The sequence below is a fragment of the Haliotis cracherodii genome, unplaced genomic scaffold (genome assembly GCF_022045235.1).
Source record: "Haliotis cracherodii isolate W230 unplaced genomic scaffold, xgHalCrac1.p SCAF_1, whole genome shotgun sequence".
NCBI classification, from domain to species: Eukaryota; Metazoa; Mollusca; class Gastropoda; order Lepetellida; family Haliotidae; genus Haliotis; species Haliotis cracherodii.
In genome coordinates this window covers 59,729,403-59,873,581 of record NW_027266264.1, presented here as the reverse complement: position 1 = coordinate 59,873,581, position 144,179 = coordinate 59,729,403, and the positions used below count along the sequence as shown (strand labels likewise).

The following is a 144,179-nucleotide window of genomic DNA, read 5'->3' as shown; positions in this document are numbered from 1 at the left end:
TGTTTCTTTTTTTATGAGTATATCTGGAAATTTCTGTAATAGCATGGTTGGGTGGCAGGCGTTACAGAAACATGTGGAATATTCTGTGATTTTCGAGTGACACTGGACAGGTCTGCCAGTGTGTAGAAAGTGCTGGAAGCTGGTTAGACTAAATAAGACTAGATAAGCGTCCTTATCTCATCTCACATTTCATCTGACATTACATCAAGACCAGCTTCGTGTGAAGATCACTTATCACCCCAGATTCCCAGCCTAGATCTATTACCGAATCTTGACCACTGCTGTGGACAGGTGAATAATATTCAATATATCGCCACTGCCATCATATTTTGTATTTGATACTGCCACTGGGTAGAACGTGCTGGAAGCAGGTTAGACAAAAAAAAGTGGAGCGGGCGCATCCCTATCTTATCACCCAGGATTCCCAGCCTAGGCCTATCTCGGAAGCCTGACCACTGTTGCGGATAAGTGAATATTATTATCACTGAGCTTTGATATCACCACTGCCATCATATTTTGTATTTGATACTGCCATGGAATTTTGTACGACCCCTCTTTTGCAGACTGTCCTTGTAATTGCTGTGCAGTAGCCTGTATTGATTTGTAAACCTTTTTAATTGTGTTATACAATTTGGAGTTTGACCCATTTGTTGGTTGTTTGTTGGTTTCACACTAAATTCTTTTACGTACATATTTCTTGGTTGACATATTGTTTCAATTTGGGGAATCGCAACAGTAACAGTCGTCAAATTTGACAGTTACCGAGGTGAGGTGAAACTTGTCCAGTGATAAAGGAATCAGCATATTGTTAACTTAGATCTCATAATATGCTTCACATATCCTATAAATACATTGATGATAGTTTCCTATTTTCTCATTATAGTTCGGTTTGAAGACAAGCACCATCGGATTGATATTTCTCATACTAGCTTTTACATATATCATCGTATCTCCAGTCTTTAGCTTCCTCGTACCAACCAAGGTGAGTCTCACATACAGTATGTGTTGTTAATTAGATCTTTTTATGACTGACACTGAAAAACACGCTATATAACGTGCGGTGTATCCTTTGGTAGGTCACTATAACTCAGCAGCGCTTATGTACATAGCAGGATGAGATTGGAAGGTTATTGCAGAACCTTGGATTGTACACTGCAAAGGGAGATAGCATTGTAAAAGTTTGTATATTGGTCCGTGGAAAAGAGAAAAAGGTTAAAAGCCCAATCAACTATATTGTGCGGAAATAGTATCATCATTTATTTATTATTTATTACAGTAGACTTTGGAAAGTTTTTACAGCCTATTATCATGTAAAACACTGTGTAATATTACATGTCTATTCTGACACTGTTTTGTGGTCCCATGAGCAAATCCACTGTGCGTAATCCGACATTTGGGGTGTTTGACCACCGTGAGCTCTGTTTGCAGATACCTGACATTCCGGTGATCTTGACAAGCCTATCGGCACTGAGTGTTGCAATGCTTCTTTTCGGCCCTGCACCCTTCCTGACATTCCTCCCGAGGTAACGAATGATGCTAATTAGGAGATAAACATACTAAATTTAGCATTTGGAGACAAACATACTAATTTTAACATTTGGAGACAAACATAATGTGTGCCTTCACAATGGTGACACGTTTTTCACAATATAAACGGTGGTCAAAGAAAACAACTGCAAATGTCACATTTCGCAATAGCCCCAAGAATTATTGATATGATATACATGCTGAGTAGTGGTCATGTTGATCAATAGTATACACTATAGCCTAACAATATTCTCCGGTCACAATGAAAAAAGACTGCTCGATATATATGAGCAGGTGAGGTGAGGTGAAATGGGGTTTAACGTCGCGTCCAAGATTATTGCACTTATATAGCGGCGTGCATGTGTGTGTGGCTGCTTGTACTAGTCCGGACTGTTTATTATAGTGCTATCACACTGAGATACCATCCCACTCAGACACAGTATACTGACTCCGAGCGACCAGTCCTTGTTTAAGCCACTTAATGCCGAGCGCCAGACAGGGTAACAAGTACCATATTTTAACATCTTTTGGTATGACACGGCTGGGGATCGAACCCCGGACCTTCCGCTCTCCGGGCGGACGCTCTACCATTAGACCACGGAGGCGGTCTATATGAACAGCATGTGACAAAGTATAACAGTGCATTTGGTAGAAATATTCCCCGATGTCTATTGACTTTTCCTGAAAAATTATGATTTCACTGAAATTCTGGTGTACGTTCTCAGAAAATAATTGCAGAAGTTCAGAACCAGCATTATACAACACTCGCTCAGCCACTCAACATACACCACCATATCAGATCGAGACAGGGGTTATGGAGTAGCCTCGTGAGTAAGGCGTGCACAACTAGCGCTAATAAACGTGAACTGAAATGTAACAGGGCGACTCATTTCTGTTTCAGAGCTCTCTGGTTACAGATTTTCTCATCTGTCTGTATGGGTTTCTTCACCGCCTGTGTTTACATTGGTGCAATATCGTGTATATTCACCGGCGTAAGGTAGAGTTGATCTCATAGATATCCACCAATCAGAGAATGTACATCAATGACGCACTTGACATTAAAGTAAAGTAACGTGTGTTATCTTTTGTCATATATTGAAATGACAATTATACAAGGAATAAGCGAAAAGACATTGGGTTATTGCAAATTGGATGTGCATTTTCTGTTACAGAGAGATGGGAATGAACGATGACTCTCAAACACAGGGCCTCGTTTCAGGGCTCATTATGTCCGCATTGTCCTTGGGGTAAGTCCAGTCAAGCAAGGTGATTCTTCTGAACAAGAAAAAAGTAGGATTGCAAATTGGAGTAAAAAATAAAACGGTACAAATCCATAAGTGTTTTTGTCTTTATCTCACTATTTCAACACATCGTTGTATACATGATATTACTGATCCCGCTCGCCCACACACTCACTCACACACATACACATTCCTTCACACAAGTGAAGACACCAGCAAACCCTGAAACCTTACTTCCTACTTTTTCATTTTCAATGTGTCATAAAAATGCACACATTTTATTTCCATGCTGTTGTCTTCGACATTGCAGACATTTCATTGGCCCAGTGGTTGGAGGAGCGTTAACAGACTATTTTGGATTTGCTTGGGCAACGACATCAGGCTCTGTTTTCTGTTTCATGACAGTATGTTAAGTACAATTCTTCCTAGAAATTCGCTCCCCTTACATCCATGCTAGGGCAGTGTTCATGCTCTTATATAGTTGAAAAGCTTCAGATTAACGAGTGGATGTTCCTACGTTCGTTGTTAATGGGAACACGAGTTGCTGGCTGTGTTATTCTTGTTACTACGCAACAAATTATATTGTGTACTTGAAACTTGCAAAAATGAATCAAAGAGGGTGCTCACTTTTCAATTCACAAATCAATGTTAAAGTTATTAAGTTTAGGAATTTGGTCAGATATATGTCACTGGCAGGCTACACGTATAAGTCATTAAGTTCATGTCCAATGGGCATTCATTTCTCTAAATATGTCAGATTAGTAAGACAGTGACGATTATATTTCCATTTGTATTACAGATATACCCAAAGAGTGTTTGCAGATAGCTTATTCTTAAATACTGGATTCAATTAAGCTAATAATTATGATCAAATAACCTTTTGATGAATGAGGAATGATTTTTAAAAAATCAAAGTCCAGTTTGAAAACGTGCAACGGTATTCCGCTATTGAGAATACATTTGTAGTGAAAAGTAAAGAATTACGAGTAAAAAGAACGGGAAAAGTATCATTTTCCCCCCATAAAATGTCAGCGTAGCATACATCGCTGTCCTTTGTTGTAATGCACATGCACAATTTGTTATTGGGCATTGCTGACTATTTGTTTAAACAGTATGTTCACATTATTAACTGCTGATTAATCTTTGTAATATATATCATTTATTGAAGAACAATGTTTTAGAAAAACTCAAAATAGCATTTAACACAGAAGTCAATTTTCGATCGTTGTTCATATGCATTCGTAATAAGTAAAATTAGTTCTATTGTCAGAAAGCACAACACTACCCTTAAGCACGTGTTGCTTGTGTCCACAGCAGCAAAGTCTTTTCATATATTTTGTTTCGCTGAGTTAAAGTTTTGTTCAACTTTTGTTAATTCCCATGACGAAAATGCACACCCTCTATGAATGGTGTTACATCTTCCCGTGATGTTTTGTTTCAGCTTCTTGTATTCACAGTGTACATCTGCGACCGACATAGGAATAAACCCAGTTCTATTCTTAGGTCAGAAGAGTACCAACAACTAGACAAGATGGAGAATTCCAAAAGAGCTACTAGTATCACTGAAGACACTGAAAGTAAACGCCTCATCAAACAAGGAACCAACTAGAGACATGGAAGTGTTACAAATCGATGTTCACTATTCCTGCCCTTAGGTGCTTTTAATACTGACAAATTAGGTCTCCGTTTTTGTCTGTCCTTATATTAGTGTGTTGAGTGTAATCAGAACCGATATCTTAATTGCTACAGTCCCACAAACTCAGTTTGTACAATCGACCCTGTTGGGAGATGACAATACTAGTGATTGGACTGTGGGGCTGAAAGTTGTAGTCAACACAGCAGTTTTAGGAACTGACGGGAAAACTGGTCTGACATAATAATCAGAGCTGAGTTATCACTCAGCTACAGATTGAAGATGACCTTCTGGCGGTGCTAGCCCCACCAACAAAGACTGAAGAGTTAAGTGAGTCAGCCATCAAACCAAGCGAGTCATCTCTCAAACCAATCGAGTTAGAAATTACATATTTTCCCTGACAAGTTCAGGAATTATACATATTCCCTTTATATGTATAACAAAGTCTTGTTTTGGCAGTCGTTGTTGTATTTAAAAAAACCATCATATTAATATATGCATATACGTTTGATATTGAAATTAGCTATTCTGAGTTGGTACATGCTTGATGTACATGTATGCTGAATAATTGTGTGTAGTAATTCTGAGTATGTCCCTAGGCTCATCTGTATGTTGAATAACTATAATCAATAATGCCTCAAAGTGAGATTGACCAATCAGAGAGCAGAACTACTGACCCCACATGAGCCTGGATACCGTCAGTAAAAATCCAAAATGGTTCATACTGACGTAATATGAGACCGTATACCGTCAGTAACAGCCATTTTGGATTTTCCAACACCAACCTCACATATTTCATATGGAAATTCTGATCCCGAAATTCGTTATTTGACACTGTTTTGTGTTTTACCATCATTAATTGTGATGTGCGAAGGACATTAATCTATTTTGTAGATCACGTTCGTGACTTTATTGATAAAGATTATAGTTAAAGTTTACAAGAAGGTTTGGCTGCTAAGGTTTGAAGAGTGGTCTCCCTTTGAGCCATGGCTGTCAAACGCTTTGCTATCAGCACCGATGAGGACATCTCTGATAATGGGGAAAATGTACACAAGCTAAATACCCCATGGAAGCAAACCAGCGGGCCGCTAATGTACTGAGGGATTACTTCAGAGAAAAGGAACAGGATTCGGACTTTGAAAATTTCGATGTTGTGCGTCTGAATGAAGTGTTGTCTCATTTCTATGTTGATGCGAGGAAACCGGACGCCGAACACTTCAAGGCAAGTAGTTGGGAAAACTTCAGACAATCCATTTATCACTATCTAGGTACCCAACCAAACAACAAAGATATTGATAGTATTAAAGATGCCAGTTTCAATTATGCCAATGCAAATTTCAAAGCTGCCCTGACTGAACTGAAGAGAAAGGGAAAAGGCAATACTGACCACCATCCTATGACCTCAGCAGACGACAGACAAAAGCTGTATCAATCTCTGTTTATGTCAACAACTACACCAACTGGGCTTCTCAAGAAAGTTTCAGTTTGATATTAGACTGTATTTCTTTAGACGTGGGAGAGAACACATGCTGGCAATGACAAAGGAGACATTCAAGATAAAAATGAACCATTCTGGTCTGAAATATGTAGAAAAACAAGAGGATGAACTGACCAAAAATCACCGTAAAGTGGACCGTGAAACATTTTCTGCAATTATCCCTGAATCTCCTGGCAATATCTACAGCCCTGTTGCTTCAGTTGTGAAGTATCTCAGTTTCTTTCGTCACAACTGTCCACGTCTGTTGCAAAGACCCAAGGACGCTATCGTCGAGGGGGCGTTTGGTATTGCAACAGCACATTTAAGTCCAAGCTCAGCAGAGATGCATAGTTGTCAGCGATCCACACAAACCACTCCATTCGGGCGACGGGGCAAGTATTTTGTCGGAGAAACGGTTCGGAGCGGCCCAAATAATGTCTGTGACAGGCAACAAATCTGTCTCTTCTCTGTCTGTGCACCAACAAGTGACCCTCAATGAGAAGTTTGATATGGGAGGCACCTTGACAGCCTCAATGAAAAAGGACACAGATTCTCCTCCCCACTGCCGTTGCCATCCACTCATATATGGCCCGCACTACCCGCAGCACCACAATCTAGGCCTAGACAACCAGCATCCAGACCAGCCGTCACGTCACCGATAGTCGTTACGTCTAAAGCGTGTGCCATGACCGATTTCCCCGATGATGATGATGATGATGATGATGATGATGACGATCTTGCTCAGCTTGATATTGACAGTATGTTTCAGTGCTACCAAGTGTCCCTACAAAAAATCACAGACAACACGTATGCCCATCTTTTACAACTGCACAATCAGCAGTTTAAACAGCACCATAAACAAGTAACGCACTGTACAAAATATCAAGGCTAGCGGTGGCATATCACAAATCTATTTATCAAAGCGTGTTAACTTGTTTAAACGTTCACATTTAGTGCTTTATATATTCCAATGTTAACGTTTGTGTTGAAATTAAAGAGTTGTATCGGAAACGTGTACTCGTACTGTCATAAATAATGGTTGTAAGGTTTGAAGAGTAGTCTCCCTTTGACCCTTAACGTCAACGTACGGTTGTAAGTGTCCAGTTTTCATTTTGACATGACACGTGCGATATGGATACCAAAGAGTATAAACTTTGTATAAACTCGGCATAATAAATTCGTTATGGTGTCTTTAGTTGCCGTATACGGTGTCATATTAGGTAAGCAGAAAAATATTGGGCGTGGCGTCAGCCGTGCCCAATATTTTTTCTGCTAACCTACTAACAGATGAATGAGCATAGAAAATATTACGCACGAAATGATTAATAGAGGAACGGTTCAAGTTTCTCAAGAGACAATAAGAACGCATTTGCATGCAACTGATTTGCAGAAATCACGGGGAATTCCATCGCCACTCCTAAAACCAGAACAGCAACAATAACGTTTGAACTGGTGTTTGGAGCATACACATTTCAACTCAATGTTATGTTCTCAGATGAAAGTTAAGTGTGACTTTTTCCCAAAGTGCATAAAAATGTGGACTATATATTTAGGTACAGAGCAACAAATGTACCAGCGTCGAAAGTACATACCTAAATTCCATGGGGTGGGCTGGGTGCCACACCATTAGGTATTTCGTAAGGTAACATAACTAGTGCAGGGTACACTGGTATTCTACAGGGACATCTTCTAACAGCACAAGTATTGTTTGGTGCCGGATGGGAATCCGTGCAAGACAATGAACCAAAACATGGAGCGCAGTATTCTCAGAAATGTTACACCTCTAGAATGGCCCGGGTACAGTCCGGAACTAGAACCAGTTGAAAATATTTTCGGAATCATGAAGGACAATATCAATATAAAAATATCTGAAAACTATATGTGATATGAAAACAGAGGTGGTGAGATATTGGGACAGTATGGCTCTGATAGGCAGTATGCCTCATCGCATTGAAGCATGTCCCGTGAAGATCCGTGGTGGAATAGGTCTTCAGCAACCAATACTTGCCGTAATAAGGCGACTATGCTTAGCGTACGAGGCGACTAAGGGGATCGGGTGATCATGATCGCTGACTCGGTTAAGGCATGTCATCCTATATCAATTGTGTGGATCGATTCCCACGATGTCAATCACTGGGTTGTCTGGTTCAGACTCGATTATTTACAGACCGCCGTCATATAGCTGGAATATTGCTCAGTGCGGCGTAAAACAACAAACCAACTGCATGAACTAAAATTTAAATTCATGATATGTAAAATGCAACAATGAATCAAGATGGCAAGGGGCATACATTTTTATATAACTATGATATACACAATTAGTTAATGCGAGTTCAGATTGTATTCTGTATATGTGACTACTTACTTAATTCTGTATTAATAACTGTTAGGAACCTACAAAGTTGCTTTAACTCTAAAATTAAGGAGGCATTCATCAGAGGCATTCAACATTTTGCGCAGTTTAGGTATTTGATATCGATATACATGTATGTTAATCTTTGTTTTCTAATAGCTTTACAACGAAATGAATACTGGTATTGAAATTCATCTGCAATACCTGGTAAGTTACATTCGCGTTCTTCTATAGAAGTATTGCTTCACCTTCCGGTCTTTAAGGTTAGGTGAAAGATTATTGGCAATTTGCACTTCTATAGCGACGTGAATGTACGTGTATGTGTTTGTGTGGCTGCTTGTACTACTTGCCGATTTATGGTGCTAGCTCACTGTGATACCATCCCGCAGTTTAACATGAATACCCTACTCAGATACAGTATACTGACTCCGAGCCGACCAGTCCTTGTTTTAGCCCCTTAATGCCGAGCGCCAGACAGCGTAACAAGAAGTACCATCTTGTATCGTCTTTTGGTATGACGCGGCCGGGGATCGAACCCCGGACCTTCCGCTCTCCGGGCGGACGCTCGACCACTAGACCACGCAGGCGGTCTCCGGTCTTTAAGACATGGTTATGGTTTGATATTGCAGATTGTAGCAAAGGGCACTTTTCAATACTAAGTATCATGATTAAAATATTGACCTGTGAAGATCCGGGGTAGAATAGTTCTTCAGCAACCCATGCTTGCCATAAAGGCGAATATGCTTGCCGTAAGCGGCGACTACAGGGATCGGGTGGTCAGGCTCGCTGATTAATTGAAGCATGTGATCGATCCCAATTGCGTGTCAATAGCAGTCAGCAGCTGAAGACAAGGTATAAAACAGGAAGCTGCTGTACTGTAAGTCCCCATGGTCCCAAGTAAGGTGATCTCCTCTTGGTTGCTGTCTATCTATAATGTCCAGTCTGAGTTTTATATTGAGTCGTTGTTTACCAATCTGAGCTTAGAATTGTTTTCAAGCTCGTCATTTACTTTGGACGACAGCCCTTTAGAAAACAACTGCATTACCTTGTCTAGCCACAACATGGCTGAAATATTGCTGACGTGACTTAACATTTTAACTCACTCACTCACTCACTACTTTAGCTTAGCGTATGCGGCGTAATTAGCGCCCCGCTCTAATAAGCGCACACGGTGACATTTGCTGATATATTGGCTGGTGAACAATCCCAATTAGCACCCCTTCCGATTGATCAATGTGCACAAGACTAATTTATTCGTGTATAATACGCACTCGTGTGCTATATGCACCATTAATTATTGGCAATAAAATTCTGGAAAAATATATCTGTCGTACATAAACATTTCAGGCTGTCAGCATAACCATGAAATTTATCTTTCAACTCTGTTTTTATTCTCACCAAAATAATATTCTAATAAGAGCCCCTTATTTCTAATATCGAGAGCGCCTTGGGGGCTTATTACGTCGAATACAGTATATGAACTACTATATCCTGCCCCACCGGTGGCACCCGACACAAACATCTGCAAAGGCAAGTCAATTGTTCACCTCAACGAAAACGGTATCATATGATACAAGTCAAATAGGGAATTGCATCAGACATCATTGTTTTACTGATGAGTCAAACATGGAAATGTCTTCAAAGCCTCTTCTTTAAAAATGTGAAAGCAGCTGTACTTAGATCGTGAATTTTGTAACCCTTATCAAAACACATTTAGCGCAAAAGTCGTATGACAATCGTTGAAATTTTCGTTGAAAAAGCGTGCTTGAATGCACCTCAAAGGGAGATGTCGACATCAAAGGCTGGAGCTGCTGGAATATTGCTTGACATAAAGAGAAAATTACTTTTGGAAAGTGGAGTGGAGTGAGTGAGCGAGTATGGTTTTTAGCCGCTTTTAGCAATATTCCAGCAATATCACGGCGGGGGACACCAGAAATGAGATTCCCACATTGTACCCATGTCGGGTATCGAACCCGGGTCTTCGGCGTGACGAGCGAACGCTTTAACCACTAGGCTACCCGACCGCCTTTTGGAAAGCTAAATAATTCCTCCTGACTTATAAAAACATTTGCTATTTACTTATACGATTTTGACATATTCTGACATTAATAGTGACTACGTATAGTGTATAAACACAGTGGCTGATATTATAAGGAATAAGGATTACTATCAACGCTGTTGGGGGTATGACACATTACGAACCAAATAACTGATTCTGACCGCCTGATCCCTAAGGTCGCCTCTTATGAACAGAAAAGATTGCTGGGGACCTATTCTTACCTGGATTTTTATCGAAGGTGCCACGGTAGGTAGGAACTAATGTTCTTGGAATTAAGTTACTCCAAGCAATGGTTCCTGCCAAAATGTGGGTATGTTATAACAGAAATAAACAATTCTGTAGTCTGGTAAATGATATGTTTGACCCGTAGTTATATTACATGATAATCAGATCTGGGTGTTGGCGACATCTCCCGGTTACCCATTCTAGTACTAGTCCCACTCAGGAGCCACCATAGTTATCTGATATCAGTTTCAGTCAACTCTTACAACAGCCATTGGTGCCTTGAGCCAGCTTTTCCCTGAATCCCCACGTGGTCTAATCTCTCGAGAACTTTGTCTTTGACTTTTAGCGGATGTTGAATTGTTAATAATATCCTCTTTACCCAAGTGACGAAATTTTCATTTTTTCTGACGATAAACTATATTCAAAAAACATATTTTATTAAATGCTTGTTACAAGTAATTATATTCCTCAACACGAATGTCAGCCAATGATAGGTGTCCCTCTATGGTTGCCGTAGTTTCGGCCGAGGTCGGAGCCTACACAGTACAGACATGTGAGGAAGTTGCTGGCATCCCATGTTTTCTTTGTTGCAAGGAGCCTGGGGTAATGGTGCCCCCAGAAGTCTTTTTTCCAGTTGTCAATCTGCGCGGGGGGCTCGTTCAGGTAGATGCCATGGCCCAAACCATGTAGTTGCTTCTCAAGCTTGTTCGCTGCAACACGGTTTTCAGCATCGATACTTGGGTCGTTCGCCCAACTTACAGCACAGGACATGGAGCCCAGGGCTGTCCTAAAGCTGGGGCTCACAGAGGTGTCATCATCGCCCACGGTGCCCACCTGACCTACAGTAAGAGAGACAAACATAGACCTAATTGACTTAAAATCTGGGGTTAACCAAAAGGTTTTTCGTGGACGACTCCTTCCCTTTTTACTGTTATACTTACTTGTATTCGACACTCATTTACACTGAGCAGGCTTTTCATATCCGATTAACTGAAATTCGAAGTGTGAAAGTGAGTTGGGATAAACCCACTATCATATCAATCAGATCTCTTATCGCTTCAGATACCCTTCCCAGTCGAGATATGGCAACCACCACCCCTCCCGAAAGGACGTCACACCAGGGGAACATTCTATTCATTCTCCAGCAAGAAATTAGTTCGGAGCAACGTATCTCGCTTCTGTCAGTAATGGCCGCTCTATGTTTCAAACTCTATTTCAGTCTTTCAATCAAGGACCACGGCCGCCAGTTTGTGGGGACGGTTTCCAAAGCTCATATTGGTCAGTGTCAATTCGATCAATGATCACCCGATGTGGGTGGAATCTTGAGGGAGTAAAAGATCTGAGTTTAATTTATTCAGATATTTTACTCTGTCAAGATTTGACATTTTATCCACATGGCCACTGCTCCAACTGACTGGCCAATATCAGTTCTAAAAACCATGTATACCTCTTTGAGGGCCAGTGGGGTCGCGCCGAAGACCCGGGTTCGAGTCCCCACATGAGTACAATGTGTGAAGCCCAGTTCTGGTCTCTCCCGCCGTGATGTTGCTGAAATACTGCTAAAAGCGGCGTAAAACCATACTCACTCACTCACACCTCTTTGAACAACATTCAATAATATTATGGCATGTCCACAAATATGGGAGAGATACAAGTTATTCGATCTAACAGTGTAGTGAAACCAATCAGTATGGTGCTGGGCATGACCAAAACCGAGGATCATAATGGCGGTGGGGTTAATCTAACCCTAATCAAATAGCTGTATCCGCGCTGTTAGAGTGCCTCAAGCCTTTGGTGTGGGCAATAAGTGAGCTTTCATTGTTTTCCTGGAAACAACACAGTTAAGACACCTTTGCCTTCAAAACTGTCAATAGAGGACACCCAATAAAGAGACAGTTGTACGGCGAACGCATCATAATCATAATGCAAACATATCATATTGAAGACAGTTCTTACCTCCGATGAGTGTGTTTGTGCAAGCACCGATGGACGTGTTGCTAGGCATTACCATGACAATATCGCGTATCACGGCAGCCATGTTGTCATCAAAGTCGGCAGATCTGACCAGGGATGTAACCAGGGCGGAACGTACATAGATGGCATCATTTATGCCCTTCTCATAGTCCCAGAATGAAGCAAAGTCCTGTTTAGCACACTTCATAATCTGCCACTCTGGGTGATAATCTACCAACGGCAGGATCTTGGCAAATGACGGAAGAGAGGATGGGCCGTAGTGAAGCATTGATACAATGTATACCACATGCTGGTATGTATAATCACTAAAGTCATTGTACCCAAGAAAGTAACCTCCCCATTCATTAGGCAGTGTCTTGGCAAGGTCGAAGTAGAATTTTATTAAATCTTTAGCTTTTTCTTGGTCATTCTGCCTGTGGAATCGAAATACACATGTCAAATGTCCAAATGCTGATGGTGGTTTATGGAGTTTGAAGACAAAGCTGGTCACGACGCCGAACGTTCCTCCTCCCCCTCCCCTTAGAGACCAGAATAAGTCAGGGTCGGAAGAGTGTGTAACATATCCATCGTGAGTCACTTTTACTGTCCCAGATGCGGACGCATTGACGATAGAACCATCTGCTGTTACCATAGTAACCTCCAAAAGGTTGTCCACAGCAAGACCAAGTGTCCTTGACATAGGACTATGACCTCCACCCAAAGTGTATCCGCCCATGGCTACTGTATGGGCACTCCCACCAACAACAACACGACCCTGTTTATTCACCTGTAAGACAGCATTGAAAGGAGTTTGGGCATGTGCCAATATATCAGCTAATGAATGAAAGTTAATGAGTAGGTGATTTTAAAGTCTCTTTTCTCAGAGTAATTTTGTCTTTGCTAACCGTTTTAGAAAACAACTGGTATGATCAGTAAGTTATAGTAATTAATAAACCTATGCTGATGACATAGTCGGAATCGAGCATCGGAGATTTCTTATGATTGTGTAAACAGTTTTGCTGCTTTTTAATTTTTTTTAAGATACATTGATATCATGGTGCCCTGAATGATGTATCACTTGAAAGATAGTGTTGTTTACTAACTTCTTCATAGACCCTTGCCCAGTTGTTTCCACTCTCTGATCTGATGACACCGTCGGCGTTCAATGGAGTATTTAGGTTTATGTCGATCCTGAAAATCACATGGAAACCGAAAAAGGTTTTGCAAAAGTCCGGTTGGGGTGTATTTAAGAAAGGGCTATATTTGCTAATAATCAACTTTTTGTAAAAGCAACTCAGTTAGTGCCTCGAAGGAAACAATATAAAATGTAAGAGATTGGTTCTTTCTTACCCTTGCATCCTGCTGAGGTTGATCATGATGCTACCGTCCCCTGTTGACCGTCCGATGTAGTCGTGACCGGACGACTGAATGGTTACTCTCAGGTCGTACTTCCGGGCAAAGAGCATCACCTTCTGGACATCCTGGACTGACCTCACCAGAATTATATAGGCAGGGAACCTTGTGTAGAGCGTATCTTTCATGATGGTGAGGTTGCCATAAAGTGGGGAACCTGGCCAAAGAAGGGCACCAAAACCATCGTCTAAAGAAGCTGCCATTTTAGCCACTGCTTCCTGAGAAGGGAAGCAACTCATGCCGGGATAGCAGAATTCAGAGCACTGGTCACTGGCAGCTTTTAGGGATCCTGCCAGAAGGCACACCAAGACCAATGGAGCAACAAGAGTCGCCATCTGCATTTAAAACATACATATGTTTTCATCTCTAGAATTAATATCGGATCTCATATAATTGAATGAGTGAGTGAGTGAGTTGGGTTTAACGCCGCTTTTAACATTATTCCAGTTATATCGCGGCGTGTCAGCTTAATGTGGGAGAAAAGCCCGAAGTGATGCAGGTCTCAGACGTTTACCACTTCGGGGAAACCCACGAGAACGGGTATGGTGCTGACAAACCTAGAAACATAATCGGGGCGAACCGGGATTCGAACCCACAATCATAGGTTTCTGGCGTACCCAAGGGACGCAACTCTGCACAGCGAATCGCGGCGCCTTAGACGACTGGGCCACCAGTGCCCCCTATAATTGAATGATTATGTGTCTTAAATATATAGGACACATAAACAACTTATGAAACTACCCGCGTTTCTACTAACAAACAGATACTTTGTTATGCAAATTATATCTGGCGGACGCTACAGGACATGCTGGAATGGTTGACTTCCTCATTGATAACACCTATGTAAAATGTGGGGGTAAGACATTTAGGCAAGAAGTACGAGTTTTAGGCAGCCAGACAGGTTTGCGTCTAATGTGCATGCTCTGTTTGTGTTTTTTGCACTTGCAGTTTATCAAATTAGTACTGTTTTATACACACGGTTGTTATTAACAGATACAGATTTCCTGCGACTTAGCGGGATAGCCTAATGGTTAACGCGTTCGCTCGCCTCGACGGGCGCCTGGTGTTGGCGGCTCATCTCACTTGGGTCTTGCCTCAGACCGCTCCCCTTGGTTCAGAGCAGTAGGCCCCAAATCACTACCGGGGCCAAAATCACTCCTCCTACACTATTTCAAATAAAAAATATTAATATTAGCTATTGCTCTTTCATTGAAATATTATGAATTTCTTTTGAATTAACACGTGACATCTATCACTCGTTACAAAACTGAAAAGATGTTTCATTTTACCCTAAAATAGTTAAATCTATCAATTTTGTACTTTAAAAGTCACTTTAACTGGTCACGTGGCCATAATACCGCACGTGTTTTCAGCCATACTTGTAAGCAGTCATTTACAAAAAAAAGAAAAACACAAGAAAACAAAAGCTTTTACTGCCATTTGTCATGCCACACCTCTCAAATGTGCAACGTGAACGTGCCATCGGCATGTTGCAGACGGGAACGTCCGTAGGTGAAGTCGCAAGGACGATGGGTTGTAGTCGACGGACTGTTTATGATTTACAGACGCGTCTACAGCAAAAGGGTACCACCGCTGATCGACCTCGGCCAGGCCGACCACGTGTGACGTCACATGCAGAGGATCGTCAGATTGTCTTACGTCACCTCCGTAACCGATTTTTGAAGGCTACATCAACCAGAAATGAACTGTTTAGGGTTAGACTGAGTGCACAAACTGTTCGAAACCGTCTCAGAACTGCCCACCTTCAAGCACGACGGCCATACTGCGGGCCGATTCTGACTCAATTTCACAGACGTCAACGTCAATTGTGGGCACAGCGACACTTACGATGGACTTGGAATTAGAATCAAGTCGTCTTCAGTGATGAATCCCGATTGAATCTTCGATTTGCTGATGGTAGGGCGAGAGTGTGGAGGCGCCGTCATGAACGTTACGTCCAGTGTTGTGTACAGGAAGTTGACAGATTTCGAGGCGGAAGTGTCATGGTGTGGGTTGCTTTCTGTGACAATGCACGTTCCAGGCTTCTTGTCATCCGTGGTAACCTCAACGCTGCTGCTTACCGCGACCAGGTACTGGCACCAGAACTTCTGCCTTTTATGGCATCACATGGACCCGGTTTGATCTTCCAACACGACAATTCCAGACCCCACACAGCAATTTTGACAAGGAATTTCCTTCAGTCAACGTCATGGACTGGCCGTCAAGGTCTCCCGACCTCAATCCCATCGAACACGTCTGGGATGTTCTTGGCAGAAGTCTGCGCACTCTCCAGAACCAACCACAGAATTTGCAAGATCTTGGCACCATTTTGAAGCAACAATGACGTCGTCTTGCGTAGGCGGTGTGTGGCAGTTGTCAACGCACATGGTGGCCATACACGCTACTGAACTTGTGTGCCATCAGATGCTCGTGCTTGGGACTTATGATTTAAACTGTTGATGTTATTACCGAATACCGTAGGTGCTTGGAACAAATTATGGTTACCACCGTTAATTAAAATCCTTCTTTGGACATTAATGATTAACAATTACCTTCTCTGATACATTTGTCCGTTGTATATCATGTATGGGATTACTTTAAAAAATGTGAAGTTTTTAATTTGACTCAGTAGGCTGTTTTTTTCTTGGGGGTTGCTGGTATGGAATACTGATTCGTACCGAACATGTGCTGCAGTAAACTTATCATTACTCGCAAATGAAACCTTGATTGTTTTATTGTCACATTGTCATTCTGGTCAAACCGAAACTTAAAGCCATCATAGTACAAATGTACGCCTCCTCTGACACTTTCAATGAACTTTGTTTGAACTTGTGGGACTCTCATTTAAAGGTATCTCTAAAGAACACCACGCTTAGTAATTTAAATGTGGGACTCTCATATAAAGGTATCGGTAATCGGATTAATTAATTACCCGCTAGAATAGGTGAAATGCACTCAGCTGAAAATGTGGCTCTACCGGCAATAGCCATTTCTGAAATGCGGCTCTCCCGGCTAGACACCATCTTAGGAGGTATAGATATTGATAGTTTATTGAACAATGATAGAGAACAATGCCAATTTTGAATGTACATATCGTTTAACGTCTGAGTAAAATCACCTACGATCTGGTATACCCGAGTTCTGTCGATATATTACCATGAAAACATAAACAGAGTTCATAATTAACAGATGTTGCCCAGTAAGTCTGTCCCTGTTGATCATTCAGTAATAGCATGTTATAACATTCCTTTTCCATATAAGGTGTTCAAGACTTTATTTAGTTACAAAACATAGGTTTTACATGTGCGCATGCCTTTAGTGAAACGGGGAAGATCGAAACTACAGACAGTACCAGGTAATGGGAAAACACCACAAGATTGTATTGATTTTACATGTAAAGAACATACAGTGTTCAGTAACAATATCCTCTGATTACTAGTATTATGAAATAATAAACAAGAAATATGTTCTCGAAAAGAAGTTCCAGAAGAAATATAATTTATTTGTATTTGATGAAGATGTAAAAAAAATGTACAGATTTATCATATTCCTTTGACATAAACCTGATATGATTATTATGATTAGAAAAAAACAAAGTGAGCTTTTAAGTACAAAAATGATAGATTTAACTATTTTAGGGTAAAATGAAACATCTTTTCAGATTTGTAACGAGTGATAGACGTCACGTGTTAATTCAAAAGTAATTCATAATATTTCAATGAAAGAGCAATAGCCAATATTAATATTTTTTATTTGAAATAGTGTAGGAGGAGTGATTTTGGCCTCGGTAGTGATTTTGGGCCTACGAGGAAGGACTGCTCTGAGCCAAGAGGCAAGACCCAAGTGAGATGAGCCGCCAACACCAGGCGCCCGTCGAGGCGAGCGAACGCGTTAACCATTAGGCTATCCCGCTAAGTCGCAGGAAATCTGTATCTGTTAATAACAACCGTGTGTATAAAACAGTACTAATTTGATAAATTGCAAGTGCAATAAACACAAACAGAGCATGCACATTAGACGCACACCTGTCTGGCTGACGGCCAAGCCGCTCTCACTTGAGCAGTTACGAACATAAGGAGTTGCGTCCCTTGTGACCGACATGCCACTTCACCCGGAACTCGCAGTGAGATTCTGACTCCCTTTACAGACGAACAATGTCTTACCGCCATTATCCGTACGTCGTTTCTAAATAAACATGCAACTGATATGTTAAACATAGATAGGCGAGCAGCAAATGTTTGAAATGTGGTCCCGAAATAGCTAATCCACAACGTAGAACTCCCCCCAAGAAAATATGTCTTACCTTCCTGGTGGCTTTCCAACCAACAACAGGTTGAACTTTATAATATGAATGTTGTCGAGGTCATATAGCTACAGCGTTGTCTACAGGACGCGACATGGCGAGTCCCTTCATTAGAGCCAGGCAGGATTATCTGACCTTACAAAATAAACTAGCTTCTGATTGGTGCGGACAATTATTCTGTTTCCGAGGCAAGGGAGTTAACTGATTATAGCTTCAAGGAAAGATTTTAAACATCTGCCCTTATAAAGGAAGTGGTCACTATCCTGACCGTGACGAGTCGTCGCTTGGAAATCCAGAAGTTAACTAATATGGTAACAGTTTTGCACCCAACTAAATCATTACTGTATTCAGATTTACTGTAAATAAATACAAAAGGTTGATTAAAAACTGTTTGGTAGAACACATCTTTTCATTACTTTATTTAATGCGCGATTCGGTTCCAAATTAAATTTAGCGCAGTGAAATCTACAGTTAACCTAGCTCAACAAAAACACAGTATTTATGTTTATCACCTAATTGATCATACAGCTAGCGTAGGACGATGACCATGATATCAACCACTGGTTTGTCTGTCCCAGAGTCGACCATTTACATGGTTGGCGTGGCAGGCACATACTAATATGTTTTTGACGCACGGAGGTAGTACTATTCATAATTAGGTAGTTTGTTAGGGGTGGAACAAAATAATCATGGCACACGCCAGGTGAGCATCTTACATCATACAACACATCCCCAAACACCACTCACTGTATCGAAACATAATCTCGAATAATAAACACAGTAATCTATTCTCGAAACTGGGCTTTCTATTTGAAAATGTTCTTATAACAGTTGCCAGTCTTACCTTTCTTAAATAATCTTACACACTGTGTGGGGTGTAGGCTGTGAAATAAACAGACACGTGTCCGCATGGTACACGGGCACTGTGTGGGGTGTAGACTGTGAAATACACAAGGCATGTGTCTGTATAGTAAACGGGCACTGGATGGGGTGTAGGCTGTGAAATACACAAGCAAGTGTCTGTATAGTAAACGGGCACTGGGTGGGGTGTAGGCTGTGAAATACACAGGCATGTGACTGTATAGTAAACGGGCATTGGGTGGGGTGTAGGCTGTGAAATACACAAGCAAGTGTCTGTATAGTAAACGGGCACTGGGTGGGGTGTAGGCTGTGAAATACACAAGCATGTGACTGTATAGTAAACGGGCACTGGGTGGGGTGTAGGCTGTGAAATACACAAGCATGTGAGATTGTAGTAAACGGGCACTTGGTGAGGTGTAGGCTGTGAAATACACAGGCATGTGAGATTGTAGTAAACGGGCACTGGGTGAGGTGTAGGCTGTGAAATACACAGGCATGTGACTGTGTAGTGAACGGGCACTGGGTGGGGTGTAGGCTGTGAAATACACAGGCATGTGTCTGTATAGTAAACGGGCACTGGGTGGGGTGTAGGCTGTGAAATACACAAGCATGTGTCTGTATAGTAAACGGGCACTGGGTGGGGTGTAGGCTGTGAAATACACAAGCAAGTGTCTGTATAGTAAACGGGCACTGGGTGGGGTGTAGGCTGTGAAATACACAGGCATGTGTCTGTATAGTAAACGGGCACTAATTGGTCACAAAAGACTACTACATTGTAAAAATGTGTTTAGATCCTAAACACAAACCTAAACACGTTCCCAGTCGCATAAGTTTGCTTGTTTAGGGACTAAAAAAGTTTAGCATTGTATTTAACCGCTAAGCGTGTTTAGGGTCTAAATGTAGGTAATTTAAAAGGGGGTGCTTTCTATATGTTTTTAGCATTGTATAGGCATATAGAAGTAGGCGGGGAGGGGGACGGGGAGGGGGTAACTTAAAAAGGTGTAGAGTCTGTCGTAGTAATCAGATATACTTTCCTTGTCAGCTTTCCTGTAAGTATACTATTAGCCACACAGCAACAACATATTTATGAACACAACACTTTTGAAACCTCGGCTGGAAACAATCCTGCAGCCTCTTGATTTGTAGTCCTTCACGCTACCTCTCTTGCCTCGGAGACTCTTGTCATCACAAGTGTCAATGTTCCTCGTCAACAGTAACCTAACTCAGCTTGGTGTATTTGTATATTGTTACGTGTATTTTGTAACAATATAATTTCACTATATCTTATAACATCTTATCCATATTTGACTTCATGCCCAATGAATATGCACTTTATTAAGCATGTTTCATTTCTAGGATTTCAACACATCCCTAAACATGTCTTGATTTAAACATGTCTGGTATCAGTTTACACCCTGAACACATTTTTCCCTAATAAATTGTACTCAATATTACTATGATGTTGAGATACAATAATGTGGCAATGTATACGTGTAGGTGATTTGTGTCGTGTGAATACCAGGAGTTAAAATTCTTTGGATGAGAAAGGACACTGATAGAACAGTAGTGAGAATTTTATTTATTTGGGAAACACGTCGTCCACAACCATAGTGTTTTTTTTATATTCATATGAAGTCGGCACAAAGCCTCACATACATTCACCCACCCATTCATATTTTACATGCACACATATCCAGTATCTGCATATAAAAAATCAATAATTTATGATGATGTTTGCACCAAAACTAACCCACCTAGTCCCCATCATGTCTGTTTAATATGAACGAAAAATGTGTCTCCAACAAACAAATCTTATTTAAGGTCACAATTCACTTCTAGTCTTTAGTCGGATCAGGAGCCCCATTATTAGAGATGCTGACACCGGGAGTGCTCTGGCAAAGGTATGCTTAACACACAAGCTAGCGGACACTGATCGTGGATAAGGACGATGACACCTGGTGTTATCGTGTGGAGGACGAGTCTGTAAGATACCAGGAGGGTGAGGGTAGAGGGCATGGGTGATGCCACCTGGTGTTATCGTGTGGAAGACGAGTCTGTACGATACCAGAAAGGTGAGGGCAGAGGGCATGGGTGATGCCACCTGGTGTTATCGTGTGGAAGACGAGTCTGTACGATACCAGAAAGGTGAGGGTAGAGGGCATGGGTGATGAAATCTGGTGTTATCGTGTGGAGGACGAGTCAGTAGGATACCAGAATGATGAGGGTAGAAGGCATGGGTGATGAAACCTGGTGTTATCGTGTGGAGGACGAGTCAGTAGGATACCAGAATGATGAGGGTAGAGGGCATGGGTGATGAAATCTGGTGTTATCGTGTGGAGGACGAGTCTGTAGGATACCAGAATGATGAGGGTAGAAGGCATGGGTGATGAAACCTGGTGTTATCGTGTGGAGGACGAGTCTGTAGGATACCAGAATGATGAGGGTAGAAGGCATGGGTGATGAAACCTGGTGTTATCGTGTGGAGGACGAGTCTGTAGGATACCAGAATGATGAGGGTAGAGGGCATGGATGATGAAATCTGGTGTTATCGTGTGGAGGACGAGTCTGTACGATACCAGAAGGGTGAGGGTAGAGACCATGGGTGATGTCACCTGGTGTTATCGTGTGGAGGACGAGTCTGTATGATACTAGAAGGTGTGGGAAGAGGGCATGGGTGATGCCAGTTGGTGTTATCGTGTGGAGGACGAGTCAGTAGGATACCAGAATGATGAGGGTAGAGGGCATGGGTGATGAAATCTGGTGTTATCGTGTGGAGGACGAGTCTGTAGGATACCAGAATGATGAGGGTAGAAGGCATGGGTGATGAAACCTGGTGTTATCGTGTGGAGGACGAGTCTGTAGGATACCAGAATGATGAGGGTAGAGGGCATGGGTGATGAAATCTGGTGTTATCGTGTGGAGGACGAGTCTGTAGGATACTAGAAGGGTGAGGGAAGAGGGCATGGGTGATGCCACTTGGTGTTATCGTGTGGAGGGCGAGTCTGTAGGATACCAGAAGGTGTGGGAAGAGGGCATGGGTGATGTCACTTGGTTTTATCGTGTGGAGGGCGAGTCTGTAGGATACCAGAAGGACGAAGATAGAGAACATGGGTGATGCCACCTGGTGTTATCGTGTGCAGGACGAGTCTGTAGGGTGCCAGAAGGACGAGGGTAGACAACATGGGTGATGCCACCTGGTGTTATCGTGTGCAGGACGAGTCTGTAGGATGCCAGAAGGACGAGGGTAGAGGGCATGGGTGATGCCACCTGGTGTTATCGTGTGCAGGACGAGTCTGTAGGATACCAGAAGGTGTAGGAAGAGGGCATGGGTGATGTCACTTGGTGTTATCGTGTGGAGGGCGAGTCTGTAGGATACCAGAAGGACGAAGATAGAGAACATGGGTGATGCCACCTGGTGTTATCGTGTGCAGGACGAGTCTGTAGGATGCCAGAAGGACGAGGGTAGAGGGCATGGGTGATGAAACCTGGTGTTATCGTGTGGAAGACGAGTCTGTAGGATACCAGAAGGTGTGGGAAGAGGGCATGGGTGATGAAACCTGGTGTTATCGTGTGGAGGACGAGTCTGTAGGATACTAGAAGGTGTGGGAAGAGGGCATGGGTGATGAAACCTGGTGTTATCGTGTGGAAGACGAGTCTGTAGGATACCAGAAGGTGTGGGAAGAGGGCATGGGTGATGAAACCTGGTGTTATCGTGTGGAAGACGAGTCTGTAGGATACCAGAAGGTGTGGGAAGAGGGCATGGGTGATGAAACCTGGTGTTATCGTGTGGAAGACGAGTCTGTAGGATACCAGAAGGTGTGGGAAGAGGGCATGGGTGATGAAACCTGGTGTTATCGTGTGGAAGACGAGTCTGTAGGATGCCAGAAGGGTGTGGGAAGAGACCATGGGTGATGCCACCTGGTGTTATCGTGTGGAGGACGAGTCTGTAGGATACCAGAAGGTGTGGGAAGAGGGCATGGGTGATGCCACCTGGTGTTATCGTGTGGAGGACGAGTCTGTAGGATGCCAGAAGGACGAGGGTAGAGACCATGGGTGATGCCCACCCGGTGTTATCGTGTGGAGGACGAGTCTGTAGGGTACCAGAAGGTGTGGGTAGAGGGCATGGATGATGCCACCTGGTGTTTTCGTGTGGAAGACGAATCTGAAGAACAGCGTGAACACGTGGATCGCGGACAGAAGCGATGGCACAACAATGTTTGTTTGGCGGATAAGCATTTATACCTACACATTGACAATGATCGAAGTCAGGAACGATTATGTTGGCTTTTAGTGTATGAGCACATTTTGACCTGTAGTAAAGATTCGACTCATAACGATATGTTTGTTGTCTTTTGAGATTCGGATGATTACAGTGTCTTCCTCATGCTATGTGACGTAAGTCAGCTTCTGAAGTTATACTTGACATCTCACACTACACACCTTCTGCGTCAAGGACTAGTTCCTGTGTACCTTGTCGTGCACTGCGAACGCAGGTTAATCTGTACTAAAATCTGTCTTGGAATAGTTGTAGAGATCGCTGTATGGAACCCAGGGATGCAAAGTCCGGATTCTTCTTCTGAAACAATGCCTTAGAATAATGTACACATACTCAACTGACCTTTCTATTATATACGGGCAAAAGTAACTGTGCTTCATATAAAGTTCAATATAATCAAAAGAAACTTTCAAACCACTCACTATAAAACCACAAAAGATAGATGTTTGGAAAAGGTCAAATCCGCAACGAAATCACCATTCAATGACAGTGTAGAGCATCAAATATTGCCATTGTAGTTGCCTGAATTGAGTCGGGGTAGCAAAAGCAAACTATCTACGTAATGGATAAAGTGCACACACATGTAAACTCAGGTTCAGTGACAAGTCACATTAATAGTTTGTATAACCACCCCCTGCTACAAGACACGCAATAACTCTCTGGCGCATAGAAAAAGTAGGATGCCGATGACGTCACGTGGTTGACGTCGCCATTCTTTTTGAAGGGCCTGGATCATTTCTTGTCGGTTGGCTGAAGCATGTGTTCGCTGTCAAACACGACGATCCATGACATCCCAGAGGTTGTCTATGGGGACATGTCTGGGGAGCGTCCAGGCCACGGCAACACGTTGACGTTGTTGGCTGAAAGAAAGTTCTGTACGATACGGGCTGTATGGGGTCTGGCGTTTTCGTGCCAATAAAGGACACAACGTGGTAGCTGTTGTAGAAATGGTAGGACAATCGGACAAAGAATGTCATCCATGTAACACAGAACAGTCAAATTTCCGCTAACGATGACCAGTGGTGTTCTCTCCTGTCCACAAATTCCTCCCGACACCATAACACCTCCTCCACCATACGGCACGACCTCCTGAACGCAAACATGCCACCTTTCGCTCTCCTTTTCGTCGGTAAACACGTTTCCATCAGCTCTGAACAGACAAAACCGGCTTTCATTGGTGAAGACGACACTCTGTCAGTCACGTTGCTGCCAAAGACCTACAGTTCGGGCCCATGTCAATTTCTGACGACGATGCTGTCAATAACTGTCCTCTGTAAGGTATGTAAGCCATAAATGCTTGAGCCGCTAATCACCTGGCCACTGTATGTCGACTAACCATATGCCCTCAGGCATTCGTCGCTGATGACGTCTCATCACCTATCGATTTCGGAGATGCAAAGTACGCGAGTGCCGGTCTTCATTGGGCTGTAGTTACCATGGCTTCGGCCTGTCTGATGTCTACCCGGTCTGTAACGTTGCATCACGTCAGTTACAGTAACACCGGAGCAACCAAAAGTCCTATCAATGTGGGCATGGGTTGCTCCTATCTGTATCATACCCAGGACCCGCTCGCGTTGCTCAGGTGTCAGTCGTGGCATTTCTACAAAACAAACGTGCCGTGGACGTGTATTACTTTTTGCATAGAGCATTGTTGTGTTTGAACGATGGGTTGTGCATTGATTTAGTTTGAACTTGTGTTTTTACATTTTTGCAATTCCATTTTTAACGTGGTAATATTTCTTTTGGCCGTCACTTTACATAAACTTATTCTGAAATTAAATACTGCATCTTTCAATATCCATGCATGAAGACATCTCCTTGACATTAAGGTCGTGTTTCACAAATTGTACGTGGATGTTTGAGTGTGTGTAGGGAACATGATACTCATACGCGTGTGTCTTTAATGTGCACAGCACACAACGATTTGTTAGCTACCAGATGCTCATAAAAACATATTTGTTTGACCGTAAAAATCACTAACGCAATGCCACGGCTTGCTAAGAATCAGTGTTTACGCGCCGTGGCTATGCTGCAAATAGGAATGGCGCTGAAAAAATGGCCTGCCATGTTCATCGAAACACTTTATCATCTCTTTGAGGGCAACACTCATGACTTGCCACGTGCCGATCATCCACATGTGACGTCGCGTCAACACTAAAACCACATTCGGTTGGTGCACCTACGGAATCGATACCAAACTGCCACATTAACAGTTGTATTCCAGGGTTGAGACCAATTTGTGGCAGAACCGTACGCAATATGTTAAGGGAACATCCGGCCTCGACGTCCAGCGATACGCCCAAGTTTGCTTCCACGACACCGTCAGGCACGCCTAGCTTAGTGTAAACACCATCTGGGTTTCAAAAGGCACATATAGCACAGTATACTATTCACACATGAGTCCATCTGATGGTCGTGCAAGGGTCCACAGGCGTCAAGGAGAACGTTTTAACGACCTTATCGTTACTCAACGTCGTCAGTTTAAGGCTAGAAGTGTAATGATATGGGGTGGCATCACAACTCGTGAAAGAACACAATTCATCATTGTTGATGGCAATTTGAATAGCGTGCGTCACCGGGACAGCATCGTTCGAGATCATGATTCCACCTTTTGTGCAAATTGCAGGGAGGTGAATTTACGTTGCACCTGTTGTAGAACACCTTTTCAGGCAGTAAAACATTGCTGTTGCCGACTGTTTCTCCAAACCTCTCGCCGCTAGAAATGTTTTGGATGAGATGGAAAACGCCTACGACAGGATCATCAGCCTGTACCGCTATCTCAGTTTGGACAACCTCCTGATGCCTTCAATGCATCGCCGCTGCCTCGCCCGTATCAATGTCGACGGTGGTCACATCCGATATAGGCATTGTTAATTGAGTTGCTACACCACCCCTCTTTTAGGCATGTCGCTCTGTATCCTGCTATCAGGGCCGCCTCCGTGGTTTTGTGGTAGAGCGTTCGCCCGGAGAGCGTAAGGTCCGGGGTTCGGTCCCCGGCCGCGTCATACCAAAAGACGTTAAAAGATGGTACTTGATGTTACCCTGTCTGGCGCTCGGCATTTAGGGGCTAAAACAAGGACTGGTCGGCTCGGAGTCAGTATACTGTGTCTGAGTGGGGTATACGTATATGTAAAACTGCGACATGGTATCTCAGTGAGCTAGCACTTTAAATCGGCATCAGTCCGGGCTAGTACAAGCAGCAATAAAAACACACACACGTGCATGCACGTCGCTATATAAGTGCAATAATCTTGGACGCGACGTTAAACCCAATTTCACCTCACCTCACCTCACCTCACCTCACCTCACCTCACCTCACCTCACCTCACCTGCTATCAGGTGTAGGTTTTGTCAATGAATTTGTTGCGATAAAACATTGATAAGGCGAATGACCAAAAAGTATGTTGTTCTTTTCAATAACGTAACATTTATACCACTTTATATGAAGCACATTTACTCGTTTCCGCTAGTAGTATTATTATGACACAGGCGTTCGCTTTATCGGGTGTTATTGTTTGTATTTTAACATCGCACTCAAAAATAGTCCAACTACTAGTTTGTGACAGAGGCATTTAAATAACTGAGTCAGGATTATACAAATCAATAACTGATATCATCATCAGCGACCCATTACGTCGCCCCTTACCACAAGAATAGGTTGCTGGGAACAGTTCCTGGGGACTCTGAATCCCGACATGGGTCATAGAGAGACACAGGATCGCATTGTCAACTCGAACTATATTGTCAAGATAGATCGTTTATGACCTCGCCTCGACACAATCCTTAGTGGTACTGTATTATATTGATTGAATAATATTTTAAGTCTGCTTTTCATCAACTACATTAAACTCGATATAAGCTCGATGCTCGGATTATCAAGGTTTCTTAATTTTATCTATATTTTGGCAAATAACGAAGCTCTTGATAGTAGTTGCGAAGACATATTCTATATTTCTCGGTAGATTTGATTGTTTGTGGAGTCGCTATGTTTAGCGAGGGCATTGGTAAGCCAGTCGTTTAATGTCCTGAGATTTTATCGACATATATGTATAAATTGTCCCAGGCAATTACTCTGGGTTAAGATTGGTCTTAGGACTGTATCATATTTTGCTGATGCTCACCTCCGCTCCCCCCATTTTAAGTAACATATCTTTCCTGTCCCCCTCCCCCAAATACATTTAACATTTTTTTAATGACCTCCCACCCTACCCCAACTACCACCGCCCCTTTATTAAATTGCATAATTTTTTGACAGCTCAGTGTAAATACTGCGCAAATTATACATTTTTATCTGAAAATATAGAACTGTGTCATTTTTTCACCCCCCTTCCCCTTATATATTTGTGAAACATTTTGGTGACCTTCCACCATGCTTTCGCTGTCTCATAAAATATCATCACTCACTCACTCACTCCAGATGAACGATGCCTACTGAATATGCATAGCAAATACATACCACTGGTAGGGTTTCTACTGCCTCCTCGGTTGGTTTCTTCTGTGGTTTAGGTTCTGGTTGCTTGGCTGGTTTTCTTACGTACGGTTCTTTGTCACGTGACCAAGGTGGTACGTATTCCTTATAACCCACATAAGGTGTAATCTTGTCGTACGTCCGTATCTTGTCATAGTTTCTTATAGTATCATACTGCTTGATCGTATCATAGTTCTTCACCTCGTACTTCTTTATTTTACTTTCGTAGTTTGTTATCTTCTTATTGTAATTGGCAGGTTCGTATTTTTTGTCTTTGTACATCTGCATGACCCTGAAAGTCACAGTGTACATCACACAATTCATAGATTATATATCATAGCATCTACAAACATTACATTTGAGCAATGAACGCCAATTCTTTAAGCCATCATGGATCATTTATTCCAGGATTACATTTGTTGTAAAGCGAAAAAGAAACAGATCGTTTTATTAAGCAAGTAACACTTCCAGAATTTTATGTTCAAATTTCTAAAATGGTATGTATTTATTGTTGTGGTTAAACTAACATTGAAAATACACAGTGAGTGAGTGTAATTTAAGGCCGCTTTTATTCCTATTCCAGCAATATCAGGACTGGGGACACCAGAAAAAGGCTTGACATATTGGACATATTGTATCCGTGAGGAGATTTCAACTTCACTGTAACTGTCCTTTTGTTTCGGTAGTCATTCAGTGGCATTGTGGAATTGGTCAAATACCAGACTAAAACGGTCTCACTGTGGACTGAACCAAACACTATCAAATATACCATATAAATCACTGTTCAGGTTTGTTTGTTTATTTGTTTGTTGTGCAGCAATATTCTAGCTATTGACGGCGGTCTGTAAATAATCAAGTCGGGCCCAGGAAATCCAGTGATTGACATCATGAGCATCAATCAACGTAATTGTGATACGATGACAGGCATCAACATAGTCAATGCTAACCACTCGATCGCGTTAGTCGCCTCTTACGACAAGCATGAATTGCTGAAGATCAGTTCAAACCCGGATCTGTACGGGTTCTGTGTAGGTATCCGCCATGATTGTGTAATGGTGGGCGTGCAGGCCAAACAGAGTTAGCAACGTCTGCAGAATGGCCATGAACAGACTGTGTGAATGGAAACATGAACAGACTGTGTGAATGGAAACATTAACACTGCCAGCAACGTTCCAATGCAACACGAGCGCGTCTTTACCTCGAAATTGTCTTGTCCTGTTACGAACACAAACACACTAAGATGCGTAACACTAAAACAATCCCGACAACTCATACTAATGTGTGTACTTACATGTCAGTAACGAACGTCAAGTCACATCTCGGCGAGCAGTGAGAGAAAAGGAGATATTTTAACCTATCCCGCAAAACATCAGGCGCGTCCGATTGTGTGTAGCAACAAAACATGGATACGTGTTTACTAGGTATTTACCTTTATCTAGCCATGGTCATGGCCTAGCGATGCAATCTACATATTTGGAACATGGATAATGAATGTGAGCGGAGACTATTGATGTGTTACATCGCGTGATAGGAACAATTGTCTCAATAATGCATTTCAATTACCCCACGATTCGCTCCAGTTGACGAGGTGCCCCGGCTCGAATTACCTGACGGCCATAGCTTGATATTTAGTGCACGGCCGGTTCTCACGGTGTTACTGTGTTGTATATAAATACTTACTTGCTTAACTGATATTAACGATAATATTAACGATAATATCCATTAGAGCAGGTAATGCCAATTATGCACTTATAATTAATAAGATTAAGATTTTACGTAATAAGGTTATTACATTTATATAACGACTTGTGGGGAAGTGTGATTTTGAATATCTGTTGGTTTGTGTTTGTGTTGATCGCGGTGTGTCATTAAGTAATTTCTAAATAATCCTTTACAACAGACTCTGAATATTCCGTTGTTCAAATATACTATACTGAATCAAAAATATTATGGATCATGAGTTTTGAGATATATATATATATTTGTATTGAAAACTTATCATACGCTTTCATAAAAAAATATGAAAAACTGTTCATGATCCCTAACCTTTTTGTTCAGTATATTATTTGAGTGTACCAGAAATTGGCAGTTCATCGAAAAATGCCAGACTAATGACCACCCCAGTGTCATAATCAGCACGGATAAGGGATTTGAGATTACGATTTTTGGATCCTGGCATACCTTGGGGACCGAACGCTGCACACCGAATTGCAGTGCCTTAGAAGCCTGGGCCACCCATGTCCCCACTTGCTCAGGTACTGGTGATTCGTCAGTGTAAGTGCCTTGGTTCTCTTGTACATGGTGTGTTCAACCCGATGATGACCTCTGGTCTGTCTCTGGTCGTTACAGCAACCTACGCGTGCTCAGGGGTTCCAACAAAGAGACTGGTGATGATTTGGGTAGAACAGGTCTTCAGCAACCCATGCTTGTCGTAGCAGGAGACTAGGCTTATCGTAAGAGGCAACTAACGGGATCGGGTGGTCAGGCTCGCTGACTTGGTTGGTGCATGTCATCGTATCCCAATTGCGTGGATCGATGTCCATTATGTCAATCACTGGACTGTCTGGTCCAGACTATTTACAGACCGCCGTCAATAGTTTGAATATCGTTAAACAACATACAAATACAACAAAGATGGGGAGGCTAATTACCTGTTTCATTACGGGCCTTTTGCATTAGACTAATGTCAATTACTATTCGTAAAAGAGAAGTCAACTTTGCTTCCAGAATGATTCTATTTGTGCATCATTTTGTTGTTGTTTATTAACCAGTATAGACATCACACTGAAACGGACAACCGGAAAGTTTGGCCAGCTCGTGAACACACTCAATACTCCTGCATTGACATTACTCGAACAGAAGCAAGCGAGTTGTGTGTCTGTGCTCAGTATTTATGTGACAACCCCTGACAAGGGGTTCCAGTTTACGGTTTAACCACATGTTGCTTGGAATGTCTTACATATCAGGCTGTAGCTGAGAGCATGCAGATTGTAATGCATAGTTGTCATGTTTCCAAAGATAGCTTGTCCACGGGATAGGCTGCAGTCAGATACAGGGGAGATAACCCTGTCCGAGCACAACAGCTTGGTATCTTTTCGTGATAAATTGAACCAGAATAACAAAATGTAATCTAACGGATAACATGCAAGATAAGAGAAAAGTATAAAGATACAGCGAAATATTGGCATGCTATTCAGAGTGGTCAGAATGGTAAGTAGAGAACTTATGAATCAGCAATGTTAAACACTTCGTAGTTCACTACCCCTAAAATCTTTGTTTGGGAGATAGGGATAAAGCTATGATTCAACATACACGTGAAAAGTTACTGATCACTTCCGACGGAATACCAATGACAAAGGATTTTAATAGAGGTGGTGCAAATATGTATTTTTTCTCATTTTGTTGGGCTCATCGAAACTATGAAAAGGCTAGCCTTGTGTCCTGTCGCTATGAGTATTTTAACTCGAATGTATTGCCACTGCCCTACGGGCAAGTAAGTGCATCGATGTTTCAATCAGTCGTTACGCCTAACTAGGGAACATGATTTATAGTCTTCCAAGCATCAACCAAAAATGGGCTTCACACATTGTAGGGAATGGAGAACCGGGTCTTCGGCGTAACGAGGCTAACGTTTTAACCACTTGACTACCCTGTCGCCCGGGATGCCTTAACTAGACCATACACATACATAATAATAATCTTTGACGTCAATGAAACATTCTCCCCTTTAGAGCCGATGAATCAATATTATTCTCGGATCACTTTAGACGAGGAATAACGTAGCTCCTCAGAAGGGATATCAGACCGCACACGTTCTGTATCCTTAACGGGACTGTAGGGTAGTCTAGTGGTTAAAGCGTTGGCCCAGCATGACGAAGACACTGGTTTCGCTTCAGCGCATTGGTTTGTACAGTGTATGAAGCTAGTTCTTTGTGTCTCCCCTCACCGCGATACTTCTGGATTGTCGATGCTGGCGATGTAATAACATACTACCTAACTCTTGAATATGTTTCAGATGAGCTTTCATCATGTACTCGCTTTGGTGTGCCTGGTGGGCACTGCAATGGCTGCTCACCATTCCCGTCGCACCACGACAACCCCGAAACCGAAGACACTTGAAGATCTGATGCATGAAAAGATGGATGTCCTTGAGAAATTGATGGAAACTGTTGCTAGACAGGTCATGCTTCAGCAGCTGTACTACAATGAGCGGATCCGGGGCGGCTACAACTCTGGTGTGAAACAAATCCGGTACACAAGGGACGGTCCAAGGCCGTATGACACAGAGTCTCACTCGGGACAACAGGCTGGGGCCATTCATGATCACCCTGAACAATACCGGACAATGGGACTTGGGGAAATGGATGTTGTCCTCAATGGCATCGATTTCAGGACAAGGTTTGGATCTAGTTGTTTCCAGTATAATTGGGGTTCTATTCCCCAAGAACATAACCCCAGTGATAAAGTTTTCCTCTGTTTGGTTTCTGGGTATAGGTCTGCTGCGTCTCTTTTAAAACTCAATTTTACGTGGTTATCGGATGGTTATATTGAATTATTTGCATATAATTGGTCATCGTAACTCGACGGAGTTAGTCTTGTGCTTCATGATTAGTTAGATAATCGTGTACCCCTGGTGGTGCAATAACAATACTAATTCTGTAAGTATTCGCCCTTCACTCACTCCCTCACTCCCTCACTAATACACTCACTCATTCACTTTTATTCTTGTTGCATTATAACCAGCTTATTTTCAGACACAACGACTACAAGCTCCAAATGCCGGACGACAAGAAGGTGATGAATGCAGTAAGAGACGTACCCTTCCCGCCCGTCCCCGACGCCGTCAGTCGTCTCAGCACCGCTAAGGAACAGGTGGCGGAGATGCGGGAGTGGTTCTCTGCCTGGCAGAATCAGAATGAAACCCACAGACCATACAAGAGCCACTTCACCCCAGCACTGTGCTACCTGGAGGGATTCATGATGAGGGATTTGAAAAAGATGTATGAGCCTGCCGAAGTAGGCAAACACCGTTTAGATGCCCTGACACAGGATGAAATGCTACAGAAGATCAGGTGCGTCACGCTTTGTCAACCAATACCTATGTTACAGTCACAGGATTGTGTGAGTGTGCAGGGGTTCACTTCCCTTTACGTTATACATCAGCCTTCTCATGGCGGGGACACCAGACATCGGCTTTACACCCATGTGAGGAATCCAATAGTGACCTCCGGCGTGTCGAGCTAACACCGTCACAACGTCAACGTCGTAATTATTGGCGTTCGGGGGCGGTGTGGTAGCTGAGCGGTTAAAGCGTTCGCTCGTCACGCCGAAGACCCGGGTTTGATTCCCCACATGGGTACAATGTGTGAAGCCCATTTCAGGTGTCCCCCGCCGTAATAGTGCTGGAATATTGCTAAAAGCGGCGTAGAATCATACTCACTCACTATTGGTGTTCAGTATTAATGAGAGCTATAATACATATCCATTATCATATTTCCAACTTGTACATGATACTCAAGCCTATTGGATTTAGTCATGTCATTCTGTCATGATACCAGATGTTTCGGAATGAAGGAAAATGTTGTGATGTCTGACTGTTTATCTTATCATCCACTGTGTATCATGTTATTGAAAGTAAGTAAAAAAGGACTATCACATCTTCACAAATACATGTATGTCTTAATAAGTAAGGTATTTATATATATTTAGATACTTCAGATATTTCCCTGATAAAACCAGATTAAATATAATTCACAATTTAGATATTTCAGATATATCCCTGATAAAACAAGATTAAATATGTTTTCAAACTGCTTTACAGATTTTCAGGGTACTCTGGAATTCAAAGCAGCACCCAAGACTTTGCCTACCTACCCCGGTATGTCATGAACGTTGTCGATGGTAAAATAGATACCGCCCAATGGAACTACAGGGTCGCATGCCACCCTATCAGTGAAGACATCGCACTGAAGAACCTCAAGCTGGTGGACGATGTGAGTGTTAGAATGGCCAACAACCTGACTTATGAAGAATACAGGCACAGTCCAGGAGCCAGGTTTGACCTCAATGAAAAGTCCGACGATCAATCCTACGTCTATGGATTGTTGGACAAGGTCATGCAGGAGATCCCAGGCAAAGACAACTATGACGCAGTCATTCACGATGCTTTCCTCGGAGAGACAGTCAATGAAATCAAGTTTGCTAACTTTACCCCACTCAACACGGCATTCTATCACAGATGGTACAAGGTTGACGATAACGGGGCTATGGGAGTAAAGGTTGTCCACAGGGGATTTGCTGATTCGTTTTTCTTCATTGCACAGACTACCCAGCCGGAAGTGGCCAGCATGACTCTTATAGATTGTCATAAGAACCGTACAACTAAGAAAACGGATTGCGACACCGTTACGAGACAGTACACTGCTGCTATACCCCTTGAGATAATATACCTGACCCCTCTCCATACCTGGAACCCATACAACATCCAATACAAGGGTGATCACAGCACCAACTATGGGAAATCTGTCACCGCTAACAACAGGCATGGTGGGCTGACCCAGGCCACTGCATATGACGGCTCCAACAACATGAACTGGTATCATATGCCTAAAGAGTTCTTTGACCCAGCTGGTTTGAATAATCAGAACTCAGCCCATCGTGTGGCGGGTGTTTTGGACTCAAAGGGAACACCAAGACAGGTGATGGCTTCTGGTGCCCGCACCATACTTCCGAAAATCCCAGGACTTGGACCCGTGAGGACTCGTTATCCCATTCTGCCAGTGCATGGCGAGGGGATGAGCGTCTGGAAGGAACTGGATGCTCTTAAGGACATCGCTATGAACGTACAGAAGAACGCTGCAACGTTTGAGAAGAACCCAATTCACGTTGCCAATGCGACCGCCATGAAAATTGCACAGCCGAGCGTCCACTTCCGTGTAGGCCCATCAGATTTAGCTCATGGAAACCACACCCACACCATTAACCTCACCTTTGCACAGATGGAGTCAATCGGTGCTGGGCATACCGTCAGCGTCAAGACATCTACCAACTCTGGTCACAGTCATAACGTTGATGTCTTCGTCCGTCCGGGCACCTCAGGCTTTGAGATCAAGAGTTGCGATGGCCACGCTGGAGCGTGTTCTGATGGTCATCCCGTGCACCTTACTGTTATCCAGAACTGAACGTTGATCAGTCTATCTGGTGGCAATAAATATGAGCATATTTCTTTCGGTTATTTTCTTTTTTTTTAAAGAGGAGTGAGTGAGTAAGGTTTCACTCCGCTTTAATCAATATCTCAGCAATATCAAGCTTGTTTGTGTGTTGTGTACCGCAGCACTCAGCAATATTCCAGCTATATGACGGCGGTCTGTAAATAATCAAATTTGAACCAGACAATCCAATGATTAACATCATGGGCATCGATTTACGCAATTGGGATCGATGACATGTATCATCCAAGTCAGCGAGCCTGACCACCCGATCCCGTCAGTCGCCTCTTACGACAAGCATGGATTCCGAAAAATCACTTAAAACCAGAAATAGGCTTCACATATTTTATCTATTTTGTCGAATCGTACTGGTCCTTCGGCGTGACGAATGAACACTTTAACCACGATGCTGCCCCATCTATCAAACTAATATCAAATGTGAAGGGTTAATCTTTTATTAAATCCACGTGAATGTAAGCCTAGTGGGCGGGATATAGGTAACAATGATATGGCCTCAAACAGAAATCAGTGCATTCGGCAGATCAGTCTGACATAGAACAATGGCGACTCCGGGGTAGCATTTGCTCCCAGCAAACTATCCTGGGCTTAGGAGCGACCTCCTGGATGGACAGGCTTGTGGTCTTGTTTGATAGCGGGCCATAACCCCGACGGCGTGGATAGTTGCTCATAATATCAATCCTTTGATTGTTATCATGTACCTGGAGTTTTGCTAAGCGTGGCGGTTAACAACAAACAAATAGACAAACTTTATGCGCGTCTTGAAGCTGTCTTCATCACTGATAATTAATGCCCGCGATCACCTACATCATATCAAGCTCCATTTCCTGGATTATGAAACTTGGTTTGACAGAATAACCCCCTGCTCGTGGTTTTCAGGGTCGGCCGGGTGGATTAGTGGTTAAGGCGTTCGCTACTCAAGCCGAAGACCCGGGTTCGATTCCCCACATAGGTACAATGTGTGAAGCCCACTTCTGGTGTCCCCCGCCGTGATATTGCTGGAATATTGCTTACAGTGGCGCAAAACTATACTCACTCACTCGGTTTTCACGAAATTGGTGACGTCATCTTTGACTGTCCTTGCATAAGCTGACACGTCCTGAAAATACCGTTCTGTTAAACACAACTCACTCACGTAATAAAAACAATGACACAGTAAAACGTTAATTGAGTAGTAAGTTTTTTATTTACTTTATCTGACATATGTTTAATGCACATCTTGGAGTATATCCACATACATACATACATACATACACACACACACACACACACACACACACACACACACACACACATACATACATACATGTACGAGTTGGTATTGGTTAAGCAGACATGTACATCTTACTACTATAAACATAATACAATAACAACACATCTGAACTTCTCATCAGATCACGACATTAAGCATGTCCGAGATTGGACTTTTTGACATACTAAAGATGGTGACGCTTAACAACTTTTATTATGCCTCAAAGTGAGAATGACCAATCCGAGAGCAGAACTACTAACCCAATATGCGCCCGTATACCGTCGACCCGTGAAGATCCGGGGTGGAATAGGTCTTCAGCAACCCATACTTGCCGTAAAAGGTGACTATGCTTGTCGTAAAAGGCGACTGACGGGATCGGGTGGTAAGGCTCGCTGACTTGGTTGATACATGTCATCGATCCCAATTGCGTGGATCGATGCTCATGATATTAATCACTGGATTGTCTGGTCCAGACTCGATTATTTACAGACCGCCGTCATAAAGCTGGAATATTGCTGAGTGCGTCGTTAAACAACAAATCCATCAACCAACCGTATACCGTCGGTACAAATCCAAGATGGTTGTTACTGACGTAATAAGAGACAGTATACCCTCAGTATCAGCCATCCCATATTTTTCCTGACCCACTTCACTTATATATTTCACAGAAACTCGTTATTCGATACTGCTTTTTGTGCAAGGACAATAAAACAATTAATAGCACGTTCATGACTATATTAATGAAAATTCTACCATGAATTTGGAATTTACTCGATTCTGATTGGTCAGTCAGAGGCTATTAAATCACAATAAACCCCCTCTGATTGAAACAGCTGGTTTGACGGCCGCTTCACCGCGGAAGCTAATATTCATAGAATAGTACTATTTTCAGTCATTGTCGGTAGGCATATTTAAATAACTATATCTACAATTACAGGTTACAAAATGCACAGACGCGGTTACTACAATATTCAAAGGATGTGTGGCAATACATTTCATGCAGAAAAACACGACAGAAATCTACAAGGGGAATGTATTTACGTTTTTGAGACAACAGAGAGCTTGGAATTTTGGCGCTTTTCTATATACGACTGTGACGTCATGTCTTTTGCGTCACAATGAGCGGCATGACGTCATAATGGTGACGCGCGATGTAGAGCGAAAGCCTTGCAAAGCTTGCTTTGTTTTCTTTACGGATGTCCGCCTCATGTTGGCTTACCAAGTTGCCGTGCTTATATGCTTTCAATGCCTGTCATATGTTCGAGTGAAGTATTAACGTATAAACAAACTGCTTGAGGATATACAACACCATATTTTGTTCGGTGATTCCGTAATTCAGATCGATAACCCACTCAAAACACTGAACTCAACCCATGACGCTTCACTCAGTATATTTGCTAACACCAAAGAGTTCGCGTTATATTTAGTCATGGTAGAATGGAGATAAACATACTGTGTTTTCAATGTAGAGCTAGGTTACCTGTAGATTTAACCCCGCTAAATTTAACATTTGAAACCTCACGCTGCGCGTTCGGTTCCAAATTTAATTTAGCGGGGTTAAATCTACAGGTAACCTAGCTCTACATTGAAAACATAGTATGTTTATCTCCTAAATATTGTTTAAAATTTCCACAAGGCATGGCCTCTAACTTTGAAGAGTTGTCTCCCTTTGACCCTAAACGTCAGCGGTTGAAAGTGTCACGTTTTCATTTTGACAAGACATGTGCGATACCAGATAGTTAAAACATTTCGGCATAATAGATTCGTAACTGGTTCAGTGTACAGTTGACACTGGGTAGTTAAAATATAGAAGGAACTCACTTCACACAATTATTAGATGAATCACCCCAACTGATTCAGTGTACAACTGGACCCGTGACGATCCAGGGTAGAATAGGTCTTCAGCAACCCATGCTTGTCGTAACAGGAGACTAGGCTTTTCGTAAGAGGCAACTAACGGGATCGGGTGGTCAGGCTCGCTGACTTGGTTGGTGCATGTCATCGTATCCCAGTTGCGTGGATCGATGCTCGTGATTATTTGACTCGATTATTTACAGACCGCCGTCATATAGTTGGAATATTGCTGAGTACGTCGTTAAACTGAGCTTGTGGTAAGTTTTACTACACTTAGATAAAGGCTCGTTTCTCGGTTATTTTGCGATCCCTGTTGACAGCTGATGAATACAATTTGCAAAAAAAAACAAGCAAATAACATAAACTATACAGGTGAAAAATAACATTTAATGATTTTCAGTGGCATTTATACTGCTGAAATAGCTTTTATTGACACAATACTACGAAAGGGTAATTGACAGGTAAACAAAATAAACAAATATTGTTTTACACTGATAAACTTAACAACCCTCCCTTCTTCATGAAGTATATGCCATAAACTTCTAAATTCTGGAAGTCATCAAAATTAGATCAACAACATTTAAAGGCCAATATATGCCAACACTCGGACTCATCTACTTGTCTCAAAATGGCGAGCCAGACACACACACAGTTTTGGAGTGAGTGGGGGAGTATGGTTTTACGCCGGTTTTAGCTATATTCCAGCAAAATCACGGAGAGGGGACACCAGAAATGGGCTTCACACATTTCACAGTTGGAGGCCCGGTGGCCCAGAGTACAATCTTACACACATTCCCAATGGTGTATGGTACAATCATACAACCTTTTTAAAAATTGAGTTCAGGTTGTTTGGGGCAAATGAACACTGGCAGTTGCAAATGTAACTCCTTGTGTCGCCATATGAAAAATAGGAATTGCAGAATATTTTCCTAACATCCCCTCCAATTTTGTATGAGTGTATGTAAGTGATGACTTTAGGCACCTGCTATTTTTTAACTACTGAGGTGACTGTTACACTGTAAAAACTGTGTTTAAACCTAAACACAAACCTAATTACGTTGACATGATTAGGTCCTAACATGTTTAGTATTGTGATGTTGTAGGGGTGCTTTCTGTGTTGTCATATGAGAATACAGAAGTGACTGTGTGTGTGTGTGAGGGGGGGGGGGGGGGTTCGGATGTAATTTGAGAGGTGGCTTGAGGGGGCTGGTGAGGGGGCATTGTTACGGGTCTAGCGTAGTAATATCATTTACTTTCATTCACAGCTTTTTTGTAACAGACTTATGACGTATAAAAGTGTTCATAATAATAACCAACTAAAGTATACAGTGGATGGTGGATTGATAATGTGGAATTTTCCCTTTTTTAGGTGAGTTGAATAACATTTGTTTAATGTAAACCTAACGATGCTTTGTAGGCACTCAAATCAGTCATTTGCTAACACAGGAAATAGTATTATCAAGGCAAGGGCACCAACAGGTTTGCTATTCATTGGTTTATGTGAATCTGAGTTAATTTAACTTTCCCAAGTATGAATCATATGCCTGATACAGTATCTCAAAGTTTCATAATTAAAACCTGTTGCAGTAGAACATCATTGTGCCACTAAACACAAGAGTAAATGAAGGGTATTAACATGCAATGAACTACTTGTGTGTGCATACAGGAAGTGATTAAGTGAGTATGGTTTTACGCCGCTCTTAGCAATATTCCAGCAATATCACAGCTTCACACATTGTACCCATGTCGGGAATCGAACCTGGGTCTTCGGCGTGACGAGCAAACTTTATTACTTTGTTTGATGCCTGATTACTAAGATCCGGAGCGATCCGAAGTGAGTGAGTATGGTTTTACGCCGCTCTTAGCAATATTCCAGCAACATCACAGCGGGGGACACCTGAAATGGGCCTCATACATTGTACCCATGTGGGGAATCGAACCCGGGTCGTCAGCGTGACGAGCGAACGATTTAACCACTGGGCTACCCGACCGTCCCTGTGTGCATACAGTACATGAGTGAGTGTGATGAAATATACAGTAGCAGACAAACTAAAGGAAATAAACTGCAGCAGTGATAAATATATAGGGGTTGGAATATCACACAATGATAAATGATAAAGGAAGAAAAATAGACGTGAATGTCAACATAATTGACATCACAAGCGAACCACAAAATAACCGTAAAGGACTACCACGACTACAACATGTGTTAACAGAGTTTTAAACCTTTTTTAACTTTGTATTTCATTTTCACAAAACAATGTAAAACTGCATTACCTACTGACAACAATAAACTATAATTACAACGACTTTTATAATTTTGTTTGAAGTCATAATACCGCCGAATCATTCTGCTGCAAACATGTACAAATATGTTCAAAATCTAAACATGCGTTTGCTCTGTGTTTAGGACACGCTAAGGCAGTTGGGATACGATGAGATACATTAACCAATTCAGCGAGCATGACGACCCGATCAATTCTGAACATGTTTAGAAAGGGGATGTTAGGTGAAGTTAAGGCTGCGCGACGATAGCTCATTTAATGAGTTTAGGCCTCAATGCGTTCAGAACGGAAAGGCGTATTTACGCACGTTGCGTGTTCCTTACCGATAGGACCAATCGGTCTGAAACACTGTTTCCTTGTATGTTGACATGCAGATTAAAAATGATAACAGTTATTAATTTACCAGGATGGTCTCGCCCAGAAGTATGTGTACACTGTAATAAGTACATATACAGTAGGACATAATGACATTGAACACGGACATAAAACGTGTTATCATTGCGTGATAAAATCCACCTTGTACTTAAGAAATAAAGTTTGCTCTACACGATGTGTAGCGTAATAAAATATTTTGACCTGAACTATTTTTACACAACGTGTAGTGCAATGGAGTATAGTTTTGCTCTGAACTATTATTGTTAAAGACGCTTAATTTGATTCACTAATAGTTCAGGGCAAAACTATATTTTGTTACACTACACATGGGGGTAGAGCAAACTTTATTACTTTGTTTGATGCCTGATTACTAAGATCCGGAGCGATCCGAAGTGAGTGAGTATGGTTTTACGCCGCTCTTAGCAATCTTCCAGCAACATCACAGCGAGGGACACCTGAAATGGGCCTCACACATCGTACCCATGTCGGTAATCGAACCCGGGTCTTCAGCGTGACGAGCGAACGCTTTAACCACTAGGCTAACCGACCGCCCCCCGGAGCTACAGACTTACTTTGTGTAGTATTAGCGATTAGTTTAATTTAAATTAAATTAATAAGCGGTATCGTGATTTGAAACTTCTCGAACAGGGCAAACTAACGGGTTGTCCCACCTACGGTGCCTGCACCCTTACGTCAACAAAGTACGTTCTAAACATGATAAAAGATAAATAAACTCTTCAATTTATAGTTAACTAAGTCTCATTTTATTATCCGTCCTTTGTATCATTACCCATAAACCTATGCAGCAATAAATGAGATTCAATTTAAGTGTATGTATTAAATTGCTTTGAAAACATTCGACAAGTGCATTGTTGGGACCGAGCTAACACACGTAAACCTAGCCGATGTTCTGTGTCGCTGGTTATTGGAGTTGAGGTGTTTCCTGATGTAAATGTTGCAACTTTGTTTCTCACACTAATGTGTCCAGACAAGAGGAACTGCAAGCCATGAAATGGAGTGCTTACCTGTTTGGTTACACAACTTCATACGGTAAACGTCGTGAATCGTGAAATATTTTTAATTTGCATTACCAAATATGGCAACCAATTATCAATATATCTTCCATATTTCAGACGAGGTTTAATCTTTATGATGGAAAAAGGATGTGTTGCATTACGAAATAGCCATATTGTGTTTCTAAAAAGAGATTCATAACTACTAAACGTTTTCGACTATTGATAAATCTACAAAAAAAATTCACGATGGCCGCCCATTTCAAGATGGCTGACTACTTTCCTTAATGTGTGTTTAGACTGTGGAATCTTTTAACACTAAAACAGTGTACTAGTACTTGTATGCATAATTATTACTTGGCACACTAACTCACCGAAGTATAGTTGTCACTTTGAGATAAGAAATCCTGTCACCAGATCCCCCCGGTGACCAAAAATTCCAAGATGGCAAGAGATTGATGGATATAAACGCCCAACCCTGAAACTTTTCACCGATTGTCCAAGCCTGTGTCCAGAGACAGCCATAATTCCAAGGGCACCAACGCCCGCCTCGGACACCTTTGTGGCTGCCGTGGCACGACACAGTGGTTTAAATTCTTCGGTTAAAGGGACAGTACGTCGACGGATCTGTGTGTTATTAAATCATGCATGAAATCATTTTCGAGTGTGACGTCACATGCACAATTCAGTTCTTAAACCAAAAGAATAGAGCTCCGAACAGTGAAGCCGACAACGCAAGCGCTGGCCAGAGTAAACTTGCTCCACTCTTGTTTTTCATAGAGGTGAATTGAAGAGAAAACTCGTGTGTTTTTCTTACGGCTTGGTTACCAATTGCCAGCGTGGTTAGATGAGAAGCCAATGTTATAAAAGCCTAGATTACAATATAAATACGCCTCGGTCTCACTCTGCTACCCAGGGTTCCTTGCGTCCAGGCGAGCACCTCTGTCACATCGTACACAGTCCACCATGTGTATTTCATCTGTTTCATATTGGCGAGTCTACACATTAAGACAAACATACGTCACGAAATCTTTAACTTTCATTGAGAAAATATCCTAAAATGTGAAAAACTATTTGCGTATTTATCTCCAATGACTTATATATATATGTCGAGCAGTACGGTTATCGGGGCTTCAGAAAGGTCGACACCCTGTCCTATACATGTCGAGCAGTACCGTTATCGGGGCTTCAGAAAGGTCGACACCCTGTCCCGTTCCCCTACGGATTGATGACTGACATCATCCTGACTTATGATTCCCATTTACCATGGTAGTACTGTTCAGTTATTCCATGATTCGTTGCCTGCTTACTAGAATGTTCAATATTTATGATTCTAGCAGTTTACGATTACCCACGTTACACGCAAGGTCAGACAGGGAATTTATTACAACGCCCAGACCTTGACCGGAAATGGACTCCGGGAAATGGCACGTAGTCCCTCTCTAACCAATCAGAATGCGGCCCCTGGGTCAGACCCGGCTTTCCCTTCATGACAAACAATTATTTCGTTGGCTGATCACATATCATAGAGCAATCAACTTCCTTGCTGGAATACTTAAAGCGTCATCTTGACTGCAAGGTTGACAAACCAATGACCAAATAAGAAGTGTCTACCAGAACCATGAGACTTGAACTTGCATCTGTCTTACTGTGCTCACTGGCATTCGTTGTTGCGGAAGGTAAATATTTTCATCATAACATTATATTTTTTTCTCACCTGACTGAAAGTCAAGTGAGCTTATGGCATGGTGCACTTGTCCGTAAACATCTTTTCAAATGACTATGGACAACTGAAACTTCATATGTTTGTTCCCCATCAATTTGTTAAAGAGGTTCAAAACCGTTTGTCCGTATGGCCACCACATCACACACGGTCTGGACCGTCGTCATATAGCTGGAATATTACTGAGTGCGGCGTTAAACAACAAACTAACAAACAAATAACCAAACATACGGTCTGTATTTCGTGATTATTGTTTTTGACTTTGAAATGTTTTGACCATGTTCTTAAATTTTACCAAAATGCATTTTTTCGCAATGTGAACAATTTCTCGGATATTGTCAGACAGAGGAAGTTGTACTTTTGGGATATTTTTTTCTCTTTTTATATGATGACATCAGGCCGATTTCCAGTAATATTGCTGGAATATTGCTAAATGGCGGCTCAAACTCACTCACTTTTGATAACATATTTCGTGAAAATATTTAGAACTTAGCGTTAGAAATTAGCTCTCAAAGAAAATATACTCTTCAGAAAAGTCAGGTTTGTGTGAGGTAGGAAAATACATTTATTCGAGGAACGGTACAAGGTATTGAGACAAACTGTTGTGGAGAGAACACTTGGTGATTGTAATCATCTCAGTTATCGGTACTTAGGAAAGGTCCAAGGTGAAGGTCAGCTACCATCAATAACGCGTATGTCCCCCCGTTGAAATCGAGAGCGGCCTGCTATCTCCTGCCCATGGAAAAGACGAGTATGGGAATCACATCCTGGGGAATGGTAGCCAACTCGGCCTGCAAAGCAAAAGCCAACTGCTGCAACGTCTGGGGTTGTGGTTGACGTCGGCGTATCCGTCTATCCAATTCATCCCACAGGTGCTATATCGGGTTCAAATCCGGGGATCTGGAGAGCGTTGTTGTTGTGTAGACAGGCTCTTGTGATCCGTGCTGTATGCGGTCGAGCGTTGTCCTGCCGTAAGATTGCCCTGGATATGGACCAAACCTGTCCTGCCATGATGAAAGATAGCTGCCCACATCATAACGCTACCCCAACCAAACCTGACCAGTTCCTGTACGCAGTTTCCGACGTAACGTTCTCCCCGACGTCTGTAGACCCGTGCTCTTCCATCCTCTCAAAAGAAGAGAAATCTTGCTTCGTCGCTGAACCAGACATCTCGACCTCCATTGCAGTTGAGGAAATACCCTGTGTTGACGTCACTAATGCAGTCGTTGTTGACGATGTTGTCGACGCGTCGAACAGGACGTCTTGCTCGTAGACCTGCTGCTCTTAAACGGTTTCGTACGGTCTAGTCAGAGATTCTGCGCAGTCCGGGTATTTGGGATGAGGTTGAGGTGGCTGTGCTCGTCCTTTCACGTAGGTGGCTCAGTCGGATATAGCAATCTTACTCTATTCACGTTTTTCATTAAGATATACACTTCACGATATATTTCATGGGATTCATTTAGTTGTGTTTGTGCGACATATTTCACCACGATTTTATTTCTATCATTTACTTTACAAAGTAATTAGACAGAACACTCCTTGCTTTCTTTTGGACGGCTAAGACGTAATAAAATGTGTAGACAAATGTTCCCATGGTACTCTCCTTATTAATCTTGAAGTTCAAAACTACATTCGGGATGAGTTGCATCTACTACTTAGAATAGCAGATGTGCTTGAAAGGAATTTGATAGTGAAGGCATGCGACGTGGATAAGTGTCTAGTTGAGAAGAAAAAGACATGTTGACGAGATAGTTCACTGTATCAGGTCCTGAGGAGTTTCATTTTCTGTTTGGGAAGAGAGGGGGAGAGAGCAAAAAACTAAATTGGACAAGTCTCTCGGGCCAGGAAAAGAAAAAAGCTTTTGAAATATCTACCTTCAAAGGTTAGAGGCAAATTAAATCCTATCACCGACAGCATCATCATCAATCTTTGTCAAAACCTTTCAGGAATCTGTTCCAAACTTTGTTCAACAGGTACCTCATCAATGGAGGTTTTTGAAATGTCTAAAATTTAGGTTCAGTTATTCTTTTCAATTCTTTTCAAATCTGTGAAATGAATTTGTACCAAAAGATGCGAATAACGTCACATATTCAGTTTGATTTACCACGTCCCTGGTTTTGTTGCTCGCTATGGCTCTATTCAGTTCACTTGTAAGGCCCTTGTAGAAACAAATGATGAAATTCGTAAAATAAAATACATAAGGAAAAATCAAATAAATGGGATGCAACTATTGAGGCACTGAAACTCCGGAAACGAATGGAGAACCATTGCGATCTAAATCGAGAAAAGCGCCATTTCAGCAAAAGGAAGCTTGTGTATTGGGAAGATACGTCGAATGACGTGACAGGGGAAAAGGTCAAACATAACTAAAGAAATCACATCTCAACCAACCCAAGATATCAATTTGAGCGAACTGCCAGTTTCGGGACTCCATGACGTTTTACTTCAATGCTCAAACTTATGGAGATGGCAAGCAAACAGAACTGAACTTTTTGTAGGTCTAGCTGTTTATGTGTCTTGGACATGTGACATGCTTGGCACAATGCAGTATATTATTAATATCTTCATGTAAATAAATATGTAACCTTAGTACAACACTTTGTTTATTTAGTTTATAAGCTGAGTTTATGGCTTGTAAGGTGCTTGTATATTTCTTATGCGTGAGTATATAGTATCTTGTGGTAGTTTTTTTGTTTTTTTTAAACAGGCTGTGTAGCAAAATACGCATAGCGAGATGATTATATAATTTACATAATATTCCGATTATACATTATGATGAGGATATTAAAGTATCACATACCAAATTATACATTCATGAACATGATACAAAACAATGTTGTTTTAGTTTTTGAACAAACTACAATGTAACATATCTACACAGAATGTATCTACACGTTGGTTCGAACGCATTATGTACAGCACGGGGTTCGTGCTATAATTAAACAGTGATTAACCCTTTCCAACCTTTGAATTTTTTAAAGAGTGTATTGTTCCATTCTATGCTATCCGAAATTTGTTTTTGACGGAATACTGTATTAATCTTCAACTCTAGAACAATAAAAAAGTTTGTTTTAAAATTAACCCTTGCTAATTAACCGCAGTTAGTACTGCAGGAGTTATCGCTGATGACAGCTAGATAATATATTACAACGCTTTTTTGGTTTATATCGTTGTGGAGGAGTTAGGTCCCATGAATTCTTGGTAATGAGTGCTGAAACGCCACCGTCATTCAATACATGTATAGGGGCGGTCGGGTAGCCTAGTGGTTCAATCGATCGCTTCTCACGCCGAAAACCCGGGTTCGATTCCCGACATGGGTACATTGTGTGAAGCCCATTTCTTGTGTCCCCCGCCGTGATATTGCTGGAATATTGCTAAAAGCGGCGTAAAACCATACTCACTCACTCACTCAATACATGTATATATGTTTAACTCAAAACTTTGCTCTCTCAAAAGTCGTGGTGTACTTTCTTTTGGACGTCAGTTTGTGACAATTTCCAGACTTGTTAAATGCGTGAATTGTCACAATCCGTTGCGACTAACCACTGGTGTGTCGGGTCCAAACTCACACTATGCACAAAGCACCGAAGCTATACTCATGTTTCTGGCTGTGACGTAAAACAACGTTCACTCACTAACTCACCCTCTCCTATGCAGATAACCACATGAAACATGCGACGTTTTACAGACATTCAGTAACTGCCTTTTGAATATTTTGTCTGCTGTTCTGCAGATACTTCCCGATGTCCTGAGGGATTTATCAAGCACGGTGGTTCTTGCTATTGGTTCTCCAGAATAAAAGGAACATTTGCTGAGGCAAGAGTAAGTATATAACTCATGGTATACTAACAAAGAAACTTCACACTCTTTCAGAAGCTCTCATATTGTATCATGTCATTGAGGTTGTGATTACACGATAAAAAAAAAACACAAAAAATGTCAATTTGGTTAATCAGTCTGAGTTGCCGTATCGTTAATATTCAACTCATAAATATCATAAGCATGGGTTAGTGATTCCCTATCAAATAATGATGATACCAGGCGTTCGCGATAAGGTCACGCACGGCGCCGCGTGTGTTCACCATTGGCCTGAATGTCTGCACGACACGTCCAGCTCATGGAACCAAGAAGCCTGCAGATGACACCTTGTGGAGTGGCAGCCCTTTCCTCCCGAAGAGCTTGGCGTAATTGCTGTATGCTCTCAATTGGGTTCCGAAATTTTATCTTTTACACTCCCAGGAAATCAGTACAGAATCGTGCTGTGTGGGATTTGTCATGCTGAAAATTGGTGTGTGTGTGTGTGTGTGTGTGTGTGTGTGTGTGTTTGTGGCTGCTTGTACTAGTCTGGACTCATACCGATTTATAGTTCTAGCACACTGAGATACCATGCCACAGTTTAACATGAATACCCCATTCAGACACAGTATACTGATTCCGAAAGTCCTGGTTTTAGCCCCTTAATGCCGAGCGCCAGACAGGGTAACAACAAGTACCATCTTTTAACGTTTTTGTGGTATGACACGCGCGGGGATTGAACCCCAGACCTTCCGCCCTTCCGTTTCTCATAATATCAGCCAATATATCATCTGGTCCCGACTCGATTACTTTGAGGCCAATCAACAAGCCAGGCCATGTTGGAATGACTAATCATGTTGTAGTCTCTAATCATGTTGGAATCTCTAATCATGTTGGAATCTCTAATCATGTTGTAGTCTCTAATCATGTTGTAGTCTCTAATCATGTTGGGATCTCTAATCATGTTGTAGTCTCTCATCATGTTGGAATCTCTAATCATGTTGTAGTCTCTCATCACGTTGTAATCTCTAATCATGTTGGAATCTCTAATCATGTTGTAGTCTCCAATCATGTTGGAATCTCTAATCATGTTGTAGTCTCTAATCATGTTGGAATCTCTAATCATGTTGGAATGACTAATCGTTTTGGAATCTCTAACCATGTTGTAATTACTGGAAAAAAGTGTGACCACCGATGCGTTTCTTATTTTGGATAGTTGGTTGCCAAGCCCATTTGGAATCACTAAGCATGTTGGAATCGCCGAGCTTATTGGAATTTCTGAGCATGTCTGAATCTAAGAATGCTGGAATCACTAAGCATGATGGACTTTCTAGGCATGTTGGAATCACAAAGCATGACAGAATTATTGAGCATGTTGGATTACTTTGAGGCCAATCAACAAGCCAGGCCATGTTGGAATGACTAATCATGTTGTAGTCTCTAATCATGTTGGAATCTCTAATCATGTTGGAATCTCTAATCATGTTGTAGTCTCTAATCATGTTGTAGTCTCTAATCATGTTGGAATCTCTAATCATGTTGTAGTTTCTCATCATGTTGGAATCTCTAATCATGTTGTAGTCTCTCATCACGTTGTAGTCTCTAATCATGTTGTAGCCTCTAATCATGTTGGAATCTCTAATCATGTTGTAGTCTCTCATCATGTTGGAATCTCTAATCATGTTGTAGTCTCTCATCATGTTGTAGTCTCTAGTCATGTTGGAATCTCTAATCATGTTGTAGTCTCTAATCATGTTGGAATCTCTAATCATGTTGTAGTCTCTAATCATGTTGTAGTCTCTAATCATGTTGGAATCTCTAATCATGTTGTCGTCTCTAATCATGTTGTAGTCTCTAATCATGTTGGAATCTCTAATCATGTTGGAATGTCTAATCGTTTTGGAATCTCTAACCATGTTGTAATTACTGGAAAAAAGTGTGACCACCGATGCGTTTCTTATTTTGGATAGTTGGTTGCCAAGCCAAGTTGGAATCATTAAGCATGTTGGAATCGCCGAGCTTATTGGAATTTCTGAGCATGTCTGAATCTAAGAATGCTGGAATCACTAAGCATGATGGACTTTCTAGGCATGTTGGAATCACAAAGCATGACAGAATTATTGAGCATGTTGGACTTTCTAGGCATGTTGGAATCACAAAGCATGACAGAATAACTGAGCATGATGGACTTTCTAGGCATGTTGGAATCACAAAGCATGACAGAATCACTAAGCATGTTGGACTTTCTAGGCATGTTGGAATCACAAAACATGACAGAATTACAGAGCATGATGGACTTTCTAGGCATGTTGGAATCACAAAGCATGACGAAATCACTGAGCATGATGGACTTTCTCGGCATGTTGGAATCACAAGGCATGTGAGTGAGTGAATGAGTTGGGTTTAACGACGCATTTAACAGTATTCCAGTTATATCGCGGCGTGTCAGCTTAATGTGGGAGAAAGACCGAAGTGATGCAGGTCTCAGGCGTTTACAACTTTGGTGAAACCCACGAGCATGGGTCTGGTGCTGACAAACCTAGAAACATAATCGGGGCGCACCGGGATTCGATCCCACAATCAGAGGTTTCTGGCGTGCCAAAGGGACGCAACTCTGCACAGCGAATCGCGGCGCCTTAGACAACTGGGCCACCCGTGCCGCCCCCCCACAAGGCATGTTGGAATCACAAAGCATGACGGAATTACTGACAACACAAAGTCGATCTATGACACAAGTTCTCTCTCTTACAGCGATTATAAGCCTGTTATAAGTACATCAGATACATTATGTATATCTCCAAGTGTGCTGTGCAACCTGTAATACACTCTAATATCTCTTGTCAGTCCTACTGTCAGTTCCTTGGGAGCCACCTTGCCCGGATAACCAGCAAACACGAAGACAAGTTCCTTAGAAGCCATGCAACTGGAACAGGGAAAAGTGAGTTGTGAATGTATCTTCAAAGGGAGTTGCATAGCAATGTGCAAACTTCGTCATAATGCTATAAACACCTAGGGCAATACTCACCTTGTGTTAGTCATCATATTCAAATATTCACCTTGCGTTATTATTTTCTGTTCCAATACTCACCTTGTGTTTTTAATTTATTGAAATACTCACCTTGTGTAATTAATTTATTCAATACTCACCTTGTGTTATTAATCTGTCCCAATACTCACATTGTGTTATTAATTTATTCCAATACTCACCTTGTGTTACTAATCTATTCTAATACTCACCTTGTGTTACTAATTAATTCCAATACCCACCTTATGTAACTAATTAATTCCAATACTCACCTTGTGTTTTTAATTAATTCCAATACTCGCCTTGTGTTATTAATCCATTCCAATGCTCACCTTGTGTTATTAATACATTCCAATACTCACCTTGTGTTATTAATTTATTCCAATTGTCACCTTGTGTTGTTAATCCATTCCAATACTCACCATGTTATTTATCTATTCCAAGACTCACCTTGTGTTATTAATCTATTCCAATACTCACCATGTTATTCATCTATTCCAATACTCACCATGTTATTAATTTATTCCAATACTCACCATGTTATTCATCTATTCCAATACTCACCTTGTGTTATTAATTTATTCCAATCATATATCGTCTTATCATATACCCATTGATGATATGGGGCATTTTGCATGTGCTAACAAAAAGACGGTCGTATCACAGGGGATGTAATACCCAGACCCTTATTACACCCCCTGCCTGGCTGATATGTCTTGTCAAACCACATCACTATGGCAAACCAACAACATGAGTACGCAGAGGTGGCACATTTGGTGTGATGGTATCATTATAAAAAGGTTATTACATGGTAGTTTTTATATCATACCCCATATTAGCCCTCGACACCACCACGAGGGTTGATAGGCGGTTTGATATGAAAACCGTCCTATAATAACCGATAAATAACTGAGGGGCCTTTATTTATATGGTGGGTCATTAAATTCAACACATATCACTACGCATGGAACGTTTTGTCATGTCATGTTTTGTGAGTTACTCTCACCTCTCATTAACTTTCCTGTGAAGGCTTTTGTTCACTTCCATTTGTCTTAGAACCGTACATCTTGTTTGACCACCATCACTAGACAAAGCAATCTCTCTTCCCAGGCTACTGGCTAGGTGCCATGGATCTCGGCAGGGAAGGGGCGTTCGTGTGGGAGGGGGGCTTTCCCCTCAACTACACCAACTGGGGACCTGGAGAACCTAACAACTTGAGAGCAGAGGACAAGCCAGAGCCATGTTTGATACTATTTAGATATTATAGACATGAATGGAACAATGGTGACTGTGGTTTAGCCGAGAACTTCATATGTGAAAGGAGGGTGTCCGGATGTTGCTGCAGCAAATGAAGTGTGCTCATTGGTTAATGAAATACTACACATCGAGTCGACCCTTTTCAAAATACTTCACAAGCAATCAAAGACAAATGTAATCAATTATATTTAGCTTCAAAGTTAACGTTTTGGTACATGTATGCTATCAAGGAATAAATAAACCGTGAACCTTTCCAGATTAACCAAATCCAATAATTTCGCAATGCTTGTTTCAGTTATTCATGTACATGTAGATCTAGTAGTAGTAGTAGTAGTTTGTTTGTTTGTTTGTTCTTTAAAGACGCACTCAGCAATATTCCAGCTTTTTGACAGCGGTCTGTAAATAATCGTGTCTGGACCAGACAATCCAGTGATGTAGTATGTACAGTTAAAAAAATTAAAATGCAGCAAAGAGGGTTTAGGTGATCCTGGCACAGTCAGGCTAGTTCATCAACTCGGGGCCATTGCCCCCTCGACACGCAGCCTAGACAGCGAATGGGACTTCTCCCAGGAAGCCCTGCCAAGTCAAACCCACCCAGCACTTTTCGGGGAATGAGTGAGTGAGTATGGTTTTACGCCGCTTTTAGCAATATTCCAGCAATATCACGGCGGGGGACACCACAAATGGGCTTCACACATTGTACCCATGTCGGGAATAGAACCTGGGTCTTCGGCGTGATAAGCGAACGCTTTAACCACTTGGTTACCCGACCGTCCCTTTCGGGGAATGTGAAGACTCCCCAACACTGCAGCCTTCTGCGTTACCCAGATTGTCAGAAGGGCTGTATTCCTTGTAGCAAACCCGGGTCCTCTCCCAATGTCAGTCAACAGATTGGGAGGTACCAAACCTAAGGCACCAAGAACAATGGGGAGTCGAACAACTTGGTACTTGGGATGCAAGTGTAACATTTCGAAAGCGAGGTCCGCATATTTGCAATGTTTTTCCTGAATCTTGTCACTCACATTAGTGTCAAAAGGAACAGAAAACTCAATGATATAAATGATTGATTACCGGTATTATTAAACTCGGCACTATATGGATAAAAAATACCGATATGACGTTACATTGTATTATAGTGGCGGTAGGGTATCGATTGGTTCTCTGAATGGGTATTGTTTTACGCCGCATTAGAATAGTGTTCCAGTCGTCTAAGACGCCACAATTCGATGTACATAGTTGCGTCCCTTTGGTAAGCCAGAAACCTTTGCTGGCAGGTTCGCCCCGTTCATGTTTCAAGGTCTGCTTTTGCGATCTGCATCACTTCGAGTTTCCTCCAAACATTAAAGCTGACACGCAGTGACATAACTGGAATACTATTATATTACCCACTCACTCAGTGGACAGTATAGATACACCAGAGGATTCCATTATGGACAGCACTTCCCTTATAAACAGGGGTACAGTCTTTCACTCAGTCATGTATTCTAGGTTACCTGTTGATTCAGGGGTAGACTAACATTCAGTCTATGAAATCTTCTATCACACAATACCCTTCTCCACTCTAAAATTAAACAAATAATTTTCCCGATGGTGATTTCTTGTTTGGATAGAGTTAGCTGAAGCTGGCTAGACTTGCTTTTGTATACATATCTAGATTGGTGGGTTTTTTCCATAATATAATATGGAATATTCACAGTCATGGTGCAGGGGTCATCTAAGGTCCAGCAATTCGCTGTGCAGAGTTGCGTCCCTTTGGCACACCAGAAACCTATGATTGTGGGTTCGAATCTCGGTTGCCCAATTGGATATTACAACACACAACAGCTATGTCACTGCGGCTTGTGAATAATTGAGTTAAGAACAGACAAGTCAATGAATGATATCATTGGTCATTGAGAGGCATGACATGAGGTACAGGTAAAACCTGTTAACACAACTCTTTTACTTCTTTTTGTTTTCAACTGGGGCCTATTTGTCAGTATGATAATTTCCCTTAAGGAAGGCACATGCTTAGATACCAGATAATAGACAGATACTTGGCATACTCAAACACGTGACATGCTAGAATCCTGTTCATGAACAGATGGTAGTCAAGGCCTCCACCCATCTTCCGGAGGTAAGAGAGTTAACTGACTTTAAAAGTCCAGTTTCCATGGACTTTAATAGTCAGTTAATTCTCTTGTCTCGGGAAGATGGGCCTCCACCATGTAGAGATGCATACCTCTCCATCATCATGGGTTGAATCCAAGATTTCACTATTTCAGCTTAAATAATGCAAACAACCACTCTCGCTTGACAATATGTGCAAACATGGGCCATAGGCTTGTCGCTATCAGCTCTACACAGAGTTTTATGGGCTCACAGTGGTAGATGTATATTTCCATGCGTTCATCTAAAAAACAACCAACAAGTATGTATCAACAAACTGAACATGTTTATTATGGGTATCCAGGTTTACCTACACATGGGACAGGTATGTTGAACAGGTATGTTGAGCAGACAGGTGGGCATATGTACAGATGAAGCTCCACACAGGATATACATTGCTCCCTACCTTCTTGTCTTTTCAGTGAATGTTGTTACAAGTATAGAAAAGTCCCATATCACAATCTGGGCACCAATATTGGTGTGTGATTGAGCATAATATCCAAACTGGTGTGAAAAGTTTTTAGCCTTTCAAGCTATCATAAAAGACTTGGTTAAAAAAAAGAAAAAGATTCCAAAAAATATTTTTGTTTTTACAACAGTTATTTTGGTGGAGGCAACACAACATGCATAATGATGACATCAGCTGTATAACAGTGGTGCAATGGAGTTGACCGTGCACACACAGGAGACATGCCAGAGGGGGACAATACATGGGGTTCACATGAATACACATTAAACATTTTTAATGACTGACCAGCTCTCTTTCTTCTTGTAAAGATGTTTTTGGCCAAAATGCCAAAGCATGTCAAAACTATTTTTCCATAAATTGGTTTACCAGTGGAATTAAACAATTCAGAACATTTCCTTTTTTCAATTCTTGCTGATTGTACGGGTACAAGTTGTTGTAGAGAGAGGTCTGAATGACTTTCCAAAACAACAAGTCTGATTTTGAAATATGTATGCATGTACTTCCAGGTAAAAATTAAAAGTTCCTTCATTCTAACTCATGAAAAGATCGGAATGGCCTCATCTGTAAAAGAAGAAACTGAGTGGTCAGGGGTGACATACTTCTGTATTGTTCCATCTCATGCTTGTTGGAACCTGTGGACTCCTTTCTGTATTCTTAATGTCAGAGTTACTGGAGGAGCAGAACATCTGACCCTCAGTAACCATGGTCACAGACTAACACGACCTACAGATTCATCGCTCTCCTAACCAGAGTTCCTTTTACCTCTGCCACAGGCCAGCATCATGAGACGATTCATCACATTTTCAGAGTCCATTCAAGATATTACATATGTTTTTCATGTGTTTCATTTTTGGCAAGTCTACACAAATAGATAAACATGCCATTTGCCATTTTCATTGAGCAAATATCCTTAAACGTGAAAAGAAAATTCCACTTGCATATTTATCCTTTGTTTATATTGCTTGTATGGCTCCACGTTCTGTTGTCGAAGCCCTTCAGAGAGCTAGAAATAGGGTCATTTTGATGTACATGTATAAAGATATATTGTCATGCATCTCACTGTCGAAGTTGTGGTAGCATATCCATATAATTATGCAAAACAATTTAAGCGCACCAAAATGCTTGCATTTGGCCAGTCTGTTCTGATTTCAGAATACACAAGTTTGTTTACAAACAAGAAAAGTGTCCAGTCTCATGATTTGTAAATTAGCCTGTGGCAGTGGTGTAACGCTTAGTCATCACTGCACCAGAGTGTGCAAATTCATGTGGACGAGGTGCAAATAAACTAAACAGTGAAACATTTCATTCATTGTAAAACAAAGATGACATCTTTTATCCCCACGTTGCATACAATTCAACTGCTTGAGTTGAGCTCCAATTTTATTTGAGCTATGGATGATTTACGAAAGATGTTGTACAAGTGCTGCTGACTAGTCAGCTGCAACGCAGCAACCAATCGAACATAGAGATTAACATGACCAACATAAATGCACAGGTTCCCAAATGAAAAGTTTAAAGTCCACTTTGATCAGATTCTCTTAAGTCATACACTTTAGAAAGCAACAGTATGTATATACATAACTATACAGGTACACAACCCAGCTAGCAATTCACTTATTGACAACGGCAGAGTGAGAAGCCCACATACATTGTCCTTTGTGTCAAGGAACTTTTTTAACCGATATGTTTTCACACATTTGTCAACCACAAAAAACAATGTTTGTGCACACCTCATCCTCTTTGAAAGAAATCTGAAACCATGACTATATGGATAGTGGCATTTTTTTTCCTGCTTTCTGTCTTCTTTCTCAACAATTTTCCCTCCCAGTCTCATATCTACCTCAATATACAAACAAGTTGTTTTTTAATAAATTATAACACAAGCAGGATACACAGCTTAGAGACAAATATACAATTGAGTGCCCAGAAGGTCTGTAACATTGCAGAAAATGGCAAGACCATAAACAATGTCATCCAGAGTTGCCTACAGCAGGCAAGCCTCTGCTTCAAATCTAGTGAGCAAACCCGCAAATACAGCACTGTACAGAATATGTCACTTACCAGTCTCAGGTGGAACTCAGGTCAGTAGTAGCTGTAGCTACAGAAGCATGGATTGGAGTCTGTGGAAACTATAGCCTAAACATGCATGGATTTGATTCTGTTGTAGTAAACAAGCATGGATTTGATTCCATGGTAGCAGTAGCCTAAACAAGCATGGACTCGAGTATGTAGTCGCTGTAGCCTAAACCAGCATGGATTTGATTCCTTGGTAGCTGTAGCCTAAACCGGCATGGATTTGGGTATGTGGAAGTTGTAGCCTAAACAAGCATGGATTCGAGTATGTAGTAGCTGTAGCCTAAACAAGCATGGATTTGAGTATGTGGAAGTTGTAGCCTATTGAAGTGTGGACTAAACAAAAGATGACATCAGATGCCTGTTTACCCACAAATTTCCTACCAGACCTGTGCTACGGTGTCTGAAGTTCCACATGAAAGTGTTTGGAGTGTTTGCGAACCAAGTGCCCAGTGTTCATCACAGTATCACAGAACAAGTAGTTTTTCAGATCATTGGTCAATGTCTCAGGTAAATCTCGTCAAGTCTTGTTTCGGACGTATCACGTCAGCTCATCCTATGTTCCTAGGAATCTCTTATGGTAACACAGGTCACTGTGCATCATTTCATTGCAAATCAAGTTTCCAAACTTTATTATTCGTCTCACATCGTGTGCATATTTTATTTTAACTTTTTCGGTTTTTAATTTAAGGATGTAATCCAAATCATTAATTTATCAAGTTCATTACAGTTTGCCCTGGCTTTCAGATTATTATTTCAAAACCTTTTCATTACTTCTTTACTATTATTACCTGAAATTATACTATAAAAATATCTGACATTAAATTAAACTGACGTCCATTAAAAAAGGATGCATGTTTGCATTTTAAGAGGCAGAAAACCAATTATTACTAAATATCTAAAAGAGGTAATGTTACTACAAAAACAAAGGTTTTCTTGCAGAGATCATACAGCCTAAAAATTCAAGGACTTTTCAAGGCAAAATTGTGTTTTTGAAGGACTCCAGCAATGCTGCAACTTTAACACTACTTATACATTTTGGAACTACCAAAGTGTTGATATGACTTGACATTGTACCCATCAGGGCAAACAACAACCAGTGTATAGAATCAGTGAGTAAAAGTGTGAAAAACACCAATTGTTTACTGAATGTTCCATGTTGAAGAATACTAAACATCTATAAATGACTGCCAAATTCAAGAACCATTTTTTCATTTTCAAAGCTAAAAGTTGAAATGTATAGGCTTATCATGCCAGCTGTTGAATTCAAGGGGTTTTCAAGACAGCTGCTGAATTTAAGGGATTTTCAAGACAGCTGTTGAATTCAAGGGGTTTTCAAGACAGCTGTTGAATGTTTGGGATTTTCAAGACAGCTGTTGAATTCAAGGGATTTTCAAGACAGCTGTTGAATTCAAGGGATTTTCAAGACAGCTGTTGAATTCAAGGGATTTTCAAGACAGCTGTTGAATGTTTGGGATTTTCAAGACAGCTGCTGAATTTAAGGGTTTTCTCAACTGTGTGTGAACCTTGAACAGGGCTAGCTTCCAATGAGATGTGTGATCAATGTTAATAGTAACTACGTCCTTATCAATAGAAATGTACAAATCGGATACCCTGTCCTACTACATGGCTTTGTCCTCATGGTCTGGTGTATATCTATGTTTATACAGTTTACTCGTTTCAACAACAAAACACAACATTTCTTAAGAAAACTGGCACACACAAAAATGTGTCTGGCCTCATAGCACTATTTACAAATGATGGTGTTCAACGGAGATAGCGAAGTAGTGCAATGGAGAGTTAGGTGGAGAAGGGGTTAGGCAGAGGGGGGCTAGGTGGAGAGGGGTCAGGTGGAGAGGGGTCAGGTGGAGAGGGGTTAGGTTGAGAGGAGTTTAGATTAAGAAAGGTTAAGTGAAGAGGGTGTTGGCAGAGGGGCGTTAGGTGGAGAGGAGATTAGGTGAAGAGAGGGTAAGATGGAGGGGGGTTGGTGGACTGGGAGGATTACAGGAGTAATCTATATTGTATCAGGGAATGGGGGCAGGGACAAGGGTAGGTTCCAGTAACCTTGGTATTCTGAAGTCACCACGGTGAGTGTCACCAACAGTTAAGAGAGTAGAAACCCTCCTGCCAATCATTACACACAGCTACTAAGACATTGAATGATGATGTATTCTACAGGGCATGATGACCTTGACCAGAAGGCAGAGACAACCCTATGTACACAACGCACCTTCACGACGGCTCACTCACTCACACAGACAATTAGGGGTTACTTCACTGAAACCAGCACCTGTTTTCAATTCCAGACTCCAAGATGAGTAAATGACTGACATTCTTAACATTGCAAGTAGACATCCTCCTTAATTCCCTACCTTTGTTTTTTCAACATCTGGAACCCGCCCTACTGGAACTTAGAGCCAATATTTACAGTCAAACCTTCATTGCTGCTCGGTGAGCAAACACATCCACCACCCAGCTACTGAGCGTTCCTCCTCACAGTCTGGTCATCATTCCTGTTGTTTAACAAATAAACTGAAAAGGTGTCATAACTACACACTAGAACAGCAATGTCCAACACTAACACAATATCATCAACGTGATTACCAACTCAAATAAAATTCCATACAAACGCCTGCAATTCATGATCATTTGAGCAATTGGAAAATGGGAACAGCTCAAGTCTTACATTTACATTTCCTTGACCTGATCCAGATGTCTGCAATAGGGCTGTGTATTATAAGCATGTAGATGTGTGAAAACATGTACACACCTTAAATGCATAGGGGACACACGTTACTGTTGATCAGATGGTTGCAGATCAGTGCAGCAGTGAGAACCCTAGCCTCTTGTGAGCTTCGGGTCAGTATGCTGTTCTTGCAAGTAATCAAAGCCACAAGTTCTCATCAGTAATGAGCTTGACCTCAATGAACCAGGATGATGCAGCATCTCAGTTTCTACTGGTGTACACTCCGGGTCAACCTCTCAACAACAAACAGCACCATGCCCTTGACTGAATGTCTCAGCAGTTACAACATGCAGACCCACACAATGATAGTAGCAAACACACCAGAGTGCCAGAGACCCCCTGTGAAGGACTGACCCACACAATGATAGTAGCAAACACACCAGAGTGCCTGAGACCCCCTGTGAAGGACTGACCCACACAATGATAGTAGCAAACACACCAGAGTGTCGGAGACCCCCTGTGAAGGACGGACCCACACAATGATAGTAGCAAACACACCAGAGTGCCGGAGACCCCCTGTGAAGGACTGACCCACACAATGAAAGTAGCAAACACACCAGAGTGCCGGAGACCACCTGTGAAGGACTGACCCACACAATGATAGTAGCAAACACACCAGAGTGCCGGAGACCACCTGTGAAGGACTGACCCACACAATGATAGTAGCAAACACACCAGAGTGCCGGAGACCCCCTGTGAAAGACTGACCCACACAATGATAGTAGCAAACACACCAGAGTGCCGGAGACCCCCTGTGAAGGACGGACCCACACAATGATGGTAGCAAACACACCAGAGTGCCGGAGACCCCCTGTGAAGGACGGACCCACACAATGATAGTAGCAAACACACCAGAGTGCCGGAGACCCCCTGTGAAAGACTGACCCACACAATGATAGTAGCAAACACACCAGAGTGCCGGAGACCCCCTGTGAAGGACTGACCCACACAATGAAAGTAGCAAACACACCAGAGTGCCGGAGACCCCCTGTGAAGGACTGACCCACACAATGATAGTAGCAAACACACCAGAGTGCCGGAGACCCCCTGTGGAAGACTGACCCACACAATGATAGTAGCAAACACACCAGAGTGCCGGAGACCCCCTGTGAAAGACTGACCCACACAATGATAGTAGCAAACACACAAGAGTGCCGGAGACCCCCTGTGAAGGACTGACCCACACAATGATAGTAGCAAACACACCAGAGTGCCGGAGACCCCCTGTGAAGGACTGACCCACACAATGATAGTAGCAAACACACAAGAGTGCAGGAGACCCCCTGTGAAGGACTGACCCACACAATGATAGTAGCAAACACACCAGAGTGCCGGAGACCCCCTGTGAAGGACTGACCCACACAATGATAGTAGCAAACACACCAGAGTGCCGGAGACCCCCTGTGAAGGACTGACCCACACAATGATAGTAGCAAACACACAAGAGTGCAGGAGACCCCCTGTGAAGGACTGACCCACACAATGATAGTAGCAAACAACAAAATGCCTGTTCGCAATGCCTGACACCAGTAGTATGATAACTGACCTTCACCTGACGGCTGCTGACCCCAGAATATTCACTCACTCATAAACCACCTAGGTTAGTTGGCTGACACACTTACCCGCCCCTTTGACTCAGAATAAGTCATACTTTAGTCTTTAAAGTTGAAGCCGGCGGCTATGTGTGGACAGTATTCTCAACCTTATTAAATGGAGTCATTTGAAGGGTTTCAGAAATATCAGACCAGGCGACTGAAAAAGTAAACTTAGTTTTGTGAACTTGCCAACTTGGTCTCATATCCTATGAGCAATAGTCATCAAATGATGCCCCACACAGAGAAGAGCCCAACAAGCTTGGTGTAGTTAGGTTGAAACATTGTTGCAAGCTCCTGCCTTTGAAAAATACTCAGACTTACTGACAGACAACAAACATTGGGTATCCACGACATACATACCGGATAATATTGCAAGAAATAGATTGGCTTTCTATGTAAAAATATGACAGATATATTAAAGAATATAGCATTTTATGGTAGAAAAATAATTCCTGTACCATCTTGAACAAAGGTCAAAGAAGGTGACGTAGGAGGCATGACTCAGCAACATGCTGTCATCATGCTGTGGCCACAATGCTGGTGGACTGTGGCTCTCATAAATACAATCAGTCTAAAGGAAACTAACAGGGCAGGTGCTGCTAAACACACAACAGAACCAAGTATTCTACAGCTACTGTAAAACCCATAAAATATGACAATGATACTCGTGTTTGTGTGGGTGTCATGAAAACCTAGAAACAATGGCAACTAATTTCTACTGCATTTTGAACAAAAACACCACTTAATGATTGCTACAGATTCATCCCGATACAGACGCAAAAATATGCCATTATCAACGTAATTAGCACACACGGCTTCTGAACTATCTGAACCTCACAGTGAAGGGTGGACAGTTTTGTTTTGTGGTAATCAGGGGTGATTATTCATTGAGGGGCACTAATCAGTTGGTTCATGGTAATGTAATTAGTTCCCACCACAGTGTACCTGTGTATTACCTACATACAGCATATATACATACAACTGTACACGCAATCACGCAATACTGAGAGTAACAACAACCTCAGGCCTTGTGCTTGTATTACATAGTTTACAGTATCTGATGAAACTTTCTTGAAATGTCAATAAGAAGTGTATAAGTAAAAAGGAAGCGAATTTATCGATGTCAACTTCTTTATTATGAGGAACAAAGCGTTTGGAGTATATGCTTACTCCTTCATCTGATTCACCAGATGAAGGAGTAAGCATATACTCCGAAACGTTGTGTTCCTCATAATAAAAAAGTTGACATCCATTAATTCTCTTCCTTAATATGTGTATAACTTCTAAATGCTTTTCAAAGACTTGAAGAAGTGTAATGTTACCTTAAACAGCAAGTGAATTTTTTTTATTGACTTCATTTGATTTTGTCTCATTTGCTGAAATGTTTTTACAGACACGATAGTGGAAATATAAGTCTTCTTAAAATTCCATTCCATTCACTGTTTTAAAAACATTTTGGAATTGTAAACCAAGTCTGTGCAAGAGTATTGTTTCACGGCGCTTTTAGCAACATACCAGCAATCTCACAGCAGGGTCACCAGAAATGGGCTTTAAACATTTTACCCATGTGGGAATCGAACCTGGGCCTGAGGCATGACAAGTAAACTGTAAACCAAGTAATACAATCCAACAAGGCTTTTCTAAACCCTACGTCTCTGTGCAGGTGGAGAGAATAGTCTACTGATTCAGCAGCATCAGGGGGCAGAGCAGCTGCAAGTCACAGCAACCTGGCCTTCAAACAAGCTTTAGCAACGCAACACTTTAATCATGACACGAACACCATATGGTGCACCCATGTGGGAATTTGATTCATTTGAGAGTGACGATGAGTTCTTAGCTGAACTGACAAGCTGTGCATCAGCAGGAATCTTTGACATGGTTGTGAAATGTTAATAAACAGAACTCCTTCCCATTCTTCCCATGTGTCTATTCCCTGTAGGAGAGCTGGAGACTGACACCTGCAAAATAAAACTGTACAAGGAGAGAGACCGAGACACGCCTCTTGACCTGCGGTCCACGGAACCCATCCCACAGGTTCCAAAAGTGGACACTTGTTATGACCAGCTGACTACATCCCATCCGTCGGGCGTGGTCAGTGGACAATGTTTCCAGTACATGTGAGTAGATCTAGAACATGATCGGCTTGTCGGCCGTCTTTGTCTTCACGTACGAGGTGAAACGCTTGATGAACTTAGGGTACTCGCGTTTGTAAACAGCTCTCAATACTGATGCCGGCGCCCAGCCTCCAGGGTTCACTGTCAAGGGAGAATGACACGTTGAATTTCAGAATACTAGCAATGGTTACAGTGCAATGTATGTTGAATTTCAGAATACTAGCAATGGTTACAGTGCAGTGTACTTTGAATTTTAGAATACTAGCAATGGTTACAGTGCAATGTAGGTTGAATTTCAGAATACTAGCAATGGTTACAGTGCAATGTACGTTGAATTTCAGAATACTGGCAATGGTTACAGTGCAATGTACGTTGAATTTCAGAACACTGGCAATGGTTACAGTGCAATGTACGTTGAATTTTAGAATACTAGCAATGGTTACAGTGCAATGTAGGTTGAATTTTAGAATACTAGCAATGGTTACAGTGCAATGTACGTTGAATTTTAGAATACTAGCAATGGTTACAGTGCAATGTAGGTTGAATTTCAGAATACTGGCAATGGTTACAGTGCAATGTAGGTTGAATTTCAGAATACTAGCAATAGTTACAGTGCAATGTAGGTTGAATTTCAGAATATTAGCAATGGTTACAGTGCAATGTACGCTGAATTTTAGAATACTAGCAATGGTTACAGTGCAATGTAGGTTGAATTTTAGAATACTAGCAATGGTTACAGTGCAATGTAGGTTGAATTTCAGAATACTAGCAATGGTTACAGTGCAATGTAGGTTGAATTTCAGAATACTAGCAATGGTTACAGTGCAATGTAGGTTGAATTTCAGAATACTAGCAATGGTTACAGTGCAATGTAGGTTGAATTTTAGAATACTAGCAATGGTTACAGTGCAATGTAGGTTGAATTTTAGAATATTAGCAATGGTTACAGTGCAATGTACGTTGAATTTTAGAATACTAGCAATGGTTACAGTGCAATGTAGGTTGAATTTCAGAATACTGGCAATGGTTACAGTGCAATGTAGGTTGAATTTCAGAATACTAGCAATGGTTACAGTGCAATGTAGGTTGAATTTCAGAATATTAGCAATGGTTACAGTGCAATGTACGCTGAATTTTAGAATACTAGCAATGGTTACAGTGCAATGTAGGTTGAATTTTAGAATACTAGCAATGGTTACAGTGCAATGTAGGTTGAATTTCAGAATACTGGCAATGGTTACAGTGCAATGTAGGTTGAATTTCAGAATACTAGCAATGGTTACAGTGCAATGTAGGTTGAATTTCAGAATACTAGCAATGGTTACAGTGCAATGTACGTTGAATTTTAGAATACTAGCAATGGTTACAGTGCAATGTACGTTGAATTTCAGAATACTAGCAATGGTTACAGTGCAATGTAGGTTGAATTTCAGAATACTAGCAATGGTTACAGTGCAATGTAGGTTGAATTTCAGAATACTAGCAATGGTTACAGAGCAATGTAGGTTGAATTTCACAATACTAGCAATGGTTACAGTGCAATGTAGGTTGAATTTCACAATACTAGCAATGGTTACAGAGCAATGTACGTTGAATTTTAGAATACTAGCAATGGTTACAGTGCAATGAATATGATGAAGGTTGGATTTTGGAATTCCCTCATTGGTTACCCTTGACAGAATATAACACTGGGAGAGGATTCTTACCATCAGCGGTGTAGGTGATCTTACACTTGACGTTGTCCCGACTGATGCTTCCCTCAGCGGGTGGCTCTACAATTGTCTGACAGATCATTGCCACATTCATCTGGATCCGGACATACTTGCCACCCTGGAAATAGTCATGTAACCATGGTAACCATATGACAATACTAAAACCGTCACTCTGATCCAGTGGGAGTATGAGCAACAACACAGAGATGGCAGCCGTAATATGAACTAACACAACCCTGATTCAATTTTAAACATGGCCGTCATGGTGGCAAAATAACAACATATACCATTCCTTTTAAAAAAACTGCTCTGTGTTCTAGTAGATAGAGCACCTGTGCGGTGAGCAAAAGTTTGAAGGTTTGATTCCCAGCATCATACCAAATGACGATTGATTGTTTGTTTGTTGTTTAATGCTGCATTAAGCAATATTCCAGCTATATGACAGTGGTCTTTAAATAAGTCTGGACCAGACAATCCAGTGATTGAAATCATTGGGATACGATGACATGTATCAACCAAATCAGCAAGCCTGACCATCATATCCCGTTAGTTGTCTCTAACGACAAGCATAGTCGCCTACGGCAAGCATGGATCTTCACTGGTTATACCAAATGACGATAAAAGATGGTACTTGTTGTTGCCCTGCCTGGCACTTGTCGTAAAGAAATTAAAACAAGGATTTATCAGTATAATGTGTCTACTGCTGCATGATTTCTCAGTGGACTAATAAGCGGCAGTAGGCAGGACTAGTACATGCACGCATGCACGTGCATCATATATTGCAATAATTTTGAATGCAGTGTTAAACCCAACTTCATCTCACCCCTACATCAATGAACATGAATCAGGAGTTAACAAATTAGGTGGGTGACACAAACTGGACTCAAATGTTAATAACATAAAAACGCTATAAAGTCATGTACTATCACTCAAAATGCCTGTAGATCAGGCTTACTCACTCCATGACAAACTGAGGAGGGACTTACCGCACAGTTGGGGTGGTCACAGGAGTAGTTGACGACTATCCAGCTATCCGGACTATCTTCGTTCTCGCCTTGAATGTTGCGTATGTGGGACCAGAAGAGGGCGTCTCGCTGTGACGCTGGCCACACTCGCTTGATGACATTGTTGCAGATGAGGGTGTCCTCGGACAACCACTCCACCGTCCTGCAATGCTCCAGGGTGGCTGACAACACAAAGGAGGCCATCAGTCAGGCGGATATATTGCTCAGAGTTTAACAAGGTGCAAACAGATAAGGGCCTCATACATTCAGGGACTTTCCTTAGGTCTACAAAACTACATTCATCTTAGTATTAAGCATACATTTTTGAATCACTAAAGTGCTGATATGGCTCAACATGGTGGTCATCAGGGGTAGGTATAAGTAAGGCCAACAATCCTTCCATGGAGGTGCAGAACACCAAATATTTCTTCAACATGTTCAATCTGGATAAAATAAACTGCTAAACTTTGCAACAAGTGAAAGTCAAGGTCAATTTTGTATTTTCAAGGCGTGAAGATGAAATGTAGGGTTTTTAAAATCAAATTCAAATTCAAATATTTTCGAGACAGTTGTTCAGGGGCTTTTCAAACTCTGTGTGAACCTTGAATAGTTTTGACATCACTAAGATCCGTTCATGGAATGAGGTTCTTGTTCCATCCTCCCATGGATCCAACATATCCAATGTGCTAAACAAACCTATTCTTGCTGCCAAACATGATATTGCTCGACTAAGTTTCAGGGTAAATCTCTACCCTGTACATGCACAAACCAGGAAGCATCCCTCGCACAACATGACTCCCCCATGTGTAGTAACAGTATGCCCATAGCTCCACACACAGCTGCAGCACTCACTCACTCACCCTCCCACTCCATCCTGACATCGATGTCCCAGAAGTGGTGGCACAACTCATGCCCAGTAATGCCCTGCAACAGTGTCATTAATCATTAACATTAAGGCTTGAAGACGATACACATTGTGATACATAAAGAACAAGAAGACAATGTCATCTATATCTCCCACCCATTGTCCAATCTTAAAGACAATGGTATGTGCAATTAAATGTGACATGGAAAACTATCAGTTTGTCCACCTGCTTGTGGAAGAGGTTGAATACAGGAGCTACTATAATATATCCATAAAACTTTGTACAAATATCTGCTTTAGTAAGACGGTAATGATAAACAAAGGTGAGAATCATCTTACCGAGACAGTCGTGACGGCCTTGAGAGGATCCACCACAACTCCTTCAATCTCCAGCTCCCGCTTGTAGACACGCAGCTCTCCATCCTCCGCGATGCAGGTCCACGTGTCCGCCCCATCCGATGTCCTCTCGTACAGCCGGTACATGTGCTCATTTACCACACGGTTGATCTGCAACATTTTCAAAACACTCTAGTGAAATTTCTCGTAAGATCAGCTGCTACATTTCTATATATCAATGCGTCCACGAAGACTACATTATACTGCAGGGTTCTACCTTGACTTACAAAAGTGGGGGTTAAGGGGACCCCAATAATTAATGTTACGGGTCCCTAATGAGGGTCCCGTAAAGTAATGAAAAGATGTATTGTTCTGTACGTTTAGATAATTGGAAGATCCTGGAATGAATCAATGGACAGTGGTCATGATTAACTGGGGAAATAACATAACATCAATAACTGATCTTGATGCGCTGTAGGTACAATGAATGTTATTGTGCGTCCTCAGGGACGCAGTATAATTTTTTTAGTCATCCATTCTCTACATTTGTGCGTACTGGGTGCAGATTTCTGTGCCGCATAAAACCCTGTTTTTACTGAAAATAACTGCAAGATACAGGTCTGGAGTAGTAGTTTTTGGCACTGATTGCCATCAGTAAGACCTGAGTGTGGTTTCTAACAGACTTATTTGGACATCCTACTTAATGCCGTTGTCAGGATCTATTTGTACATCCAAACACACCATCCAAATATTCCACACACCAGTCTTTCAAATTTATTATCGATTTAGAAACAGATCAATCTTTAGGTACACTATGTTATCCCCCAATTAAACAATTATAAAACATACAAACCTCCTCATAGTATTTGTTGCTGGGTAGAAGTGATATCTTGGGTGGTGCCTTCATGGGTGCCTGGCTTGAAGATTTCTGTAACACATGAAAAATAGCTGTTTATTGAGAAACATTCATGTAATCATTGTCTTACACACTGCTATTTGACTGAACCCATTTTTCTGAACTCGTAAGTATCCCACATTGTGCACATATCTATCCCAATAAAGTCCTCTCTACATGCTCGACAGAAAGTGAGTGAATATTCACTCACATTCCACAACCAAAGTTTCAGCTATCAATAAGGGGGCGGTCGGGTAGCCTAGTGGTTAAAGCGTTCGCTCGTCACGCCGAAGACCCGGGTTTGATTCCCGACATGGGTACAATGTGTGAAGCCCATTTCTGGTGTCCCCCGCCGTGATATTGCTGGAATATTGCTAAAAGCGGCGTAAAACCATACTCACTCACTCACTCACTCAGCTATCAATAGCTATGACTCCAGATGTCAACTGTGATTGAAGCACAGCCCTCTTACACTCCTGTACCTGTGTCGGGACCCATGAAGATCCAGGGTTGAATAAGTCTTCAGCGACTATGCTTGTCACATGTGTCATAAGAAGAGAATAACAGGATCAGGTGGACAGGCTCGCTGACTTGGTTGATGCATGTCATCATATCCCAAATGCGTGGATCGATGTTCATGATGTCAATCACTGGACTCTGGTCCAGACTCGATTATTTACAGATCGCCGTCATACAGCTGGAATATTGCTGAGTGCGGCATTAAACAACAAACAAACAAACAAACAAAACCTGTGTCAGATGCTGGGACTGCATGTCAAAGATGATAAGATCCCTGACAATAGCAGATAAAGTGAGTACCTTTTCTTCTTCCTTCTCTAGTTTATCTAAGGTAGCATCCACAGCATCGTAGAACTCATCCTCAGTAATCATACAGTGCGGTCCCTCCTGGAACACAGAACACACATGGCAGTGTTATATCGAGCAGCAACGTAGAAATAGTAACGTTAATAGATATTATTACCCCCATGTCTCTGAATGGCAAATATCATATGATAGGAATAAAACTTGTATTATGTGAGCCTTTTCCATTTCTAACATTTGACATTTACAAATTGGATTCTCTTTGTCACATAATGTCATTCTAAAAACAATCAATTTTTACTCAAAGAAGTAACTTTAGAAACTAGGTATGAATACAATGTTTGAGTGAACCGCCCCATCTATAACAAAGTGCAAATGATTTGCAGCAAATTAATGCGCAATAGTTGTCAACAGGAACACCCACACATCAGGAAACCCCCACCAGAACTTATTGGGGATGTTAGTCAATAGCGTATTGATTGAGCATACATTACATTGATGTAACGGGGCTTAAAAGTAGTTCCTGCTCAGTGACCTCGTTTTTATCGGATTGGTTTATCCTATCGATAAGGCTATCCATTATATGCTAATTACACGTATATTGCGTCAGATCCAAGTCACAAAGTGCATGTTCATCAGGGTCATGGTGCTGTGTTATTATTACCACAGTCCTCTTTAGTGTGCACGCTAATTTCATTCCTAGCTCACAAGGGAGTAGAAATTACAAGCTGACATATATGGCACTATACGGTTACAGTCATATTACCCTTTCCTCCTACTAGGTACCAATTCACTGCTGGCTGAACGGAGGCATAGTTTGAACAAAGTCACTTGTCAAAGGAGACACATGTGATGACATGGTTCAGTGTTCAGGATTGAACCCCTAGAACCTCTCCAAAGATAAGATGACGAACATGGTCACCCATCCATTTACTCTCCGATACTTTCTCGCTAAACTTGGCCTGCTTTGTCAAAGGAGACACATGTGATGACATGGTTCAGTGTTCAGGATTGAACCCCTAGAACCTCTCCAAAGATAAGATGACGAACATGGTCACCCATCCATTTACTCTCCGATACTCTCTCGCTAAACTTGGCCTGCTTTGTCAAAGGAGACACATGTGATGACATGGTTCAGTGTTCAGGATTGAACCCCTAGAAACTCTCCAAAGATAAGATGACGAAAATGGTCACCCATCCATTTACTCTCCGATACTCTCTCGCTAAACTTGGCCTGCTTTGTCAAAGGAGACACATGTGATGACATGGTTCAGTGTTCAGGATTGAACCCCTAGAAACTCTCCAAAGATAAGATGACGAAAATGGTCACCCATCCATCTACTCTCCGAGACTCTCTCGCCTAACTTGGCCTGTGTCCAGCACATAAGACCAGGTACTGCCATGTGGCATCATGACAACAAGGCAGCTTTCAACCAGGAGGAAGTGACAATGATCAATACAGGCAGATCCATCAAAAGGAAAATAGGAAACAGACAAACCCTACTACAATGGAGAAGAATTGGAATAATACTTCAACTCCTTACACCAAGCTGGGAACATGTCCACCAGTCCTCTCATATCCATATAGTCCTTTTAACCAGTCACCTCAAATGTACATACCTCATAGTCTGGTCCGCCAACAACAACAGGTTTGACTTTTTCTGATGACTTGTATGCTTCCTCGATTTTCTTCTTCTTTTCCACTTCCTGTTAGTAAGAACAATTACTGAGTTCAAACAATGCACCTGAAGGGGCTGGGGATACGATCATGTATCAAACACTGAACCTGAAGGGGCTGAGGATACGATCATGTATCAAACGCTGCACCTGAAGGGGCTGGAGATACGATCATGTATCGAACAATGCACCTGAAGGGGCTGGGGATACGATCATGTATCAAACGCTACACCTGAAGGGGCTGGAGATACGATCATGTATCAAACAATGCACCTGAAGGGGCTGGGGATACGATCATGTATCAAACGCTACACCTGAAGGGGCTGGAGATATGATCATGTATCAAACACTGCACCTGAAGGGGCTGGAGATACGATCATGTATCAAACGCTGCACCTGAAGGGGCTGGAGATACGATCATGTTACACGGCACCTGAAGGGGCTGGAGATACGATCATGTATCAAACACTGCACTTACCCTCTCCAGACGCTTCTTCCAGGCCTCTTCTCTCTGCTGCATCAGGTCGATACAGTGGGAGAGTGTGGCCACTATGCCAGCCGTTGTAGCCTTGAAGGTGAAGGCCTCTCCCTTGAAGTCTACAGCATGGCCACCATGTTGTTGTAGGACAGAGGCTGCGGATGTCAGATACATGTCCAATTTACTCACACTTCCACCAACAAGCTAATCGCAATCAGTGATTTCAATCAGATAAAAGTCTAGATTCATGACACTTGTTTATCTTTAACATATAGCTGAACATAATAAAGACATAGATATTTACTCAAAGTGTCCATCTGAAGGTCATTGTGTACTTGCCACTCTCAGCATTCTGTTTCCGGGATATTTTGTTAACAACTTAACATGGCTGACCCCAACTCACCAAGGTCCCGACCCTTGAAGCCCTCAAATGTGTGGTGAGGCTCCTCTGTAGGTGTGGCCGGCTTGTCAATGTCTACATCAGCATCGATGTCATCAGGCTCAGCCACTGCAACACAACAACATCTTATACACATACAGTGATGCATCATGGATGACTCATGAACCTGCATCAAGTAACACTAATGGGGACAGAGAAAGGCAGTAGCACCATCCAAGCCACCTGTGTCCCTACCACTGAGGTACGCTAATCAATGTAGGTGGCCATGTCTGTGTAGAGTTGTTTCCTGACATGCCTGACATACTCTGAAATAATCTGTATCTGAAAATAATCTATATCATGCAATAATCCAATTCTGAAAATAATCTTTGTCATAAACTAATTCATACCCTGAAGTAATCCTTATTGTGATAATCCACATCAGATCCCTATGTATTTAAAGTAAGTGTAAACTTCTTACGTTCCTGAACCACCCCATGTGACACGGCAGAGGCACAGCTGTCGAAGTAGCTCTGCAGCGTATCCACCTGCCGACACAGGATATCCCGAAATGTCTCCATCTCCATCAGCTTTTCCCGCAACCCCCGACCTCGCTGCAAGACAAGACAAGTCCTATGTACTCTCACATATACATCATACCTCAAGTCAAACAATAACGACCTCAATACAAGACAAGTCACATGTACTCACACATATTCAATTCCTCGAGTGAACTCAAACAATAACGACCTCAATACAAGACAAGTCCCATGTCCTCTCACATGAACATAACACCTCGAGACAACAAAACAATACCGACCTCAACATGCTCAATACAAGACAAGTCACATGTACCATCACATATAACTTCGAGTCAACTCAAACAATAACGACCTCAATACAAGACAAGTCCATGTACTGTCACTTATATATTACCTCGAGTATAGTGATAATTTGTATACATCACTCACAACATGATGTGTGTTGTAATACTCGTGAAAATAACAGTTTGATGAGCAGGTGACCTTGAATGTGAGCAAAGTATTTACCTTGAATGATGACGCTGATGCCGTGGAAAGGCTGGTGCCGGAGGTGAGAGACAACATGGAGCCATGGCGACGAAGATTGTTCTCGCTTCCATATCCCGACTCGGCTTGCTGAAGAAGGAAAAACAATTATGGTCCGTAAATGGTTAAGCAATGTTTGTCCATTGTTAGCCTTGCTATTGTGACACAAAGAAAAGGTTTTCGGTCAACACTTATGCTGTCAACCGCTAACATTTCTAGTCCAGATTTGATTATTTGAAGGCAGCCACCAAAAAAAATATTGGTGTAAGACGCCACGAGGAGAGATAATATAGGGCTTAATGTCGCATTCAAGATTATTACACTTATATCATGTATATAGTGGTGTGTGTGTGTGACGGGATTGAACCATTGACCTTCAGCTCTCGGGGCAGACGCTCTATCCACTAGACCAGAGAAGCAGTATAGAACAACACTGACTCTCACAGAGTTTCTGTGGCGTGCAGTGATGCCATTAATATGGGAATATGACACACATACATGATACAGGTCTGACTTTAACCATGTAACAACATGTGTCTTGTTAGGCCTTTTATTTCTCTCATCACTTTGGGCATGTTGGGTTGGTGATTGAAATAAAATACAATTAGACAACAACAAAATGGCATAAATAATAGGGCTAGGAAAAGTGTCACATTTGACACTTTTGTGAAATCTGTATATAGCTTTCACATCATTTTACATTGGAACAAAGATACACACTGCTAGGTATACACACAGTTTTATGTGGTGTTATTATCAGAAAGAAACAGTAGTAACCATGGTAATAAACAAAGCTTGAAAATAGGGATGATTATTTCCCCAACAGTTCCGATTTTTATTGTCAGTGGATCTGAAATCAAGACACCCAAATCCAACTTTTGTGTCGTGGCTCTTACCCTGTGCAGCTCGATAGCGTCCACCCACTGTTGGCGCTCATCTTCGTGGGTTGCCCGCAGGTACCACAGACTGTCATTGACGCTCACGTCAAACCGACACTCGTCAAACTGATGGGGCTGAAATGGAGAAATGAACTTAGCTGCAGTACAGATAGAATACAGAAATGTTTAGGGGTCCTTGACCTAGTAACAACAATACTGTTCACAAATACATCATCCAGTGTATAAAATCTCAATTCAGCTGACATGAATGACAAATTACCCTGGACCGTTTCATCACGATAGCTTTGTTTGGGAAGTGACACCTCGGACTGTTTAATAGTTGAGGTATCATAAGGACAAGTAGAAATTTGCCATTTTTTAAGGGTTTTGCTATATGTTATCATTGTAAGGACTATTGGACTAAAAATGTCCTACCCCTGCCTTGTCATAACTCCACACAGAAATTCTGTCATCCATGAGTGTAAGTTAAGAGCAATTTTCAGCAATAAGTGGTCTCAAAATAAAGCTATGGTAGTAACAGCTTTGTGGCATTTATCATAATACCCTGGATATATAATCATGATGGTGGCAACATGAAAAGTACTGTAAATTGTGAAATTAATGCGTCTCCAAAAGAATGCGACCACTGTCCCTAGCCAAAAATGCGACCGAATATGAATGCTACACCCCCCTCCTCTTACATACTTACTAACATTGGAGATTTAACGTGTGCTTTCCGACTGCAAGCGTATGTGGCTTTAGGGGTTGCTTATATAGTAATTTTGAAATTTTGAGATTTGGAATGAATGCCAAGAGTGGGTGGAGGACGAACTAAGGGAGCTTTGTGTGTTGGGTGGTTGTTAGATTAGGTAGTTTTGGTTTTAATATTTTATTTGTGGTTTAAATGCGACTAATTAGTCCCGTCATAATAAGGTATATGCCTAAGGCTTTGAATTTTTCTAATTCATTTTGTGGAAAAGCATCAGTAGCTTTATATCTTGAGAAAATTTTCTCTGTCAGGTTACAGGAGAATCCTCACCTTAATCCAACCTTACATTACATTACACCAATCACACACCAAATATCACAGCTTATTAGCGCTGAGCAGAATACTTCTGCTTAAACAACACATGCGCACGAGCTCGTGTCGGCCTTTGACGCAGCTGCAAAGAACAAAGACACCGTGTTGCGTGGGTGGCGTCTGTCTGGACTTGCAGGTGTGATCACTGATGACATAAGTGAGAAGAACTCTTGTCTTGACCCCAGCAGTGACAATTCACAGGAAGTAATTAGTGTTTGAATGACATTGTTTATATACTTGTTACAAGTGCTGCTCAAACACTGCTCAGCAATATTTGGTACATTCAAACACAGACATGATAGACGTCAGCTGATTAGTTGCCAGATCTTATTGTTTCAGCAATATTTGGTACATTCAAACACAGACATGACAGACGTCAGCTGATTAGTTGCCACATCTTATTGTTTCAGCAATATTTGGTACATTCAAACACAAACATGATAGAAGTCAGCTGATTAGTTGCCAGATCTTATTGTTTCAGCAATATTTGGTACATTCAAACACAGACATGACAGACGTCAGCTGATTAGTTGCCACATCTTATTGTTTCAGCAATATTTGGTACATTCAAACATAGACATGATAGACGTCAGCTGATTAGTTGCCAGATCTTATTGTTTCAGCAATATTTGGTACATTCAAACACAGACATGATAGAAGTCAGCTGATTAGTTGCCAGATCTTATTGTTTCAGCAATATTTGGTACATTCAAACACAGACATGACAGACGTCAGCTGATTAGTTGCCACATCTTATTGTTTCAGCAATATTTGGTACATTCAAACATAGACATGATAGACGTCAGCTGATTAGTTGCCAGATCTTATTGTTTCAGCAATATTTGGTACATTCAAACACAGACATGATAGAAGTCAGCTGATTAGTTGCCAAATCTTATTGTTTCAGCAATATTTGGCACATTCAAACACAGACATGATAGAAGTCAGCTGATCATGAAGCATTTCGTCTTCAGCACTTTTCCACTGCTTATCATGTGTTTTTCACGATTATTAGATTATACTCATTTGTTCAAAAAGTTGTTTGACACTTAACATGCTTAAGTCCTCCTTTTATTCCTCACAGTCTGTGCCGAAAACATCTTGGACTACTAGCCTGAACTTGGCTCTTAGCACCATTTTCAGTAGAATTTAGTGTTATTCTGTGAACTATTGATAGATGAACTCACAAGACTGAACACAATTTGACTAGGCTTCGGTCTAGAGGCTAACGTTGCAGACATATAATATGCTGAAGTGACATTTTTGTGTTCAATCATGTTTCCAAAGCTCCAAATGTATGGTATCTGGTTCCTAACAGAGAATGTAGTCACTAGTGGATGAGTCAGGAGTGAGTGAGTGAGTGAGTATGGTTTTACGCCGCTTTTAGCAATATTCCAGCAATATCACGGCGGGGGACACCAGAAATGGGCTTCACACATTGTACCCATGTGGGGAATCGAACCCGGGTCTTCGGCGTGACGAGTGAACGCTTTAACCACTAGGCTACCCGACCGCCCCGGAAGAATCAGGAGCAGCAACAGAGCTTGTCTACTACAAACTGGTGCCTGGCTTTGCTTGTGACCAACACTGTAGGTTTTTTATGTTCTGCTGTATGGGATCCATACCTGAAGCCCTTTTGTTTGAAGGGGGGGGCACGGGTTGCCCAGTCGTCTAAGGCGCCGCAATTCGCTATGCAGAGTTGCGCCCCTTGGGCACGCCAGAAACCTGTGACTGTGGGTTCGAATCACGGTTCATCCTGATTATGTTTCTAGGTTTGTCAGCACCATACCCGTGCTCGTGGATACCACCGAAGTGGTGAACGTCTGAGACTTGCATCACTTCGGGCTTTCCTCCCACAATTAAGCTGACACGCCGTGATATGACTGGAATACTGTTAAAAGCGGCGTTAAAAACCCAACTCACTCACTCACTCACTTTGTTTGAAGGCTGATAACTTTGGGGGGAGGGGGGGTGTATTTACACATGGTGCCTGTCTAATATCGGCATGATCAAGCAGAAATCGGGAACTATAATTTTACAAATCTACAAATTTTACCTTTAAAAAATATTAGCATCATTAGACCACAAGTATATACATACAAAAGCAGATGACCATTTCCTGACTGGATAAGTAGGCAGGGCTTGTGTAACGTTATTGTGCTGAACGAAGTGTCTGATATCGTATGGCTGTCCACAGTATTTAACTGTGCAACTGACTTAGAAAGCAGTCTGTGAAGTTATTATTGACCGATTTATTTATAAGAATTGACTAAAACATGTTCAATATTTGTGTGCATTCATGGAGGCATAAGCATAAAAACCAGTGAGCACACCGGTCTTACCATGCTGCCGCAGGGATAAATCTAGTGTGGGACCTTGTGCTTTTAGCCCCTAAATTTAAAAAAAAAATACAGTGTGGCATTTTAACATTGTGCTGTATGGGCAAATGTGGGTGTACCTCTGGAATATTTGAAATTTTCACATAAAAGTCCCATGTCACAAAATTCCTGGAGTGAACCCGGCTTACCTGTATACCTCCATGAATGCAAAATACATTGAAGTCAGTCCTTAAGTAAACAAGCCCAGTAACTTGTTTATACCTTCCCCATATACTCAGCTGAACCCAATGACATGGGCTTACAAACATTTGATGACATGTAAATCTTCAAAACCTTATCAGAATCTAATAGGGTTATCTGCTGATAGTCATAAACTGGTTATCATGGTTATCTACTCTCGTCTGCATTGGACATGACATGACCCCATTGGCAACTAGAGCCAGATGTACCACCTATACCACATAGAGGCCAGGGTTTTACGCAGGGTTTCTCAGATGTAAGAATACATGTACTAAGATATTCTCATAGTGGCCAGATCATAAATAAAGGTCACATTGAGCGCAGATGGTGGTGTATAAAAGTATTTATTATCATCTACACAAAGTCTCAGCTTGATTACTGTGACATCCTAATTTGCTATAATCTATCTGCAAGTATCCTGTACAAAGTTTGAAAATTTGCATAACAGACCATGTTTTCTTCATGTTCTTCATGCTAATGTGTATATTGATTTCCCTACAGAAAATACAGCCATGTAGAAGGGGAAAATACCGGTAATTGCCTTGGAACTATTATCAACAAAGGTTGTAGTTTCATCGATGTTTCAGCAGAGTTTGTTTTCTAATGCAAGATTTCTATCGATTTAACTTGCATATATGTTTTAAGAAGCCTCCCATCTGGTAATTTTCTAAGCGCCTAGGGTGCTTATTGGTATGAACACAGCCTTAAAGTGATTGTAACTCCCATACCTTAACATAGACTTACAATAGTTGTAGCACTAAGGTTGTTGTGTACAATGGCACCCTGGTGAACTAAATGAGTGTGGCCCTATAGAGACAGTGTCCAACAGTAGTGGTCAGGTACCTGGGTACACAATACACTTCCCAGTTCCAGTGCTGTTACAGAAACCAATAGGAAATGTTCACAGGTAATACACGGTCAGTCGTGATCCACACCACCACTAGCTCACATCAAAGGGACATCCACGGCCGAATGTACCTGCCTGCTGGGTTTCACCTGGAAACTGTTCAGGTTAACTCCAGCACTAACACTTGAGTCATGATGATATCAAAGGTGATCTCTTGAAAACATTGTATACATTTGAACGTAAAGGTTTTGATGTTCTCAACACTCTCTCTGACATGAGACCTGCCTGATGACAGTTCATTTGTGAACATGCTGAGGTAGGCATATACTGATGAAACTATATTCACCATGGTCACAGTACTCTGTGTAGGCATCATCTGCTGTCAATTAGCAGGATTAGAAAGACGGGCAGGCCCCAAATTATTTAGATTATCAGAATTTTAATGTTACTGCCATCATGGCCATGATAACTGTTACATATCAACAAGCATTTGTTTGTTTGTTGTTTAACAGTAGTGGACGTAACATGTACGCGAGACAGGTCTCCCATTTTGCGGACAAGTGACCACCCGAAAGGGGCGTCACTCGTCTGTGTGACTGTCTGTCAGTGGACCGTGGATTTCTGCATATTGTACAAAAATGTGTCTACAAGTGTCATTAATAAAAATAATAAAACAAAATTAAGTACAGTTATTGATCATTTTACCAGTTATCAAATGACATGAAAAAAATGTGATAAGAAAAATAATAAACTGTCAAATTAGGAGAAAAATGTGGAAAAAATTAGCAAAATGTTTAGTTTTAGACAACGATTTTCTCCTATATACATATTTTTCAAGACTTACATGTAGTATTTTCTAGAAGCTTGTTTAAAGCCTCACTCAGCAATATTCCAGGTATCTGACGGTGGTTAGTAAAGATCAGACAATCCAATGATTGACATCATGAGCATCGATCCACGCAATTGGGATACAATGACATGCATCAACCAAGTCACCGAGCCTGAACACTTGATCCCATTAGTCGCCTGTTACGACAAGCACAGTCGCATTTTACGGCAAGCATGGGTTGCTGAAGACCTATTCTTACCCGGATCTTCATGGGTGTATCAACAAACATGGATGTTCAGCTGATACATGGAAAATACCCATGCTCACACCATGAGCACAAATAAAACATCAACAAACCAGAACAAACAACGAAAAGCAAGAAAAATAAGTCAAGTTGACATTGTGTCACTGAGTGATCATGCCCTTGAAATTGAAGTGAGAAGCATGGTCACGGGCACTGCGGGAGTTATTCTACAAATACACTTTATGTACAGTAGAACAAGTAGCCTGGAAAGAAGGTGTGTAGAACACCTTGGAAACAGACTGATACATGGAGTCAGAGATATACTAGTTGAGACAGGAGAAATAAGATGGAACTGTACCCCACAGATCGATGGCTGCTGATGATTAGAGTCACAAGGGATGTTTGAACAGCATTGGTCTTGTTGAATGTTACTAAACTTTGATAATTTATGAGGAAATTATTCCAAATGCAGGGATAATTCTAGGGTGGGGCCTTTTGCTTTTTAGCCCCTAAATTTGAAAAAAAGGCCCACATTTTCAAATACAAAGGGGCATTGTAACATTGTGCTGTACGCATGGTATGGACAAGTGTGGGTATTCTTCTGGATACATGAAATTTTCAAATAAAGGGCCCATGTCAGAAAATTCCCAGAGAGAACCCTCCAAATGTATCAACATGATCAATACTGATCCCACAGACCCTGTGGTAGTCCAGAAAATGGTGACTTGTGTACTGTTATGATAAGTCTCACTGAGGGGATGGTTCATGCAACAACTAGGGCACAATCTGCCTTCTATGGATGGGCGGCACCTTTGATCTCGCCTCAACCATGATAGATAAGTAATAAAACCATGTACACATTCTGCCCATCACCATGGGAAACATAACTCTTCAAGACATGCAATTACTGATAACAGCAAACATCAACATTACTGACAATAGCATACCTGCAAGTATACATGGTATAGGTAACATTTGCATGATTTAAGACATCATGACAATAGTAATTAGGCTTTCTAAATGAACCACTCCCTACACATCAATATCCCTTAAGTCTGTCAAGCAAATACATGACTAGCTCTGAACATGCAGTAGCCCATCGGTATCTCCAACATTACAGTGGTAAAGCATACAAAAAATATGGATACCATAACAACTGACATCATCATAGCAACACTTCAGTATAGATCCTTATACTGTTGTCAAGAAAGACGATGAAGTCAATTAAACAGAAAGCTTGACAATGGTATAAGGATCAATAAGAACCGTTGGTTAACAATATACATGGTATAATAAAGAAGGGTTTTACCTTGGCATACAAAAATGGGGGTTCAGAGGTCACAGAATAATTTATTTCAAGGGTTCTTGCAGGCAGTATGAGGGTCATGTCAAGTAATGACATGATATTTGTTTGTTTGTTTGTTTGTTTAACTCCGCACTCAGCAATATTCCAGCTATATATCAGCAGTCTGTAAATAATCGAGTCTGAGCTAGACAATCCAGGGACTGACATCATGAGCATCGATTCACGTAATTGGGACATGATGACATGCATCAACCAAGTCAGCAAGCCTGACCTCGGGTCAATGTTTAGCAGTTTATGTTTTTCTGTGTCCATTCTCTACATTTGTGCGTCTTGTAAAACCCTGATAAAGAAGTTGTTATCCCTAATTGTTTTGTCTACTTTGTCATCCAAGAAATACCCATCAAACAATTACAGTTACATGCAGGTCAACATTAAGACAAAATGGTCACCAACATGAGAAACACTCCAAAAGACTCTTTTTTTAATCACAAAAGCAAGAATCTTTTTTTCATTTAGTATTGACATTCATATTCAAGTATTAGCCTGATTAGAATAAAGAAGTATTTTATTTTCATGAACAAAGCTGGTCTTGACAATACATATTATGTTTTGGTTATAATCACACTTATCTTGGGGGCCATCAACTAATACAGGTAGATAACAGGCTATGCCTTGCACATGTTGCATGTCTAGACAAGCAATATCATGATATGTTTACTCTGAGTCAATAGAAAGTAGAAGTGCCTATTGGATCATGACTCATTTTTAAAAAATAATAATCATATAATAATGATAATGACTGCAAGTTTGAATATCTATGATCAGGGCAATTGTTGACACATGCCTCAGAGCACCATGAAATATCAAGAAAGAACCAGCTTCTTAAAACTCTACACAGGGTTTTACACAACGTACAAATGTGTAGAAGAGAAAATATTTCATCCCATTTGGCACACAATAATATTCATTGAACCAAATTCTTGACAAAAAATATAAAGGTCCTGTCATTGAAGTATTTATTAAATCTTACAGCACAGAACACTACACCACTTCATTACAGGACCCTTGAAATTAATTATTGGGTGTCCTCTGAACCAGAGTGATGTAATTCAAGGTAAAACCCATGCATATAAGTTAATTTTGTTGTTAGATATAGAGTGGTTGAGCACAGAAATAGTTCAAATATCCATGAAACTAAAAATGTTTTCAATAATAGTTACCAGGCAGTTACCATGGTTAAATACCTATTCTGCACTCCTGTGTCTACCTTAAACATGTTAAAAACATAATCTGTAAATTATCATGATTATAATGATTATGGTAATCAAGGTATTATGCCAAAGAAAATATGTCAATATTCAGTTTTAGTAGGGGCGGTCATAACTAGGGCTGGGACGAGTCCAAATTTACAACCTGGTACCCACCCAACTATTACCCTACCCGACCCTACCCGGGTACCCACTGTAGGTCTCAGGAGATGTCTCAAAATGTCCAAAAGGGGACATTTTTAGCATAGCCCTGGCAAAACATATTAAGATACATGTATAAAACAATCTGGTCATTCATACACTGAAGTTGAATTAAGCTATATCTTTATTCAACCATATGAAAAACAGTAGTGTAACCATAGAGTTCTAGATAATTTTGGTCATTAAACAATATATCACGTGACTAACCACGGGTCCGGGTAGTCCTGTGGGGGTCCAGGTAGTCCTGTGGGGGTCCAGGTAGTCCTGTGGGTTCCCAGGTCCTACTCAGTACCCACCCGACCCGGGTACCCGAGTTACCCGTCCCAGCCCTAGTCATAACGATTACGGTACTTACAGATTTGTCTAGAATTGGCCTGGGGGAGCTCTTTTGGGCAAGGTGCTTAATACAACGAATAGGGAACATCACGACTATGTGTCAATAAAAAACAAAAAGACGTTTACAGATACCATCAGGGAATAAGTTATGTGCCCTTTGTACAAAGTAACATGCCATAAATGAATCAGTGAGTGAGCATGGTGAGTATGGTTTATGCCACTTTTAGCAATATTCCATTAAAATATCACGGCAAGAACACCAAATATGGGCTTCACACATTGTACCCATGTGGGGAATCAAAACCAGGTCTTTGGTGTGACGAACGAACGCTTTAACCACTAGGCTATCCCACCGACCCACAAATGATCCCCCAACAGCCAGTGCCAAACATTGACCACAATAGGGATCTCCATGTAATCATTGTGAACTTACTGCGACTTTCAATGCAACTGAGAATTTCAAAATCAAATGATCATTAGTTCAGTAGTTTCATCACGATGCCACAAATCAAAACACAAATGTATGAATCATATAATGATATATATATTGGCTGTCAACATGGTCAAGGAAGGGGTCAGCATCACAAGAAAGAAAATGTTTAATCATCAATACAGAATAGAATGTAATATTGGTAACATTGCAGTTAACCTGGCAAAGCGTACAACGCTAACAGTCACAGGTTGCCTGCTGTGTATCTTGCTTTACTAATCTCATACCTCTTCAATCCTAGGGGTAAGTTAAGTTACTGTTAGTTTAGGATACCCCAAACTTCATCCTTAGCCCTTGTATCCCCTTTCTGATCAAATACCTGTTTACAACCATTAGGGTTTTGTTTGTTTGGTTGGTTGTTGTTTAACGCCGCACTCAGCAATATTCCAGCTATATGACTGCGGTCTGTAAACCAGACAATCCAGTCTGGACCAGACAATCCAGTGATTGACATCATAAGCATCGATCCATGCAGTTGGGATCGATGACTTGCATCAACCAAGTCAGCGAGCCTGACCACCCAATCCTGTTAGTCGCCTTTTACAACAAGCATGGGTTGTTGAAGACCTATTCTACCCCATATCTTCACGGGTTAGGTACCCCTTTCTGGTTAAGCACCCCTCCACGATCATTTGATAAGCCGCTCTTGCCAATTAAACACGCCTTTACATTCCTTAGGTCTAGTGTGAGCTAGGATATGGGTCAGCTTTCTAACAAATTAATCTAACTGAATTTTAAGGTAATCTGTAGAATATTTTCCAAGTTTCGAGTTTTGCAGGGAAACAATTGGTAACTACGCATAAAGGTAAACAAGCACCAATTACTTGTGATAGCGCCAGTGATCTGATGGTAAAGTGTTGGCAAATTAGGTTTACTCATTAGCTTTGCTTCAAGCTGTCAATGACAGTTTGTTCCTCAACGTGTCATTAATTGAAATCACCACTAAACTACATTAGCACATAGATATAACGAACTACAAGGGACTGGAGAAATCAATTCGTTATATTTGTTGTTCGTTATACACGTTTTCACTCGGAAACGTCTGCCATCTTGGCTAAAACAAAATACAATACACATACACGTTTATACATGTTTCCTCCCACATCTACCGGTGACTCACTTAAAAAGTACCAACATTTTAATGCAAGTTTAATACTAGGTTGAATCATCACCAGTAATTGTGTTGATTCACGTCAGTTGCGTACAGCCAGTTGTCAGTGACACTTGACACTGAGTGAGATTTCTCAGTTCGGTATACACGTCACTAATTAGTGGTAGATGGGCTTGTCGGTGATCAGATCTCAGTTCGCTGTATCGGGTAGTTCGCTGTTGAGAGTTCTTTATGTACGTAAATTTTATATGATAATGTATAGGAGATAAATCGGGGATGTTTTAACAGTTTGTTGTATCCGTTTGTTCGCTCTATCTGTGTTCGTTATATCCGTGTTTTACTGTACCTAAGTCGTATGAGGACTGCTTATAACATAGCTTTCCAATGCACTATCATGTCTATTGTGCGCATAATTTCAGCAACTATCAGTTGTTTAAAAGATGATTGTGGCTTTATTGATCTACCTCCAGTCATGATATAACAAGATAATAAACAAACAAATGACAGGATCATAATCACACTCACAGTACTTATCACTGTAATACTAATAATGCTTAGGTCAGACTGACCATTGCTGACAGTCTATTCGGTATATTGAGCAAACTTACATCATCAGAAATTCACATCGTAACCTGACTGCACTATCATGACTAATTCCATTTCCTATTGATCATGCTTATGGGTATATTATGAGAGATCACTATCAATTTCACAATCCTCTTCCTGTCATGCATACAAATTTCCTGTTGATTGTATCTTGTGTCGTGTTACATCTCAGACAGCAGAAATTCATTGGTAAGGACAATTCGGAAGCATTACTGGCTTTACTCATGTGAAATAATGTCATATGCTGAAAGAAAATTGTGACCAAAAAATTAAGTCACAAAAACACAGACAGTAGCCTGCAACCTCGGGGTATCGTGGTACTTGTCATGTACGCTGAACAGAACAAAATGCACTCACGAACCGTTATGATTATTTGTGTTCTCTATATCAGATGTCATTTATTTGATCCAACAATGCATAATATACTGATAAAAGTTCATTACTTACATTAGTAGCTCCGAGTAAAAGCCGGCCTCGCACTCAGTTTAACAATGGAGAGAACTCCATCGTATCGCGGTACAGAGAAAAGTTGTGTATGGAGATCAGAATTGGACAAAAAGAGGACATAATTCTACCAACCACTTAGTATGATCATGCCAGATATCAGTGATTTGTCCAGACAAGTGCAAAAACAGCACAAGTAAAATTCTAAATGTGTTATCTGTAATTTGTATTCAATGCATGTTTACAGATAAGTAAGAGAAAAATATTTTAAAAATCAAAAACAAAATATCAGAAATGATATTCTAATTTCTATGATTGTTTATAAAAAAGATTGGATGACAATAATTTGTCACATAATGGGAAAATGTTAAGCGTTAACAATAAAAATATAAAAAACACTCCTAGTATGCCCAAAGTATGCATTTATCTTTTGGCTACTAGTGAAGAACGTATTTCTAAGTTTGGCATTATGGCCCTTATGATCTGCCAATGGATTCTGGACAAAGAGCGGGAAAAAATTCGTGGACTACATAACTTCTGTTACCTTATTAGTCGCCATGAATATGCAGATGATCTAGTTCAGGTCGACAGAGAAAGTTTACTCGTTGGCCATTGATAGATGGGGGTAAGGCAATATTACAAAAGATGCCAGAAATATGTATCAACGCATTAATAACTCCTTACTAACAGCAGACGGAACATTCTGAGGAAATTGAAGTTGTTTACGAAGTGTGTGTAACATAAAGGGTTAACTGTGATGTCATACACATGTATGTAATTGATGACGTAACATGCATGTACCACACCGGATGACGTAGTAAACTATTCTATGAACCCGCCATGCTTGTTGTTCAATATATTACAGTGTGCACTTCCTGGTTACCGATTTGCATTAACAGACAGCTACTAAGAGGTGTGTCCAGCGTGAACTACCGGATATCACAAATGCTGCGGTACCATGGGGTCCGAGCGTACATACATAATATTAAACCCAACATTAACATGCTTGCTTTCATCATTGATGATGTTAATCACAATAGTGAATAGCTTCATCAAACCTGCAGCATTTAACACTAGGGACCGTTTAATTAATCACATACTTGACCAGAATCACACAGACTGGAGATATGGCCGGCCTACCTAGTATCTATAGACATGTCACAAATTGAACTGTTTATTCTAATTGATTTCATAAACAAATCCAATCAGCCAATTAGAATTGAGATGGTGTGATTTTGATATACGTCTCCTAACTGTTTCTTTCAAAGGGTGATTACGAGAAAAACAAATCAGTGACACGCCCCTTCCCAGTGACTAGTGTCACGGTGCATGCATCTGCTTGCATGTCACGTGAATAATGTCGACACATCAAATGTTCTATCACTTGTTGATTTGCAAACTGGCAAACTTACAATTACACAGGCCTTCGCTAAGCTTACAGCTCCCCGGCATCCAAATGTTGTTTCTGTTTCTGACTTGTAGTAACTCAGTGTCCCATCTTTGAGCACAATATATCTATCTTGCCAACCATGTAAATAGTTTGTCCATTTGCTTAGCGTGCCGTGTTTATCCGGGACGTGGGCTTCTTCTTCGAATTCATCTTCGTCATCTGTGAGACTCAAAATGTCTCTTTCTTCGGACATATTTTCTAATGTCTTAAAAATCTTTTCTGGCTCATAGCCAGTAGCTAGGGGCTCGTAGTGTCAGCTGCATTCACAGTTACATGTCACGTTTCCACATAGTAAACACTTCTACTTTCGCCATTTTGCTTGGGTCATGATGTCAAATGACGTCATACCGGAAGTCAAGGGACTTCACTCTGTGTCTGCAATTGGAACCCACTAAAAGGTTTATGTTGAATTTCAGGCATTCAAATTTGATTGATCAATAACTGTACAGTAAATTCAAACATAAGCTTTGTTTCTATTTTAAAAATTGATACGTTTGCCCACTGCAGACACTGATATCACATCATCTATATGAAGCAAAAACCACCAGCTACCTTTAAAATAAATCAACTTTTCTATCTTCATGTGTTGTCATGTACACGTCATGTCGACGCATATATAGATGTCAGCTGTAATCTCCTTCTAATCTCGGGTGAGATCGCCCTTTATAAATTTTCACATGTGTTGTATTTTTAATTTATAAAAACACTTCTTTTTTTCATTTTAATTGCCTAAATAAGCAAAAGTTACGGCTAGTGCAACTTTTAAGTGACCCTATACTCACATCAAAGAGCTCCAGCTTCAGACGCTTCAGAAGACAGGCGAAAGAAAGTATACCGAGTTTGTTTCTTTATGTAATTGAAAACTGAAATCATTTCTGTAACAGTTGTATAATGTAATCTGTGGCTGGGTAATTTTGTGTTAAATAAATTGGTTCAATGAAGACTAGGGTAAGAAATTTGTTACCACATTATGACCCCTACCATGTTTGTCGTAAGAGGCGACTAACGGGATCGGGTGGTCAGGCTCGCTGACTTCGTTGTTCATGTCATCGTAGCCCAATTAAGTGGATCGATGCTCATGATGTCAACCACTGGATTGTCTGGTCCAGACTCGATTATTTCCAGACCGCAGTCATATTGCTGAGTGTAGCGTTAAACAACAAACAAACAAAAACATGACACCTACAATGTTTGAAATGTAAATTTTGTCCTGAAATAGCAAATTTATTTTTTATGTCTGTTTTGCGAATTACATCTATCTATTTTTTATAATTATCAAAACTTTAAAATCAAATTAAATTTTATAATATAAAACCACGTACAAGTATTCTTTGAGTGCGGGCTAAGCGCTAGCACAGTGAAAACTTACAATATCGGAAACATATGATATATTCAACTGAAAGATAGTATATTTTGCCCCTCGGTTTACGTCGTAAACTTATGAAGGCGAGGGTAAACTGAATCATTTAGACACGAATAGTAGAGGCATTTAAAAAATTGGAAGCATCTCGGTATTTACAAAGTATTAACTCGAGATTTTGGGTCAGAATAGGTCTCAAGTACTTATGGTGGTCGTAATTCGCGTCCTCTAGTTAACACGGGATGGTTGACCAGACTCTGTGACTTCCGCGGTTGATTTATATCATGGAACATTGATTATGTTATCGACCACCTTTATACCTGGTTCAGACTGAAGTATATATGCAAGTCCACCGCGACATGCAGTTGGAATAACTCCGACGTAAAAGAATAAACAAATCTTGATCAACTACGATATATTATATCCAGTATATGTTTGGAAAGAGGTAAATGTGCTTCATTGATGTACCGTTATATTTATTATATAGTCTGGTCCCATTTATGAAGAGATGAAACTTTGAAGGATAACGACTAATGCTCATGACGGGACAAGAAGTCTTCTTGACCATGGTGTGACAAGTAATAAAGTATCATATCCACGTAACTCAGGTATGGCATCACCGTTGTCACCCATAGTCCGGATTCCCACCCCCACCCCCATAACACACACGCACACCAACCCAAATTATTATTACACAATCATGACAATAATTTTCTATGTCATATATTGTTTTCTAACACTGATTTCTAGAACATTTAGCTCACCTCATCAGCTTATGTCGTGGCACGTTGTCCGTCGTTAATCGACATCTTCTCTGTGTCTACAATACATATCGAGCTGAAACTTTGATTAATTCAAAAATTGGTGTCGCTGAAAAGGCTCAGAGATTTCGCATGAGATTTAAAAGGCGTATAACATGTCTTTTTGCCCCTAGTACCCAGCCTATTCTGCATGTATCACAATTAATAGATCTGTTATGCAGCATGTATTAGAGTGGAAACCCGAATCACACAAAATGCCTTGTTTGGCATGCTTTGGGACTGAAACGTTCTATGAATAATCCCAGCTATGATGTCACTAACACGTGCTCATATAATTCTGATCGGATTATAGAGATGGCCGCCACAATGGCCATATGACAACATGCACCCATCCATTTCGAAAGACCGGCTCCGCTGTCTAGTGGATAGAGAGTAGGTCAAGAGAGTCGAAGGTTGGCAGTTTGACCCCTGGCTCCATCATACCGAAACCTTTAAAAGGTGGTATATATGTAGTTGTAGTGTTGGTTTTCCCTGCCTGGCGCAAGGCATTAAGGGTGTAAACCCTGGTCGGCACGGAGTCAGTAAACAGTGTTTAGGTTGCGGAATGTTATATCAGTGGGATAGCGCTAAAGAGCCAGCATAAGTCCGGACTAGTACAACCAGACACGCACGCGCATGCACGTCGCTTTATTGAAGTTTATTCTATATTGAAGTGCAAAAAAATCATAAAAGGACCTTAAATCCTAATTTCCACATCATTTGCAAAAAGCTATGTCCGTTTGGGAGGGCATGTCAAAGTTATTATCGTTTGATAAAGTATAGGCCATGTATGTTCAATTCCATGTATACTGCGTGAAAGAGACGGCTACATCTCGCCCATCACAAGACTAAGTAGGTCATGTGGGGGCTGACGACGTGACAGGAGGCAGACGGGTCACGGATAAGGTCAGAGATGAGCAGATAACGATGGCGGCGAGCCAAGCCGGCACTCCGCGTGCTGCGTAATCCAGTCAACAGACAACAAGTCAACAATGACAATAGCATGAAACATCAAAACATGCTACGTACGCCCACGTGAAATATGAAGGGGTTAATGAAGGCAATGTCTGGCAGCTGTTCCAATGTGGTCCTGGTAGTGTATTAACCCGATGGTGTTGAAGTTTTTATCATATACGTAACTCATTGTCCAGAAACTCATCAAAACTGATGTTAAATTATATTCAAAACGAGTGCCTACAGCGAAATCACCCACGCTCAGCCGAGACTGGTTCCCATCAGTTTTGCGTTGCGACACTTTTAGTTTAGCTAGCGGCCACGTTGAATTTCCCTTTGGTTACCAATTATTTTTACCGAGATTAAACAATGTCACCTTCTTCAGTGTCTCAAATGATGAAATCTAAAAATGAAACTGAAAATGACAATTTGACAATTCGAAAGCTTGCCTGCTGCACGAAACACGTGGTGATCAAGGTGAGGCACACTCAAAATTCAACCCGCGAATATCCGTGGTAGAATAGGTCTTCAACAATCCATGCATGCCGTAAAAGGCGAATATGCTTGTCGCGACTAACGGGATCGGGTGGTCAGGCTCGCTGACTTTTTTGAAGCATGTCATCGATCCAAATTGCATGGATCGATGCTCATGATATCAACCACTGGATTGTCTGGTCCAGACTCGATTATTTATAGACCGCCGCCATATAGCTGGAATATTGCTGAGATGGGCGTATAACAACAAACCAACCAACCAACCAACTTTCTCCAGGCGTTTTGCTGTACAGGCCATATCTTCATCAATTTGGACGGCCTCTGTGGTCCCGTGGTTGAGCGTCTCCCCGGAAGGTTTGGAGTTCGATCCTCGGCAGCGTCATACCGAAAAAAAATAACGTTAAAAGATGGGGCTAAAAGAAGGACTGTCGGCTCGGAGTCAGTATACTGCGTCTGAGTGGGGTATTCATGTTAAACTGCGGCATGGTATCTCAGTGGGCTAGCACTATAAATCAGCATCAGTCCGGACTAGTACAAGCATCAACACACACACGCAAGCACGCACGCACGCACGCACGCACACACACACACACACACACACACACACACACACACGCACGTCGCTGTAAAAGTGGAATAATCTTGAAACCCCATTTCACCCCATCTCTTCATCTCGTATTCGGTCCCATGGTTTTGTAGAAAGATGGACCGTAATTGGCATGATACACACGAGAGAGAATAAAACACAGCTCATAATTTTGTGTACATAAAAATCTCAGCCTCCATCTGCATGAAAAAAAAAACTCAATAAAAAGTCTCGACCACAATTTGGCAATCCTCATCAATACAGAATATTTCGTGAGCAAAGACATAATCTTTGACAGAGAGACATTACCATGAGAGACAGTATGCCTGTTAGTGAGTGAGGTGGGTTTAACACCGCTTTTAACAGTATTCCAGTTATATCACGACGTGTCAGCTTAATGTCGGAGGAAAGCCCGAAGTGATGCAGGTCTAAGACGTTTACCACTTCGGTGAAACCCACGAGCACGGGTATGGTGCTAACAAACCTAGAAACATAATCGGGGCGAACCGGGATTCGAACCCACAACTATAGGTTTCTGGTGTGCCCAAGGGACGCAACTCTGGACAGCGAATCGCGGCGTCTTAGACGACTGGGCCACCGGTGCCCCCAGTATGCATGTAACCCTTATTTATTAATAATAATTTCCAATTTTCTATTTCAAGAGGCCATTACCGTTGTTGACTGATGGGAAATGACCATTAATCATCATCTACCCTTACTTGGAAACTGACGAGAAAAAGAAATGTGACCAGCCAACATTGTTTGTTCCCCCCCAAAAAAACAGAACAGGAAGATACTTGTATGGTCATGAGTTTTCGAATGCCTGTTTGCAATTGTCGGACCATTCGAAGGGCGCGTCTTTTTTTCAGAAGGTTTTATAGAGTGAAGGCGATGTCAGAAAGGTCTGGAACAAATTTGGGATAATACGAAGACAAATCTAACAAATGACACACGTCATAGACATTTTTAGAGGGTGGGCACTGTGTGATTGAATCGACATTTTTGAAGAATCGACTTATGGATGCCCAAAGTAGGTAACTTGTTTTGTCGCAGATTTAAATTTGCTTGGTTTTAGAGTGTTTCATGCTTGGAGTACTGCCTTGAGGTGATTCAAATGTTCCAAAAACGTTTCAGAATTTTGTTCATTTCTGAAATGGTTTACAGAAATGCCATATGAGTATTTTTGAGGCTGAAAGGGAGTCGATTCCATCCACAAACGCTCTCAGGTGTAACTATAAAAGTCCAGTTTCAAGGGAGCTAACTGACTGTAAAAGTCCAGTTTCCACCCTTGCCGAGCGAAGCTGAAGTGTCAGAGCTCGATCGCCACCATTGGCTATTACGAGTTATGTCCCATCTATGACCCCCCTATTGACCAATCAGATTCACCTCCAAGATCAGCGAATATTTTAAACACAGAAAAGTCTCACAAAAAATATGAAAGTACCGAAACGAGAACAATAAACGCAATTGAATAAATAGTATGTTTCTCACTTCGTTTTCTTTCTCACAGAATAGTGAACTCAATGTGTAATGTAAATGGCCTTTGTCACAATTTTGTTGTTGAAAGAAAGAGGAGTATAGTTTTATCCTCTTCACCCCACTCATATCTGCAGTGTACAAATGGTCATTGTTAATTGTTGAAAGGAGAATGTTTAAGGGTTAAAAAGAGTAAAGACCAGGTTAGCTTTGCCAAGAACGTGTGCAGCACACCGTGAACGGAGGCTTACCTGCTCGGGGTGGGCTTTTGAGATAAATCCACAGGAACTCGATGATAGCGTGTATAGCATAATATATTCGTATAGAAAAAAAATTCACACCCTCTGTATATAAATACGTCTATATGTATATAGAAGGTTGTGAATTTTTTTCTATACGAATATATTATGATATACACGCTATCGTCGAGTTCCTGCGGATTAATCGTGTAATTTAGGAGGTAGCTTGTGCAAGCGATTGAATTTTGAACGTAATTTCCTCCAACAAGACTTAATATTGAGTCTCTCCGCAGTATTGTCGTTTGAGCCTTTAAAATTGATAGATCGGACAAAAGGGCAAATCAATCTTTACTCCCCGCTTTCGGTGTTTTGAATACGATATTTGCAACGATGTTACGATCTATTCAAATCTGCAAAGTGGTATATATAGACGGGTACACCGGATAAGAATAGATCTTCAGCAACCCATGCTTGCCATAAAGGGCGACTATGCTTTTCGTAAGAGGAGAGGTGAGGCCCGATGACTAGGTGGATGCATATCATTGTATCCCAATTGCGTAGATCGACGCTCATGATGTCAATTACTGGTTTGTCTGGTCCAGACCGCCAATATTGCGTTAAACAAACAAACATCATTTATGTCTGAGCTGGAAACTCAGCTCATCATTGTGATAGAGACGTCGGACGCAGGTATTACTCTCATTGTGTATTTGTTGTATTTTGAATCACATGTTCCGGAACAGAGATGTCGACTTCACTCGAGACAACAAAGTGTGAGAACGGTGGCTTGTGCTATACCAGATGATGCACGCCAGAAATCTATCACCCGAATATCAGCTGACTGTAGGCTAAAGCGCTTGCCTCACAGGGATGTGCCCCGCTCTTACCACTGTCATGCCCCTGCAGACAGCTCAATGTGGGGTATAGTGCTGCACTAGCGACTAGAGAAGTACAGAGAACAGTGTTATTTCCGATTTTGACTAGTTTCAAAACGTCCTCCCTGAATCCTACATACTAGACCTTCGTACATGTGTATCACCATGTGAATGGCAATAGACAACGGAAATGCCTGGTGTAAATGAAATTGTAACATATCGCCTCATACATACAAGTCAGTTACTTAATTTAGTCTGCTTTTCACAGGGATCCGAATAATTCAAAGTAAAACTTTCATTGCTTAGCAAAATATTCACTGACAGTCACTTCAGGAAATTACCAATAGACCATAAGGTGATTTCAGTTAGTATATTTTCAACATTTGTGAAGCGATGAAGCTTTCTGTGTTGGATACAATACGACTGCGCTGGATGCGACCTTTTACCATCTTTTCACTTATGTTTAACAATTACAGTTTCAAAATGGACATGTGAACGAGAAGGTTTTGAACTGATTTGAAAGTGTTCACTGGCACTATGTTGTCCAGGCACAGCTGTAATTTTCACACCCTAAAGAGACCGCCTCCGTGGTCTAGTGGTAGAGCGTCCGCCCGGAGAGCGAAGGTCCGAAGTTCGATCCCCGACCGCGTCATACCAAAAAGACGTTAAAAGATGGTACTTGTTGTTACCCTGTCTGGCGCTCGGCATTAAGGGGCTAAAACAAGGACTGGTCGGCTCGGAGTCAGTATACTGTGTCTGAGTGGGGTATTCATGTTAAACTGCGGCATGGTATCTCAGTGAGCTACCACTATAAATCGGCGTCAGTCCGATCTAGTACAAGTAGGTACACATACACACGTGCATGCACGTCGCTATATAAGTACAATAATCTTGGACGCGACGTTAAACCCAATTTCACCTCACCTCACACCCTACAGATTCTGCTGTCCTCCCAATTGTGTGTTGAGCAGTAACCAAAAACGCATTTTAACTGAAACAATATTTTATTAATGATCCGTGTTTTTCTTGTTATGGTATCGCACACAGGTAGAAAAACTATCTGTACTTCTCCGACATGACGCCAGGTATCCATACCTTGTACCCTGTGTTATAAGGATGTCAAAGCAGGTACAATCCGAGATTCAGGTGAAAATGTTTGAGATTTTACGAATGCTTCCTGGCGATCCCTTCACCTGGCATACAACCAACTGTATCACTGGCCTACATCCACTGCATCACCTGCCCTGTAACCAGCTGTATGAGGGCAGACACTGCCTCCTCTGGCTTGTACTTAGTTGAACAAGAGGCCAACCTTTCAGGTACCTCTTGCTGCCATATGCATTTAAAAACAATACAATTGAATTATGATAAATGTTTATTCAAGCATTCTTCATCCATGTGTAGAAAGACAGTCATTACAATTATTTTGTAGGCATATAAAAGAAAAATATACCCACAGAAAACAATTAATAAAGTATCAACATTAATCTCCATTGAAATGAAGTTTAAGTCTGGCACATTAAAGTGAGCAGATCGGTGTTAACAGCGCTTTGTGCATTTTGGTGTCAGGTTGATAAACCAGGATAATCATCAGGGTGGATTTCAACACGTGACCATCAGATCCTGGCAAACTAAGGTATGCAACTCTGCCAGACAACTAGCAGTGCCTTAGACACTTTGGCCACCAGGGCCACGTGGGCCACCAGTGACCCCTCCAAGGTTTGAAACAGCTGATGGTTATTCATGGCCTCAGGAGATGTGTTTAAGGCTTGAAGAAGGACTTGATCCTTTTCTGTGGTCTCATGAGACGTGTTCAAGGCTTGAAGAAGGAGTCAATGGTTTTCATCTTACCACAGCTAGACCGCCTCTTCTTCATTGGTGGTGTCTGTGATGTACCGATGGAAGGGGAGGACGAGGAGGATCTAGGGAAGGAAGCACATCAACACATGAGTGATTTTTTTCTTGAGACATGTGTTTGGTTGTTGTTTAACGCCACACTCAACAATATTACAGCCATATGATGGCAGTCTGTAAATAATCAAGTCTGGACTAGACTATCCAGTGATTGATATCACAAGCATCGATCTACGCAATTGTGATACAATGACATGCATTCAACCAAGTCAGCATGGGTTGCTGAAGGCCAATACTACCCCGGATCTTCATGGTGACAAATGGGCATTGGTATGAGGACATTCGTTTATACCATTAACAAATTTGAAGAAAAGCAGTGTTGGGATATTTTAGACAACAATCAGTCAATGTCCAAGAACTTGAACTGATCTGAAAGCATGAGCATATATGGCCATTTCAGAATATTAAGGAGCATGTCCAAATTGTTTTTATTTGTTGTTTTACGGCCCAGTCAGCAATATTCCAGCAACATCATGGTAGCTGATTGTAAATAATCAAGCCTGGGATAGAGAAAGCATTGGTTGATACAGCATCTGATAGAGAAAGCATTGGTTGATGCAGCATCTGATAGAGAAACCATTGGTTGATACAGCATCTGATAGAGAAACCATTGGTTGATACAGCATCTGATAGAGAAACCATTGGTTGATACAGCATCTGATAGAGAAACCATTGGTTGATACAGCATCTGATAGAGAAACCATTGGTTGATACAGCATCTGATAGAGAAACCATTGGTTGATACAGCATCTGATAGAGAAACCATTGGTTGATACAGCATCTGATAGAGAAACCATTGGTTGATACAGCATCTGATAGAGAAACCATTGGTTGATACAGCATCTGATAGAGAAACCATTGGTTGATACAGCATCTGATAGAGAAACCATTGGTTGATACAGCATCTGATAGAGACATGTCCCATGCCAGGGGTATGATGGCATGCATTAACCCAGTCACCCAGCCTGACCCAGCATAGATGATTTTTTAAAAATGTGGCTTAAGAGTTTTGATATTTCATTTATCAAAATATTTAACAGCTCATGTTCAAAACTGAGCTAGCTATTAATTGTGTCATTTTCATACACTTTACACGAGACTATTATGTAAAGAATAATCTGTACCGAGACATGCACTGGGCACAACAGGACTATTTACCTCTTTCCTGTTGGAGAGTCATGCATCTTCTGTTCCTCCAGGATCTGCTTAATTGCCCGTCTGCTCAAACAGGAGTCCACATGTTCATTGAAGTCCTCTAGACTACAACCAATCTTCTCCACATTACAGACAGGACAGGCATAGAATTCAGCCTGCAGCTCACTAGCAATCTGGCTAGCAGCTACTGAATCAGCACCAGAATACTGTAAAGCATTCAGCTCACCTTGGTCAGTTTCAGGATCAGCCCCATCAGTTGGTTCACAGGAGCCACCTGGACCAGTCCCATCAATTAGTGTGGAGTGCTGCCAGTCAGCAGACTTATCTCCCGGGTGGGTTGAAATCCTACCAGAAGTTGCTGTGGTTTTGGAATTATCTTGCTGAGAAGACTCGAAAGAATCAACTACCTTTGCATTTTCATTACTGTTTGTTTCAATTTGTGGAACACTTTGAATTACACGTTTTGTTGACATGTGATGCCTCTCTGACGATCTGGCTACATCAATTAGGTCCTCATCATCATCCTTATCATCCTCTGTTGCAGTGACAACATTCTCATGATGGTCCTGTTCTTGAGATGAGATTTGTCTGAAGAGGCAGATGTCAACGTGATCGTTGAAGTAATTAAGGTTCCTACACTCAACCACTTGCTGACATACTGGACACTGGAAAACCTTCAGATTCTGAATATCCTCACAAGAACTTCCAGCAGATGGATCACTTCTGATAGATCCAGCAAGCGACTGAACATCACAAGAACCTCCCTGGGAACTCTTATCATGTTCCACCACGTCCACACAGACTGGCTGAAGTCCTGTAGGTGGCCAGTGCTCTGCCTGTCTTGCACTCTCATACCCAGAAGATTCTCCACTCTGTTCAGCTGGACCCTTGTGAATGTCCAGATCAGTTTGTCTTTTCCTCTTGCCCTTCTGCCCCGATGCTTTCCCTCTCCAAGGTCCTTGCGGATCAGAGTCATGACTCGGGGCATCACCAAATGTATTATTGTTCACTTCAGCCAAGGACGTTTTCCTGCCGATGTCGGTCACCGCCAGATCTACCAGTGTGACTGACCTTGGGTGTGTTTTAGGCTTTGTTTTCTTTCTGGTATTTCTAGAACGTCCTTTAACAGGTTTAGGTCTTCCTGTTACTGCAGCAAGCTCAGAGACACCTTTTGTCTCAATGTTTGTAGCGTCAGTTCCTGCAATGGTTGCACCATCTTTATTCTGGGCATCAGAGCCCTGGTCTCCGGTATCATCACACACATCGCTGAAATAAACGGGCAGTTGAGGAAGGTCCATTTGTCTAGAGTCAAGATGGCGGAGAGAATCCGATGTCTGAGTCTTCTGTGGGCTCCTTGCTGCCATCTTCTGGAAGAGTCCTGTGATCGTATCTTGACGTTTCGTCTCGCACAGACTGTGATGGAGGAGGTTGGACAGTCTCACACCTGGGATCAGAATTCAGAAAGAGTCAGAATATGCTTTATTAAGTGCAAATCATGACAAAATCAATCAAGGCAGGTCAACAATTACAAGCTGAATGTTTGAGTGGGGTGATGTGAGGTGAAATTTTGTTGAGTGAGTGAGTGAGTGAGTGAGTGAGTGAGTGAGTGAGTGAGTGAGTGAATTTTTATCTGTCTTCCAAAGGAAGTCATGTGACATACCCATGAGCCGGAGCCGGAGGGCCTGGGGCTGAACGGCCTGAATCTCCACCCTAAGCAGCTCCCTGGCTGCGGTGAAAATGTCCTGGTACTCGGCTGTGTGGTTTGGCAGACTGTGAGCCCGGGTCTTCACCTCGAACTTCACCGTCTTGATCTTTATGCTCACGGTCTTACCCTGAAGTCAGGAACAATCTGTCACATTTTTGTGTATATACAAGAATAATTTCAAAGTAATTTTGATGTGCAAATGTCGGAACAGATGCATGCAGTGTTTTTATAATGAACGGTTAAGCATAAGATCAGAAGTGTGGAGTTATCTACCCTGACTTCCTGCTGCCCCAGGTCCTCCACCAGGGCAGCACACAGCTCAGAACACTTCTTGTACAGGTCACCAGGCCGACTCAGTTCACTGAAGGTCCTTGAAGGAGATACAACATGTCAGGAATGGGAGAATTCCCAGCAGCATTATAACAATATCACAGCAGCACACCAGCAATATCACAGCAGCATTATAACAATATCACAGCAGCACACCAGCAATATCACAGCAACATCACAGCAGCACACCAGCAATATCCCCGCAGCATCACAACAATATCACAGCATCACACCAGCAATATCACAGCAACATCACAGCAGCACACCAGCAATATCGCAGCAATATCGCAGCAACATCACAACAATATCACAGCAGCATTACAGCAATATCCTAGCAACACACCAGCAATATCCTAGCAACATCACAGCAATATCTTAGCAACACACCAGCTATATCACAGCAACATCACAGCAATATCCTAGCAACACACCAGCTATATCACAGCAACATCACAGCAATATCCTAGCAACACACCAGCTATATCACAGCAACATCACAGCAATATCCTAGAAACACCACAGCAACACACCAGCAATATCCAAGCATTATCACAGCATCATCGCAAAAATATCACAGCAACATCACAACAACACACAAGCAATATCACAGAAACACACCAGTAGCATCACAGCAATATCCAAGCAACATCACAACAACACACAAGCAATATCACATAAACACACCAGCAACATCACAGCACTATCCAAGCAACATCACAACAACACACAAGCAATATCACAGAAACACACCAGCAACATCACAGCAATATCCAAGCAACATCACAACAATATCAAAGTAGCATTACAGCAACACACAAGCAATATCCCAGCAACTTCACAGCAATATCCTAGCAACACACCAGCAATATCTTTGCAGCATCACAGCAATATCCTAGCAACACACCAGCAATATCCAAGCAACATCACAGCAATATCCTAGCAACACACAAGCAATATCCAAGCAACATCACAACAATATCACAGCAGCATTACAGCAACATCACAACAATATCCCCACAACATTACACTATCCAAGCAGCAATACAGCAACATCCTTTGCAGATTCTGCATACTCAGCTACTATTGTGGCCTCCTGATCCACAGTACTATGGCCTTTGGCTTTGAGGTTGTGAATGAGAGAGTTTTTATAGTTTAATATCACAGTCAACAATAGCCCAGCTGTATCACTGCAGCCTCTGGTATGATTTCTCTCTCTGTGTCAGGAGAACTTTCTAATCAGCCAATCAGCATTGAGGTTTCTAAATTCTCAGTATCAAACCAGCATATCAAAAGTAGAAGGAATCAGCACATAGTGTAGTGTTGTGGATATTTCATACACATCCCATCATTTCGGAACACAGTGGTATGTGACCCCAAAGGGGATGTCCTCAGGTTTTCACACAGAGTGATATCATAACTGAGTTAAAGGGCAAGTTCACACGGAAATGAACCATTTTTTCTTGTACTTTTTCCACATCAAATGTGTTAACATAGAAGTGTCATAGACAAAAATATAAAAACATCACATTTAATTAACATATTTTTTGCACTAAAACGATTTATATTTTTCACATTTGCCAAGTGTTCTATTTCCATAACAAAAACACCATGGCTTATGCCCCTTGCAATATGACGTCATTGGTGCCAATTGATAAACATTATGACGTCATCATGCTTTGTTAGAGCCGCTTCACGTGGTGTAGGTACAGTTTTGTGATTCTAGCATCTCAGATGCCAGCCAGAATTGTGTTATGCTGAGTCACCTCTGCGCCGGAGTGTGTCGTAGACCATGTTGTTTTACCGCAAACTGGTCCTTGATATCTTTTGCGTTGAGAATAGACAGGGACCCAGTTGAATTGGCACCAATTACGTCATAATCTAAGGGGGATAACTCAGGCCTATTTCGCTCGTTAAACGAAGGCCTCATAACGGCATATCACTTTCACACTATTGTGAGCTTCCTAGTTTCACTGTGAAAAAAAATTAGTGTATATTTTCAAACACAGATACTAACAAATTCTAAAATTGCGTTTTGTTTAGAAAAAGAAAGAAAGTGATTTTTGCGTGTACACTTCCCCTTTAAAGGTCTGATTTTAATGAGATTGGCATAGAACCAAGTCTACATCATGCATACCACAGATTGAAAAGTGAGCAACAGCACATGCCATCGAGGCATGATGGCAAGCAATCAGACAAGTTACTGAATCTGCTTGGTAATTTTAAATTTGATAAAATGTCCATAGACATGATAGACAATCTTACCTTTCTGTACTTATGCTCTTCCGCTCACTGTCTCTGAAAATACAAGAAGAAGTTAGTAACAAACATATCTTTGAAAAAGGGCTACATTACATCTACAGCTATATATAACAGTGGATGGGTACACTGTCACACCTGGAAGAATGACACACATTATAACAATGATAACAATCAGTGAGTCACAGGCCTCCCAATCCACTTTGCAGTGAGTTGGGCTTAAAGATGCTTTGAACGGTATTTCTGTTTTACCATGGCATGTCAACTTAATGTGGGAGGAAGGCCTGAAGTGATGCAGGTCTTGGATGTTTACCACTTTGGTGGTTGAGTATGAAAACATGACGCAGTTCTAATTTTTAAAAATATTATCGTTATAAATTTTCACATTTTTCAGGGACTGGTAATTCAATATAGGCAGGGGTAGGGGTTGTATACCAATCTCATCGGTCACACATACCCTTTATTATGAATAGCAAGCCCCTTAGTTACGTCTTACAAAAAACATCCGAAAAGCTGTAGACCCATTTTAACCCAGGTCTATTTCCCCACAGATGGTACTGACCTCTCTACGGTGGTGGCGCCAATGGCGAGGCAGATGTGCATGAAGTGGTTGAAGGCCACAGTGGAGTACAGGTGGAACAGGAGGCCGCGCTTCTCAAACAGATCCTGGCAGTTGACCACGCCCAGTGATCGTAGCATCGTCTCAGACACTTTACCAATTCCAGATATCTGCCGCACATAACATTTGGAACAGTGTGGAATGAAAGTTTGGAATGCCATGGGGATGACGGTGGGAAATGTATTCTATTAAAAAACACTTTAATACAAGAACCGATTTCTGTCTCACTGTCACTATTGTTTTACCATGCCTACCTTCCTGATGGGCAGAGCTCTGATGAAGTCCATCACTTCCTGTCTGTTTGGGAGGATGCGGAATTGACCGTTAGGTTTGTTCCGGTCAGAGCACACCTTGGCCAGCATAGTGTTAGGTGCGATACCTGGAACGACAACCAAACAATGGAGACTACAATACTGCACAATACTTGTGACAACAACCAAACAATGGAGACTACAATACTGCACAATACTTGTGACAACAACCAAACAATGGAGACTACAATACTGCACAATACTTGTGACAACAACCAAACAATGGAGACTACAATACACCACAATACTTGTGACAACAATCAAACAATGGAGACTACAATACACCACAATACTTGTGACAACAATCAAACAATTGAGACTAAAATACACCACAATACTTGTGACAACAATCAAACAACGGAGACTACACTACACCACAATACTTGTGACAATAATCAAACAATGAAGACTACAATACACCACAATACTTGTGACAATAATAAAACAATGGAGACTACAATACACCACAATACTTGTGACAATAATCAAACAATGAAGACTACAATACACCACAATACTTGTGACAACAATCACACAATGGAGACTACAATACTGCACAATACTTGTAACAACAATCAAACAATGGAGACTACAATACACTACAATACTTGTGACAACAATCAAACAATGGAGACTACAATACACCACAATACTTGTGACAACAATCAAACAATGAAGACTACAATACACCACAATACTTGTGACAACAATCAAACAATGGAGACTACAATACACCACAATACTTGTGACAACAATCACACAATGGAGACTACAATACACCACAATACTTGTGACAACAATCAAACAATGGAGACTACAATACACCACAATACTTGTGACAACAATCACACAATGGAGACTACAATACTGCACAATACTTGTGACAACAATCAAACAATGGAGACTACAATACACCACAATACTTGTGACAACAATCACAAAATGGAGACTACAATACTGCACAATACTTGTGACAACAATCAAACAATGGAGACTACAATACACCACAATACTTGAGACAACAATCAAACAATGGAGACTACAATACACCACAATACTTGTGACAACAATCAAACAATCAGACTACAATACTGCACAATACTTGTGACAACAATCAAACAATGGGGACTACAATACACCACAATACTTGTGACAACAATCAAACAATGGAGACTACAATACACCACAATACTTGTGACAACAATCAAACAATGGAGACTACAATACTGCACAATACTTGTGACAACAATCAAACAATGGAGATTACAATACACCACAAACCTTGTGACAACAATCTAACAATGGAGACTACAATACACCACAATACTTGTGACAACAATCAAACAATGGAGACTACATTACACCACAATACTTGTGACAACAATCAAACAATGGAGACTACAATACACCACAATACTTGTGACAACAATCAAACAATGGAGACTAAAATACACCACAATACCGCATGATAACAGTGGTAGAAACTAATTGTTTTAGTCCACTAATCCATATAATGATAACATATAGCAAACCCCATAAATATCTACTGGTCCTTTTATAATATATGATACCTTTACTATTGGGCAGTTTGGCTAGTGCCAATTTCTAACGCTGTGATACCTGGGAAATGAGGAAAAAATACTACATGCAGTCTTAATTAATACAATAGCTTCTAAATGTCACTTAAAAGTCAAGTTTGCAAGTTGATACTATTCACATACTAGAATAGCCTTGACTTGTTCATTGTAATTATTGTTTCACTGACAAAAAAGCAATACACTGACTGTAGGAAAGAGCTGCAATATGCTGTGTACAAGTTGTAAGTTGTAAGTTCACTCTCATTGCTGTTACCTGCACTTGCTGTGAGGCGAGTCCTCTGCTGGATGCGACACCTCATCTCTTTCACTGCTTCCTCCACAGTCCGGCCGAACACCTCGACACCATATTTGGGCAACACCTTGCCACACATCAGACACCTGTCTTCACCCTCAGTATCAGCACCCTGTAAGTGCTTGTTTGACTGGTCACCTTGAAGGTGCTTGTTTGACTGGTCACCTTGCAGGTGCTTGTTTGACTGGTCACCTTGCAGGTGCTTGTTTGACTGGTCACCCTGCAGGTGCTTGTTTGACTGGTCACCTTGCACCTGCTTATCACCATCATGGTCAACTTGTTTGGGCTGGGAGACCCCTACAACTCTGTCCCTTAAGGTTTTATTCAGGTCACATCCACACCAGGCAGACCCCACTTCATCACATGATCTGACCAAGTAGGATCGCTCCAAGTCGGTGAAGTTTGCTCTCCGTTTCAAATGTTCTGTGATATCAAGGTAAGCTTCATCAAGGCTCATAGGAGAAAAGTTGGGATCATAATCAGCTAGGATCTCCCTCACCTGTTTGCTGACAGCTGTGTACTTGTCAAAGTTGGGCTTGACCAGGACGAGGTGTGGACACAGCTTCTTGGCGATGAACCCGGGCATGGCTGCTCTCACTCCATACTTGCGGGCCTCGTAGTTGGAGGTGGACTGAAACAGAGGGAGTGTGAGTATCAACTGACACAACATGGTCTTGACGCACTCACCAGCAACATGTGACATGCGACACACTCACCAGGAACATGTGACGTGTGACTCACTCACCAGCAACATGTGACGCACATACAAGTAACATGTGAAGTGTGACTCACTCACCAGCAACATGTGACGTCTGACACACTTATCAGCAACATGTGACATGTGACACGCTCACCAGCAACATGTGACACACTCACCAGCAAAATGTGATGTGTGACACACCCACCAGCAACATGTGACACACTCACCAGCAAAATGTGATGTGTAAGACACTCACCAGCAACATGTGACACACCCGCCAGCAACATGTGACTCACCCACCAGCAACATGTGACGTGTGACACACTCACCAGCAACATGTGACGTGTGTCACACTCACCAGCAACATGTGACTTGTGACTCACTCACCAGCAACATGTGACGTGTGAAACACTCACCAGCACAATGTGATATGTGAGACACTCACCAGCAACACGTGACACACCCGCCAGCAACATGTGACGTGTGACAAACTCACCAGCAACATGTGACGTGTGTCACACTCACCAGCAACATGTGACGTGTGACACACTCACCAGAAACATGTGACGTGTGACTCACTCACCAGCAACATGTGACGTGTGAAACACTCAACAGCAACATGTGACACACTCACCAGCAACATATATGATGTGTGACTCACTCAACATATGTGATCCATGATTCACCCACCACCACGACGTGATCACAGACTCACCAGCATTGAGCTCCCTCCAACAGCCATAGGCTGGTCTCTGAGAGAGGGGTCGTCTCTCATCTCCACTGCTGCATAGTAGGCGTCCATGTCGATGTGGACGATGGTGTGACTCAGATCACGTGACATCTCCAGCTCCTCCAACAGCCTATTTGCCTGTAACCATGTAAACAGATGTTGGTTCGTTGTAAATAACATTACAGTAGCATGTTCTTATAAGCAAGAACAACACCAGAAGCTATCCTGTCCAACTAAAGTATGTGTTAATGGAGGTGGGCAGTGTTAACTGTCTACAGTGTCACTTCACCTCTTCCAGGCCCTGCTTCAGCTGGCTCTCAGTTATCTTCGACTGCTTCACTCTCTGTTCCTCGATCCTCTGTTGAACCTGCTCCTCCTTCTTCTTTTCATTCTCAAAATATTTGGAACCTGAATTACAGCGACAATGATCAGGTTCATTAGGAGTGTAATTGTTTGCCTTACAATTGTTCTATATCTAAAGGAATTTTTTTTTTTTTTTTTTTTTTTTTTTTGTTCCTGGTAAAAGTACATCATGTTTAGATAAGAGTCCAGATACATGACCAGGGTTTTTTGAGAAAGTACATATCATTCACACACATCCATACACACATTCACACTCAATCTAAAGGAATTTTTCATATTTTCACCAATTGGCATTTATAAAAGAAATTTAAAAAAATTATAAAAAATATCTAAAGGAATTTTATAAATGCCAATTGGTGAAAATATGAAACCTGCTGTTTGTTGATTGGCAAGCATTATGACAACTTTGGTTTGAGTAGCAACTGGGAGAAAAATGGCCAACTTTGACATACTTGGCAATACTTTCTTCATTTCTATTACATTGATTGATATAATTATCAAGCCTTAAAGATGGCCATGTGAGCCTGCATATGTTAATACATAATTCAGGTTAAGTTTATGTATTAGAGATAAATGGACATGTTCTTTGAGTTGGTAATTTAGTTGTAAATTAAATCTACACTGAATGTCAAAAGTGATTAAATTTTCAACTAGATAGATGGGCTAGTGTTTTACTTCTTACACCAAGTACATACAATACGTTGCCAAGCAACACAAGGCAAGTATTATACTTCTTGCACACAGTACATTAGGACTGCATTGGCTAGCTTGCTATTTGTGTATTTATGTCACAAACATAATCAGATCATTGGCTACAGTACAAACTGAAAACAGATAACATGAAAAACAATTAAATGGCAGCACGATGCATGAGAATAGAAGAGTAAGGTGCCAGAGTGTGCGTCTCAAGTCAAATGTGTGTACCTCAAGTCAAATGTGTGAGACTCAAGTCAAATGTGTGTACCTCAAGTCAAATGTGTGAGACTCAAGTCAAATGTGTGTACCTCAAGTCAAATGTGTGAGACTCAAGTCAAATGTGTGTACCTCAAGTCAAATGTGTGAGACTCAAGTCAAATGTGTGAGACTCAAGTCAAATGTGTGTACATCAAGTCAAATGTGTGAGACTCAAATCAAATGTGCGAGACTCAAGTCAAATGTGTGAGACTCAAGTCAAATGTGTGAGACTCAAGTCAAATGTGTGTACACACTTTGCTAAGAAGATGAAATCACTTGAGTGTGGAAGTAAGTCTCTACTTGGTTGATGAAATCACCTTTGCTGGCCTGATAGATGATCTGGTTGATTTTCTCCTTGTCCAGTCCATCCATGCCAGCCTTGTTGTCATTCAGCAGCATCCTCGTCAGCATCTGCCCACCACCCTGAACACCTGACACAACTGGGGGCACACCTGCAGGGAACACAAGACACATGAACACAAGACACTATGACAGCAGACAACTGCAGGGAACACAAGACACCTGAACACCTGACACAACTGGGGGCACACCTGCAGGGAACACAAGACACATGAACACAACACACTATGACAGCAGACACCTGCAGGGAACACAAGACACCTGAACACAAGACACTATGACAGCAGACACCTGCAGGGAACACAAGACACCTGAACACAAAACACTATGACAGTAGACACCTGCAGGGAACACAAGACACCTGAACACAAGACACTATGACAGCAGACACCTGCAGGGAACACAAGACACCTGAACACAAGACACTATGACAGCAGACACCTGCAGGGAACACAAGACACCTGAACACGAAACACTATGACAGTAGACACCTGCAGGGAACACAAGACACAAGAACACCATCATCATGATCATAGTAGACACTGATACCACACACCTGAACATCTGCCATCAATGCAGTAAACACACCTGAACATCTGCCATCAATGCAGTAAACACACCTGAACATCTGCCAGCAATGCAGTAAACACTCCTGAACATCTGACATCAATGCAGTAAACACATCTGAACATCTGACATCAATGCAGTAAACACACCTAAACATCTGCCATCAATGCAGGAAACACTCCTGAACATCTGCCATCAATGCAGTAAACACACCTGAACATCTGACATCAATGCAGTAAACACTCCTGAACATCTGCCATCAATGCAGTAAACACACCTGAACATCTGACATCAATGCAGTAAACACACCTGAACATCTGCCATCAATGCAATAAACACTCCTGAACATCTGCCATCAATGCAGTAAACACACCTGAACATCTGACATCAATGCAGTAAACACTCCTGAACATCTGCCATCAATGCAGTAAACACACCTGAACATCTGCCATCAATGCAGTAAACACACCTGAACATCTGCCATCAATGCAATAAACACTCCTGAACATCTGCCATCAATGCAGTAAACACACCTGAACATCTGCCATCAATGCAGTAAACACTCCTGAACATCTGACATCAATGCAGTAAACACACATGAACATCTGACATCAATGCAGTAAACACTCCTGAACATCTGACATCAATGCAGTAAACACTCCTGAACATCTGCCAGCAATGCAGTAAACACTCCTGAACATCTGACATCAATGCAGTAAACACACCTGAACATCTGACATCAATGCAGTAAACACACCTGAACATCTGACATCAATGCAGTAAACACACCTGAACATCTGACATCAATGCAGTAAACACACCTGAACATCTGCCATCAATGCAGGAAACACTCCTGAACATCTGCCATCAATGCAGTAAACACACCTGAACATCTGACATCAATGCAGTAAACACACCTGAACATCTGCCATCAATGCAGTAAACACACCTGAACATCTGACATCAATGCAGTAAACACACCTAAACATCTGCCATCAATGCAGGAAACACTCCTGAACATCTGACATCAATGCAGTAAACACACCTGAACATCTGACATCAATGCAGTAAACACTCCTGAACATCTGCCATCAATGCAGTAAACACACCTGAACATCTGACATCAATGCAGTAAACACACCTGAACATCTGACATCAATGCAGTAAACACTCCTGAACATCTGCCATCAATGCAGTAAACACACCTGAACATCTGCCATCAATGCAGTAAACACTCCTGAACATCTGACATCAATGCAGTAAACACACCTGAACATCTGACATCAATGCAGTAAACACACATGAACATCTGACATCAATGCAGTAAACACTCCTGAACATCTGCCATCAATGCAGTAAACACTCCTGAACATCTGCCAGCAATGCAGTAAACACTCCTGAACATCTGACATCAATGCAGTAAACACACCTGGACATCTGACATCAATGCAGTAAACACACCTGAACATCTGACATCAATGCAGTAAACACACCTGAACATCTGCCATCAATGCAGTAAACACTCCTGAACATCTGACATCAATGCAGTAAACACACCTGAACATCTGACATCAATGCAGTAAACACACCTGAACATCTGCCATCAATGCAGTAAACACACCTGAACATCTGACATCAATGCAGTAAACACACCTGAACATCTGACATCAATGCAGTAAACACCTGAATGACTAACCATCACACTAGCCATCACCATTACATTAATTTCTTCTCTTTTTTTCAGTTAGATGTATGTTGATACCTCCTGCATCCCCACACGTTACAATTAATGCAACACTGACAGCGAAACAATGACGTACCTGCTGTGTCCTGCTGCTGTGCACTTGGTGCAGGCCGAGATGATGATGGATGGCAATGAGCTTCCTGACATGCTGCAATTCCGTGTGGCACTGAAAACGGATCAACTGGTGCAGACCACCTGGTGTCAAGCCAGTCATCAGCTTCCTCATCCTCTAGCTCATCAGCGTCAGTTTCCATGGCAACTAGTTATCGTCACCTTGCTACAACAGAGTAGTCCAAAGTCAAGTCTAATAAAATCAAATAAATGTGACCGCATACATTTTTTAGATTTCTATGTGTTGGTTAGTCTGTCTTACAGACCCTGATACAAATATATAACAAATACAGCCCATGCAAGTCTATAATGTTTGGCAAGTCTAGATCACTGCAGTATAATTTTATTTTTATTAAGATGACTGAACAATTGTTTTTTATGTAAGATGTGTTCATTTCAGAGACTAGATGTTAGTCTAATGTGTTGGTAATTTATCTAATATGACAAGTAGGAGAGATCATTATAGGAGTGAGTTGGGTTTAACACCGCTTTGAGATATCATAAAAACATTTGATATCTTTGGCTCACTACTTGTATATTTCTTAACATTGTTTACCAGTGTTTGGATACATCGTTTTTTTATAGAATGGAATAATTTCTCAATTAAATAATCTAAACTAAATTAGGAATTCCATGAGATGAACAAAACCAAGTCCTACATATCTTCATTGTTTCAGATCTCTCAGCCAAGTTATATGAAAAGAGCTTTCTAAGATTTTCCAAATTTCAAGTATTTTTTAACAGGCATGAACATATGTGAATCCTATGTGTTGCTGTACATGACACAGATGTCCATGTCTGAGAAGGAGACCGTCATAGATATTTCGGTAAAAATGCAGTTTAGCGAGCGCAGCTTGCTAATTGGCTCAGGCTGCTGACAGTGGCTCCTGCTTCACAGATCTCATCTGTGCCTCTTGGATCCTTAGGGTTAGTGGGGGCATGGGTGACCCAGTCGTCTAAGGCGCTCAATTCCCTGTGCAGAGTTGCATCCTTTGGTCATTCCAGAAACCTATGATTGTGGGTTCGAATCCCGGTTCGCCCCGATTATGTTTCTAGGTTTGTCAGCACCATACCCGTGCTTGTGGGTTTCATCGAAGTGGTAAACGTCTGAGACCTGCATCACTTCAGGCTTTCCTCCCACATTAAGCTGACACACCGCGATACAACTGAAATATTGTTAAAAGCAGGATTAAACCAAACTCACTCACTTAGGGTTAGTGTTGTTTTGGTTTGGCTAAGCCCCACTCATTAAACCTTGGTTCTCCTTTCCGGTCATTGTTAGCACCCCTTTAATCCTGATATTTCATCATTCAACTGTTTCCCCATTTAAAAAACTGACCGTCACATTGTGTTATTTAAAGGAATGGGCCAAACATTGAAACAATCTCTGCAGAGTGTGGGCCAAGTTGAATCAATGCCCGAGCTTACACTGACAGCCATGCAAAAAACGTGAATCGCAGGAAAACATACAGTTCCTCGAAACGAGAGATTATGGGAGCATAAGCATTATCGTAAATGCACATTTAAAATCAAACTCACTCAGCCGAAAATGTTTCGACGAAACTGGGACCGGCTGAGTGACGAAACGAATGGTCGTCAATAGCATGAAATTACACAATCGAACCTAGTGTCACTATCTTTATTGTACTTTTGGGCGCACCTATAAAGGATGGATTTATCGATATAATACCGAAATGTAATGATCAGCTGCTTGAACTTGTTCTATTTCCCGCCATCTTTGAAAGGGAGATAATAATTAATTACGAAAATAGCACTGCTGTTCTGGAACGAAATAATAGTCAATCAATGATGTATTTACTTCGTAAGTAAAATATGAATCTTATTTTAGCACACATTGAATAAAAACAACAAGTATTGCTATAGATATAATGAAAGGAAGACAAAAATCTTTATGAATCTTGATGTTAGATTTCTGTCCGCATGATATATCAGATCGTAGATTTTGTACACATTATCAGGATATTTCCGGTTGATCTGTAAAAATGATTGTTTACAAATCTACTCATTGTTTTAATCCTTCACAGGTTATTTATATAAATATTTCAGGATAAAATGTCACAACTGGTAAGTTTGCTACAAGTTTTAACCGATACGTAAAATATAAAGTGACTAAATTCCGCCAAAGTTGATTTAATGTGCTGTCAATGGCAAGGAGGCAATGCAGTTCATGTGTCAACTCCGTCGTAACAAATACTCATGGTCGTGATTAGTCTAACAAGCATCATGAGATGCTAGTATTTGATATATACGTGGAATTGTTTTCTCTTTCATTTTCTTTTCACTTTCTCCTGCACAATATACTTCTTATCCAACCAACCGCTCCACCAAACAAACCACTGCATAATTTTAGTTAAGTGATGAGGAGAGGTCTGTGTTTCCAATTTAGGACATTGTTGGAACTTTCAATATAAATTGATCCACAGAAGTATGTCACAATTAAAGAAACATCCGCCACCAAAATTCTCAACAATACTGGATGCACTTTTGCCCATTCCATTTAGCCCCCACATTTTGTTGAGGGGATTGAACCTGCATCGCTTGCGCGTTGCAGTGCTCAACCAACATTCTACCAATGGAACTCAAGTGCTATCACACATAATTTGTTCTCATCTTGGTAAATAACACCCTGATGCCACCCGTACTTAACGCTTGTATGTCTGTATTACATGGTAATTTCAAGGTAATTTAAATTAATGCATATTATTCATTCGCAATTGTGAATATGACTATTAACACTTTATAGAGTTACCAATATGTCTGTATATCTGAAGAGAAACAAATATATCTGAGTATCTGAAGAGTTACAAATATATCTGTTTATCCTAGGAATAATAAATCAATATAGGTTTTTTATGCGTAACTAATTTTGATCTTTGCATAATTTGTAGATGCAGACAAGAGGTTCATATAAATATATCAATATGAAATCATTATTATTACTGTTATAGCAGTTTGACAAATTGTGGGTAATTTTAGTGTCTGTTTTGTTTATTCAAAAGGTTGTTTTTCAGTTATTTGGTATCAATAATTTTGGGGGAATCCCCTCATTGGCAGAATTATTCATTTGGGAAGTGATTTCTGCTGTCATTTGTTATTGTGTATCTCACACTATTTTCGTTTATTACTAAGTTACTTTGTTGACTTTACTTAAGCCCTTTGAGTGGTTCGAACCTTCATTGAAAGCCCATCGGACCTTCTGAGACAATACTGAGTACAAACTGGAAGTCTATTCAGTACAATGGTAAATCCTAAGGTCCTGACTTGGGTATTAAAATAAGATACAAAATGAACATATTAAATGGCACAGGTCATCGCTTATATAGTTATATACTTATATGCAGTCCTTTTGTTTCATAATTTGTTTCAATTTGCAGAGATTTAAGATTTCAATTACAGAACATTCCTGTGAATACTGTTCTCTAGAAATGGCCTCTCTGTGTTTCAGTCACAAAGCCAAGTTCAGGTCACAATCGAACTTGGCCACACAGCAAGTTTCCGCAAAAAACCAACGTCGGAGGGATTCACACATGACTGGACAGTGTTTGTACGAGGTCCCGACGGATCAAAGATTCAGCATTTCATTGAAAAAGTTGTTTTCAACCTCCATGACACCTTCAGCAGACCCAAGAGAAGTAAGACTGAATCACTTTAAACTTCATGCAGAGATTCCTTTGGAGATAAAACTACTTTGTTGTCAATGTATAGGTTTTGAATTTGATTTGATACCTGTAAATTTTATTTGAAACTAAACTCGTCAGCAAATTTGGTTGCAAGGTTGGAAATTTGAAAAGGTTTCGAATCACTAGGTATCATAAATCTATACACATCATAAATGAAGTATGTCAATCTCGATTGTACTAGGACAAAATTAAATGCAATCTCTTTGGTGTTAGCGAGTATGTTGAGTGTGTGGCATCAGTTGTGTCCAGTGTTCTGAAAAGTTGGTCAATTTGAATTAAAGAAACCCCTGAAATACCCATTAACCTAAGTATGTCCCTGTATTTACTCCTTTTTTCACATTTATCATTCTTTAGTCTCCTAATGTATACTTTGTAAGTAGAAATTGTGGCCACCTAAATAAATAAGCTAGCCTTGGAAAGTTTTGTTCTAATCTGAACACCACTATACAGCGTTAGAAATTGGCACTAGCCCTGTAGTCCTTACCAAACTGCCCAATAGTAAAGGTATCCTAAAGACCAGTAGAAATTGCAGGGATGTGAAATCTCTGCGGAAACGCGGAAAATCACGTTTTTTAAAACAGTAGTCCTCGGAAAAAATCATCCTCCGCGTAAAAATATAATCAAAGATTAAAAAAAAACCACTCCGAAAAATATGATCGAAAACAGGACAACCTTCGGTGATTGTCCTGTTTTCGATCGGAGCTTTCAGAAGCATAGGTTTTCGGACATCATACGCTTTCTATCACGAATACTTGCACACTGTGGCGTCGTACAGAAATTGTAAATTCTCAGAGTCAGATGATGGCTTGTTTTTAAGATAAAGTAGTCTTTTAGCCTGTTAGTGAATGAGATGTTTTACAGTTGTTCATGTGATTAGCGAGAAAAACTATGAATGTTTTTCCAGCGTCCAAAAACCCATAACATGGGGATATATGTTGTATTAATGTCTTATGTTTGCAATTGGTTTTTTTGTAAGTACAAGGTAAGTTTTTTTCAATATGATTTAACATGGGGAAAGGGTCAGACATTGCACGCTTGTGACAGTTGTCCTTGTGTCTGGGGGATGGGGGTTGAAGTTTATGGTAGTATTGCTCCCAGACCTGACGGGTAGCCAGGTGCGCGGAAGCTATGCCTGATTTTTTAAAAGTACTGATTTAACTTCGAAATTTTACTGCATCTGCCATCTTGTTTATATGACTTATAAACTTTTGCCATTGACCTATTACATTTCTTGGATTGAATGTTGTCCAAACTGCACGAAATTGCTTAAAATACAATCAAATGTTTAAAAAATGTCTGTGGGGGCGTGCCCCCAGACCTCCCTAGACTTTTCCTCTTTTTTCATGAAAACCTTCTCACATCCCTGAAATTGACCCATTTTAAGGGTTTTGCTATATGTTATCATTATAAGGACTAGTGGACAAAAACCGTTAGTTTCTAACCCTGCTATAATGACCTCTCACACCACGTATTGCGATTCAAATGATATGACTTCACAGTCCGTCAGACTGCGATAGAGGTGCTTTTTAATTACCGGGTATATTCTCTCCGTCTTATTCCACCCAAAATATATTGCTACACATTCTGTATTCGACACATTAAGCGCCCCTCCCCCATCCCTGAAATTGACCCATTTTAAGGGTTTTGCTATATGTTATCATTATAAGGACTAGTGGACAAAACCTGTTAGTTTCTAACCCTGCTATAATGACCTCTCACACCACGTATTGCGATTCAAATGATATGACTTCACAGTCCGTCAGACTGCGATAGAGGTGCTTTTTAAGTATATTCTCTGCGTCTTATTCCACCCAAAATGTATTGCTACACATACCGTATTCGACCCTTTAAGCGCCCCTCCCCCAATAAGCGCCCCCCGCCCCTTTCCCAGTTCCGAACATTTATATAGTAATTATTTCGTTTTAAATGAAAATCGTCCGGGAACCGAGGTTTCCGGATATTTGAAGTACGTATAAGCGGGGCATGACTGTATTCTGTTTATTTTACATATTTGTGACTTTGAATATTATGCGCAGAAAAAAATTACACCGTACCCCTTCAGCGAAGTCAGGCAAACGAACGGGTGATGAGAAACTTCGTCAGTATACAAATTCGAAATTTGAGTTAAAAAAATCACCAGACATGTTGATTTACCGTTTAAATTGTATTTTTTGTTCAGCTAGGCATCGTTTTATATCCAGGGATTAAGATTACCTTGTGTATTTTCTCGTAAACTAAGCCGGACACAGCAATCAGCTGTACACGTTTTCTTGGAATCTACCTGTGATTTGGTCAAGACACACACAATGATATAACTTTACAGGATTTTAAATGCAAGGATCGGCAAAAGTTGTATCTGAAACTATTTTTTTATCAGGAATAATAATATCTTGTTAATTGAGATGCAGCTTTTACTAAACATATTTAAAATAATAATAACCCTAAGCGAAGCAGCTGATCCCTATGGCCGGGTATTATTTTTTACATGGAACCAGTCTGACAAGTCACCGTCAAGGCTCCCGTGCGTCACCGTGTGATCGCGAGAATTACGTGTTGACATAGAATCGTTCATATAAGTTCGTTTCAAGGTGTCAATAGCGGTAATCTGACCGTGGTTGCTGTTAATAATGGTGAGTTGTGCGATCTTCCGATCGCTTCACACACGATTTCGCCGAAATTAAGTAAACCAATATTAAAAGGAATTTTGAATAAAATTAATGAAATAAGTTACAAACAAAAGTCCAGATATACAAAGAACACTTTTTAAAGCCAGACAGTGTAATAACATGAATAGTTTGCGAACTTTAGTATGGATTTGTTGACATGGTATTTCCGGTGTTACGTGCTCACAGTAATGTCTTTCCATGGGGGAAAAAACATCAAAACTCATTAATTCGTGTATAATGCGCACCCCCTTCTACACAGCTGAGTTTTTTCGAAAAAAAGTGCGCACTATTCTCAAGAAAATATGATAAGGCTTACTGATGAATTTACGCCAATTTGACCTGAATTGTCCCTAATAAGCGCCCACCCTTTGTGTCTTTTATTAAGCACCCTGGGCGCTTAATGGGTCGAATACGGTACTTTGAATAATGTTGTTGACCACAGTTCTGCATTTAGGAGGTAGAATTTCTGTACTGTAGGAATATTATCATAATATTTTGGGATAGAGGGCATAGAAGTGGCATTCCAAACAAAAGTGAGACTCAGAATCGTGTGCAAGGGGTAGAATTTCTGTACTGTAGGAATATTATCATAATATTTTGGGATAGAGGGCATAGAAGTGGCATTCCAAACAAAAGTGAGACTCAGAATTGTGTGCAAGAGGTAGAATCTCTGCACTGTAGGAATATTTCATAATATTTTGGGATAGAGGGCATAGAAGTGGCATCCCAAACAAAAGTGAAACTCAGAATCGTGTGTACACATTACAGAGTTTCTGCTCCTTACAGTTTCCTTCTATAGTTTTCATTGACCGCCTCCGTGGTTTAGTGGTAGATTGTTTGATAGGCATTACTTAGAAGTTGACGGATGACAAGGTAGACACAATTTTATGGATGACGACTTCTTTAATACCTTCAAAAGCGACGTTTCGGTATAAATGTTATCCCACTCATGTATGCAGTTATTGTTACTGTTTATCCTCCACCAACTATATATATTCTGTACTAATGTCCCTCATTCAGTCTTGCTTGTCAACAGTATAAGGATCTATTTTTACAGTATTAAAGAAGTTGTTATCCATAAAATTGTGTCTACCTTGTCTAGTGGTAGAGCCAGTATACTGCGTCTGAGTGGGATATTCATATTAAACTGCGGCATGGTATCTCAGTGAGCTAGCACCATAAATCGGCATCAGTCCGGACTAGTACAAGCAGCCACACACACACACGTGCATGCACATCGCTATTTAAGTGCAATAATCTTGGACGTGACGTTAAACCCAATTTCACCTCACCTCACCTATATTTTTCATCCTTTAAACTCGGATCTGTCTGAACTCATTTGGGAGTCCCAAGTATCCAAATTATGCCTAAAATTCGCCTAATCGCTCGTTCAGTTAAAAAAAGAAGAATATCTTCCACTCATCCCACTCGCCACTCATCTTGGCGTTGAAATTTACAAACGCCTTGAAATCTAGTGTTGCATCTGGGCCTGGTAATAATCTCTCACAACATGATGTTTGGTTTTCAGAAAGTCACTTTGTCATGTTTGTTGGGTGCCTCGAACTAAGATAGCTTGGAACTTCTTTCCAGATCCCAGTTAGTTTGACACAATAAGGTTCGACTGCATACATACCTGCTTCAGAATAACATTACTCTCTTGGTAAAGCAAGCAGATCCAATACTTTATCAAGGACCCTTAAAATTAATTATTGCGGGTCCTTGGGACCCCAACTTTCGTAAGTCAAGGTGAAACCCTGAACCATGATATACCACGATCTGGATAGATAAACTCCCTAATACTGAGTTGGTAAATTTCTATGAGGTTATTTTTTAGATCAAATATTTTATTTGAATTAGACGTCCTTGCTTTGTAAAAAGTGCTGTCACTTTACTTTTATCATTGAAGTTGCCACTTATCACAATATTGGTATAACTTATGCAATTTGAAGATCAATAACTGTACTTTCTGAAAGAACAATGTTATATGCAAATAACTTAGTGGAACTGAAACAAAGCAATCTATAAATCTCCAGTTCACGCTGTATTCCGCTGTATTCCGCGCCCAAACTATCTTACTTCTGCAGTCATTTTCTTTTATATATCTGCACACAATTCTGTAAACTTTTAAGCCTAGTTTTCATGAATTCCTAGTTTTCTCCTGTTTTTTGCAGGCATTTTTCTGATTAACTTTTCAACAGCTTGAACAGGTTATTGAAGTGAATCTGGTGATCACTAGTGAATCATACAGGCATGCACTGCTAGTAATCAATAATACGAAAGTCAACTTCACTTCAAAATGCATGATCAAAATCAGGATATTGATTTCATTTAACCATTGTTCAAAACATACAATGTTAAAAGATTGTTTGTTAATTGTTGTTTCTTTTTACCATGTAACACAAACACCTCACATAATTATTTGAAATTATTATATTAATACATTGCACAATTCATATAATGACTGCTCATGTCAGTAAACCTAGGTCACTTTCACAAATTTAAAACCATCTTTCAACTTCTATGTTAAGTATCTGCAGTGTTTTTGACGAATTCTGCAGCAGAAAAATGCAAAATTCTGCACGTTATGCACAAAACATGCAAAAGATTCTACGATTGCAGAACACAGCAGGGACTGAATCTCCAAATTCACAAGAAAGCCTTACATTTTACAGAGATGAATAATTTGTGATAACTGTATCGGTAATGAATATATTATCAACTGTTTGGAATTCTTTCCTAAAAACAGCCGGCTCTGGAGTTGTGATAATTTGTTGGGGGCCCAATCGATTAATCTGTCACATATTCTTTTTTGCATGCATATTTCCAGATACCACAATTATCTGGGCTATTTAAATTACTTATATATATAATATATATATATATATATATATATATATATATATATATATATATATATATATATATATATATATACATACATATATATATATATATATATATATATATGGCGATAAGCACCTACGACAGTTAAATTAAGCAATAAGCATGGATCAGCATGATCAGGGAATCCAATGGTATACCGCTAAAGCCAGGTGCTTTTTCAGTATGCGTGTAATTGATCATAATTGTCTTATAAATTACGTAAAACAGGGTTAGAAATTGGCACCAGTCCTATAGTCCTTGCCAAACTGCCCAATAGGTAAGGTATGATAAGGACTAGTAGAAAATTGCCATTTTTAATGGTTTTGCTATATATTAATATTATCATTATTAGGACTAGTGGACCAAGAATGTTAGTTTCTACCGCTGTAAAATGATATAGGGGAGCAGTGGGGTAGCCCAGTGGTTTAAGCGTTTGCTCGTCACACTGAAGGCCTGGGTTCGATTGGTTACAATGCGTGAAACCTGTTTCTGATGTCCCACTCCCTCTGTCTCTCTCCCCCCACCCTCCCCCAGTGCCATAAAAAACAAACACACTCACTGGATGGCCTGTTGCCATCATTTTGTAATCATGGATTTCAGGTTAAACACACGACATGGGTACAATGTGTGAAGCCCGTTTCTGGTGTCTCCCACCCCGCGCGCGATATTGCTGGAATATTGCTTAAACCGGCATGTAACGCTACGCACTTATTCACTCAGGTTAAACAATAAAAAAATAAAAAAACTTGAATTGTTTTCTTTACCCAATTTACAAGTACACAGAGAAAATATTGCAGTACGTATATCGTTTAAAAAGCGTATTGCAGTATACCTTTAATACCATGCAGTCCTATTATTGGTTCCCTTACAGTTATGTATTGTATTCACGACAACAGTAACCATGGTAACAGTTTTGTGGATAATTTAAACCTGACTGAAACACAGACTTAACATGCTTAAGGTGTAATTTCACCCCTCACCTGCTCATGCTACTATTGGTAGTCCACAGATTAGGTCTTGTTATGGTGAAGTTGAGTTGAAGCCCGAGTCTAGTAAAGTTCTGTTAGGTCTTGTAAACTCAGCTAATAATAATCTAATAGTAATAATAACATCAAAATCTATAGAAAAGTATGCTTGTATAGCCAAGTACGGTCTTGTAGACTCAAAAGATTTCTGTACAGACTGTTATATAATGCAAAGATTTCTACCATATTCATTAGGCGAGAAGCGGTCACGTCATTCGACAGGTATGCTTATTGACTCAGGTATGATGAGTTACAAAATATAGAATGGGCATTACCTGGAAGTGGAATTTTAAGCCTCAGCCAATCAGATATCTCTGCGAGGTTGTTGGAGCCTCCTAATGTTATTGTAGCTGACATGAGCTTAGTGTCACAGTACCCACCAGCCTTGACAGATTAACTATAGTTATTTGAAACAATCTAGTGTTCTTTAACCTCTTTGGAGTAGTATGTAATATAACTATCATAGACTTCATGTGAGGTCAATACTTGTTTATGGACCTGAAAAAAAGCAACATTGACCCTGTCAATCTTCATGATAAAGTGTCATGTCAGCAGCCATCAGGAGAGCAGTGAGAGGGAAGGTCATACACCATGCACAATTCACTGATAATGTAAAAAACAGCACATAGAAAATTGCTGTAAGGTGCCTGCATGCGCAGTAGTTTTTTACCAACAAGTATATTTTGATTGACACACACAATTTATTTTCGTCATCACGACCAATGAATCCCCGATTTGCAGCTGTCATTGCTTACACTACCTTAATCATTCATTCAATATCAATCATTTTTTTAGTTTCGTGTGACAGTGTTGTCAAAAACTACATTCTAGGTGAATAACAATGCAGGAGTTTGCAAACTTGGTCACAGAGAATGATGTTATTGCGAGAAAATAATCACTGGACATGATGATTTACCATTTCAATTGTATTGGTGGTTTTGCTAGGCATTGTTTTATGTGTAGAGATGAGATCACTGTATACTATTTTTATGTGTGGAAAAGTTTGACAAGTCACTGTTGAGGCTTCCCATGGTATTGCTGTTTCGATAGCGAAGACTTTATGTTCACATATAATATTCAAAAAATAAACAAATGTGGCTTTAAATGAGTCAAGGTATGACATTTATGATATATGTATCCGCTCTATGAAAATTAAGGTTCCTTTCAAGGCGTCAATCATGGTAATCTGATTGTGGTGGCTGTATATATGTATATCGCTGAGTTGGTGTGATCTGCCAGTCAGTTCACCCGTGATTTCACCGAAGTTAATGTAAAACGTCTTGAATGAAACTTTGAATAAAATTAATAAAATAGATTACAAAGATAAATCAAGATTTATATTGAACACTTTGTATTACCAGATAGTGTAACAACAAGATTAACTAAGTAATTCAGTCCCGATTTGTTGATATTGGGGATGATGTGAAAGAAAATAATGATTTTTATGGGAGCCATTGATTATCCCATAGTTTAAACGGCTCTGTGGTATCATAAAGGGCGTTATAGTGAGGGACAACTATAGTTTCATTTGGAAGTTGGCACAGCAATATTGTTGAGGAAATGACATGCTATTGTTTGAAGTTCAAGATTATGATTATGAAGGATTAAATGTTATTCAGCTGCAATAATTTTTCAGTTTTGTTGAATTTATGGCCCTTTGTATTTATCAGCAGCAAAAAGTGGTCTATAAACTTTTTAATTATGGGACCATACATAAGCCCATGAAGAAATTTTCGTTCCCAATCACTGTAACTGTAAGAGGGCCATTTACTGAAATCAATTATTCACTTACTTATTCTAACTGTTGCCAATTTACTCACTCAGTCAGTTATCCACTTTCTCACTTGCCCATCCACTCATTTACTCAACCCCTGCCTCCGTGGTCTAGTGGTAGATCGTCCGCCCAGAAAGCGGAAGGTTCTGGGTTCAATCCCTGGAAGCATCCTACCAAAAGACGTTAAGAGATGGTACTTGTTGTTACCCTGTCTGGCACTCAGCATTGAGGGGCTAAATCAACGAGTGGCTGGCTCGGAGTCAGTATACTGTGTCTGAGTGGGGGATTCATGTTAAACTGTGCCATGGTATCTCAGTGGGCTAGCAGTACAAATCAGCATCAGTCCGGACTAGTACAAAAACATGCACGCACGGACGCACATCGCTATATAAGTGGAATAATCTTGGATGTGACTTTACCCCCATTTCACCTCACTTCACCACCTAACTGAACCTCCCTCCCTCACTAACTCACAAACACCCTCGCTCTTAGTGTGGTGGATGCAGCAGATGTTACTGACAGGTGCACCAGAGTTGTGCAGTGTCCTGCTGATGTGGCCATGTGGCCTAATTGCTACAGGATATGCTGAGTACAACTGGACTTGCAAAGACTGCTACAAGAAGCTCATTGTTTAATTCTTAATTAACAAATTCATAAAAAAATGTACCCTCTTATGAAATAAAGAACAAAGAAAATGTAAAGAAAAAAACAATGTATTCACTAACCACAGTAAGCATGGTAAGCGGAACGCTTCATGGTGACAGTTGAAGAGACTGACGTTGATCAATATTGGCGTGACACACACACAGACACTAAGGGCCAGGTGTGTGATACTGTAATGATACAGGAAGCCTGAGTCAGCATTTCTCTCCCAGTATTGATCTCGTGTGTGTGTGTATATATAGAGCCCAAATCTAGCTGCACGTCACACTCACTCTGTCAGCCAGTCACCATGGTCACTGCTGCTGCGATCTGTAGGTAAGTTCTCCCTGTGATCTCCACAGAAGCCTGGTAATATCTAAACAGCTGGTGTGTCATTCAAAGGGCTGGGTAAAAATTGAAATGTTTTTCTTCAAATTTGCCCTGAAGCCTTTTGATTGGTCAATTCTAAAATGATACTGAGTTTTCATTTTAGTCAAGGATGTGTAGTCATGATGCCAGGCTGAAAATTAAAACCAAAACATAAACCATCCCATGAGTCTGAGTGATATGATCTGTGGTTCATTCAGTCATGCAAGTGTCAGTCACTTCAATGCTTCTGTTTTTACAAATGTAGCACTGTAAATGACTCTTTTATTTCAGTCCATATGGGGATTCAAGATACTGTAGTCGACGTAGTAAGCCAACGTAGTAAGCGCCCAGGGCACTCTCAAAATTAGAAACAGGGGGCTCTTATTAGAATATTTTTTTGGTGAAAAAAAACAGGGTTGAAAGATAAATTTCGTGGTTTATGCTGACAGCCTGAAATGTTTATGTATGACAGATATATTTTTCCAGAATTAAATTGCCAAAAATAAAAGGTGCATATAACACACAAGTGTGTATTGTTTTGTTAAACGTGATGGGACCAATACCCCATTCTTCAAAAACCTCGGGGATGGTAGTGCTATGATTGTCATAGGTATATGAGTTATGACAGTCATATCACAAAATTTGCATTGTGCAACCAGGGCCTCCCTGTCAGTCTTACAGTAAGTAAACCTAGTATTTGTCGTTTCATTTCAGTTTTGGAATTCTATATCTATTTTCAACGAACAGATTCTGAGCATGCACAAGCATGTCTCTGTACAGATCAGGGTCAAAGCATGGCAAAACAAGATTTGGGAAAGTTTTATGCAGGGCAAGTTGAGTGCATCTTCGAGGGTAAATTCAGCATTCAAACATGAGTAAATGTTGTGCTGATATTACATATTGAACAAACGTCGCTATACAAGTGCAATAATCTTGAACGCGACGTTAAACCCCATTTCACCACCACCACCTCACATATTGAACAAAATAGAGACAAAAAAAGAATATACCTTTTTTTTAATTTAATTAAAAAATTTATATACGATTTTTGACATTTCTCTTGGATCCCCATTTTGTTGCGTGGGACCCCCACATTTTAGCCTGTGACCCCTACAATTGTTAGTCTCCTGGACCCCCCCAAAAAAACCTAGGTAAATCCCTGGTCCTGCCAACATGGTCCACAGATGTCTTCTCTAGTCCTGGTGGTCCAAGGATTAGGACACACTTCAGAAAACCTGATGTGTGTGTGTTGAAATGCTTTGTGTGAATTGTACCTGATGGTCATGCTGAATACAAATTCTATATTGAAAAAAACGACTCTCTAACTCATTATTTGTGACCTTAGTTTGATGTCTTCCACATATTTCACTATGTGACACAGTTTCACTGCTGAATCAAATGAGAAGTTTTGGTGAATAAAGATGCCTGTTATCACATGATGAGACATGGAGCAGTGAGCTTCAAATAGCAAAATGTCCTACTTAAACATATTTATGCCCAGTCTGATTTTCAACTTGTCATGTTAGTGTTACATCCAGGAAAAGAAGAAAACTTTAATCTGACAACAAAACTTTAACTGAAGCATCAGCTGGGAGATGTGCAGAAAATGATTAGTCAGGTACTTCATCTGCAGTTGTCAAATGCACGATGCAATTTCAAAGCTCCAAAGTTAATACTGCTGATCTTCTTACCTGCCTGAGGGCAAAGAAATTATATTTTCCCACTTGAGCGACACTATATTTTCTTGGGTCAGGCAAGTCGGGCCTGAACATACTGACAGGGTAGGTCACGTAGCCTAGTGGTTAAAGAGTTCGCTCGTCACGCCGAAGACCTGGTTCGATTCCCGACATGGGTACATTGTGTGAAGCCCATTTCTGGTGTCCCCCGCCATGATATTGCTGGAATATTGCTAAAAGCGGCGTAAAACCAAATTCACTCACTCACTCACTCACTCACTCACTCACTCACTCACTCACTCACTCACTCACTCACTCACTCACTCACTCACTCACTCACTCACTCACTCACTGAACAAACTGACAACCCATGCATGGAGACTGTCAGATATCGACAGTTTGAAAGCAGTGTGACACAGTTAACGATGACTGTATGTAACAATAGAATATAGAGTATTGTTGCATTAATTGTGGTTATTTGATGACAAAAATACATACTTTATTTGTTGACCTGACAACTAGACTTTTTAAGATGATAATAAAAGCAAATGGGATTACCTCTTTCTTATGGATGAAAATAAATTGCCTGGTTGTGTAAAACAAAAATCTAGTTGTTGATACATTGGAGGAAAGTGGTGAAAACTTGTATTTCCAAAAGGGGCGTTGGCTGAAACATCTGTTATCAGCAGGCAGGATGTTGTACAATCTCATCTTTTTTCCTGAGAGAACCAGGTACAGAATGTAAACAAATAGTTCCTGATAACCCATGTTTTCACTTCCTCATTATGTTAGGATTTCATTCTTACCAATAGTCAGAACATTCTGGAAAATTTAGCGACACACAATCTCCTCGCACTTACTAATTAGAACCCACAAGAATAGGAGAAGGGAGTATACTGTACTTCAAAGACCGAGGGGGCGGTCGGGTAGCCTAGTGGTTAAAGCGTTAGCTCGTCACACCGAAGACCCGGGTTCGATTCCCGACATGGGTAAAATGTGTGAAGCCCATTTCTGGTGTTCCCCGCCGTGATATTGCTGGGATATTGCTAAAAGCGGCGTAAAACCATACTCATTCACTCAAAGACCGAGGGTATCATGTATAATGATACACAAGGTGTCAGACTTTGTTAAGCAGAAGACAAATTTATTATTTGTGTGTCCTTTTTCATATTGTAGATTGACACTGTCTTGGAAAATTATGAAAACAGTTTATAGCACTTATTTCATATAATGGTATTAATGAGGTAAATTGTGTCTTTAACAGGCTGTCCTCTTAGCCTGTCCATGTGTAGTGAGGTAATTGTTAAAGATTGTGTTTGGCGGATACCATGGGCGTGTTAGGAATCACCTTACCTGGGTAGTAAATTGTAGGGCTGCAATGAATAACCTATGAGGCAAATAGGATTTGTATCACGAATATAGCTTGATGAATACGAATATTAATTCACGAATACAATAATAAGTCAGCAGTTGATGTATTATTTGTTATATTCAGTGAAAAATTAACAACATAAATGATTTGACATGGTTTGTTAATTATCTATATTATACATTAGTCTTAGTATCTGCTCAAATGCTACAATGACCAGTGACCAAATTCCTGTCAAATTAAATATTACAAGAGTGTTGCCTTTAAAGAAATCTATGCATATCATATGTTCTTATGGATGTTTTAGGTACAGGGTATGTAAATGCACATGATTGTATATTAATAAATATTCGATTCTAGTGGCCACTAATAAAGAATTCAATTCATGAATGGAGTGAATCTAACAGGCCTAGTAAATTGGGACTCATGCCATCCCTAGTAGGAATGGATTAGAATCAGAAAACTCAATACGAGCAAAGATTATAATTCATATATTTTATGTTTGATTTGTGGGTGACAGGATATGTTGTGAAATGAAACACTGTGGACAATGAAAACAGCACTAAAATAAACAAATTGTATGTTGTGACATGTCGTATGACAAACTTTTTCACATGAACATTCAACGTGTCTGTAGGAGAATTGATATGGGTTGACGTGTCAACACGTGTTCTACCATTGTTTTGACGTCACATAGTCCATGTTGTCTGATGGAGACATTTCTTCCTACAGCTGTCAAAGAGCCCCCGTATCAGGTGACCGAGTCGGGCTACGCCAGCTTCCTGTTGCCGATCGACATCTACTTCCGCAACAAGGAATCGCCCAAGAAGCTCAGGTTTAACTATGATTTGTACCTGAACGCTGAAGGTGGTCCGTCCATCAACCACAACCGCTGTGAGAAACTCACCTTCCAGAACCCCACTGAAGAGTTCCGACAGAAGCTGCTGAAGTCAGGCGGGGTAGGTGTTGTCATGGCAGGTGGGGTGGGTGTTGTCATGGCAAGTGGGGTGGGTGTTGTCATGGCAAGTGGGGTGAGTGTTGTCATGGCAGGTGGGGTGGGTGTTGTCATGGCAGGTGGGGTGGTGTTGTCATGGCAGGTGGGGTGGGTGTTGTCATGGCAAGTGGGGTGGGTGTTGTCATGGCAAGTGGGGTGAGTGTTGTCATGGCAGGTGGGGTGGGTGTTGTCATGGCAGGTGGGGTGGTGTTGTCATGGCAGGTGGGGTGGGTGTTGTCATGGCAAGTGGGGTGAGTGTTGTCATGGCAGGTGGTGTGGGTGTTGTCATGGCAAGTGGGGTGAGTGTTGTCATGGCAGGTGGGGTGGGTGTTGTCATGGCAAGTGGGGTGAGTGTTGTCATGGCAGGTGGGGTGGGTGTTGTCATGGCAAGTGGGGTGAGTGTTGTCAGGGCAGGTGGGGTGGGTGTTGTCATGGTAGGTGGGGTGAGTGTTGTCATGGCAGATGGGATGGGTGTTGTCATGGCAGATGGGGTGAGTGTTGTCATGGCTGGTGGGATGGTGTTGTCATGGCAGGTGGGGTAGATGTTATCATGGCAGGTGAGGTGGGTGTTGTCATGGCAGATGGGGTGGGTGTTGTCATGGCAGGTGGGGTAGGAGTTTGTCATGGCAGGTGGGGTGGGTGTTGTCATGGCAGGCGGGATGGTGTTGTCATGGCAGGTGGGGTGGGTGTTGTCATGACAGGTGGGATGGTGTTGTCATGGCAGGTGGGGTTGGTGTTGTCATGGCAGTTGGGGTGAGTGTTGTCATGGCAGGTGGTGTGAGTGTTGTCATGGCAGGTGGGGTGAGTGTTAAGGCAGTTGGGGTGGGTGTTGTCAAGGCAGGTGGTGTGAGTGTTGTCATGGCAGGTGGGGTAGATGTTATCATGGCAGGTGAGGTGGGTGTTGTCATGGCAGATGGGGTGGGTGTTGTCATGGCAGGTGGGGTAGGAGTTTGTCATGGCAGATGGGGTGGGTGTTGTCATGGCAGGTGGGATGGTGTTGTCATGGCAGGTGGGGTGAGTGTTTTCATGGCAGGTAGGATGGTGTTGTCATGGCAGGTGGGGTAGGTGTTGTCATGGCAGGTGGGGTGAGTGTTGTCATGGCAGGTGGGATGGTGTTGTCATGGCAGTTGGGAGGAGTGTTGTCATGGCAGATGGTGTGAGTGTTGTCATGGCAGGTGGGGTGAGTGTTAAGGCAGTTGGGGTGGGTGTTGTCAAGGCAGGTGGGGTGAGTGTTGTCATGGCAGGTGGGGTAGATGTTATCATGGCAGGTGAGGTGGGTGTTGTCATGGCAGATGGGGTGGGTGTTGTCATGGCAGGTGGGGTAGGAGTTTGTCATGGCAGGTGGGGTGGGTGTTGTCATGGCAGATGGAGTAGGTGTTGTCATGGCAGATGGGTGGGTGTTGTCATGGCAGATGGGGTAGGTGTTGTCATGGCAGATGGGGTGGGTGTTGTCATGGCAGGTGGAGTGAGTGTTGTCATGGCAGGTGGGGTGGGTGTTGTCATGGCAGGTGGGGTGGGTGTTGTCATGGCAGGTGGGGTGGGTGTTGTCATGGCAGGTGGGGTGAGTGTTGTCATGGCAGATGGGGTAGGTGTTGTCATGGCAGATGGGGTGGGTGTTGTCATGGCAGGTAGGGTGGGTGTTGTCATGGCAGATGGGGTAGGTGTTGTCATGGCAGATGGGGTGGGTGTTGTCATGGCAGATGGGGTAGGTGTTGTCATGGCAGATGGGGTGGGTGTTGTCATGGCAGATGGGGTGGGTGTTGTCATGGCAGATGGAGTAGGTGTTGTCATGGCAGGTGGGGATGGTGTTGTCATGGTAGGTGGGGTGGGTGTTGTCATGGCAGGTGGGGTGGGTGTTGTCATGGCAGGTGGTGTGAGTGTTTTCATGGCAGGCAGGGATGGTGTTTTAACCACCTGGAAATTACTTGAAGTAGGTAATAAGTTTCATTTCAGGGAATGTTGCAGGAATTTACTTGAATTTCTTCAAAATGGACATGAATATCAAAGGAAAAAAGGTGCATGAATTATAAAAATGTCCTGCCTGTTTCACAGACAAGTTATCCGTAGTGTTATTGTTCCCAAGTGGTCCAAGTGATTTGCACTGATGAGCAACTTGGTATAATAACAACAGGATTAACACAGTCATACCAGCTTCAAAAGGGTTAACGTAACAAAAAAGATTTGACTTCTTGTTTTTTAACGAGAATTCATTTCGGATTCAACAAGCCTTGGCATTAATAGACTTGTATGCCTGTCTAATCCTGTTGTTGTGGCAGGACTTTCCTACACTACCATTCTACAGGATCAAAGCTAAACTACATAAACCAGTGTTTGTCTAATTAACAAACAGTTACAATAGGTTTGCGACAAACACCTTAACAGCTTGCAATAAGGAAGGTTAATTAAGTCTCAGTGCTAACGAGCCCATGTTCAGCTTGGCTCTGAACTCCGCCGTGTATGGTCAGCTTGGGTAATTAGTGATCTCCACACCTGAGCTTGTGTGTTGTAACAAGACAGGTGGTAGTCCAGGTACCTGCTGCCAGATGGAGGTGTATCTCACCACATGTAATACTGTGGTTATGCCATAGTTGCAAATAATCACCTGTTGGTCTACAGGGAATACGAGCATCAGTACCACAGTTGGATGTAGATATATGTGGGTTAATCACACTTCATGGAATACATGCATAGTTGGACATAGTCATCTGTTTGTTTATCATGAAGGTAAGATGCCTGATTCCCACACGTCAGTTTTGAATGTTGAAACTTTACAACCTGTTCTGGGCTTCTTGTCACAGCAGTTGACAAACAATGTTGACCATATTCAGGAATCTTATGTGCATATATTGTGTTAGTTCATTATCACATTATTTCCTCTCAACAAGTTTGTGAGTTTATATATGTTACTATGGTTACATTTTCATTTGCTTTGCAAAGCATTTCATGTGTAACTCCTGCTTTGAAATTAAAAAACTCATAAGCCCTGGCTAGAAGTATTAAATATCATTTGTGAAGGCCTAGGTTGCTCTAATCCAAGCAAAATATGAAGCAGGCATTATAGGTGGAAATCTTTCCAAGTATATGATGAAAATGGTTACTTCTAAGGAGTGTTTGGCACAAATAATACCTCTATATGAATAGCATGCTCCAGACACCCAGAACATAAGCTCTTGTGCTGAGACTGTCTATACCCTCAAGGACTTGTGGGTATGATGAGGTTCCCACTACCCTGCCTGGGTTAGAGGTGACAAAGTTGGATTGTCTTGTCGATTTGGTATTGAAAGTTGCTGAGAATGCCTGCTTTGTTCTGACAGGGTTATTTTAAGGCTGCCATGATATAGCAGGAATCTGCTGAGGCAAAATAAGAAAACATTAGAATGACTTGATGATTTGTGATGTATATGTTGTGTTTAGGTGCAGTATAACAGCAACTCCCAGCAACCCTTCACTGAACTGTTCGGACCCCCCATCACCCCTGACACTGGCAACAAGAGACCGGCCGGAATCTCCTCCTCCTCCAGCAGCAGCAGCAACAACAACAGGGTGAGCCACAACTAGGTCATCCTTTTCTTGTCAGCTTGCTGACGGGGTGAATATTTTTCATCATGTGGACATGTCCGACCTCAAATCAGGAGGTCCGTGGTTCGATTCCCATCTTAGACATTTTATGATCGCCACTTTGGCGTCCAACATGGGTCTGAGAATGTTCATATTAAATTGAGCAAAATGAGTTCTCTATCATGCGGCCCGGGACATGTCTGTAATATAAACTTAATGGATACTCCAAATTTAAAGTAGGGGCAAAAAATATTTTGACTTAATATTATAATCGAAGACTTGTGTCAGATATCTAACGTTATTACAAAGTTAAACAGAGATTCAATTACACATAAGGCAAGCCAGAAATGAGGTGGTTCATGACTTTAAACAGATTTTATTACTATTGATGTAAACAGGAGCTATGGTTGGTTGTTAATCATGAGCAAAAAATATGTTATGGGAATGTCACTATCAAAATGAACGTATGGCGACAAGTGGTTGAAGATATTTTTTTTATGATAGCATAGGCATGACATGCAGCAGTGTGCAAAGAGCACCTGCCTACTTACCCGTGGCTATTTTCTTTTCTGTCTTGCCAGTGAAAATAAAAAGATAGGTAGCCCAACTGGCAACCTTTAATTCTATCTAATGAGCTTCAGTATAGAAACTTTCTTCCCTCATCTCAAATAAAAATGTTCACTTGACAAATAAGCCCAATTGGTAGAAACATTATCTCTTGTTATTCAGTGGTCCAACCTGTCCTGTAGTTCAAGCCTTGTTGACTTGAAATAATGTTTACCTCTATTCCACCAGATGTTTCCTTGTATTTGGTTTGGTAAAAGAACTGACTACTTAAATCTGAAATTGGCTAACCAGCTTGCTTCCAAATGAAACTTCTAAAAATGAAATACAGAATTAACACTACATTGATTTGATACTACATTTCGGAATCTATCAGATGTAACCCGTCACAATGACCTCCTTGTGGGCTTATTACTCAGCCCAAGTTCCCCACAGCTAAGATGAGGCTCTGGCCTTGCTTCATGAAGTGATATTGGGCGATGCGATTGTCTTAAGTCTCAATGGAGTTCCGATCGTACTAGTGGTAAGACTGTTTGGTGGAACAGGGCCTACATGTTGATGCACATAGCATGGATTGATGCTTATGCTTTCAACCACTGGTTGACTTGGCTATAACCACTATAACGACATTACTGTCTGCAGTGATGGAATATTGTTGACCAAGGAGAAAAACAGTCACCCACTCAACCTTATCATCATCTAAACATCACATAGCATAATTTCTGTCTGATTCATTTTATTGGACAGACAACTCTTGAACTTCAATACAGTCAATGAGCTAGAGTATGTGAGTATTTGGGGCATGGATGGTCAAATCATCTTTGGCACAAGAATTCATTTAGCACATTTGCATCCCTTATTAGGCATGACCAAAACTATGATCATTGATTCAAATCTAGACTCTCCTAATGTTCCTAGGTTTGTCCTCACCATCCCATGCTCAAAGTGGTGGACATTTGAGAAGGGCAACACTTCAGGCTTTCCTCCCACATTGGGCTGACATACCTATATCACTGCAATATGGTCCGAAGCGGCTGTGAAGCAAACAAGCTCACTAACTTGTATGCACAGAAGCTGACACTCTGCTGTCTGTTTCAGGAAAAGAGCTCAAAGAGCAAAGGTAGCAGCAGCAGTGTGGTGTCTAAACCCTCCACCCCGCAGTCATCCCATGCCTCCGCCATCGTCACATCCTCCTCCTCCTCCTCCTCTGGCCCAGGCACGCAACCTATTGCGTCCAAGGAACCCAAGACTTCTAAATCTTCTTCTTCCTCATCTTCATCCTCTAGAGAGACAACGGGTCAGAAACGCCCTTCTACCACGTCTCCCACAGAGCAGACGTCGGGGAAGAAGATGAGGAGAAGCTCCTCCACCTCCTCCACCACTGAGTCTTCCAAACACAAGTCTCACAAGTCATCAAGCAAAAAAAATAAATCTGAAGAGGGTGAGTCAAAGAAAAAGTCATCTTCCTCCAAACATCGCAAAGAGAAATCTCATAAAGACAAGAAAAAAGATAAGTCTGACAGCTCCAGTTCACATTCTAAGGGATCTTCTAGCTTGAGTAAGTCTTTGCCAGAGTTTAAACTTGAGACTGAACTGCTATCCCCCCTCCGAGACAGCCCTTCTAGATCTGCCAGCCCCCCTCCCGTCAAAACAGACACGCTTGATTCCGAGAGTGACAGTGATTCAAGTGCAAGCCCTAAACATCCCCTGCCAACACCAAAAAGCTCAACCTTATCGTCGCTCTCGGAGGATGAGGAGGAGATGACAAGGAAGATCCTGCAGGGGAAGGCGGAGGATGATTCCAGCAGCAGCTCCAGTAAGTGTGATAGTGAACCTGTGAAGCCTGACTCCGGTAGTGACAGTGAGGACGAGGATGTCAGGTCCACTCACTCTGCGGACACCAAGCTTCACTACCATTCACACAATTCACCCAAACCCTCCAAGAACACTTCAGACAACCGGAAATCCTCTCCTCTCAAAAATGAATCTAAAAGTTCTCCAATGAAAGTAGAATCTAAATCATCAAAGTCTAAACATGGCAGTTCATCAAGTTCAAGAAAATCATCAAAGCCAGAAACAAAATCGAAAGACTCAAAAGATAAAAAAGAAAGATCTGAATCTTCTTCTTCCTCTAAACATTTACACTCAAGTAAAGACAGTCGAGGGTCAAAGGAGAAGAAAGATAAGGAAAGTGGTCAGTCAGAAAATGGCCTCCCTGAGAAGGCTTCGAATGGGGAGAATATCAAGGAGTTGCTGGACATGCAGGTGACCCTCTGTAGAATGACTGACCGCAAGATACTACAGCAAATCGCCAACTTAATTGGTCAGACTGGTCTCTTCAAGGTCACAGAAACGTCCTTCAACTTTGACCTTTGTAACCTTGAGTCAGACATAGTTAGGAAAATTAGGAATATGATCTCAGAATCTATTTCGTAATTAGTATCCAATTTGGAAAAGCAAGATGCTTTTAATTTCAAGTGCTTGAAGCGCACGACAGCTACTGACTGAAGTGTGGTCATTAGTGACGGAAGGGCACAAGATTCTCTGGACTCATGAGTCTGTTTTTGAAGATGGAAATGGAAAGTTCCTTTTGTGTTTACATGAAATTGATACATATTATATATTCAATGTTTGACTGAAATGCTTATTTTGTGTATGAATTTGTGTGTGAGATTGTGACAGTGTTGTTTGAATGAGACATCTTTTACAGAATAACTAGATATGTTTGCAAGCAAGTTTCCCAAGGAAACCAATTTCATCCGATATCATTGCCTCACAGAAAGTCAATGATTGGGATATATTTATGTTATTATTTTATTGCATGAGTGCTGGAAAGTCTTATTTAATTACAGAGGGAGCTCATTTTGGTTATTTTTGTGTATTGACCAAGGACGAGTTTACACGATTATGCTCTAAGCCAAGCCTTATGAGTTGTGTTGTTTGCATTTACTGAAACTATAATGTTGTATTCTGTCTCACTACTGCCCAAGTATGACTGTTCAGTGAGAAGGTTGTGACCTGCCAGGAACCCCAAGTCAGCACTAGTCTCATGTTAGTCATAACGAGACGGAATCATCCACAGTGTATTCAATATTGACATTGTTTGCTTTTCCATTTTCAAAGGAGTATTAAATTGGAATATACAAAGGAATGGATCTTACCAGGCAGCGACTGCCGACAACCTGCTGCCTTATATACTATATATACCAGGTCATCCTGACTGTCAGTTTTTATGTGTCTTGTCTCATTGTTTTGATAGAAATGCTTGAACAGTTACAGAAACATGAATGGACCTAAGCATTTAATATCATAGGTAGTTTTTCATACTATTTAGACAAGATTTGATATGTTAAGTCTATTCTAGTTCACATTATGCCACAACAGTTCAGATGATTTTTGTGAAGTCAATTTCTGCTTAAAATCTTTCATCTGGATAGAAACTAAGCTGGTGAGGTGATACTCTGTACACAGCATTTGTCGTCTAGTATGAGACAGCAACTTTGCTAGTCCTGTGAGGTAGTGTAAATTATGAAACTAACTCAAGCGTGAATTAAATGCGAAAATGAGTGGTCTTTGCTCACATTAATTAACTTCTCATTTATGTCTCCAAAATGACTATCAACAATAAGGCGGCCTCACTGCACACTTTGGATAGCGGAAATACAATGTACCAACTTGAATATAAACACAAACAAGGTTTATTGAGCAGCAGTTGTAACTGGTATGTAACAATGTCATTCAAAGAATATTAGTTACATAATGGGCATCCGGTGAGTTATCACTTCTGGGGTCAAGAGTGCTACCCACTTGTGTCAAGCTTATTGACACCTCTGCATACCAATCAGTGAACTGTTAGATTCAATTGTTTTATTGCCTTTGAATTTCCTTAATGCCAGTCAACAGAGTAAACATATAAACTATGTGTTGCTTTTAGCCAAAAAACTGTTTATTGTTTTTACGGAAGTACTAATAAGCGGTACTATTTGCTTTTTGATTTGGATTAAGGTAAATAAATGTATCATTCAATTGGGGATGGGGTGGGGGGAGGGTAGTCACATTGATATCGAGTCATTTTCGCTAGGGGTCAGCAGTCGTATCAAATTAGAGACGCATTAATTTCCAGATTTTACTTTGAATGCAGGTATACGTGATGATGATGCTCATGTTTTCATTTCAACTCCAGCCCTTCTGTGTGACATGCCCAAGTTTCACACTCTTCCCCAGCCTCTGGTCAATCAACACAGTAAGGGTGATTGGATGAATGAGTTTAATTATTGAACATATCACCAGTCTATGAAAGAACCGCCATGTTTCACACATTGTTTTCATGTTCATGCTCCATGCTTCTGTTGTCTCATGTTCATTCCAAGAATGCCTTGGCAGCTAATAATCCTGTGTATGAGAATTATTTTTTCTCTGAAAGACATACTCCAAAGTTCATCCATATTTTAACTTGAATGACCTATGATGGTAGTGAAGATTGTTAGCAGAGCATATGTTGGTTGTCAGGTGAATAACCAATCCAGAGAATGACTTGTCGTTGAAGGCATTGACAGAGGATGCTAACCACTTGTTTAGTATCATGATAAAGTGTATCACTTCTAGCCAGCCTTCGAAGTTCGCGCTTATCCTCTTGTCCGAGACTATTATATTATGCTGAGGACAACCAAATTTCCAATGATACGGGTCCTCATTTAATACCAGCATTTGAGGTCTATTATTTTGAACCAGTTCTCAATGTTTAAATTTGCTCCAAATCAGAACTGGATAAAACCTACAGAAAATGTAAACATAGTTAATGAAAAGAAACATTATCCTCCAAGGACATTTCGCTCACCCGGACGACAAGTAAAATAAGTTTCTACTTGAAAAAATGAATTTCTACGGCTCCCTCACTACTCTTCATGTCAAACAAGGTACATTAAAATGTCATTTGTGTAGATTATAAGTTTGAATGTTAATGGTGTTCCCATGGTCAAACATTCACTTCATTTATAAGCATGGGGAATGTGTTATGTACCTTTAATGATGATTTCATGGTGTTGATGGATCACATCACAGTGGTAAGTGCTACACTACGGTGCTCTAGGAGTAAGTCCTATATAATGTCAGCCCCAGAGAGGGATGAGTCACAATACCAGTGATGGTGAAGAATGTTTGTATTGACAACAGCAGTTAAGCAATAAATATGCTGTTATGCCAGTGATTGTTGATGTTATCATTCATGAAAGATTACTACTCTTCAAAGACTATCAATACTTGGATGTTTCATGTGGCTGTGAATGATTGAGATTGTGTATTAAAATGATCTCAAGGACAAACTGGAATAATATATATGTGAAATGCAAATTTAATGTTTTGATCCCGAGTTTAAACTTGGGAAATACATGCAATAAACCTGTCATGCACTGATTTGGAGGGAAGGCCAATGACGTTTGGCCCTCAAGTGAAATTTATGAACCATGGTGTTTGTTGTATAAAGCCGCACACAGCAATGTACCAAGTAGCCTGGAAGTAATAGCGTCTGGACCAGATAAACCAGTGATTGATGTTATTGAACAAAGTCTGAAATCTTACGAAATGCAATAAACCTAGTCACAGAGATTAACCAACATTTAGTTGCCACTTACAAGCATATACACTTGGGACTAGGACAATACACCAACTGTGCGATCTGATAGTATCACAATATTGCTCACGATCCGAATCCTAACACTTGCATGCGCTCTTTTCTGTGGAGCAGAAGTCATCATTTTCAAAGATGGGGAAACCAATTACTTGGCACCAACATTTTCAGTTAATGCAATTTGTTTTCACTACTAATTTGTGTTTGGTGTAACATTTACATAAGAATTTTAAGGTAAGAATCGATACTTTTTACTTGGTGTGAGATGGTGATCAATACTTGTTCTGAGAAAAAAATTGTGATGGATCGTTTTCACAATTTGGAACATAACAGTATTCACTCAGAATTTCCCCAGGGTTCAGCCAGTGTGTGATGCTGGACGTTTATAAAGAGGAAAAATCTAGAATCCCAAACTACAATCAGTCGACCCAGGCAGCAGCACAATTCATGTCTGTGTGTTTCCTAAGTTCTGTTATACATATAGAACCCTTTTCTTGTTTGCTCATTGTATGTACCGGGTATGCTGAATTTTGAGTTATCCACAGGAATGTATGAGAATATTCCAGAAGCAAGATAATGTTTTGTACAACAGGAACAATAAAAAAATTCAGAGAAAACTCAAAACAGTTTTATTATCAACATACACACATTCATTCAGTCATTCATTAATTATAACATCAACAGCCTATTCAAGCACTACCGACACCACTGCCATTCACAGAAGGTCAAGTTGTTTCCACTGTTGATTATTTGTGATTGTGAAAATATGAGGTATTTTACTACGGAGTACTGTGTGAGTGCAGCTCGACGAGGGAAGCTGTGTTGAGGAGCTACACTAAACACAGGAAGGACACACATCACACTTGGCCGCCTTTCTGAAACACAAAAGTCACAAATTGCCACTTTTTTTAAACTTGAAAATTAGTTCAACTATAACTTTGGAAAATAAGTGTAATTATTGGTGTTAACAAAGGGTGGCAACAGAGTAGCACCAATCCCGGTTCCAACCAACAACCTGAGAGTCCTTGGCATGTTGTCCTCAACATGCTCAAAGGAGTAGAAAAATAGGTCTGCTTATTTGGAAAATTACTTATCCAAATGTGTTGGCATAAAGGTGAGGTGAAATGGGGTTTAACGTCACATTCAAGCATATTGCAGTTATTAAATTAAATTGAAGCATGACATTTCTCATAGTATTTGTGTTTGGGGATAGCTGACAAGTGATGGTGAGGGATCAAAATTTTGTGTGAAACCAAACAATTACAGTTTTACCAACTGGTCTAGTTTTCCAATTACAGCAGTCAGCAAATTATGTTTGTACTACATACATGTATTGAGCTTGGAGTGTATATCTCGATTTTCTAGCTTTCTAGTGGACAATACACACTGCTGATTCTGAAATTCTGAATTATCATACGGCAAAAAATAATAATATCCCTCTTATGTTATAAGAAATATCTTCATAAACACATGTACTTCATTTCATACTGTATAATTTCACAATGTGCTTTACTCCAGATAAAAACAATTTACACCAATTTCTTACTTCTATATATTCCATTTCCTCTTGAGATATAATTTTCCGATGGTATTTCACGGGGAGATCATTATAATCAATGCCTGATCCACGAGTTCCTCGGCCAATGGGCTTGCTGTCTGCTGGTGGTCTTGCTGGAGAAGATGCATGAGCTGGGGGTGGTGTGGATGCTGCACCTAACATGCACAAAGAATAACATTACTGTGAGTAAGTGAGGGGCACTTATTGATGCTTTGAATAAATGCCCACTCAATGTGGGAGGAATGCTGTGTTGCAGGTGTTAATCATTTGCCATTTCTGTGAAAGCCGCCAATGAGAACGGACATGGTGATGACAAACAAAGGAGGAAATCTGGGGTTTAAATCAACTATCATTGGATCCTGGCACATCTGATAGATGCCTGTGAAACTCCTCACAGGGAATTGCAGTACCTCAGACAGCAGGGCACATGGCCCACCAATACCTTGGATAAAAATACAATAATGCTGACATTTCAAAATTGAACAGTACAGCTGTATAGCCGTCAATAAATAACTTTCCTACCATAAACTAAAGCAAAACATCTGCAGTCCTACAGAACTGTGGTATGTTGTGATGATAAAATGCACCCCTCTTTTTCCAAAAAGTTGTTTCGGAGCTAGCATTAATTAATACCGATATAAGAAATTGAATACTCTTGCGTTAACTAACCACAGGGCTTCTCATAGTCCATTCTTTCTCGTGATATTAATTCACCAAGACTCAAAATGATAGAATAAACAAAGAATGGAGTGAGTGAGTGAGTATGGTTTTACGCCGCTTTTAGCAATATTCCAGCAATATCTCGGCGGGGGACACCAGAAATGGACTTCACACATTGTACCCATATCGGGAATCGAACCTGGGTCTTCGGCGTGACGAGCGAACGCTTTAACCACTAGGCTACCCGACCACCCCAACAAAGAATGGAGCGATCCATGTGCCTACAACATGAACGTAAAGTAAAGGTATGTCCTGGGTCCTGTTCCTCAAAGTGATCTTAGCGCTACGACTGCCGTACGTCTATGTTAAAGTATGGGAGTTACGATCGACTTAGCACTATGATAGCTTTGTGGAACGGGAACCAGGTTTGGCTGACAAAAATGTGAAAACATTGACTCGTACATGTGAAGATAATCTTAAGTATAAAAATCCCAATATCTTGATTGACATCGGACAATAGAAAGAAACCTACCTGCTGGGGAAATAACTCTGGATGGAAACTTTATCAAAGGCACATGTGGTTTTACGTTCTGAAAAATAAAAGCAGCTAAGTGAAAATTAGTGCTACAAGTAACATATATTATATATAAGTCCATGGTGAGGTAAGGTGAAATGGGGCTTAACATCATATTAAAGATCATCGCACTTCTATAGTGACGTGCATGCACGTGTGTATGTGTGTATAGCTGCTTGTACAAGACCTGGCTAATGCCTATTCTTAGTGCAGGCCCACTGAGAAACCATGCCGCAGTTTAATATGAATACCCCACTCAGATACAGTTTTCTGACTCCGAGCTGACCAGTCCTTGTTTCAGCCCCTTAATGCCAAGTGCTAGGCAGGGTAACATGAAGTACTATCTTCTTACATCTTTTGGTATGACACAGCAGGTGACACTCAACCACTAGACCACAAAGGCTGTCTATAAGTATGTTAAAGTATAGGATTTGCAACAGTCATTGCACTAAAATTACTTTATGTAATGAGGCCCAGAGAGGCCTGAGTACATGGCTCAAAATAGAGGGGGTCAAGAGTACTTTTAATAAAAAGTCTACAAGAACACGTGTCATTGTCAATGTTTTTAAATGGGCAACTGAGGTGTGTGCCAGCTTGCATTCCTACACTTGATCATGAAGGTGTCAACATCTCTTGTTTAGGGGGCTTCCTTGTCAAATCTAGCTCCATTTTCTGAGTAGATAATACTGAAGGCACATGTTCTGGTTCATCGCCCCGTAAGTTACACTCTTTGCTTAAACATAGGTATTCTAATTACAATACAGAGCAACATAGTAAGTGAGGGAGTAGTTTTACACTGATTTTAGCAATATATATAAACATGATAACCTATTAAAAAACTATGAAGATCTATAAGGAACTAAACGTGATTACCTGTTATTATGTGAAGAAAAGATGAATCAACCTCAAATGAAAGAAACTAAATGCTAATTCTAACAGTTACTCCTAAGGGAGTCCTAACACTGTCTAACACCATGTCTAAAACCATCTCTCTAACCATGTAACTAACGAACTCTCTAACGAACTCTGACCAACCAACTAACTGATGCGCGCTACCGCCTTATATTTGTTCACAGCCCTCACATTTCACGTACAGTCACAGCCATACGTTGGTGTGTTCAGGGGATGCGATCATTATGCATCGGGTGCGTTTTGGAGAACAGATTCTTTATTTAAAACTAACAAGAGTGCACGTGAAGCGCGATCCATAGGCTCCGGGTGCGTTTTGGAGCACATTTTTAATGAACAGACATGTCTTCAGAACATGCAGGGTACACCTGAAAAGGGCTTCACACAATTAACACCTACCCATGTGCTGCAATGAAAAAATCAAATGTTTCAAACCAATTTGCATGACCTCAATATAGGAAGAACTTGGACTGAAAACTGTCATTGTGCCTGACGTTTGGGTGCCTGTTCATAGGGCCATGTAACTAGTACTCTGTACTACCAAACTCACAGACGAGGCTTCTTACTAATATTATAGGCCCTATAGGGTGCTGACAAACTTGTAGATGGTCCTGTGAGATGTGAACTTCTAGAGTGACTTGACTTATCATGCAAAGCCCTTTCATACGTTTTTCGCAAATAAGACATATTGTGTTCCCAACTCTTGAGACCTACAGTGGGTACCAGGGTAGGGTTGGCTAATAGGGGGTTGCGTACCTGGGTAGTAGGGCTGGGACAGGTAACTCGGGTACCTGGGTCGGGTGGGTACTGAGTACGACCCGGGTACCCACAAGACTACCCGGACCCGTGGTTAGTCACGTGATATATTGTTTAATGACAAAAATTATCTAGAACTCTAAGGTTACACTACAAGTCACTAATGTGTGCATTCCTTCTGATTTTTCATATGGCTGAAGAAAGGTATAACTTAATTCGACTTCAGTGTATGAATGACCAGATTGTTTAATACATGTATCTAAATACGTTTTGCCAGGGCTATGCTAAAAATGTTCCCAACCGGACATTTTGAGACATCTCCTGAGACCTTTAGTGGGTACCCGGGTAGGGTCGGGTAATAGGGCGTTGGGTACCCGGGTAGTAAATTTGGACCTAGCCCTAGGATCTAGTATCTGTGTCTGCTGAATGACATTGAAGAGCACGATCAAAAGTTAGAAGTCAAATAGCGAAAAGAATGTAGAAATACGCTGACATAACAGGTGACTAATTTTTTTCGAAAAATCAAAACATCACATGTTGGAAAATATTCATGAAAAAATAGACACTCATAGAAGCTCTTATGATACATTAGTAATCGCACAGTTACCATCAACAACGCTCTCCCCGCAGAGGCAGCCATCTTGGCAGACGAAAGGAAGTGAATAAAGGGAGCTAACTCGTGTCCTTTCCACACGGTCGCTGTCAAGTAAAATGATCAATACAAATATTTTGTTTGTCTTATCGCAGTGTTAGAAACTGGCACTAGATCTATATTCCTTGCCAAAGTGCCCAATAGTTAAGGTATCATAATTACTAGTAGAAATTTATCATTTTTTGGTTTGTTTTGGTATGTGTTATCATCATAAATTATACAAGTGGAGTAAAGTTATATTTTTATGAGATGAATATGTTATGAGGTAAGGTTAACAGTTATGCGTACACAGTAGGGCTGGGACGAGTCCAGATTTACTACCCGGGTACCCGACCCCTTATTACCCGACCCTACCCGGGTATCCACTGTAGGTCTCAAGAGTTGGGAACACAATGTCTAATTGGGAATAGTTTAACTGTAGCCCTGGCAAAAACTGTCCAGATATATACATATATGAAACCAGAGACCGCGAGCGCGTGCCATCTCTTATAAAACGAACAAATCATGTGAACACTGAAGTTGATTAAAGCTTTATCTTGACTCAAACTTATACAAGTCAAAAGGAATGTGTGCAACACCAGAAAGAAATGCGAACATTAGTTGCTTGTAGTGTAACCACTGAGCTCTAGTGAGTTTTTGTCATTAAACAATATATCACTTGACTAACCACGGGTCCGGGTAGGCCTGTGGGTACTCGGGTCCTCCTCAGGACCCACCCGACTACCCGAGTTACCCGTCCCAGCCCTCGTATACAGCTTGGTATAGTGTGTTGCTCAGGATATCAATTATATTTTGGGCTTCTTATCGACCTCGTAGGATACAGCAAACATATTTCGTCGAATATATGAGTCAATGATGGCTATTTGTGTACAGCTAAGAATTCCTCTCTCTCTTTATTTATTGTGGTACAGTATTTTTAGTAGGGAAAATGATATACACATAAGGATTTAATATTTTGAATGAGGGAGCATTCGCCTAATGAAACAGTAAGCATATACTCCGAAACGTTAATTGTGTTCCTCATAATAAAGAAGTTGACATCCATACATTCTCTTACTTAATGCAATTCTCAGCTAACGACCATGACATCGTGTTTGTTTAGTAAAATACTGATTATTAGTTCCAAGCCTTAGCTTTACCATGTGCCAACTTTTATCAACTCCGTCGTTTGTAATCCGAAAATTCAAACATACGCTAACCCGCGTGAGGATTCCAGGACAATACGCCCCAATGGACTAACCCATGCTTGTTGGTTGGCAAAGACTTTGTTTAACTCGCACACAGTAATATTCCAGCTATATGACTTAATTGGGATACGATGACATGCATCGACCAAGTCAGTGAGCCTGACCACCCGATCCCGTTAGTCACCTTTACGACAAGCATAGTCGCCTTGTACGGCAAGTGAGTGAGTGAGTGAGTTAATATTTAACGTCACATCGGCAATATTTCAGCCATATCATGACGAGTTGTACGGCAAGCATGGGTTGCCGACTTTCAAATGATAAGTAATGTCAACATAACAACTTTGCAGATTTTAATACTTTGGGACACACTCAATCATAAATGCTTGACTAAATTATTTTGGAAAAAAGGAAATAGCGTAAAACAAACGATAAAAAACAACACGCGAAATTGTCCCCTAAACGTAAAATTCCCCCAGTAAGGGGATTCCCTTCCTAGGAGGTTAAAACGGGTTCCCGGGGTTTGACGCACTGCGCAATATCAACAATCATGACGATCGGGACGACGCCCAGTCTGCATGTTTCTGCCTCGGATTCTGTTGTACATCAATCTCATTAAAATCAGATCTAAGTTCTCGCTGCCGCTAAACAAAGATCTGAGGACATCCAATTACGGGTCACGTCAGAACGACCTTTCGCGAACTTTGACCGGAATGACTAACAAGAAGTCGACATCAGCCAATTAGAAGGCAGCTTTCTCGTTTCAACCAAGCGACTTCCATTTCAGACTACGCTTGAAAAATATGTTGACACAGCTCTCGATTAAAATTTTAAAAACTGAACAAACGAACATTCCTGAATGTGTAATATAATAATGAGATTGTATGACAGTGCTTCCCACGTACTGTGCAACGCCTCCTCCGTTCAAATGTTTATACCATGGAAGCGAGAGATAGACGATACTTTTGACGGAATCAGTCGTACGGGCCGTAACTTTCGTTCGGAATATCCCGTGTTAACGTTTTCGAGGTTGCATGATTAGAAAACGCATTCCGACTGTCACTTTCGTGATCTGTTAAGCGACGCTTTGATTGGCCGGATGAAAGGTCGTTCTGACGTGACCTGTAATGGGATGTCCTCAGATCTTTGTTCAGCGATAGCGAGAACTAAGATCTGATTTTAATGAGATTGTTTGTACATTGTCTTCTTTTCTGTTCATTCATTTGATTACCGTTTCCACAACTTATATCTCCTTAGTAACAATCTAGACATGCATTTATTGTGTGGAATAGGGTCGAGGGAAGCTGAGGTTTTATTACCCAAACATGATGTTAGCAATTTAACGCTGGTTACTGATTGTTAATTGTTATTTTAATTATTCACAATGTCAAGATCAAAGGTCGTTTCACACATTCCACAATATGTGCAATGTTGTTATTTTTTTGTATGATTAACAGAAATAGCAGGAACCGTATATGTATAACGGCTATGAATCACAAGATGGATAAACGCGGCAAACCTATCACCCATTGAAAACAGTTGTCACCGCTGCGCCGGTAGCTTTAGGCCGATTACGGAGCGTGCGATTTCAGCATTTTCACTTGTATATTTAAACACTTCCTACGAATATTATGAATTTTAGACTCTCGGAAAATGACTAAATGTATATAGGATAATTGATATTCGCAACAAAATCGCATTCATTATTTCACTATACTTGCCATTTAAATTGAATGGGATAACGGATGAAGCCGACACGAGAGAAACATTCGACTAAACTTGCCTTGGCGTAAGAGATTTTACAAGCGCCTCTGATTGTGAATGTCTTGACAATACTTGCGAAAGTATAAGGCCCACATATGCATGTGTAATATTGTGTCTATAATATAAAAGCTTATTTACAGTTGATGAAAGTGATTACAGAAATGCCCCGGAAGATAGCGTTGCCTTATTTCGGCGTTTACAGGGCAAAGAAAAAAAAGAAGATAATTATTCATCTTCTATTCCATATATATAAACTAAGCGGCAAAAGAAAGTAGGGGTTGGCAATTTGTAATTTTCCTAAAAACAGCGATAACTAGTGGAAAGTGGGTATTGGGAATATGACTGCCCAGGAACAGGTACCAAAAAACACCACCACCTTTGACGGCGCTCGTGCGGGGACAAAAAGAATGTTGAAACAGGTTTCCCGCCTATGGCATAAACTGCACATGAATGTTAGCTGTATAAATGCGTTCGTCTGCAGGGTATAACTACATGTGATGAAAGCACACAAAAGAAATGCCACGACTGTCACAGGAGCAGAGACAGAGAGAGAGCCATCGGTATGACCGAAATGGGGGCAGCACAGGTCCAAATTGCCAGAAGGTTTGGTTCTACACCATTGACAGTAGCCAGGCTGATTCAACGGTACAGGCAGACAGGGAGGACACAGGACAGGCCTAGAACCGGACGTCCCCGAGTGACAACACCACTGGAAGACGGTCAGATACGGCTCATTCACCTGCAAAACAGATTTGTAACGGCGATGGCGCGACGGCAGCAACAGCGTTGGGATATCCCATTAGCCAAGGTACAGTACTACGAAGACTTCGTGCTGCTGGACTCCGAGCGTATCGTCCTTTCCGAGGAATGGTACTGACTGCTCAACATCGACACAGAGACTGCGATGGGCAAGGCAGGTTCAACGCTGGCAAGTGAAAAATTGGCGTCGAGTGCTGTTTACTGATGCAAGTCGGTTTAACTTGTTTCGAAATGACGGCAGAGAACAAGTTTATCGAATCAGAGGGGAAGGTTTGGCTCCGGCGTGTATCCGAGAGGTCCATCCATTCGGCGGGGGAGGTGTCATGGTATGGGGCCGTATTTGTGGAGATCAGAAGACTGATTTGGTGATTATACAGG

General features: G+C 41.1%; 7 protein-coding genes and 1 pseudogene across 9 annotated transcripts; 3 read left to right on the top strand and 5 right to left on the bottom strand.

Moving 5' to 3' along the window:
- Nucleotides 1–10,965: 10,965 nt before the first annotated feature.
- LOC139466441 (uncharacterized) lies at nt 10,966–18,252 on the bottom strand. Its single transcript, XM_071248172.1, has 5 exons — nt 18,185–18,252; nt 13,819–14,216; nt 13,572–13,659; nt 12,472–13,255; nt 10,966–11,354 (listed from the first exon to the last, which is right to left on the bottom strand). The coding sequence occupies exons 2-5, from the start codon at nt 14,214–14,216 to the stop codon at nt 10,996–10,998; spliced, it is 1,629 nt and encodes a 542-aa protein (XP_071104273.1). The 5' UTR covers nt 18,185–18,252; the 3' UTR covers nt 10,966–10,995.
- A 13,543-nt stretch (nt 18,253–31,795) lies between these two features.
- LOC139455263 (uncharacterized) lies at nt 31,796–35,013 on the top strand. Its single transcript, XM_071237161.1, has 3 exons — nt 31,796–32,187; nt 32,544–32,861; nt 33,611–35,013. Exons 1-3 carry the CDS (start codon nt 31,796–31,798, stop codon nt 34,968–34,970), a joined length of 2,070 nt encoding a protein of 689 aa, XP_071093262.1. The 3' UTR covers nt 34,971–35,013.
- An 8,375-nt stretch (nt 35,014–43,388) lies between these two features.
- LOC139466425 (perlucin-like) lies at nt 43,389–51,843 on the top strand. Its single transcript, XM_071248171.1, has 4 exons — nt 43,389–43,473; nt 47,251–47,339; nt 50,157–50,250; nt 51,448–51,843. Exons 1-4 carry the CDS (start codon nt 43,416–43,418, stop codon nt 51,687–51,689), a joined length of 483 nt encoding a protein of 160 aa, XP_071104272.1. The 5' UTR covers nt 43,389–43,415; the 3' UTR covers nt 51,690–51,843.
- LOC139472403 (homeobox-like protein HDP1) lies at nt 48,555–49,692 on the bottom strand (annotated as a pseudogene).
- An 8,665-nt stretch (nt 51,844–60,508) lies between the features above and the next one.
- Nucleotides 60,509–85,964, bottom strand: LOC139454275 (ceramide transfer protein-like). Its single transcript, XM_071236299.1, has 14 exons — nt 85,607–85,964; nt 72,871–72,987; nt 71,957–72,064; nt 71,389–71,521; nt 70,932–71,036; nt 70,529–70,683; nt 69,994–70,080; nt 68,371–68,457; nt 67,510–67,584; nt 66,660–66,827; nt 66,316–66,379; nt 65,438–65,637; nt 64,446–64,569; nt 60,509–62,880 (listed from the first exon to the last, which is right to left on the bottom strand). The coding sequence occupies exons 1-14, from the start codon at nt 85,835–85,837 to the stop codon at nt 62,753–62,755; spliced, it is 1,782 nt and encodes a 593-aa protein (XP_071092400.1). The 5' UTR covers nt 85,838–85,964; the 3' UTR covers nt 60,509–62,752.
- A 7,926-nt stretch (nt 85,965–93,890) lies between these two features.
- LOC139466389 (DNA polymerase kappa-like) lies at nt 93,891–109,871 on the bottom strand. 3 transcript variants are annotated; one of them, XM_071248168.1, is made up of 13 exons: nt 109,829–109,871; nt 108,104–108,304; nt 105,674–105,808; nt 104,329–104,447; nt 104,025–104,177; nt 102,571–103,240; nt 100,663–100,787; nt 100,352–100,518; nt 99,796–99,828; nt 97,477–97,573; nt 97,159–97,330; nt 95,502–96,942; nt 93,891–94,351 (listed from the first exon to the last, which is right to left on the bottom strand). In XM_071248168.1, the coding sequence occupies exons 2-13, from the start codon at nt 108,279–108,281 to the stop codon at nt 94,243–94,245; spliced, it is 3,399 nt and encodes a 1,132-aa protein (XP_071104269.1). In that variant the 5' UTR covers nt 108,282–108,304; nt 109,829–109,871; the 3' UTR covers nt 93,891–94,242. The 3 variants fall into 3 exon arrangements, with proteins under 3 accessions (XP_071104269.1, XP_071104270.1, XP_071104271.1); XM_071248169.1 differs by having other exon boundaries at nt 109,799–109,860; XM_071248170.1 differs by lacking the exon at nt 109,829–109,871 and adding an exon at nt 109,478–109,566.
- Nucleotides 109,872–110,126: 255 nt separating this feature from the next.
- Nucleotides 110,127–134,575, top strand: LOC139450614 (protein AF-9-like). The gene is made up of 5 exons (XM_071235172.1): nt 110,127–110,223; nt 111,605–111,791; nt 124,976–125,202; nt 128,652–128,780; nt 130,458–134,575. Exons 1-5 carry the CDS (start codon nt 110,212–110,214, stop codon nt 131,793–131,795), a joined length of 1,893 nt encoding a protein of 630 aa, XP_071091273.1. The 5' UTR covers nt 110,127–110,211; the 3' UTR covers nt 131,796–134,575.
- A 1,030-nt stretch (nt 134,576–135,605) lies between these two features.
- Nucleotides 135,606–140,095, bottom strand: LOC139466373 (alpha-ketoglutarate dehydrogenase component 4-like). The gene is made up of 4 exons (XM_071248167.1): nt 140,050–140,095; nt 137,736–137,793; nt 136,532–136,698; nt 135,606–135,860 (listed from the first exon to the last, which is right to left on the bottom strand). Exons 1-4 carry the CDS (start codon nt 140,080–140,082, stop codon nt 135,843–135,845), a joined length of 276 nt encoding a protein of 91 aa, XP_071104268.1. The 5' UTR covers nt 140,083–140,095; the 3' UTR covers nt 135,606–135,842.
- Between the last annotated feature and the right edge of the window lie 4,084 nt (nt 140,096–144,179).

Coding starts and splice junctions, on each gene's coding strand:
- LOC139466441 (XM_071248172.1), bottom strand. CDS start 14,216: ATGGCGACTCTTGTTGCTCCATTGGTCTTGGTGTGCCTTCTGGCAGGA. Junction 13,256..13,571: donor GGGCAAGGGTCTATGAAGAA/GTTAGTAAACAA, acceptor GCTGTCTTACAG/GTGAATAAACAGGGTCGTGT. Junction 11,355..12,471: donor CACAAACACACTCATCGGAG/GTAAGAACTGTC, acceptor CTCTTACTGTAG/GTCAGGTGGGCACCGTGGGC.
- LOC139455263 (XM_071237161.1), top strand. CDS start 31,796: ATGTTTCAGATGAGCTTTCATCATGTACTCGCTTTGGTGTGCCTGGTG. Junction 32,188..32,543: donor GGCATCGATTTCAGGACAAG/GTTTGGATCTAG, acceptor GCTTATTTTCAG/ACACAACGACTACAAGCTCC. Junction 32,862..33,610: donor GAAATGCTACAGAAGATCAG/GTGCGTCACGCT, acceptor ACTGCTTTACAG/ATTTTCAGGGTACTCTGGAA.
- LOC139466425 (XM_071248171.1), top strand. CDS start 43,416: ATGAGACTTGAACTTGCATCTGTCTTACTGTGCTCACTGGCATTCGTT. Junction 47,340..50,156: donor GAACATTTGCTGAGGCAAGA/GTAAGTATATAA, acceptor ATCTCTTGTCAG/TCCTACTGTCAGTTCCTTGG. Junction 50,251..51,447: donor TGCAACTGGAACAGGGAAAA/GTGAGTTGTGAA, acceptor CTCTCTTCCCAG/GCTACTGGCTAGGTGCCATG.
- LOC139454275 (XM_071236299.1), bottom strand. CDS start 85,837: ATGTCCGAAGAAAGAGACATTTTGAGTCTCACAGATGACGAAGATGAA. Junction 72,988..85,606: donor TAGCGAAGGCCTGTGTAATT/GTAAGTTTGCCA, acceptor TCTCCATTTCAG/CCCCATCAGTTTGACGAGTG. Junction 72,065..72,870: donor ACGCTATCGAGCTGCACAGG/GTAAGAGCCACG, acceptor TTCCTTCTTCAG/CAAGCCGAGTCGGGATATGG.
- LOC139466389 (XM_071248168.1), bottom strand. CDS start 108,281: ATGGAAACTGACGCTGATGAGCTAGAGGATGAGGAAGCTGATGACTGG. Junction 100,788..102,570: donor TCGCCTCACAGCAAGTGCAG/GTAACAGCAATG, acceptor TTGTCGTTCCAG/GTATCGCACCTAACACTATG. Junction 96,943..97,158: donor CCTCCGGCTCCGGCTCATGG/GTATGTCACATG, acceptor TTCTGATCCCAG/GTGTGAGACTGTCCAACCTC.
- LOC139450614 (XM_071235172.1), top strand. Junction 111,792..124,975: donor CTTCAGCAGACCCAAGAGAA/GTAAGACTGAAT, acceptor TTCTTCCTACAG/CTGTCAAAGAGCCCCCGTAT. Junction 125,203..128,651: donor AGCTGCTGAAGTCAGGCGGG/GTAGGTGTTGTC, acceptor TGTTGTGTTTAG/GTGCAGTATAACAGCAACTC.
- LOC139466373 (XM_071248167.1), bottom strand. CDS start 140,082: ATGGCTGCCTCTGCGGGGAGAGCGTTGTTGATG. Junction 137,794..140,049: donor CGGGGAGAGCGTTGTTGATG/GTAACTGTGCGA, acceptor TTTATTTTTCAG/AACGTAAAACCACATGTGCC. Junction 136,699..137,735: donor CAGAGTTATTTCCCCAGCAG/GTAGGTTTCTTT, acceptor TGTGCATGTTAG/GTGCAGCATCCACACCACCC.